Consider the following 144,179-nt stretch of genomic DNA (forward strand, 5'->3'; position numbering starts at 1 on the left):
ATGAAAAGCCACCTCATCTTCTCATACCCTGGTGCTCGGGTTCAAGCTTTCAGCCGCTTTTCTGAAAATATACCCAATTGGGGAAGTCAGCACTTTCAAAACACACTTACTTATAACTTGGAATTGGTTCCATGGATGAACTACAATGGGGAAGAATAAGAGACGATGGCTATATATTTGGACAGGCACATGGCGCTCAAATTTCCAATGCTGAACAAGAATTGACCCAAGTCTAAGCTTACTCTCGGAAGGAGAATTGGGCTTGAAAATGTCCTGCTGCTTTGGGACCAGTTCCGAAAGTGGGAAATTGAGCCGGGGATCTCAGGGAGCCTATAATTCATGGCCCTCCAGGACGGTAAAAGGCACGTAATGTGGAAAAATGACTTGGGTTGAACCAGAGAAAAGAACTTGAGAGCAAGGCAGAATTGCAAAACTGGGATTTCAAGAGGGAGAAGCGTCTCGCCTGGTAAGAACCAAGGATGTGGCAGTACTTCTTCTAACATGCCTTTGTCGAAAAAGGGTGTATGCCTTTATCCTGAATATATTCCGAATAAAGGCATACACCGTTTTTGGGCAACCAGGCAGGGGCTCGGTGCAAATCAACACTACATAGTGCTATCACTTCCCATCTAAACAAAGGGTCATCTACGAAAAGTGTAAAGACTAGAAATTCAGGGTAGCATGGAGGTAAATCGTACCCACATTTTGTGGATTCCAGGATGAACAATGGTAATCGGCACCCTGGCAAAGTCTATGGTGTATTCAAAAATAATGTAAGAAACAAAGCTACAGCACATAGGACACTTCCACTCAAGGACGTATATTTTCAAGAAAACCAAAGAACCTCAGGTCACAGGCAACCCAACGTTTTCTGCTGCTCTCTTTACAAAAGCCTCGACTAGGATACAATCTAAATTTCCTTGGACGGAAAACATGGATGGAGAATATGTGATTCTTATCTACAATGATATATTACAGAGCCAGGAAATCAATGAAATAACGCCACTTGCCGCCAAAGGAGTGTTCGTAGTTACAATCATTCTCAGTAAATTTAGTCACATAGAAAAAAGTGGTTTATCAAAGATATGAGGTACAGGTGGAATACAAAATTGCGTCCCATGAATGAAATGGCAGACGAGAGAAAGCATCACACATTTAGCAAACACACTTATGCCTGTAGGAGCGCGAAGGTCACTTGAGGTGAGGAAAAACCAGGTGTTTTCAATGAGCACAGATACCGTTCCATATAGACCAAAGAGGGCATCAAGACAACTTACTCTAAACCTCAAAGGAGTGAACTCAGCCCACTTTACACACCAGAAAAGATTATTTACAACTGGTTAGAATTTGAAAAACAATTTATCGATGTCTCTCTGGAAGAGAATCAAGTGGATGCACAGCAGCAAGCAACACAGCACACAAAATCGGCTACACCCCGTGAGAAAAATAAACTGCAAAATAAAGGCAGTGAGTGAGAGATAAATTCTTCGAGACTTCGTTCAGGGGTTGTCATTGAAGTTGTTTTGAGCATATATTAACACACAGAAGGATCGGACCTAAGGGAGGACACTCGTGGGTCTGAGTGTCTTCGTGAGCATGAGTCAGCAAATGCAGCCCTTGTCGAATAACACTGCCTTTTCCTGATTCCATGGACCCGAAATCTCCAAATGCAGACGACCCTTCCTACAGCGAACACATGCATGGGACAGCCACAGGATGCTACCACATTGGAACGGCAAAAAAACATGAAAAGCCACCTCATCTTCTCATATCCTGGTGCTCGGGTTCAAGCTTTCAACCGCTTTTCTGAAAATATAACCAATCGGGGAAGTCAGCACTTTCAAAACACTCTTACTTATAACTTGGAATTGGTTCCATGGATGAACTACAATGGGGAAGAATAAGAGACGATGGCTATATATTTGGACAGGCATATGGCGCTCTAATTTCCAATGCTGAACAAGAATTGACCCAAGTCTAAGCTTGCTCTCGGAAGGAGAATTGGGCTTGAAAATGTCCTGCTGCTTTGGGACCAGTTCCGAAAGTGGGAAGTTTAGCTGGGGATCTCAGGGAGCCTATAATTCATGGCCCTGCAGGATGGTAAAAGGCACGTAATGTGGAAAAATGACTTGGGTTGAACCAGAGAAAAGAACTTGAGAGCAAGGCAGAATTGCAAAACTGGGATTTCAAGAGGGAGAAGCGTCTCGCCTGGTAAGAACCTAGGATGTGGCAGTACTTCTTCAAACATGCCTTTGTCGAAAAAGGGTGTATGCCTTTATCCTGAATATCTTTAGGATAAAGGCATACACCGTTTTTGGGCAACCAGGCAGGGGCTCGGTGCAAATCAACACTACATAATGCTATCACTTCCCATCAAAACAAAGGGTCATGTACGAAAAGTGTAAAGACCAGAAATGCAGGGTAACGTGGAGGTAAATCGTACCCACATTTTGTGGATTGTGGGATGAACAATGGCAATCGGCACCCTGGCGAATTCTATGGTGTATTCGAAGATAAAGAAAGAAACAATGCTACAGCACATAGGACACTTCCACTCAAGGACGTATATTTTCAAGGAAACCAAAGAACCTCAGGTCACAGGCAACCCAACGTTTACTGCTGCTCTCTTTACAAAAGCCTCGACGAGGATACAATCTAAATTTCCTTGGACAGAAACATGGATGAAGAATATGTGATTCTTATCTACAATGATATATTACATAGCCAGGAAATCAATGAAATAACGTCACTTGCGCCACCGGAGTGTTCTTAGTTACAATCATTCTCAGTGAATTTAGTCACATAGAAAAAAGTGGTTTATCAAAGATATGAGGTACAGGTGGAATACAAAATTGCGTCCCATGAATGAAATGGCAGACGAGAGAAAGCATCACACATTTAGCAAACACAGTTATGCCTGTAGGAGCGCGAAGGTCACTTGAGGTGAGGAAAAAACAGGTGTTTTGAATGAGCACAGATACCATTCCATATAGACCAAGGAGGGAATCAAGACAACTTACTCTAAACCTCAAAGGACTGAACTCAGCCCACTTTACACACCAGAAAAGATTATTTACAACTGGTTAGAATTTGAAAAACAATTTATCGATGTCTCTCTGGAAGAGAATCAAGTGGATGCACAGCAGCAAGCAACACAGCACTGAAAATCGGCTACACCCCGTGAGAAAAATAAACTGCAAAATAAAGGCAGTGAGTGAGAGATAAATTCTTCGAGACTTCGTTCAGGGGTTGTCATTGAAGTTGTTTTGAGCATATATTAACACACACAAGGATCGGACCTAAGGGAGGACACTCGTGGGTCTGAGTGTCTTCGTGAGCATGAGTCAGCAAATGCAGCCCTTGTCGAATAACACTGCCTTTTCCTGATTCCATGGACCCGAAATCTCCAAATGCAGACGACCCTTCCTACAGCGAACACATTCATGGGACAGCCACAGGATGCTACCCCATTGGAACGGCAAAAAAACATGAAAAGCCACCTCATCTTCTCATACCCTGGTGCTCGGGTTCAAGCTTTCAGCCGCTTTTCTGAAAATATACCCAATTGGGGAAGTCAGCACTTTCAAAACACACTTACTTATAACTTGGAATTGGTTCCATGGATGAACTACAATGGGGAAGAATAAGAGACGATGGCTATATATTTGGACAGGCACATGGCGCTCAAATTTCCAATGCTGAACAAGAATTGACCCAAGTCTAAGCTTGCTCTCGGAAGGAGAATTGGGCTTGAAAATGTCCTGCTGCTTTGGGACCAGTTCCGAAAGTGGGAAATTGAGCCGGGGATCTCAGGGAGCCTATAATTCATGGCCCTCCAGGACGGTAAAAGGCACGTAATGTGGAAAAATGACTTGGGTTGAACCAGAGAAAAGAACTTGAGAGCAAGGCAGAATTGCAAAACTGGGATTTCAAGAGGGAGAAGCGTCTCGCCTGGTAAGAACCAAGGATGTGGCAGTACTTCTTCAAACATGCCTTTGTCGAAAAAGGGTGTATGCCTTTATCCTGAATATATTCCGAATAAAGGCATACACCGTTTTTGGGCAACCAGGCAGGGGCTCGGTGCAAATCAACACTACATAGTGCTATCACTTCCCATCTAAACAAAGGGTCATCTACGAAAAGTGTAAAGACTAGAAATTCAGGGTAGCATGGAGGTAAATCGTACCCACATTTTGTGGATTCCAGGATGAACAATGGTAATCGGCACCCTGGCAAAGTCTATGGTGTATTCAAAAATAATGTAAGAAACAAAGCTACAGCACATAGGACACTTCCACTCAAGGACGTATATTTTCAAGAAAACCAAAGAACCTCAGGTCACAGGCAACCCAACGTTTTCTGCTGCTCTCTTTACAAAAGCCTCGACTAGGATACAATCTAAATTTCCTTGGACGGAAAACATGGATGGAGAATATGTGATTCTTATCTACAATGATATATTACAGAGCCAGGAAATCAATGAAATAACGCCACTTGCCGCCAAAGGAGTGTTCGTAGTTACAATCATTCTCAGTAAATTTAGTCACATAGAAAAAAGTGGTTTATCAAAGATATGAGGTACAGGTGGAATACAAAATTGCGTCCCATGAATGAAATGGCAGACGAGAGAAAGCATCACACATTTAGCAAACACACTTATGCCTGTAGGAGCGCGAAGGTCACTTGAGGTGAGGAAAAACCAGGTGTTTTCAATGAGCACAGATACCGTTCCATATAGACCAAAGAGGGCATCAAGACAACTTACTCTAAACCTCAAAGGAGTGAACTCAGCCCACTTTACACACCAGAAAAGATTATTTACAACTGGTTAGAATTTGAAAAACAATTTATCGATGTCTCTCTGGAAGAGAATCAAGTGGATGCACAGCAGCAAGCAACACAGCACACAAAATCGGCTACACCCCGTGAGAAAAATAAACTGCAAAATAAAGGCAGTGAGTGAGAGATAAATTCTTCGAGACTTCGTTCAGGGGCTGTCATTGAAGTTGTTTTGAGCATATATTAACACACAGAAGGATCGGACCTAAGGGAGGACACTCGTGGGTCTGAGTGTCTTCGTGAGCATGAGTCAGCAAATGCAGCCCTTGTCGAATAACACTGCCTTTTCCTGATTCCATTACCCCAAATCTCCAAATGTAGATGACCCTTCTACAGCGAACACATGCATGTGTCAGCCACAGGATGCTACCCCATTGGAATGAGAAAAAACATGAAAAGGCACCTCATCTTCTCATATCCTGGTGCTCGGGTTCATGCTTCCAGCCACTTTCCTGAAAATATCCCCACTTGGGGAAGTCAGCACTTTCAAAACCTTCTTTCTTATAGCTTGGAATTGGTTCCATGGATGAACTACAACGGGGAAGAATAAGAAACGATGCCTATATATTTGGACAGGCATATGGTGCTCTAATTTCAACTGCTGAACAAGAATTGACCCAAGTCTAAGCTTGCTCTCAGAAGGAGAATAGGGCTTGAAAATTTCCCGCTGCTTTGTGACCAGTTCCAAAAGTGGGAAGTTGAGCAGGGGATCTCAGGGAGCCTATAATTCATGGGCCTGCAGGATGGTCAAAGACACCTAATGTGGACAAATGACTTGGGTTGAGCCAGAGAAAGAACTTGAGAGCAAGGCAGAATTGCAAAAATGGGATTTCAAGAGGAAGACGCGTCTCGCCTGGTAAGAACCTAGAATGTGGCAGTAATTCTTCAACCATGCCTTTGTCGAAAAACGGTGTATGCCTTTATCCTGAATATATTCCGAATAAAGGCATACACCGTTTTTGGGGAACCAGGCAGGGGCTCGGTGCAAATCAACACTACATAGTGCTATCACTTCCCATCTAAACAAAGGGTCATCTACGAAAAGTGTAAAGACTAGAAATTCAGGGTAGCATGGAGGTAAATCGTACCCACATTTTGTGGATTCCAGGATGAACAATGGCAATCGGCACCCTGGCGAAGTCTATGGTGTATTCAAAAATAATGTAAGAAACAAAGTTACAGCACATAGGACACTTCCACTCAAGGACGTATATTTTCAAGAAAACCAAAGAACCTCAGGTCACAGGCAACCCAACGTTTTCTGCTGCTCTCTTTACAAAAGCCTCGACTAGGATACAATCTAAATTTCCTTGGACGGAAAACATGGATGGAGAATATGTGATTCTTATCTACAATGATATATTACTGAGCCAGGAAATCAATGAAATAACGTCACTTGCCGCCAAAGGAGTGTTCGTAGTTACAATCATTCTCAGTAATTTTAGTTACATAGAAAAAAGTGGTTTATCAAAGATATGAGGTACAGGTGGAATACAAAATTGCGTCCCATAAATGAAATGGCAGACGAGAGAAAGCATCACACATTTTGCAAACACACTTATGCCTGTAGGAGCGCGAAGGTCACTTGAGGTGAGGAAAAACCAGGTGTTTTCAATGAGCACAGATACCATTCCATATAGACCAAAGAGGGAATCAAGACAACTTACTCTAAACCTCAAAGGACTGAACTCAGCCCACTTTACACACCAGAAAAGATTATTTACAACTGGTTAGAATTTGAAAAACAATTTATCGATGTCTCTCTGGAAGAGAATCAAATGGATGCACAGCAGCAAGCAACACAGCACTCAAAATCGGCTACACCCCGTGAGAAAAATAAACTGCAAAATAAAGGCAGTGAGTGAGAGATAAATTATTCGAGACTTCATTCAGGATCTGTCATTGGAGTTGTTTTGAGCATATATTAACACACAGAAGGATCGGACCTAAGGGAGGACACTCGTGGGTCTGAGTGTCTTCGTGAGCATGAGTCAGCAAATGCAGCCCTTGTCGAATAACACTGCCTTTTCCTGATTCCAGGGACACGAAATCTCCAAGTGCAGACGACCCTTCCTACAGCGAACACATGCATGGGACAGCCACAGGATGCTACCCCATTGGAACGGCAAAAAAACATGAAAAGCCACCTCATCTTCTCATATCCTGGTGCTCGGGTTCAAGCTTTCAGCCGCTTTTCTGAAAATATACCCAATTGGGGAAGTCAGCACTTTCAAAACACTCTTACTTATAACTTGGAATTGGTTCCATGGATGAACTACAATGGGGAAGAATAAGAGACGATGGCTATATATTTGGACAGGCACATGGCGCTCTAATTTCCAATGCTGAACAAGAATTGACCCAAGTCTAAGCTTGCTCTCGGAAGGAGAATTGGGCTTGAAAATGTCCTGCTGCTTTGGGACCAGTTCCGAAAGTGGGAAGTTGAGCCGGGGATCTCAGGGAGCCTATAATTCATGGCCCTGCAGGATGGTAAAAGGCACGTAATGTGGAAAAATGACTTGGGTTGAACCAGAGAAAAGAACTTGAGAGCAAGGCAGAATTGAAAAACTGGGATTTCAAGAGGGAGAAGCGTCTCGCCTGGTAAGAACCTAGGATGTGGCAGTACTTCTTCAAACATGCCTTTGTCAAAAAAGGGTGTATGCCTTTATCCTGAATATATTCCGAATAAAGGCATACACCGTTTTTGGGCAACCAGGCAGGGGCTCAGTGCAAATCAACACTACATAGTGCTATCACTTCCCATCTAAACAAAGGGTCATCTACGAAAAGTGTAAAGACTAGAAATTCAGGGTAGCATGGAGGTAAATCGTACCCACATTTTGTGGATTCCAGGATGAACAATGGTAATCGGCACCCTGGCGAAGTCGATGGTGTATTCAAAAATAATGTAAGAAACAAAGCTACAGCACATAGGACACTTCCACTCAAGGACGTATATTTTCAAGAAAACCAAAGAACCTCAGGTCACAGGCAACCCAACGTTTTCTGCTGCTCTCTTTACAAAAGCCTCGACTAGGATACAATCTAAATTTCCTTGGACGGAAAACATGGATGGAGAATATGTGATTCTTATCTACAATGATATATTACTGAGCCAGGAAATCAATGAAATAACGTCACTTGCCGCCAAAGGGGTGTTCGTAGTTACAATCATTCTCAGTAAATTTAGTCACATAGAAAAAAGTGGTTTATCAAAGATATGAGGTATAGGTGGAATACAAAATTGCGTCCCATGAATGAAATGGCAGACGAGAGAAAGCATCACACATTTAGCAAACACAGTTATGCCTGTAGGAGCGCGAAGGTCACTTGAGGTGAGGAAAAAACAGGTGTTTTCAATGAGCACAGATACCATTCCATATAGACCAAGGAGGGAATCAAGACAACTTACTCTAAACCTCAAAGGACTGAACTCAGCCCACTTTACACACCAGAAAAGATTATTTACAACTGGTTAGAATTTGAAAAACAATTTATCGATGTCTCTCTGGAAGAGAATCAAGTGGATGCACAGCAGCAAGCAACACAGCACTGAAAATCGGCTACACCCCGTGAGAAAAATAAACTGCAAAATAAAGGCAGTGAGTGAGAGATAAATTCTTCGAGACTTCGTTCAGGGGTTGTCATTGAAGTTGTTTTGAGCATATATTAACACACAGAAGGATCGGACCTAAGGGAGGACACTCGTGGGTCTGAGTGTCTTCGTGAGCATGAGTCAGCAAATGCAGCCCTTGTCGAATAACACTGCCTTTTCCTGATTCCATGGACCCGAAATCTCCAAATGCAGACGACCCTTCCTACAGCGAACACATGCATGGGACAGCCACAGGATGCTACCCCATTGGAACGGCAAAAAACATGAAAAGCCACCTCATCTTCTCATATCCTGGTGCTCGGGTTCAAGCTTTCAGTCGCTTTTCTGAAAATATACCCAATTGGGGAAGTCAGCACTTTCAAAACACTCTTACTTATAACTTGGAATTGGTTCCATGGATGAACTACAACGGGGAAGAATAAGAGATGATGGCTATATATTTGGACAGGCACATGGCGCTCTAATTTCCAATTCTGAACAAGAATTGACCCAAGTCTAAGCTTGCTCTCAGAAGGAGAATTGGGCTTGAAAATTTCCCGCTGCTTTGGGACCTGTTCCGAAAGTGGGAAGTTGAGCCGGGGATCTCAGGGAGCCTATAATTCATGGCCCTGCAGGATGGTAAAAGGCACGTAATGTGGAAAAATGACTTGGGTTGAACCAGAGAAAAGAACTTGAGAGCAAGGCAGAATTGCAAAACTGGGATTTCAAGAGGGAGAAGCGTCTCGCCTGGTAAGAACCTAGGATGTGGCAGTACTTCTTCAAACATGCCTTTGTCGAAAAAGGGTGTATGTCTTTATCCTGAATATCTTTAGGATAAAGGCATACACCGTTTTTGGGGAACCAGGCAGGGGCTCGGTGCAAATCAACACTACATAATGCTATCACTTCCCATCAAAACAAAGGGTCATGTACGAAAAGTGTAAAGACCAGAAATGCAGGGTAACGTGGAGGTAAATCGTACCCACATTTTGTGGATTGTGGGATGAACAATGGCAATCGGCACCCTGGCGAATTCTATGGTGTATTCGAAGATAAAGTAAGAAACAATGCTACAGCACATAGGACACTTCCATTCAAGGACATATATTTTCAGGAAAACCAAAGAACCTCAGGTCACAGGCAACCCAACCTTTACTGCTGCTCTCTTTACAAAAGCCTCGACTAGGATACAATCTAAATTTCCTTGGACGGAAAACATGGATGGAGAATATGTGATTCTTATCTACAATGATATATTACTGAGCCAGGAAATCAATGAAATAACGTCACTTGCCGCCAAAGGAGTGTTCGTAGTTACAATCATTCTCAGTAAATTTAGTCACATAGAAAAAAGTGGTTTATCAAAGATATGAGGTACAGGTGGAATACAAAATTGCGTCCCATGAATGAAATGCCAGATGAGAGAAAGCATCACACATTTAGCAAACACACTTATGCCTGTAGGAGCGCGAAGGTCACTTGAGGTGAGGAAAAACCAGGTGTTTTCAATGAGCACAGATACCATTCCATATAGACCAAAGAGGGCATCAAGACAACTTACTCTAAACCTCAAAGGACTGAACTCAGCCCACTTTACACACCAGAAAAGATTATTTACAACTGGTTAGAATTTGAAAAACAATTTATCTATGTCTCTCTGGAAGAGAATCAAGTGGATGCACAGCAGCAAGCAACACAGCACTCAAAATCGGCTACACCCCGTGAGAAAAATAAACTGCAAAATAAAGGCAGTGAGTGAGAGATAAATTCTTTGAGACTTCGTTCAGGGGCTGTCATTGAAGTTGTTTTGAGCATATATTAACACACAGAAGGATCGGACCTAAGGGAGGACACTCGTGGGTCTGAGTGTCTTCGTGAGCATGAGTCAGCAAATGCAGCCCTTGTAGAATAACACTGCCTTTTCCTGATTCCATGGACCCGAAATCTCCAAATGCAGACGACCCTTCCTACAGCGAACACATTCATGGGACAGCCACAGGATGCTACCCCATTGGAACAGCAAAAAAACATGAAAAGCCACCTCATCTTCTCATACCCTGGTGCTCGGGTTCAAGCTTTCAGCCGCTTTTCTGAAAATATACCCAATTGGGGAAGTCAGCACTTTCAAAACACTCTTACTTATAACTTGGAATTGGTTCCATGGATGAACTACAATGGGGAAGAATAAGAGACGATGGCTATATATTTGGACAGGCACATGGCGCTCTAATTTCCAATGCTGAACAAGAATTGACCCAAGTCTAAGCTTGCTCTCGGAAGGAGAATTGGGCTTGAAAATGTCCTGCTGCTTTGGGACCAGTTCCGAAAGTGGGAAGTTGAGCCGGGGATCTCAGGGAGCCTATAATTCATGGCCCTCCAGGATGGTAAAAGGCACGTAATGTGGAAAAATGACTTGGGTTGAACCAGAGAAAAGAACTTGAGAGCAAGGCAGAATTGCAAAACTGGGATTTCAAGAGGGAGAAGCGTCTCGCCTGGTAAGAACCAAGGATGTGGCAGTACTTCTTCAAACATGCCTTTGTCGAAAAAGGGTGTATGCCTTTATCCTGAATATATTCCGAATAAAGGCATACACCGTTTTTGGGCAACCAGGCAGGGGCTCGGTGCAAATCAACACTACATAGTGCTATCACTTCCCATCTAAACAAAGGGTCATCTACGAAAAGTGTAAAGACTAGAAATTCAGGGTAGCATGGAGGTAAATCGTACCCACATTTTGTGGATTCCAGGATGAACAATGGTAATCGGCACCCTGGCGAAGTCGATGGTGTATTCAAAAATAATGTAAGAAACAAAGCTACAGCACATAGGACACTTCCACTCAAGGACGTATATTTTCAAGAAAACCAAAGAACCTCAGGTCACAGGCAACCCAACGTTTTCTGCTGCTCTCTTTACAAAAGCCTCGACTAGGATACAATCTAAATTTCCTTGGACGGAAAACATGGATGGAGAATATGTGATTCTTATCTACAATGATATATTACTGAGCCAGGAAATCAATGAAATAACGTCACTTGCCGCCAAAGGGGTGTTCGTAGTTACAATCATTCTCAGTAAATTTAGTCACATAGAAAAAAGTGGTTTATCAAAGATATGAGGTACAGGTGGAATACAAAATTGCGTCCCATGAATGAAATGGCAGACGAGAGAAAGCATCACACATTTAGCAAACACAGTTATGCCTGTAGGAGCGCGAAGGTCACTTGAGGTGAGGAAAAAACAGGTGTTTTGAATGAGCACAGATACCATTCCATATAGACCAAGGAGGGAATCAAGACAACTTACTCTAAACCTCAAAGGACTGAACTCAGCCCACTTTACACACCAGAAAAGATTATTTACAACTGGTTAGAATTTGAAAAACAATTTATCGATGTCTCTCTGGAAGAGAATCAAGTGGATGCACAGCAGCAAGCAACACAGCACTGAAAATCGGCTACACCCCGTGAGAAAAATAAACTGCAAAATAAAGGCAGTGAGTGAGAGATAAATTCTTCGAGACTTCGTTCAGGGGTTGTCATTGAAGTTGTTTTGAGCATATATTAACACACAGAAGGATCGGACCTAAGGGAGGACACTCGTGGGTCTGAGTGTCTTCGTGAGCATGAGTCAGCAAATGCAGCCCTTGTCGAATAACACTGCCTTTTCCTGATTCCATGGACCCGAAATCTCCAAATGCAGACGACCCTTCCTACAGCGAACACATGCATGGGACAGCCACAGGATGCTACCCCATTGGAACGGCAAAAAACATGAAAAGCCACCTCATCTTCTCATATCCTGGTGCTCGGGTTCAAGCTTTCAGTCGCTTTTCTGAAAATATACCCAATTGGGGAAGTCAGCACTTTCAAAACACTCTTACTTATAACTTGGAATTGGTTCCATGGATGAACTACAACGGGGAAGAATAAGAGACGATGGCTATATATTTGGACAGGCACATGGCGCTCTAATTTCCAATTCTGAACAAGAATTGACCCAAGTCTAAGCTTGCTCTCAGAAGGAGAATTGGGCTTGAAAATTTCCCGCTGCTTTGGGACCTGTTCCGAAAGTGGGAAGTTGAGCCGGGGATCTCAGGGAGCCTATAATTCATGGCCCTGCAGGATGGTAAAAGGCACGTAATGTGGAAAAATGACTTGGGTTGAACCAGAGAAAAGAACTTGAGAGCAAGGCAGAATTGCAAAACTGGGATTTCAAGAGGGAGAAGCGTCTCGCCTGGTAAGAACCTAGGATGTGGCAGTACTTCTTCAAACATGCCTTTGTCGAAAAAGGGTGTATGTCTTTATCCTGAATATCTTTAGGATAAAGGCATACACCGTTTTTGGGGAACCAGGCAGGGGCTCGGTGCAAATCAACACTACATAATGCTATCACTTCCCATCAAAACAAAGGGTCATGTACGAAAAGTGTAAAGACCAGAAATGCAGGGTAACGTGGAGGTAAATCGTACCCACATTTTGTGGATTGTGGGATGAACAATGGCAATCGGCACCCTGGCGAATTCTATGGTGTATTCGAAGATAAAGTAAGAAACAATGCTACAGCACATAGGACACTTCCATTCAAGGACATATATTTTCAGGAAAACCAAAGAACCTCAGGTCACAGGCAACCCAACCTTTACTGCTGCTCTCTTTACAAAAGCCTCGACTAGGATACAATTTAAATTTCCTTGGACGGAAAACATGGATGGAGAATATGTGATTCTTATCTACAATGATATATTACTGAGCCAGGAAATCAATGAAATAACGTCACTTGCCGCCAAAGGAGTGTTCGTAGTTACAATCATTCTCAGTAAATTTAGTCACATAGAAAAAAGTGGTTTATCAAAGATATGAGGTACAGGTGGAATACAAAATTGCGTCCCATGAATGAAATGCCAGATGAGAGAAAGCATCACACATTTAGCAAACACACTTATGCCTGTAGGAGCGCGAAGGTCACTTGAGGTGAGGTAAAACCAGGTGTTTTCAATGAGCACAGATACCATTCCATATAGACCAAAGAGGGCATCAAGACAACTTACTCTAAACCTCAAAGGACTGAACTCAGCCCACTTTACACACCAGAAAAGATTATTTACAACTGGTTAGAATTTGAAAAACAATTTATCGATGTCTCTCTGGAAGAGAATCAAGTGGATGCACAGCAGCAAGCAACACAGCACTCAAAATCGGCTACACCCCGTGAGAAAAATAAACTGCAAAATAAAGGCAGTGAGTGAGAGATAAATTCTTCGAGACTTCGTTCAGGGGCTGTCATTGAAGTTGTTTTGAGCATATATTAACACACAGAAGGATCGGACCTAAGGGAGGACACTCGTGGGTCTGAGTGTCTTCGTGAGCATGAGTCAGCAAATGCAGCACTTGTAGAATAACACTGCCTTTTCCTGATTCCATGGACCCGAAATCTCCAAATGCAGACGACCCTTCCTACAGCGAACACATTCATGGGACAGCCACAGGATGCTACCCCATTGGAACAGCAAAAAAACATGAAAAGCCACCTCATCTTCTCATACCCTGGTGCTCGGGTTCAAGCTTTCAGCCGCTTTTCTGAAAATATACCCAATTGGGGAAGTCAGCACTTTCAAAACACTCTTACTTATAACTTGGAATTGGTTCCATGGATGAACTACAATGGGGAAGAATAAGAGACGATGGCTATATATTTGGACAGGCACATGGCGCTCTAATTTCCAATGCTGAACAAGAATTGACCCAAGTCTAAGCTTGCTCTCGGAAGGAGAATTGGGCTTGAAAATGTCCTGCTGCTTTGGGACCAGTTCCGAAAGTGGGAAGTTGAGCCGGGGATCTCAGGGAGCCTATAATTCATGGCTCTGCAGGATGGTAAAAGGCACGTAATGTGGAAAAATGACTTGGGTTGAACCAGAGAAAAGAACTTGAGAGCAAGGCAGAATTGCAAAACTGGGATTTCAAGAGGGAGAAGCGTCTCGCCTGGTAAGAACCAAGGATGTGGCAGTACTTCTTCAAACATGCCTTTGTCGAAAAAGGGTGTATGCCTTTATCCTGAATATATTCCGAATAAAGGCATACACCGTTTTTGGGCAACCAGGCAGGGGCTCGGTGCAAATCAACACTACATAGTGCTATCACTTCCCATCTAAACAAAGGGTCATCTACGAAAAGTGTAAAGACTAGAAATTCAGGGTAGCATGGAGGTAAATCGTACCCACATTTTGTGGATTCCAGGATGAACAATGGTAATCGGCACCCTGGCGAAGTCGATGGTGTATTCAAAAATAATGTAAGAAACAAAGCTACAGCACATAGGACACTTCCACTCAAGGACGTATATTTTCAAGAAAACCAAAGAACCTCAGGTCACAGGCAACCCAACGTTTTCTGCTGCTCTCTTTACAAAAGCCTCGACTAGGATACAATCTAAATTTCCTTGGACGGAAAACATGGATGGAGAATATGTGATTCTTATCTACAATGATATATTACTGAGCCAGGAAATCAATGAAATAACGTCACTTGCCGCCAAAGGGGTGTTCGTAGTTACAATCATTCTCAGTAAATTTAGTCACATAGAAAAAAGTGGTTTATCAAAGATATGAGGTACAGGTGGAATACAAAATTGCGTCCCATGAATGAAATGGCAGACGAGAGAAAGCATCACACATTTAGCAAACACAGTTATGCCTGTAGGAGCGCGAAGGTCACTTGAGGTGAGGAAAAAACAGGTGTTTTGAATGAGCACAGATACCATTCCATATAGACAAAGGAGGGAATCAAGACAACTTACTCTAAACCTCAAAGGACTGAACTCAGCCCACTTTACACACCAGAAAAGATTATTTACAACTGGTTAGAATTTGAAAAACAATTTATCGATGTCTCTCTGGAAGAGAATCAAGTGGATGCACAGCAGCAAGCAACACAGCACTGAAAATCGGCTACACCCCGTGAGAAAAATAAACTGCAAAATAAAGGCAGTGAGTGAGAGATAAATTCTTGGAGACTTCGTTCAGGGGTTGTCATTGAAGTTGTTTTGAGCATATATTAACACACAGAAGGATCGGACCTAAGGGAGGACACTCGTGGGTCTGAGTGTCTTCGTGAGCATGAGTCAGCAAATGCAGCCCTTGTCGAATAACACTGCCTTTTCCTGATTCCATGGACCCGAAATCTCCAAATGCAGACGACCCTTCCTACAGCGAACACATGCATGGGACAGCCACAGGATGCTACCCCATTGGAACGGCAAAAAACATGAAAAGCCACCTCATCTTCTCATATCCTGGTGCTCGGGTTCAAGCTTTCAGTCGCTTTTCTGAAAATATACCCAATTGGGGAAGTCAGCACTTTCAAAACACTCTTACTTATAACTTGGAATTGGTTCCATGGATGAACTACAACGGGGAAGAATAAGAGACGATGGCTATATATTTGGACAGGCACATGGCGCTCTAATTTCCAATTCTGAACAAGAATTGACCCAAGTCTAAGCTTGCTCTCAGAAGGAGAATTGGGCTTGAAAATTTCCCGCTGCTTTGGGACCTGTTCCGAAAGTGGGAAGTTGAGCCGGGGATCTCAGGGAGCCTATAATTCATGGCCCTGCAGGATGGTAAAAGGCACGTAATGTGGAAAAATGACTTGGGTTGAACCAGAGAAAAGAACTTGAGAGCAAGGCAGAATTGCAAAACTGGGATTTCAAGAGGGAGAAGCGTCTCGCCTGGTAAGAACCTAGGATGTGGCAGTACTTCTTCAAACATGCCTTTGTCGAAAAAGGGTGTATGTCTTTATCCTGAATATCTTTAGGATAAAGGCATACACCGTTTTTGGGGAACCAGGCAGGGGCTCGGTGCAAATCAACACTACATAATGCTATCACTTCCCATCAAAACAAAGGGTCATGTACGAAAAGTGTAAAGACCAGAAATGCAGGGTAACGTGGAGGTAAATCGTACCCACATTTTGTGGATTGTGGGATGAACAATGGCAATCGGCACCCTGGCGAATTCTATGGTGTATTCGAAGATAAAGTAAGAAACAATGCTACAGCACATAGGACACTTCCATTCAAGGACATATATTTTCAGGAAAACCAAAGAACCTCAGGTCACGGGCAACCCAACCTTTACTGCTGCTCTCTTTACAAAAGCCTCGACTAGGATACAATCTAAATTTCCTTGGACGGAAAACATGGATGGAGAATATGTGATTCTTATCTACAATGATATATTACTGAGCCAGGAAATCAATGAAATAACGTCACTTGCCGCCAAAGGAGTGTTCGTAGTTACAATCATTCTCAGTAAATTTAGTCACATAGAAAAAAGTGGTTTATCAAAGATATGAGGTACAGGTGGAATACAAAATTGCGTCCCATAAATGAAATGGCAGACGAGAGAAAGCATCACACATTTAGCAAACACACTTATGCCTGTAGGAGCGCGAAGGTCACTTGAGGTGAGGAAAAACCAGGTGTTTTCAATGAGCACAGATACCATTCCATATAGACCAAAGAGGGCATCAAGACAACTTACTCTAAACCTCAAAGGACTGAACTCAGCCCACTTTACACACCAGAAAAGATTATTTACAACTGGTTAGAATTTGAAAAACAATTTATCTATGTCTCTCTGGAAGAGAATCAAGTGGATGCACAGCAGCAAGCAACACAGCACTCAAAATCGGCTACACCCCGTGAGAAAAATAAACTGCAAAATAAAGGCAGTGAGTGAGAGATAAATTCTTCGAGACTTCGTTCAGGGGCTGTCATTGAAGTTGTTTTGAGCATATATTAACACACAGAAGGATCGGACCTAAGGGAGGACACTCGTGGGTCTGAGTGTCTTCGTGAGCATGAGTCAGCAAATGCAGCCCTTGTCAAATAACACTGCCTTTTCCTGATTCCATGGACCCGAAATCTCCAAATGCAGACGACCCTTCCTACAGCGAACACATTCATGGGACAGCCACAGGATGCTACCCCATTGGAACGGCAAAAAAACATGAAAAGCCACCTCATCTTCTCACACCCTGGTGCTCGGGTTCAAGCTTTCAGCCGCTTTTCTGAAAATATACCCAATTGGGGAAGTCAGCACTTTCAAAACACTCTTACTTATAACTTGGAATTGGTTCCATGGATGAACTACAATGGGGAAGAATAAGAGACGATGGCTATATATTTGGACAGGCACATGGCGCTCTAATTTCCAATGCTGAACAAGAATTGACCCAAGTCTAAGCTTGCTCTCGGAAGGAGAATTGGGCTTGAAAATGTCCTGCTGCTTTGGGACCAGTTCCGAAAGTGGGAAGTTGAGCCGGGGATCTCAGGGAGCCTATAATTCATGGCCCTCCAGGATGGTAAAAGGCACGTAATGTGGAAAAATGACTTGGGTTGAACCAGAGAAAAGAACTTGAGAGCAAGGCAGAATTGCAAAACTGGGATTTCAAGAGGGAGAAGCGTCTCGCGTGGTAAGAACCAAGGATGTGGCAGTACTTCTTCAAACATGCCTTTGTCGAAAAAGGGTGTATGCCTTTATCCTGAATATATTCCGAATAAAGGCATACACCGTTTTTGGGCAACCAGGCAGGGGCTCGGTGCAAATCAACACTACATAGTGCTATCACTTCCCATCTAAACAAAGGGTCATCTACGAAAAGTGTAAAGACTAGAAATTCAGGGTAGCATGGAGGTAAATCGTACCCACATTTTGTGGATTCCAGGATGAACAATGGTAATCGGCACCCTGGCAAAGTCTATGGTGTATTCAAAAATAATGTAAGAAACAAAGCTACAGCACATAGGACACTTCCACTCAAGGACCTATATTTTCAAGAAAACCAAAGAACCTCAGGTCACAGGCAACCCAACGTTTTCTGCTGCTCTCTTTACAAAAGCCTCGACTAGGATACAATCTAAATTTCCTTGGACGGAAAACATGGATGGAGAATATGTGATTCTTATCTACAATGATATATTAGTGAGCCAGGAAATCAATGAAATAACGTCACTTGCCGCCAAAGGAGTGTTCGTAGTTACAATCATTCTCAGTAAATTTAGTCACATAGAAAAAAGTGGTTTATCAAAGATATGAGGTACAGGTGGAATACAAAATTGCGTCCCATGAATGAAATGGCAGACGAGAGAAAGCATCACACATTTAGCAAACACACTTATGCCTGTAGGAGCGCGAAGGTCACTTGAGGTGAGGAAAAAACAGGTGTTTTCAATGAGCACAGATACCATTCCATATAGACCAAAGAGGGCATCAAGACAACTTACTCTAAACCTCAAAGGACTGAACTCAGCCCACTTTACACACCAGAAAAGATTATTTACAACTGGTTAGAATTTGAAAAACAATTTATCGATGTCTCTCTGGAAGAGAATCAAGTGGATGCACAGCAGCAAGCAACACAGCACTCAAAATCGGCTACACCCCGTGAGAAAAATAAACTGCAAAATAAAGGCAGTGAGTGAGAGATAAATTCTTCGAGACTTCGTTCAGGGGCTGTCATTGAAGTTGTTTTGAGCATATATTAACACACAGAAGGATCGGACCTAAGGGAGGACACTCGTGGGTCTGAGTGTCTTCGTGAGCATGAGTCAGCAAATGCAGCCCTTGTAGAATAACACTGCCTTTTCCTGATTCCATGGACCCGAAATCTCCAAATGCAGACGACCCTTCCTACAGCGAACACATTCATGGGACAGCCACAGGATGCTACCCCATTGGAACAGCAAAAAAACATGAAAAGCCACCTCATCTTCTCATACCCTGGTGCTCGGGTTCAAGCTTTCAGCCGCTTTTCTGAAAATATACCCAATTGGGGAAGTCAGCACTTTCAAAACACTCTTACTTATAACTTGGAATTGGTTCCATGGATGAACTACAATGGGGAAGAATAAGAGACGATGGCTATATATTTGGACAGGCACATGGCGCTCTAATTTCCAATGCTGAACAAGAATTGACCCAAGTCTAAGCTTGCTCTCGGAAGGAGAATTGGGCTTGAAAATGTCCTGCTGCTTTGGGACCAGTTCCGAAAGTGGGAAGTTGAGCCGGGGATCTCAGGGAGCCTATAATTCATGGCTCTGCAGGATGGTAAAAGGCACGTAATGTGGAAAAATGACTTGGGTTGAACCAGAGAAAAGAACTTGAGAGCAAGGCAGAATTGCAAAACTGGGATTTCAAGAGGGAGAAGCGTCTCGCCTGGTAAGAACCAAGGATGTGGCAGTACTTCTTCAAACATGCCTTTGTCGAAAAAGGGTGTATGCCTTTATCCTGAATATATTCCGAATAAAGGCATACACCGTTTTTGGGCAACCAGGCAGGGGCTCGGTGCAAATCAACACTACATAGTGCTATCACTTCCCATCTAAACAAAGGGTCATCTACGAAAAGTGTAAAGACTAGAAATTCAGGGTAGCATGGAGGTAAATCGTACCCACATTTTGTGGATTCCAGGATGAACAATGGTAATCGGCACCCTGGCGAAGTCGATGGTGTATTCAAAAATAATGTAAGAAACAAAGCTACAGCACATAGGACACTTCCACTCAAGGACGTATATTTTCAAGAAAACCAAAGAACCTCAGGTCACAGGCAACCCAACGTTTTCTGCTGCTCTCTTTACAAAAGCCTCGACTAGGATACAATCTAAATTTCCTTGGACGGAAAACATGGATGGAGAATATGTGATTCTTATCTACAATGATATATTACTGAGCCAGGAAATCAATGAAATAACGTCACTTGCCGCCAAAGGGGTGTTCGTAGTTACAATCATTCTCAGTAAATTTAGTCACATAGAAAAAAGTGGTTTATCAAAGATATGAGGTACAGGTGGAATACAAAATTGCGTCCCATGAATGAAATGGCAGACGAGAGAAAGCATCACACATTTAGCAAACACAGTTATGCCTGTAGGAGCGCGAAGGTCACTTGAGGTGAGGAAAAAACAGGTGTTTTGAATGAGCACAGATACCATTCCATATAGACAAAGGAGGGAATCAAGACAACTTACTCTAAACCTCAAAGGACTGAACTCAGCCCACTTTACACACCAGAAAAGATTATTTACAACTGGTTAGAATTTGAAAAACAATTTATCGATGTCTCTCTGGAAGAGAATCAAGTGGATGCACAGCAGCAAGCAACACAGCACTGAAAATCGGCTACACCCCGTGAGAAAAATAAACTGCAAAATAAAGGCAGTGAGTGAGAGATAAATTCTTCGAGACTTCGTTCAGGGGTTGTCATTGAAGTTGTTTTGAGCATATATTAACACACAGAAGGATCGGACCTAAGGGAGGACACTCGTGGGTCTGAGTGTCTTCGTGAGCATGAGTCAGCAAATGCAGCCCTTGTCGAATAACACTGCCTTTTCCTGATTCCATGGACCCGAAATCTCCAAATGCAGACGACCCTTCCTACAGCGAACACATGCATGGGACAGCCACAGGATGCTACCCCATTGGAACGGCAAAAAACATGAAAAGCCACCTCATCTTCTCATATCCTGGTGCTCGGGTTCAAGCTTTCAGTCGCTTTTCTGAAAATATACCCAATTGGGGAAGTCAGCACTTTCAAAACACTCTTACTTATAACTTGGAATTGGTTCCATGGATGAACTACAACAGGGAAGAATAAGAGACGATGGCTATATATTTGGACAGGCACATGGCGCTCTAATTTCCAATTCTGAACAAGAATTGACCCAAGTCTAAGCTTGCTCTCAGAAGGAGAATTGGGCTTGAAAATTTCCCGCTGCTTTGGGACCTGTTCCGAAAGTGGGAAGTTGAGCCGGGGATCTCAGGGAGCCTATAATTCATGGCCCTGCAGGATGGTAAAAGGCACGTAATGTGGAAAAATGACTTGGGTTGAACCAGAGAAAAGAACTTGAGAGCAAGGCAGAATTGCAAAACTGGGATTTCAAGAGGGAGAAGCGTCTCGCCTGGTAAGAACCTAGGATGTGGCAGTACTTCTTCAAACATGCCTTTGTCGAAAAAGGGTGTATGTCTTTATCCTGAATATCTTTAGGATAAAGGCATACACCGTTTTTGGGGAACCAGGCAGGGGCTCGGTGCAAATCAACACTACATAATGCTATCACTTCCCATCAAAACAAAGGGTCATGTACGAAAAGTGTAAAGACCAGAAATGCAGGGTAACGTGGAGGTAAATCGTACCCACATTTTGTGGATTGTGGGATGAACAATGGCAATCGGCACCCTGGCGAATTCTATGGTGTATTCGAAGATAAAGTAAGAAACAATGCTACAGCACATAGGACACTTCCATTCAAGGACATATATTTTCAGGAAAACCAAAGAACCTCAGGTCACGGGCAACCCAACCTTTACTGCTGCTCTCTTTACAAAAGCCTCGACTAGGATACAATCTAAATTTCCTTGGACGGAAAACATGGATGGAGAATATGTGATTCTTATCTACAATGATATATTACTGAGCCAGGAAATCAATGAAATAACGTCACTTGCCGCCAAAGGAGTGTTCGTAGTTACAATCATTCTCAGTAAATTTAGTCACATAGAAAAAAGTTGTTTATCAAAGATATGAGGTACAGGTGGAATACAAAATTGCGTCCCATAAATGAAATGGCAGACGAGAGAAAGCATCACACATTTAGCAAACACACTTATGCCTGTAGGAGCGCGAAGGTCACTTGAGGTGAGGAAAAACCAGGTGTTTTCAATGAGCACAGATACCATTCCATATAGACCAAAGAGGGCATCAAGACAACTTACTCTAAACCTCAAAGGACTGAACTCAGCCCACTTTACACACCAGAAAAGATTATTTACAACTGGTTAGAATTTGAAAAACAATTTATCTATGTCTCTCTGGAAGAGAATCAAGTGGATGCACAGCAGCAAGCAACACAGCACTCAAAATCGGCTACACCCCGTGAGAAATATAAACTGCAAAATAAAGGCAGTGAGTGAGAGATAAATTCTTCGAGACTTCGTTCAGGGGCTGTCATTGAAGTTGTTTTGAGCATATATTAACACACAGAAGGATCGGACCTAAGGGAGGACACTCGTGGGTCTGAGTGTCTTCGTGAGCATGAGTCAGCAAATGCAGCCCTTGTCAAATAACACTGCCTTTTCCTGATTCCATGGACCCGAAATCTCCAAATGCAGACGACCCTTCCTACAGCGAACACATTCATGGGACAGCCACAGGATGCTACCCCATTGGAACGGCAAAAAATCATGAAAAGCCACCTCATCTTCTCATACCCTGGTGCTCGGGTTCAAGCTTTCAGCCGCTTTTCTGAAAATATACCCAATTGGGGAAGTCAGCACTTTCAAAACACTCTTACTTATAACTTGGAATTGGTTCCATGGATGAACTACAATGGGGAAGAATAAGAGACGATGGCTATATATTTGGACAGGCACATGGCGCTCTAATTTCCAATGCTGAACAAGAATTGACCCAAGTCTAAGCTTGCTCTCGGAAGGAGAATTGGGCTTGAAAATGTCCTGCTGCTTTGGGACCAGTTCCGAAAGTGGGAAGTTGAGCCGGGGATCTCAGGGAGCCTATAATTCATGGCCCTCCAGGATGGTAAAAGGCACGTAATGTGGAAAAATGACTTGGGTTGAACCAGAGAAAAGAACTTGAGAGCAAGGCAGAATTGCAAAACTGGGATTTCAAGAGGGAGAAGCGTCTCGCCTGGTAAGAACCAAGGATGTGGCAGTACTTCTTCAAACATGCCTTTGTCGAAAAAGGGTGTATGCCTTTATCCTGAATATATTCCGAATAAAGGCATACACCGTTTTTGGGCAACCAGGCAGGGGCTCGGTGCAAATCAACACTACATAGTGCTATCACTTCCCATCTAAACAAAGGGTCATCTACGAAAAGTGTAAAGACTAGAAATTCAGGGTAGCATGGAGGTAAATCGTACCCACATTTTGTGGATTCCAGGATGAACAATGGTAATCGGCACCCTGGCAAAGTCTATGGTGTATTCAAAAATAATGTAAGAAACAAAGCTACAGCACATAGGACACTTCCACTCAAGGACCTATATTTTCAAGAAAACCAAAGAACCTCAGGTCACAGGCAACCCAACGTTTTCTGCTGCTCTCTTTACAAAAGCCTCGACTAGGATACAATCTAAATTTCCTTGGACGGAAAACATGGATGGAGAATATGTGATTCTTATCTACAATGATATATTAGTGAGCCAGGAAATCAATGAAATAACGTCACTTGCCGCCAAAGGAGTGTTCGTAGTTACAATCATTCTCAGTAAATTTAGTCACATAGAAAAAAGTGGTTTATCAAAGATATGAGGTACAGGTGGAATACAAAATTGCGTCCCATGAATGAAATGGCAGACGAGAGAAAGCATCACACATTTAGCAAACACACTTATGCCTGTAGGAGCGCGAAGGTCACTTGAGGTGAGGAAAAAACAGGTGTTTTCAATGAGCACAGATACCATTCCATATAGACCAAAGAGGGCATCAAGACAACTTACTCTAAACCTCAAAGGACTGAACTCAGCCCACCTTACACACCAGAAAAGATTATTTACAACTGGTTAGAATTTGAAAAACAATTTATCGATGTCTCTCTGGAAGAGAATCAAGTGGATGCACAGCAGCAAGCAACACAGCACTCAAAATCGGCTACACCCCGTGAGAAAAATAAACTGCAAAATAAAGGCAGTGAGTGAGAGATAAATTCTTCGAGACTTCGTTCAGGGGTTGTCATTGAAGTTGTTTTGAGCATATATTAACACACAGAAGGATCGGACCTAAGGGAGGACACTCGTGGGTCTGAGTGTCTTCGTGAGCATGAGTCAGCAAATGCAGCCCTTGTCGAATAACACTGCCTTTTCCTGATTCCAAGGACCCGAAATCTCCAAATGCAGACGACCCTTCCTACAGCGAACACATTCATGGGACAGCCACAGGATGCTACCCCATTGGAACGGCAAAAAAACATGAAAAGCCACCTCATCTTCTCATACCCTGGTGCTCGGGTTCAAGCTTTCAGCCGCTTTTCTGAAAATATACCCAATTGGGGAAGTCAGCACTTTCAAAACACTCTTACTTATAACTTGGAATTGGTTCCATGGATGAACTACAATGGGGAAGAATAAGAGACGATGGCTATATATTTGGACAGGCACATGGCGCTCTAATTTCCAATGCTGAACAAGAATTGACCCAAGTCTAAGCTTGCTCTCGGAAGGAGAATTGGGCTTGAAAATGTCCTGCTGCTTTGGGACCAGTTCCGAAAGTGGGAAGTTGAGCCGGGGATCTCAGGGAGCCTATAATTCATGGCCCTCCAGGATGGTAAAAGGCACGTAATGTGGAAAAATGACTTGGGTTGAACCAGAGAAAAGAACTTGAGAGCAAGGCAGAATTGCAAAACTGGGATTTCAAGAGGGAGAAGCGTCTCGCCTGGTAAGAACCAAGGATGTGGCAGTACTTCTTCAAACATGCCTTTGTCGAAAAAGGGTGTATGCCTTTATCCTGAATATATTCCGAATAAAGGCATACACCGTTTTTGGGCAACCAGGCAGGGGCTCGGTGCAAATCAACACTACATAGTGCTATCACTTCCCATCTAAACAAAGGGTCATCTACGAAAAGTGTAAAGACGAGAAATTCAGGGTAGCATGGAGGTAAATCGTACCCACATTTTGTGGATTCCAGGATGAAAAATGGTAATCGGCACCCTGGCGAAGTCGATGGTGTATTCAAAAATAATGTAAGAAACAAAGCTACAGCACATAGGACACTTCCACTCAAGGACGTATATTTTCAAGAAAACCAAAGAACCTCAGGTCACAGGCAACCCAACGTTTTCTGCTGCTCTCTTTACAAAAGCCTCGACTAGGATACAATCTAAATTTCCTTGGACGGAAAACATGGATGGAGAATATGTGATTCTTATCTACAATGATATATTACTGAGCCAGGAAATCAATGAAATAACGTCACTTGCCGCCAAAGGGGTGTTCGTAGTTACAATCATTCTCAGTAAATTTAGTCACATAGAAAAAAGTGGTTTATCAAAGATATGAGGTACAGGTGGAATACAAAATTGCGTCCCATGAATGAAATGGCAGACGAGAGAAAGCATCACACATTTAGCAAACACAGTTATGCCTGTAGGAGCGCGAAGGTCACTTGAGGTGAGGAAAAAACAGGTGTTTTGAATGAGCACAGATACCATTCCATATAGACAAAGGAGGGAATCAAGACAACTTACTCTAAACCTCAAAGGACTGAACTCAGCCCACTTTACACACCAGAAAAGATTATTTACAACTGGTTAGAATTTGAAAAACAATTTATCGATGTCTCTCTGGAAGAGAATCAAGTGGATGCACAGCAGCAAGCAACACAGCACTGAAAATCGGCTACACCCCGTGAGAAAAATAAACTGCAAAATAAAGGCAGTGAGTGAGAGATAAATTCTTCGAGACTTCGTTCAGGGGTTGTCATTGAAGTTGTTTTGAGCATATATTAACACACAGAAGGATCGGACCTAAGGGAGGACACTCGTGGGTCTGAGTGTCTTCGTGAGCATGAGTCAGCAAATGCAGCCCTTGTCGAATAACACTGCCTTTTCCTGATTCCATGGACCCGAAATCTCCAAATGCAGACGACCCTTCCTACAGCGAACACATGCATGGGACAGCCACAGGATGCTACCCCATTGGAACGGCAAAAAACATGAAAAGCCACCTCATCTTCTCATATCCTGGTGCTCGGGTTCAAGCTATCAGCGGCTTTTCTGAAAATATACCCAATTGGGGAAGTCAGCACTTTCAAAACACTCTTACTTATAACTTGGAATTGGTTCCATGGATGAACTACAACGGGGAAGAATAAGAGACGATGGCTTTATATGTGGACAGGAACATGGCGCTCTAATTTCCAATGCTGAACAAGAATTGACCCAAGTCTAAGCTTGCTCTCGGAAAGAGAATTGGGCTTGAAAATTTCCTGCTGCTTTGGGACCAGTTCCGAAAGTGGGAATTTGAGCCGGGGATCTCAGGGAGCCTATAATTCATGGCCCCACAGGATGGTAAAAGGCACGTAATGTGGAAAAATGACTTGGGTTGAACCAGAGAAAAGAACTTGAGAGCAAGGCAGAATTGCAAAACTGGGATTCCAAGAGGGAGAAGCGACTCGCCTGGTAAGAACCTAGGATGTGGCACTACTTCTTCAAACATGCCTTTGTCGAAAAAGGGTGTATGTCTTTATCCTGAATATCTTTATGATAAAGGCATACACCGTTTTTGGGCAACCAGGCAGGGGCTCGGTGCAAATCAACACTACATAATGCTATCACTTCCCATCAAAACAAAGGGTCATGTACGAAAAGTGTAAAGACCAGAAATGCAGGGTAACGTGGAGGTAAATCGTACCCACATTTTGTGGATTGTGGGATGAACAATGGCAATCGGCACCCTGGCGAATTCTATGGTGTATTCGAAGATAAAGTAAGAAACAATGCTACAGCACATAGGACACTTCCACTCAAGGACGTATATTTTCAAGGAAACCAAAGAACCTCAGGTCACAGGCAACCCAACGTTTACTGCTGCTCTCTTTACAAAAGCCTCGACGAGGATATAATCTAAATTTCCTTGGACAGAAACATGGATGAAGAATATGTGATTCTTATCTACAATGATATATTACAGAGCCAGGAAATCAATGAAATAACGTCACTTGCGCCACCGGAGTGTTCTTCGTTACAATCATTCTCAGTGAATTTAGTCACATAGAAAAAAGTGGTTTATCAAAGATATGAGGTACAGGTGGAATATAAAATTGCGTCCCTTGAACGAAATGGCAGACGACAGAGAGAATTACACATTTAGCAAACACACTTATGCCTGTAGGAGCGCAAAGGTCACATGAGGTGAGGAAAAACCAGGTGTTTTCAATGAGCACAGATACCATTCCATATAGACCAAGGAGGGAATCAAGACAACTTACTCTAAACCTCAAAGGACTGAACTCAGCCCACTTTACACACCAGAAAAGATTATTGACAACTGGTCAGAATTTGAAAAACAATTTATCTATGTCTCTCTGGAAGAGAATCTAGTGGATGCACAGCAGCAAGCAACACAGCACGGAAAATCGGCTACACCCGGTGAGAAAAATAAACTGCAAAATAAAGGCAGTGAGTGACAGATAAATTCTTCGAGACTTCGTTCAGGGGCTGTGATTGGACTTGTTTTCAGCATATATTCACACACAGAAAGATGGGACCTAAGGGAGGACAATCGTGGGTCTGAGTGTCTTTGTGAGCATGAGTCAGCAAATGCAGCCCTTGTAGAATAACACTGCCTTGCCCTGATTCCATTGACCCGAAATCTCCAAATGTAGATGACCCTTCTACAGCGAACACATGCATGTGTCAGCCACAGGATGCTACCCCATTGGAATGGGAAAAAACATGAAAAGGCACCTCATCTTCTCATATCCTGGTGCTCGGGTTCATGCTTCCAGCCACTTTCCTGAAAATATCCCCACTTGGGGAAGTCAGCACTTTCAAAACCTTCTTTCTTATAGCTTGGAATTGGTTCCATGGATGAACTACAACGGGGAAGAATAAGAAACGATGCCTATATATTTGGACAGACATATGGTGCTCTAATTTCAACTGCTGAACATGATTTGACCCAAGTCTAAGCTTGCTCTCAGAAGGAGAATAGGGCTTGAAAATTTCCCGCTGATTTGTGACCAGTTCCCAAAGTGGGATGTTGAGCAGGGGATCTCAGCGAGCCTATAATTCATGGGCCTGGAGGATGGTCAAAGACACCTAATGTGGACAAATAACTTGGGTTGAGCCAGAGAAAAGAACTTGAGAGCAAGGCAGAATTGCAAAAATGGGATTTCAAGAGGGAGACGCGTCTCTCCTGGTAAGAACCTAGAATGTGGCAGTACTTCTTCAACCATGCCTTTGTCGAAAAACGGTGTATGCCTTTCTCCTGAATATATTCCGAATAAAGGCATACACCGTTTTGGGGCAACCAGGCAGGGGCTCGGTGCAAATCAACACTACATAGTGCTATCACTTCCCATCTAAACAAAGGGTCATCTACGAAAAGTGTAAAGACTAGAAACTCAGGGTAGCATGGAGGTAAATCGTACCCACATTTTGAGGATTCCAGGATGAACTATGGCAATCGGTACCCTGGCGAAGTCTATGGTGTATTCAAAAATAATGTAAGACCCAAAGCTACAGCACATAGGACACTTCCACTCAAGGACGTATATTTTCAAGAAAACCAAAGAACCTCAGGTCACAGGCAACCCAACGTTTACTGCTGCTCTCTTTACAAAAGCCTCGACTAGGATACAATCTAAATTTCCTTGGACTGAAAACATGGATGGAGAATATGTGATTCTTATCTACAATGATATATTACTGAGCCAGGAAATCGAAATAACGTCACTTGCCGCCAAAGGAGTGTTCGTAGTTACAATCATTCTCAGTAAATTTAGTCACATAGAAAAAAGTGGTTAATCAAAGATATGAGGTACAGGTGGAATACAAAATTGCGTCCCATGAATGAAATGGCAGACGAGAGAAAGCATCACACATTTAGCAAACACACTTATGCCTGTAGGAGCGCGAAGGTCACTTGAGGTGAGGAAAAACCATGTGTTTTCAATGAGCACACATACCATTCCATATAGACCATAGAGGGCATCAAGACAACTTACTCTAAACCTCAAAGGACTGAACTCAGCCCACTTTACACACCAGAAAAGATTATTTACAACTGGTTAGAATTTGAAAAACAATTTATCGATGTCTCTCTGGAAGAGAATCAAGTGGATGCACAGCCGCAAGCAACACAGCACTGAAAATCGGCTACACCCCGTGAGAAAAATAAACTGCAAAATAAAGGCAGTGAGTGAGAGATAAATTCTTCGAGACTTCGTTCAGGGGCTGTCATTGAAGTTGTTTTGAACATATATTAACACACAGAAGGATCGGACCTAAGGGAGGACACTCGTGGGTCTGAGTGTCTTCGTGAGCATGAGTCAGCAAATGCAGCCCTTGTCGAATAACACTGCCTTTTCCTGATTCCATGGACCCGAAATCTCCAAATGCAGACGACCCTTCCTACAGCGAACACATGCATGGGACAGCCACAGGATGCTACCACATTGGAACGGCAAAAAAACATGAAAAGCCACCTCATCTTCTCATATCCTGGTGCTCGGGTTCAAGCTTTCAACCGCTTTTCTGAAAATATACCGAATCGGGGAAGTCAGCACTTTCAAAACACCCTTACTTATAACTTGGAATTGGTTCCATGGATGAACTACAATGGGGAAGAATAAGAGACGATGGCTATATATTTGGACAGGCACATGGCGCTCTAATTTCCAATGCTGAACAAGAATTGACCCAAGTCTAAGCTTGCTCTCGGAAGGAGAATTGGGCTTGAAAATTTCCTGCTGCTTTGGGACCAGTTCCGAAAGTGGGAAGTTGAGCAGGGGATCTCAGCGATCCTATAATTCATGGGCCTGCAGGATGGTCAAAGACACCTAATGTGGACAAATGACTTGGGTTGAGCCAGAGAAAAGAACTTGAGAGCAAGGGAGAATTGCAAAAATGGGATTTCAAGAGGGAGAAGCGTCTCGCCTCGTAAGAACCTAGAATGTGGCAGTACTTCTTCAACCATGCCTTTGTCGAAAAACGGTGTATGCCTTTATCCTGAATATATTCCGAATAAAGGCATACACCGTTTTTGGGCAACCAGGCAGGGGCTCGGTGCAAATCAACACTAAATAGTGCTATCACTTCCCATCTAAACAAAGTATCATCTAGGAAATGTGTGAAGACTAGAAATTCAGGGTAGCATGGAGGTAAATCATACCCTCATTTTGTGGATTCCAGGATGAAAAATGGCAATCGGCACCCTGGCGAAGTCTATGGTGTATTCAAAAATAATGTAAGAAACAAAGCTACAGCACATAGGACACTTCCACTCAAGGATGTATATTTTCAAGAAAATCAAAGAACCTCAGGTCATAGGCAACCCAACGTTTACTGCTGCTCTCTTTACAAAAGCCTCGATTAGGATACAATCTAAATTTCCTTGGACGGAAAACATGGATGGAGAATATGTGATTCTTATCTACAATGATATATTACTGAGCCAGGAAATCAATGAAGTAACGTCACTTGCCGCCAAAGGAGTGTTCGTAGTTAAAATCATTCTCAGTAAATTTAGTCACATAGAAAAAAGTGGTTTATCAAAGATATGAGGTACAGGTGGAATACAAAATTGCGTCCCATGAATGAAATGGCAGACGAGAGAAAGCATCACACATTTAGCAAACACACTTATGCCTGTAGGAGCGCGAAGGTCACTTGAGGTGAGGAAAAACCAGGTGTTTTCAATGAGCACAGATACCGTTCCATATAGACCAAAGAGGGAATCAAGACAACTTACTCTAAACCTCAAAGGACTGAACTCAGCCCACTTTACACACCAGAAAAGATTATTGACAACTGGTCAGAATTTGAAAAACAATTTATCAATGTCTCTCAGGAAGAGAATCAAGTGGATGCACAGCAGCAAGCAACACAGCACTGAAAATCGGCTACACCCCGTGAGAAAAATAAACTGCAAAATAAAGGCAGTGAGTGAGGGATAAATTCTTCGAGACTTCGTTCAGGGGCTGTCATTGAAGTTCTTTTGAGCATATATTAACACACAGAAGGATGGGACCTAAGGGAGGACAATCGTGGGTCTGAGCGTCTTCGTGAGCATGAGTCAGCAAATGCAGCCCTTGTAGAATAACACTGCCTTGCCCTGATTCCATGGACCCGAAATCTCCAAATGTAGACGACCTTTCTACAGTGAACACATGCATGGGTCAGCCACAGGATTCTACCCCATTGGAATGGGAAAAAACATGAAAAAGCACCTCATCTTCTCATATCCTGGTGCTCGGGTTCAAGCTTCCAGCAACTTTCCTGAAAATATCCCCACTTGGGGAAGTCAGCACTTTCAAAACCTTCTTTCTTATAGCTTAGAATTGGTTCCATGGATGAACTACAACGGGGAAGAATAAGACACGATGCCTATATATTTGGACAGGCATATGGTGCTCTAATTTCAACTGCTGAACAAGAATTGACCCAAGTCTAAGCTTGCTCTCAGAAGGAGAATAGGGCTTGAAAATTTCCCGCTGATTTGTGACCAGTTCCAAAAGTGGGAAGTTGAGCAGGGGATCTCAGCGAGCATATAATTCATGGGCCTGCAGGATGGGCCAAGACACCTAATGTGGACAAATGACTTGGGTTGAGCCAGAGAAAAGAACTTGAGAGCAAGGCAGAATTGCAAAAATGGGATTTCAAGAGGTAGATGCGTCTCGCCTGGTAAGAACCTAGAATGTGGCAGTACTTCTTCAACCATGCCTTTGTCGAAAAACGGTGTATGCCTTTATCCTGAATATATTCCGAATAAAGGCATACACCGTTTTTGGGCAACCAAACAGGGGCTCGGTGCAAATCAACACTACATAGTGCTATCACTTCCCATCTAAACAAAGGGTCATCTACGAAAATTGTAAAGACTAGAAATTCAGGGTAGCATGGAGGTAAATCGTACCCACATTTTGTGGATTCCAGGATGAACAATGGTAATCGGCACCCTGGCAAAGTCTATGGTGTATTCAAAAATAATGTAAGAAACAAAGCTACAGCACATAGGACACTTCCACTCAAGGACGTATATTTTCAAGAAAACCAAAGAACCTCAGGTCACAGGCAACCCAGCGTTTTCTGCTGCTCTCTTTACAAAAGCCTCGACTAGGATACAATCTAAATTTCCTTGGACGGAAAACATGGATGGAGAATATGTGATTCTTATCTACAATGATATATTACTGAGCCAGGAAAACAATGAAATAACGTCACTTGCCGCCAAAGGAGTGTTCTTAGTTACAATCATTCTCAGTGAATTTAGTCACATAGAAAAAAGTGGTTTATCAAAGATATGAGGTACAGGTGGAATACAAAATTGCATCCCATGAATGAAATGGCAGACGAGAGAAAGCATCACACATTTAGCAAACACACTTATGCCTGTAGGAGCGCGAAGGTCACTTGAGGTGAGGAAAAAACAGGTGTTTTCAATGAGCACAGATACCATTCCATATAGACCAAAGAGAGAATCAAGACAACTTACTCTAAACCTCAAAGGACTGAACTCAGCCCACTTTACACACCAGAAAAGATTATTTACAACTGGTTAGAATTTGAAAAACAATTTATCGATGTCTCTCTGGAAGAGAATCAAGTGGATGCACAGCAGCAAGCAACACAGCACTGAAAATCGGCTACACCCCGTGAGAAAAATAAACTGCAAAATAAAGGCAGTGAGTGAGAGATAAATTCTTCGAGACTTCGTTCAGGGGCTGTCATTGAAGTTCTTTTTAGCATATATTAACACAGAGAAGGATCGGACCTAAGGGAGGACACTCGTGGGTCTGAGTGTCTTCGTGAGCATGAGTCAGCAAATGCAGCCCTTGTCGAATAACACTGCCTTTTCCTGATTCCATGGACCCGAAATCTCCAAATGCAGACGACCCTTCCTACAGCGAACACATGCATGGGACAGCCACAGGATGCTACCCCATTGGAAAGGGAAAAAACATGAAAAGGCACCTCATCTTCTCATATCCTGGTGCTCGGGTTCAAGCTTTCAGCGGCTTTTCTGAAAATATACCCAATTGGGGAAGTCAGCACTTTCAAAACACTCTTACTTATAACTTGGAATTGGTTCCATGGATGAACTACAACGGGGAAGAATAAGAGACGATGGCTATATATGTGGACAGGAACATGGCGATCTAATTTCCAATGGTGAACAAGAATTGACCCAAGTCTAAGCTTGCTCTCGGAAGGAGAATTGGGCTTGAAAATCTCCTGCTGCTTTGGGACCAGTTCCGAAAGTGGGAAGTTGAGCCGGGGATCTCAGGGAGCCTATAATTCATGGCCCTGCAGGATGGTAAAAGGCACGTAATGTGGAAAAATGACTTGGGTTGAACCAGAGAAAAGAACTTGAGAGCAAGGCAGAATTGCAAAACTGGGATTTCAAGAAGGAGAAGCGTCTCGCCTGGTAAGAACCTAGGATGTGGCAGTACTTCTTCAAACATGCCTTTGTCGAAAAAGGGTGTATGCCTTTATCCTGAATATATTCCGAATAAAGGCATACACCGTTTTTGGGCAACCAGGCAGGGGCTCGGTGCAAATCAACACTACATAGTGCTATCACTTCCCATCTAAACAAAGGGTCATCTACGAAAAGTGTAAAGACTAGAAATTCAGGGTAGCATGGAGGTAAATCGTACCCACATTTTGTGGATTCCAGGATGAACAATGGCAATCGGCACCCTGGCGAAGTCTATGGTGTATTCAAAAATAATGTAAGAAACAAAGCTACAGCACATAGGACACTTCCACTCAAGGACGTATATTTTCATGAAAACCAAAGAACCTCAGGTCACAGGCAACCCAACGTTTTCTGCTGCTCTCTTTACAAAAGCCTCGACTAGGATACAATCTAAATTTCCTTGGACGGAAAACATGGATGGAGAATATGTGATTCTTATCTACAATGATATATTAGTGAGCCAGGAAATCAATGAAATAACGTCACTTGCCGCCAAATGAGTGTTCGTAGTTACAATCATTCTCAGTAAATTTAGTCACATAGAAAAAAGTGGTTTATCAAAGATATGAGGTACAGGTGGAATACAAAATTGCGTCCCATGAATGAAATGGCAGACGAGAGAAAGCATCACACATTTAGCAAACACACTTATGCCTGTAGGAGCGCAAAGGTCACATGAGGTGAGGAAAAACCAGGTGTTTTCAATGAGCACAGATACCATTCCATATAGACCAAGGAGGGAATCAAGACAACTTACTCTAAACCTCAAAGGACTGAACTCAGCCCACTTTACACACCAGAAAAGATTATTGACAACTGGTCAGAATTTGAAAAACAATTTATCTATGTCTCTCTGGAAGAGAATCTAGTGGATGCACAGCAGCAAGCAACACAGCACGGAAAATCGGCTACACCCGGTGAGAAAAATAAACTGCAAAATAAAGGCAGTGAGTGACAGATAAATTCTTCGAGACTTTGTTCAGGGGTTGTGATTGGAGTTGTTTTCAGCATATATTCACACACAGAAAGATGGGACCTAAGGGAGGACAATCGTGGGTCTGAGTGTCTTCGTGAGCATGAGTCAGCAAATGCAGCCCTTGTAGAATAACACTGCCTTGCCCTGATTCCATTGACCCGAAATCTCCAAATGTAGATGACCCTTCTACAGCGAACACATGCATGTGTCAGCCACAGGATGCTACCCCATTGGAATGGGAAAAAACATGAAAAGGCACCTCATCTTCTCATATCCTGGTGCTCGGGTTCAAGCTTCCAGCCACTTTCCTGAAAATATCCCCACTTAGGGAAGTCAGCACTTTCAAAACCTTATTTCTTATAGCTTGGAATTGGTTCCATGGATGGACTACAACGGGGAAGAATAAGACACGATGCCTATATATTTGGAAAGGCATATGGTGCTCTAATTTCAACTGCTGAACAAGAATTGACCCAATTGTAAGCTTGCTCTCAGAAGGAGAATAGGGCTTGAAAATTTCCCACTGATTTGTGACCATTTCCAAAAGTGGGAAGTTGAGCAGGGGATCTCAGCGAGCCTATAATTCATGGGCCTGCAGGATGGTCAAAGACACCTAATGTGGACAAATGACTTGGGTTGAGCCAGAGAAAAGAACTTGAGAGCAAGGCAGAATTGCAAAAATGGGATTTCAAGAGGGAGACGCTTCTCGCCTGGTAAGAACCTAGAATGTGGCAGTACTTCTTCAACCATGCCTTTGTCAAAAAACAGTGTATGCCTTTATCCTGAATATATTCCGAATAAAGGGATACACTGTTTTTGGGCAACCAGGCAGGGGCTCGGTGCAAATCAACACTACATAGTGCTATCACATCCCATCTAAACAAAGGGTCATCTACGAAAATTGTAAAGACTAGAAATTCAGGGTAGCATGGAGGTAAATCGTACCCACATTTTGTGGATTCCAGGATGAACAATGACAATCGGCACCCTGGCGAAGTCCATGGTGTATTCAAAAATAATGTAAGAAACAAAGGTACAGCACATAGGACACTTCCACTCAAGGACGTATATTTTCAAGAAAACCAAAGAACCTCAGGTCACAGGCAACCCAACGTTTACTGCTTCTCTCTTTACAAAAGCCTCGACTAGGATACAATCTAAATTTCCTTGGATGGAAAACATGGATGGAGAATATGTGATTCTTAACTACAATGATATATAATTGAGCCAGGAAATCAATGATGTAACGTCACTTGCCGCCAAAGGAGTGTTCGTAGTTACAATCATTCTCAGTAAATTTAGTCACATAGAAAAAAGTGGTTTATCAAAGATATGAGGTACAGGTGGAATACAAAATTGCGTCCCATGAATGAAATGGCAGACGAGAGAAAGCATCACACATTTAGCAAACACACTTATGCCTGTAGGAGCGCGAAGGTCACTTGAGGTGAGGAAAAACCAGGTGTTTTCAATGAGCACAGATACCATTCCATATAGACCAAAGAGGGAATCAAGACAACTTACTCTAAACCTCAAAGGACTGAACTCAGCCCACTTTACACACCAGAAAAGATTATTGACAACTGGTCAGAATTTGAAAAACAATTTATCAATGTCTCTCTGGAAGAGAATCAAGTGGATGCACAGCAGCAAGCAACACAGCACTGAAAATCGGCTACACCCCGTGAGAAAAATAAACTGCAAAATAAAGGCAGTGAGTGAGAGATAAATTTTTCGAGACTTCGTTCAGGGGCTGTCATTGAAGTTCTTTTGAGTATATATTAACACACAGAAGGATCGGACCTAAGGGAGGACACTCGTGGGTCTGAGTGTCTTCGTGAGCATGAGTCAGCAAATGCAGCCCTTGTCGAATAACACTGCCTTTTCCTGATTCCATGGACCCGAAATCTCCAAATGCAGACGACCCTTCTACAGCGAACACATGCATGGGTCATCCACAGGATGCTACCCCATTGGAAAGGGAAAAAACATGAAAAGCCACCTCATCTTCTCATATCCTGGTGCTCGGGTTCAAGCTTCCAGCCACTTTCCTGAAAATATCCCCACTTGGGGAAGTCAGCACTTTCAAAACCTTCTTTCTTATAGCTTGGAATTGGTTCCATGGATGAACTACAATGGGGAAGAATAAGACACGATGCCTATATATTTGGACAGGCATATGGTGCTCTAATTTCAAATACTGAACAAGAATTGACCCACGTCTAAGCTTGCTCTCAGAAGGAGAATAGGGCTTGAAAATTTCCCGCTGATTTGTGACCAGTTCCAAAATTGGGAAGTTGAGCAGGGGATCTCAGCGAGCATATAATTCATGGGCCTGCAGGATGGGCCAAGACACCTAATGTGGACAAATGACTTGGGTTGAGCCAGAGAAAAGAACTTGAGAGCAAGGCAGAATTGCAAAAATGGGATTTCAAGAGGGAGACGCGTCTCGCCTGGTAAGAAACTAGAATGTGGCAATACTTCTTCAACCATGCCTTTGTCGAAAAACGGTGTATGCCTTTATCCTGAATATATTCCGAATCAAGGCATACACCGTTTTTGGGGAACCAGGTAGGGGCTCGGTGCAAATCAACACTACATAGTGCTATCACTTCCCATCTAAACAAAGGGTCATCTACGAAAATTGGAAAGACTAGAAATTCAGGGTAGCATGGAGGTAAATCGTACCCACATTTTGTGGATTCCAGGATGAAAAATGGCAATCGGCACCCTGGCGAAGTCTATGGTGTATTCAAAAATAATGTAAGAAACAAAGCTACAGCACATAGGACACTTCCACTCAAGGACGTATATTTTCAAGAAAACCAAAGAACCTCAGGTCACAGGCATCCCAACGTTTCCTGCTGCTCTCTTTACAAAAGCCTCGACTAGTATACAATCTAAATTTCCTTGGACGGAAAACATGGATGGAGAATATGTGATTCTTATCTACAATGATATATTACAGAGCCAGGAAATCAATGAAATAACGCCACTTGCCGCCAAAGGAGTGTTCGTAGTTACAATCATTCTCAGTAAATTTAGTCACATAGAAAAAAGTGGTTTATCAAAGATATGAGGTACAGGTGGAATACAAAATTGCGTCCAATGCATGAAATGGCAGAGGAGAGAAAGCATCACACATTTATCAAACACACTTATGCCTGTAGGAGCGCGAAGGTCACTTGAGGTGAGGAAAAACCAGGTGTTTTCAATGAGCACAGATACCATTCCATATAGACCAAAGAGGGAATGAGGACAACTTACTCTAAACCTCAAAGGACTGAACTCAGCCCTCTTTACACACCAGAAAAGATTATTTACAACTGGTTAGAATTTGAAAAACAATTTATCGATGTCTCTCTGGAAGAGAATCAAGTGGATGCACAGCAGCAAGCAACACAGCACTGAAAATCGGCTACACCCCGTGAGAAAAATAAACTGCAACATAAAGGCAGTGAGTGAGAGATAAATTATTCGAGACTTCGTTCAGGGGCTGTCATTGAAGTTCTTTTGAGCATATATTAACACACAGAAGGATCGGACCTAAGGGAGGAAACTCGTGGGTCTGAGTGTCTTCGTGAGCATGAGTCAGCAAATGCAGCCCTTGTAGAATAACACTGCCTTTTCCTGATTCCATGGACCCGAAATCTCCAAATGCAGACGACCCTTCCTACAGGGAACACATGCATGGGACAGCCACAGGATGCTACCCCATTGGAACGGCAAAAAACATGAAAAGCCACCTCATCATCTCATATCCTCGTGCTCGGGTTCAAGCTTTCAGCCGCTTTTCTGAAAATATACCCAATTGGGGAAGTCAGCACTTTCAAAACACTCTTACTTATAACTTGGAATTGGTTCCATGGATGAACTACAATGGGGAAGAATAAGAGACGATGGCTATATATTTGGACAGGCACATGGCGCTCTAATTTCCAATGCTGAACAAGAATTGACCCAAGTCTAAGCTTGCTCTCAGAAGGAGAATTGGGCTTGAAAATTCCTTGCTGCTTTGGGACCAGTTCCGAAAGTGGGAAGTTGAGCCGGAGATCTCAGGGAGCCTATAATTCATGGCCCTGCAGGATGGTAAAAGGCACGTAATGTGGAAAAATGACTTGGGTTGAACCAGAGAAAAGAACTTGAGAGCAAGGCAGAATTGCAAAACTGGGATTTCAAGAGGGAGAAGCGTCTCGCCTGGTAAGAACCTAGGATGTGGCAGTACTTCTTCAAACATGCCTTTGTCGAAAAAGGGTGTATGCCTTTATCCTGAATATATTCCGAATAAAGGCATACACCGTTTTTGGGCAACCAGGCAGGGGCTCGGTGCAAATCAACACTACATAATGCTATCACTTCCCATCAAAACAAAGGGTCATGTACGAAAAGTGTAAAGACCAGAAATGCAGGGTAACGTGGAGGTAAATCGTACCCACATTTTGTGGATTGTGGGATGACCAATTGCAATCGGCACCCTGGCGAATTCTATGGTGTATTCGAAGATAAAGTAAGAAACAATGCTACAGCACATAGGACACTTCCATTCAAGGACGTATATTTTCAGGAAAACCAAAGAACCTCAGGTCACAGGCAACCCAACGTTTACTGCTGCTCTCTTTACAAAAGCCTCGACTAGGATACAATCTAAATTTCCTTGGACGGAAAACATGGATGAAGAATATGTGATTCTTATCTACAATGATATTTTACAGAGCCAGGTAATCAATGAAATAACGTCACTCGGCGCCACCGGAGTGTTCTTAGTTACAATCATTCTCAGTGAATTTAGTCACATAGAAAAAAGTGGTTTATCAAAGATATGAGGTATAGGTGGAATATAAAATTGCGTCCCTTGAACGAAATGGCAGACGACAGAGAGAATTACACATTTAGCCAACACACTTATGCCTGTAGGAGCGCAAAGGTCACATGAGGCGAGGAAAAACCAGGTGTTTTCAATGAGCAAAGATACCATTCCATATAGACCAAGAAGGGAATGAGGACAACTTTCTCTAAACCTCAAAGGACTGAACTCAGCCCACTTTACACACCAGAAAAGATTATTCACAACTGGTCAGAATTTGAAAAACAATTTATCTATGTCTCTCTGGAAGAGAATCTAGTGGATGCACAGCAGCAAGCAACACAGCACGGAAAATCGGCTACACCCGCTGAGAAAAATAAACTGCAAAATAAAGGCAGTGAGTGACAGATAAATTCTTCGAGACTTCGTTCAGGGGCTGTGATTGGAGTTGTTTTCAGCATATATTCACACACAGAAAGATGGGACCTAAGGGAGGACAATCGTGGGTCTGAGTGTCTTCGTGAGCATGAGTCAGCAAATGCAGCCCTTGTAGAATAACACTGCCTTGCCCTGATTCCATTGACCCGAAATCTCCAAATGTAGACGACCCTTCTACAGCGAACACATGCATGGGTCATCCACAGGATGCTACTCCATTGGAAAGGGAAAAAACATGAAAAGGCACCTCATCTTCTCATATCCTGGTGCTCGGGTTTAAGCTTCCAGCCACGTTCCTGAAAATATCCCCACTTGGGGAAGTCAGCACTTTCAAAACCTTCTTATAGCTTGGAATTGGTTCCATGGATGAACTACAATGGGGAAGAATAAGACACGATGCCTATATATTTGGACAGGCATATGGTGCTCTAATTTCAACTGCTGAACAAGAATTGACCCAAGTGTAAGCTTGCTCTCAGAAGGAGAATAGGGCTTGAAATTTTCCCGCTGATTTGTGACCAGTTCCAAAAGTGGGAAGTTGAGCAGGGGATCTCAGCGAGCCTATAATTCATGGGCCTGCAGGATGGGCCAAGACACCTAATGTGGACAAATGACTTGGGTTGAGCCAGAGAAAAGAACTTGAGAGCAAGGCAGAATTGCAAAAATGGGATTTCAAGAGGGAGACGCGTCTCGCCTGGTAAGAAACTAGAATGTGGCAATACTTCTTCAACCATGCCTTTGTCGAAAAATGGTGTATGCCTTTATCCTGAATATATTCCGAATAAAGGCATACACCGTTTTTGGGCAACCAGGTAGGGGCTCGGTGCAAATCAACACTACATAGTGCTATCACTTCCCATCTAAACAAAGGGTCATCTACGAAAATTGGAAAGACTAGAAATTCAGGGTAGCATGGAGGTAAATCGTACCCACATTTTGTGGATTCCAGGATGAAAAATGGCAATCGGCACCCTGGCGAAGTCTATGGTGTATTCAAAAATAATGTAAGAAACAAAGCTACAGCACATAGGACACTTCCACTCAAGGACGTATATTTTCAAGAAAACCAAAGAACCTCAGGTCACAGGCATCCCAACGTTTCCTGCTGCTCTCTTTACAAAAGCCTCGACTAGGATACAATCTAAATTTCCTTGGACGGAAAACATGGATGGAGAATATGTGATTCTTATCTACAATGATATATTACAGAGCCAGGAAATCAATGAAATAACGCCACTTGCCGCCAAAGGAGTGTTCGTAGTTACAATCATTCTCAGTAAATTTAGTCACATAGAAAAAAGTGGTTTATCAAAGATATGAGGTACAGGTGGAATACAAAATTGCGTCCAATGCATGAAATGGCAGAGGAGAGAAAGCATCACACATTTAGCAAACACACTTATGCCTGTAGGAGCGCGAAGGTCACTTGAGGTGAGGAAAAACCAGGTGTTTTCAATGAGCACAGATACCATTCCATATAGACCAAAGAGGGAATGAGGACAACTTACTCTAAACCTCAAAGGACTGAACTCAGCCCACTTTACACACCAGAAAAGATTATTTACAACTGGTTAGAATTTGAAAAACAATTTATCGATGTCTCTCTGGAAGAGAATCAAGTGGATGCACAGCAGCAAGCAACACAGCACTGAAAATCGGCTACACCCCGTGAGAAAAATAAACTGCAAAATAAAGGCAGTGAGTGAGACATAAATTCTTCGAGACTTCGTTCAGGGGCTGTCATTGAAGTTCTTTTGAGCATATATTAACACACAGAAGGATCAGACCTAAGGGAGGACACTCGTGGGTCTGAGTGTCTTCGTGAGCATGAGTCAGCAAATGCAGCCCTTGTAGAATAACACTGCCTTTTCCTGATTCCATGGACCCGACATCTCCAAATGCAGACGACCCTTCCTACAGCGAACACATGCATGGGACAGCCACAGGATGCTACCCCATTGGAACGGCAAAAAACATGAAAAGCCACCTCATCTTCTCATATCCTGGTGCTCGGGTTCAAGCTTTCAGCCGCTTTTCTGGAAATATACCCAATTGGGGAAGTCAGCACTTTCAAAACACTCTTACTTATAACTTGGAATTGGTTCCATGGATGAACTACAACGGGGAAGAATAAGAGACGATGGCTATATATTTGGACAGGCACATGGCGCTCTAATTTCCAATGCTGAACAAGAATTGACCCAAGTCTAAGCTTGCTCTCGGAAGGAGAATTGAGCTTGAAAATTCCCTGCTGCTTTGGGACCAGTTCCGAAAGTGGGAAGTTGAGCCGGGGATCTCAGGGAGCCTATAATTCATGGCCCTGCAGCATGGTAAAAGGCACGTAATGTGGAAAAATGACTTGGATTGCACCAGAGAAAAGAACTTGAGAGCAAGGCAGAATTGCAAAACTGGGATTTCAAGAGGGAGAAGCGTCTCGCCTGGTAAGAACCTAGGATGTGGCAGTACTTCTTCAAACATGCCTTTGTCGAAAAAGGGTGTATGCCTTTATCCTGAATATCTTTAGGATAAAGGCATACACCGTTTTTGGGGAACCAGGCAGGGGCTCGGTGCAAATCAACACTACATAATGCTATCACTTCCCATCAAAACAAAGGGTCATGTACGAAGAGTGTAAAGACCAGAAATGCAGGGTAACGTGGAGGTAAATCGTACCCACATTTTGTGGATTGTGGGATGACCAATTGCAATCGGCACCCTGGCGAATTCTATGGTGTATTCGAAGATAAAGTAAGAAACAATGCTACAGCACATAGGACACTTCCATTCAAGGACGTATATTTTCAGGAAAACCAAAGAACCTCAGGTCACAGGCAACCCAACGTTTACTGCTGCTCTCTTTACAAAAGCCTCGACTAGGATACAATCTAAATTTCCTTGGACGGAAAACATGGATGAAGAATATGTGATTCTTATCTACAATGATATATTACAGAGCCAGGTAATCAATGAAATAACGTCACTCGGCGCCACCGGAGTGTTCTTAGTTACAATCATTCTCAGTGAATTTAGTCACATAGAAAAAAGTGGTTTATCAAAGATATGAGGTACAGGTGGAATATAAAATTGCGTCCCTTGAACGAAATGGCAGACGACAGAGAGAATTACACATTTAGCCAACACACTTATGCCTGTAGGAGCGCAAAGGTCACATGAGGTGAGGAAAAACCAGGTGTTTTCAATGAGCAAAGATACCATTCCATATAGACCAAGAAGGGAATGAGGACAACTTTCTCTAAACCTCAAAGGACTGAACTCAGCCCACTTTACACACCAGAAAAGATTATTGACAACTGGTCAGAATTTGAAAAACAATTTATCTATGTCTCTCTGGAAGAGAATCTAGTGGATGCACAGCAGCAAGCAACACAGCACGGAAAATCGGCTACACCCGGTGAGAAAAATAAACTGCAAAATAAAGGCAGTGAGTGACAGATAAATTCTTCGAGACTTCGTTCAGGGGCTGTGATTGGAGTTGTTTTCAGCATATATTCACACACAGAAAGATGGGACCTAAGGGAGGACAATCGTGGGTCTGAGTGTCTTCGTGAGCATGAGTCAGCAAATGCAGCCCTTGTAGAATAACACTGCCTAGCCCTGATTCCATTGACCCGAAATCTCCAAATGTAGACGACCCTTCTACAGCGAACACATGCATGGGTCATCCACAGGATGCTACCCCATTGGAAAGGGAAAAAACATGAAAAGGCACCTCATCTTCTCATATCCTGGTGCTCGGGTTCAAGCTTCCAGCCACGTTCCTGAAAATATCCCCACTTGGGGAAGTCAGCACTTTCAAAACCTTCTTTCTTATAGCTTGGAATTGGTTCCATGGATGAACTACAACGGGGAAGAATAAGACACGATGCCTATATATTTGGACAGGCATATGGTGCTCTAATTTCAACTGCTGAACAAGAATTGACCCAAGTCTAAGCTTGCTCTCAGAAGGAGAATAGGGCTTGAAAATTTCCCGCTGATTTGTGACCAGTTCCAAAAGTGGGAAGTTGAGCAGGGGATCTCAGCGAGCCTATAATTCATGGGCCTGCAGGATGGGCCAAGACACCTAATGTGGACAAATGACTTGGGTTGAGCCAGAGAAAAGAACTTGAGAGCAAGGCAGAATTGCAAAAATGGGATTTCAAGAGGGAGACGCGTCTCGCCTGGTAAGAAACTAGAATGTGGCAATACTTCTTCAACCATGCCTTTGTCGAAAAACGGTGTATGCCTTTATCCTGAATATATTCCGAATAAAGGCATACACCGTTTTTGGGGAACCAGGTAGGGGCTCGGTGCAAATCAACACTACATAGTGCTATCACTTCCCATCTAAACAAAGGGTCATCTACGAAAAGTGTAAAGACTAGAAATTCTGGGTAGCATGGAGGTAAATCGTACCCACATTTTGTGGATTCCAGGATGAAAAATGGCAATCGGCACCCTGGCGAAGTCTATGGTGTATTCAAAAATAATGTAAGAAACAAAGCTACAGCACATAGGACACTTCCACTCAAGGACGTATATTTTCAAGAAAACCAAAGAACCTCAGGTCACAGGCATCCCAACGTTTCCTGCTGCTCTCTTTACAAAAGCCTCGACTAGGATACAATCTAAATTTCCTTGGACGGAAAACATGGATGGAGAATATGTGATTCTTATCTACAATGATATATTACAGAGCCAGGAAATCAATGAAATAACGCCACTTGCCGCCAAAGGAGTGTTCGTAGTTACAATCATTCTCAGTAAATTTAGTCACATAGAAAAAAGTGGTTTATCAAAGATATGAGGTACAGGTGGAATACAAAATTGCGTCCAATGCATGAAATGGCAGACGAGAGAAAGCATCACACATTTAGCAAACACACTTATGCCTGTAGGAGCGCGAAGGTCACTTGAGGTGAGGAAAAACCAGGTGTTTTCAATGAGCACAGATACCATTCCATATAGACCAAGGAGGGAATCAAGACAACTTACTCTAAACCTCAAAGGACTGAACTCAGCCCACTTTACACACCAGAAAAGATTATTGACAACTGGTCAGAATTTGAAAAACAATTTATCTATGTCTCTCTGGAAGAGAATCTAGTGGATGCACAGCAGCAAGCAACACAGCACGGAAAATCGGCTACACCCGGTGAGAAAAATAAACTGCAAAATAAAGGCAGTGAGTGACAGATAAATTCTTCGAGACTTTGTTCAGGGGTTGTGATTGGAGTTGTTTTCAGCATATATTCACACACAGAAAGATGGGACCTAAGGGAGGACAATCGTGGGTCTGAGTGTCTTCGTGAGCATGAGTCAGCAAATGCAGCCCTTGTAGAATAACACTGCCTTGCCCTGATTCCATTGACCCGAAATCTCCAAATGTAGATGACCCTTCTACAGCGAACACATGCATGTGTCAGCCACAGGATGCTACCCCATTGGAATGGGAAAAAACATGAAAAGGCACCTCATCTTCTCATATCCTGGTGCTCGGGTTCAAGCTTCCAGCCACTTTCCTGAAAATATCCCCACTTGGGGAAGTCAGCACTTTCAAAACCTTATTTCTTATAGCTTGGAATTGGTTCCATGGATGGACTACAACGGGGAAGAATAAGACACGATGCCTATATATTTGGAAAGGCATATGGTGCTCTAATTTCAACTGCTGAACAAGAATTGACCCAATTGTAAGCTTGCTCTCAGAAGGAGAATAGGGCTTGAAAATTTCCCACTGATTTGTGACCATTTCCAAAAGTGGGAAGTTGAGCAGGGGATCTCAGCGAGCCTATAATTCATGGGCCTGCAGGATGGTCAAAGACACCTAATGTGGACAAATGACTTGGGTTGAGCCAGAGAAAAGAACTTGAGAGCAAGGCAGAATTGCAAAAATGGGATTTCAAGAGGGAGACGCTTCTCGCCTGGTAAGAACCTAGAATGTGGCAGTACTTCTTCAACCATGCCTTTGTCAAAAAACAGTGTATGCCTTTATCCTGAATATATTCCGAATAAAGGGATACACTGTTTTTGGGCAACCAGGCAGGGGCTCGGTGCAAATCAACACTACATAGTGCTATCACATCCCATCTAAACAAAGGGTCATCTACGAAAATTGTAAAGACTAGAAATTCAGGGTAGCATGGAGGTAAATCGTACCCACATTTTGTGGATTCCAGGATGAACAATGACAATCGGCACCCTGGCGAAGTCCATGGTGTATTCAAAAATAATGTAAGAAACAAAGGTACAGCACATAGGACACTTCCACTCAAGGACGTATATTTTCAAGAAAACCAAAGAACCTCAGGTCACAGGCAACCCAACGTTTACTGCTTCTCTCTTTACAAAAGCCTCGACTAGGATACAATCTAAATTTCCTTGGATGGAAAACATGGATGGAGAATATGTGATTCTTAACTACAATGATATATAATTGAGCCAGGAAATCAATGATGTAACGTCACTTGCCGCCAAAGGAGTGTTCGTAGTTACAATCATTCTCAGTAAATTTAGTCACATAGAAAAAAGTGGTTTATCAAAGATATGAGGTACAGGTGGAATACAAAATTGCGTCCCATGAATGAAATGGCAGACGAGAGAAAGCATCACACATTTAGCAAACACACTTATGCCTGTAGGAGCGCGAAGGTCACTTGAGGTGAGGAAAAACCAGGTGTTTTCAATGAGCACAGATACCATTCCATATAGACCAAAGAGGGAATCAAGACAACTTACTCTAAACCTCAAAGGACTGAACTCAGCCCACTTTACACACCAGAAAAGATTATTGACAACTGGTCAGAATTTGAAAAACAATTTATCAATGTCTCTCTGGAAGAGAATCAAGTGGATGCACAGCAGCAAGCAACACAGCACTGAAAATCGGCTACACCCCGTGAGAAAAATAAACTGCAAAATAAAGGCAGTGAGTGAGAGATAAATTTTTCGAGACTTCGTTCAGGGGCTGTCATTGAAGTTCTTTTGAGTATATATTAACACACAGAAGGATCGGACCTAAGGGAGGACACTCGTGGGTCTGAGTGTCTTCGTGAGCATGAGTCAGCAAATGCAGCCCTTGTCGAATAACACTGCCTTTTCCTGATTCCATGGACCCGAAATCTCCAAATGCAGACGACCCTTCTACAGCGAACACATGCATGGGTCATCCACAGGATGCTACCCCATTGGAAAGGGAAAAAACATGAAAAGCCACCTCATCTTCTCATATCCTGGTGCTCGGGTTCAAGCTTCCAGCCACTTTCCTGAAAATATCCCCACTTGGGGAAGTCAGCACTTTCAAAACCTTCTTTCTTATAGCTTGGAATTGGTTCCATGGATGAACTACAATGGGGAAGAATAAGACACGATGCCTATATATTTGGACAGGCATATGGTGCTCTAATTTCAAATACTGAACAAGAATTGACCCACGTCTAAGCTTGCTCTCAGAAGGAGAATAGGGCTTGAAAATTTCCCGCTGATTTGTGACCAGTTCCAAAATTGGGAAGTTGAGCAGGGGATCTCAGCGAGCATATAATTCATGGGCCTGCAGGATGGGCCAAGACACCTAATGTGGACAAATGACTTGGGTTGAGCCAGAGAAAAGAACTTGAGAGCAAGGCAGAATTGCAAAAATGGGATTTCAAGAGGGAGACGCGTCTCGCCTGGTAAGAAACTAGAATGTGGCAATACTTCTTCAACCATGCCTTTGTCGAAAAACGGTGTATGCCTTTATCCTGAATATATTCCGAATCAAGGCATACACCGTTTTTGGGGAACCAGGTAGGGGCTCGGTGCAAATCAACACTACATAGTGCTATCACTTCCCATCTAAACAAAGGGTCATCTACGAAAATTGGAAAGACTAGAAATTCAGGGTAGCATGGAGGTAAATCGTACCCACATTTTGTGGATTCCAGGATGAAAAATGGCAATCGGCACCCTGGCGAAGTCTATGGTGTATTCAAAAATAATGTAAGAAACAAAGCTACAGCACATAGGACACTTCCACTCAAGGACGTATATTTTCAAGAAAACCAAAGAACCTCAGGTCACAGGCATCCCAACGTTTCCTGCTGCTCTCTTTACAAAAGCCTCGACTAGTATACAATCTAAATTTCCTTGGACGGAAAACATGGATGGAGAATATGTGATTCTTATCTACAATGATATATTACAGAGCCAGGAAATCAATGAAATAACGCCACTTGCCGCCAAAGGAGTGTTCGTAGTTACAATCATTCTCAGTAAATTTAGTCACATAGAAAAAAGTGGTTTATCAAAGATATGAGGTACAGGTGGAATACAAAATTGCGTCCAATGCATGAAATGGCAGAGGAGAGAAAGCATCACACATTTATCAAACACACTTATGCCTGTAGGAGCGCGAAGGTCACTTGAGGTGAGGAAAAACCAGGTGTTTTCAATGAGCACAGATACCATTCCATATAGACCAAAGAGGGAATGAGGACAACTTACTCTAAACCTCAAAGGACTGAACTCAGCCCTCTTTACACACCAGAAAAGATTATTTACAACTGGTTAGAATTTGAAAAACAATTTATCGATGTCTCTCTGGAAGAGAATCAAGTGGATGCACAGCAGCAAGCAACACAGCACTGAAAATCGGCTACACCCCGTGAGAAAAATAAACTGCAACATAAAGGCAGTGAGTGAGAGATAAATTATTCGAGACTTCGTTCAGGGGCTGTCATTGAAGTTCTTTTGAGCATATATTAACACACAGAAGGATCGGACCTAAGGGAGGAAACTCGTGGGTCTGAGTGTCTTCGTGAGCATGAGTCAGCAAATGCAGCCCTTGTAGAATAACACTGCCTTTTCCTGATTCCATGGACCCGAAATCTCCAAATGCAGACGACCCTTCCTACAGGGAACACATGCATGGGACAGCCACAGGATGCTACCCCATTGGAACGGCAAAAAACATGAAAAGCCACCTCATCATCTCATATCCTCGTGCTCGGGTTCAAGCTTTCAGCCGCTTTTCTGAAAATATACCCAATTGGGGAAGTCAGCACTTTCAAAACACTCTTACTTATAACTTGGAATTGGTTCCATGGATGAACTACAATGGGGAAGAATAAGAGACGATGGCTATATATTTGGACAGGCACATGGCGCTCTAATTTCCAATGCTGAACAAGAATTGACCCAAGTCTAAGCTTGCTCTCAGAAGGAGAATTGGGCTTGAAAATTCCTTGCTGCTTTGGGACCAGTTCCGAAAGTGGGAAGTTGAGCCGGAGATCTCAGGGAGCCTATAATTCATGGCCCTGCAGGATGGTAAAAGGCACGTAATGTGGAAAAATGACTTGGGTTGAACCAGAGAAAAGAACTTGAGAGCAAGGCAGAATTGCAAAACTGGGATTTCAAGAGGGAGAAGCGTCTCGCCTGGTAAGAACCTAGGATGTGGCAGTACTTCTTCAAACATGCCTTTGTCGAAAAAGGGTGTATGCCTTTATCCTGAATATATTCCGAATAAAGGCATACACCGTTTTTGGGCAACCAGGCAGGGGCTCGGTGCAAATCAACACTACATAATGCTATCACTTCCCATCAAAACAAAGGGTCATGTACGAAAAGTGTAAAGACCAGAAATGCAGGGTAACGTGGAGGTAAATCGTACCCACATTTTGTGGATTGTGGGATGACCAATTGCAATCGGCACCCTGGCGAATTCTATGGTGTATTCGAAGATAAAGTAAGAAACAATGCTACAGCACATAGGACACTTCCATTCAAGGACGTATATTTTCAGGAAAACCAAAGAACCTCAGGTCACAGGCAACCCAACGTTTACTGCTGCTCTCTTTACAAAAGCCTCGACTAGGATACAATCTAAATTTCCTTGGACGGAAAACATGGATGAAGAATATGTGATTCTTATCTACAATGATATTTTACAGAGCCAGGTAATCAATGAAATAACGTCACTCGGCGCCACCGGAGTGTTCTTAGTTACAATCATTCTCAGTGAATTTAGTCACATAGAAAAAAGTGGTTTATCAAAGATATGAGGTATAGGTGGAATATAAAATTGCGTCCCTTGAACGAAATGGCAGACGACAGAGAGAATTACACATTTAGCCAACACACTTATGCCTGTAGGAGCGCAAAGGTCACATGAGGCGAGGAAAAACCAGGTGTTTTCAATGAGCAAAGATACCATTCCATATAGACCAAGAAGGGAATGAGGACAACTTTCTCTAAACCTCAAAGGACTGAACTCAGCCCACTTTACACACCAGAAAAGATTATTCACAACTGGTCAGAATTTGAAAAACAATTTATCTATGTCTCTCTGGAAGAGAATCTAGTGGATGCACAGCAGCAAGCAACACAGCACGGAAAATCGGCTACACCCGCTGAGAAAAATAAACTGCAAAATAAAGGCAGTGAGTGACAGATAAATTCTTCGAGACTTCGTTCAGGGGCTGTGATTGGAGTTGTTTTCAGCATATATTCACACACAGAAAGATGGGACCTAAGGGAGGACAATCGTGGGTCTGAGTGTCTTCGTGAGCATGAGTCAGCAAATGCAGCCCTTGTAGAATAACACTGCCTTGCCCTGATTCCATTGACCCGAAATCTCCAAATGTAGACGACCCTTCTACAGCGAACACATGCATGGGTCATCCACAGGATGCTACTCCATTGGAAAGGGAAAAAACATGAAAAGGCACCTCATCTTCTCATATCCTGGTGCTCGGGTTTAAGCTTCCAGCCACGTTCCTGAAAATATCCCCACTTGGGGAAGTCAGCACTTTCAAAACCTTCTTATAGCTTGGAATTGGTTCCATGGATGAACTACAATGGGGAAGAATAAGACACGATGCCTATATATTTGGACAGGCATATGGTGCTCTAATTTCAACTGCTGAACAAGAATTGACCCAAGTGTAAGCTTGCTCTCAGAAGGAGAATAGGGCTTGAAATTTTCCCGCTGATTTGTGACCAGTTCCAAAAGTGGGAAGTTGAGCAGGGGATCTCAGCGAGCCTATAATTCATGGGCCTGCAGGATGGGCCAAGACACCTAATGTGGACAAATGACTTGGGTTGAGCCAGAGAAAAGAACTTGAGAGCAAGGCAGAATTGCAAAAATGGGATTTCAAGAGGGAGACGCGTCTCGCCTGGTAAGAAACTAGAATGTGGCAATACTTCTTCAACCATGCCTTTGTCGAAAAATGGTGTATGCCTTTATCCTGAATATATTCCGAATAAAGGCATACACCGTTTTTGGGCAACCAGGTAGGGGCTCGGTGCAAATCAACACTACATAGTGCTATCACTTCCCATCTAAACAAAGGGTCATCTACGAAAATTGGAAAGACTAGAAATTCAGGGTAGCATGGAGGTAAATCGTACCCACATTTTGTGGATTCCAGGATGAAAAATGGCAATCGGCACCCTGGCGAAGTCTATGGTGTATTCAAAAATAATGTAAGAAACAAAGCTACAGCACATAGGACACTTCCACTCAAGGACGTATATTTTCAAGAAAACCAAAGAACCTCAGGTCACAGGCATCCCAACGTTTCCTGCTGCTCTCTTTACAAAAGCCTCGACTAGGATACAATCTAAATTTCCTTGGACGGAAAACATGGATGGAGAATATGTGATTCTTATCTACAATGATATATTACAGAGCCAGGAAATCAATGAAATAACGCCACTTGCCGCCAAAGGAGTGTTCGTAGTTACAATCATTCTCAGTAAATTTAGTCACATAGAAAAAAGTGGTTTATCAAAGATATGAGGTACAGGTGGAATACAAAATTGCGTCCAATGCATGAAATGGCAGAGGAGAGAAAGCATCACACATTTAGCAAACACACTTATGCCTGTAGGAGCGCGAAGGTCACTTGAGGTGAGGAAAAACCAGGTGTTTTCAATGAGCACAGATACCATTCCATATAGACCAAAGAGGGAATGAGGACAACTTACTCTAAACCTCAAAGGACTGAACTCAGCCCACTTTACACACCAGAAAAGATTATTTACAACTGGTTAGAATTTGAAAAACAATTTATCGATGTCTCTCTGGAAGAGAATCAAGTGGATGCACAGCAGCAAGCAACACAGCACTGAAAATCGGCTACACCCCGTGAGAAAAATAAACTGCAAAATAAAGGCAGTGAGTGAGACATAAATTCTTCGAGACTTCGTTCAGGGGCTGTCATTGAAGTTCTTTTGAGCATATATTAACACACAGAAGGATCAGACCTAAGGGAGGACACTCGTGGGTCTGAGTGTCTTCGTGAGCATGAGTCAGCAAATGCAGCCCTTGTAGAATAACACTGCCTTTTCCTGATTCCATGGACCCGACATCTCCAAATGCAGACGACCCTTCCTACAGCGAACACATGCATGGGACAGCCACAGGATGCTACCCCATTGGAACGGCAAAAAACATGAAAAGCCACCTCATCTTCTCATATCCTGGTGCTCGGGTTCAAGCTTTCAGCCGCTTTTCTGGAAATATACCCAATTGGGGAAGTCAGCACTTTCAAAACACTCTTACTTATAACTTGGAATTGGTTCCATGGATGAACTACAACGGGGAAGAATAAGAGACGATGGCTATATATTTGGACAGGCACATGGCGCTCTAATTTCCAATGCTGAACAAGAATTGACCCAAGTCTAAGCTTGCTCTCGGAAGGAGAATTGAGCTTGAAAATTCCCTGCTGCTTTGGGACCAGTTCCGAAAGTGGGAAGTTGAGCCGGGGATCTCAGGGAGCCTATAATTCATGGCCCTGCAGCATGGTAAAAGGCACGTAATGTGGAAAAATGACTTGGATTGCACCAGAGAAAAGAACTTGAGAGCAAGGCAGAATTGCAAAACTGGGATTTCAAGAGGGAGAAGCGTCTCGCCTGGTAAGAACCTAGGATGTGGCAGTACTTCTTCAAACATGCCTTTGTCGAAAAAGGGTGTATGCCTTTATCCTGAATATCTTTAGGATAAAGGCATACACCGTTTTTGGGGAACCAGGCAGGGGCTCGGTGCAAATCAACACTACATAATGCTATCACTTCCCATCAAAACAAAGGGTCATGTACGAAGAGTGTAAAGACCAGAAATGCAGGGTAACGTGGAGGTAAATCGTACCCACATTTTGTGGATTGTGGGATGACCAATTGCAATCGGCACCCTGGCGAATTCTATGGTGTATTCGAAGATAAAGTAAGAAACAATGCTACAGCACATAGGACACTTCCATTCAAGGACGTATATTTTCAGGAAAACCAAAGAACCTCAGGTCACAGGCAACCCAACGTTTACTGCTGCTCTCTTTACAAAAGCCTCGACTAGGATACAATCTAAATTTCCTTGGACGGAAAACATGGATGAAGAATATGTGATTCTTATCTACAATGATATATTACAGAGCCAGGTAATCAATGAAATAACGTCACTCGGCGCCACCGGAGTGTTCTTAGTTACAATCATTCTCAGTGAATTTAGTCACATAGAAAAAAGTGGTTTATCAAAGATATGAGGTACAGGTGGAATATAAAATTGCGTCCCTTGAACGAAATGGCAGACGACAGAGAGAATTACACATTTAGCCAACACACTTATGCCTGTAGGAGCGCAAAGGTCACATGAGGTGAGGAAAAACCAGGTGTTTTCAATGAGCAAAGATACCATTCCATATAGACCAAGAAGGGAATGAGGACAACTTTCTCTAAACCTCAAAGGACTGAACTCAGCCCACTTTACACACCAGAAAAGATTATTGACAACTGGTCAGAATTTGAAAAACAATTTATCTATGTCTCTCTGGAAGAGAATCTAGTGGATGCACAGCAGCAAGCAACACAGCACGGAAAATCGGCTACACCCGGTGAGAAAAATAAACTGCAAAATAAAGGCAGTGAGTGACAGATAAATTCTTCGAGACTTCGTTCAGGGGCTGTGATTGGAGTTGTTTTCAGCATATATTCACACACAGAAAGATGGGACCTAAGGGAGGACAATCGTGGGTCTGAGTGTCTTCGTGAGCATGAGTCAGCAAATGCAGCCCTTGTAGAATAACACTGCCTAGCCCTGATTCCATTGACCCGAAATCTCCAAATGTAGACGACCCTTCTACAGCGAACACATGCATGGGTCATCCACAGGATGCTACCCCATTGGAAAGGGAAAAAACATGAAAAGGCACCTCATCTTCTCATATCCTGGTGCTCGGGTTCAAGCTTCCAGCCACGTTCCTGAAAATATCCCCACTTGGGGAAGTCAGCACTTTCAAAACCTTCTTTCTTATAGCTTGGAATTGGTTCCATGGATGAACTACAACGGGGAAGAATAAGACACGATGCCTATATATTTGGACAGGCATATGGTGCTCTAATTTCAACTGCTGAACAAGAATTGACCCAAGTCTAAGCTTGCTCTCAGAAGGAGAATAGGGCTTGAAAATTTCCCGCTGATTTGTGACCAGTTCCAAAAGTGGGAAGTTGAGCAGGGGATCTCAGCGAGCCTATAATTCATGGGCCTGCAGGATGGGCCAAGACACCTAATGTGGACAAATGACTTGGGTTGAGCCAGAGAAAAGAACTTGAGAGCAAGGCAGAATTGCAAAAATGGGATTTCAAGAGGGAGACGCGTCTCGCCTGGTAAGAAACTAGAATGTGGCAATACTTCTTCAACCATGCCTTTGTCGAAAAACGGTGTATGCCTTTATCCTGAATATATTCCGAATAAAGGCATACACCGTTTTTGGGGAACCAGGTAGGGGCTCGGTGCAAATCAACACTACATAGTGCTATCACTTCCCATCTAAACAAAGGGTCATCTACGAAAAGTGTAAAGACTAGAAATTCTGGGTAGCATGGAGGTAAATCGTACCCACATTTTGTGGATTCCAGGATGAAAAATGGCAATCGGCACCCTGGCGAAGTCTATGGTGTATTCAAAAATAATGTAAGAAACAAAGCTACAGCACATAGGACACTTCCACTCAAGGACGTATATTTTCAAGAAAACCAAAGAACCTCAGGTCACAGGCATCCCAACGTTTCCTGCTGCTCTCTTTACAAAAGCCTCGACTAGGATACAATCTAAATTTCCTTGGACGGAAAACATGGATGGAGAATATGTGATTCTTATCTACAATGATATATTACAGAGCCAGGAAATCAATGAAATAACGCCACTTGCCGCCAAAGGAGTGTTCGTAGTTACAATCATTCTCAGTAAATTTAGTCACATAGAAAAAAGTGGTTTATCAAAGATATGAGGTACAGGTGGAATACAAAATTGCGTCCAATGCATGAAATGGCAGACGAGAGAAAGCATCACACATTTAGCAAACACACTTATGCCTGTAGGAGCGCGAAGGTCACTTGAGGTGAGGAAAAACCAGGTGTTTTCAATGAGCACAGATACCATTCCATATAGACCAAAGAGGGAATGAGGACAACTTACTCTAAACCTCAAAGGACTGAACTCAGCCCACTTTACACACCAGAAAAGATTATTTACAACTGGTTAGAATTTGAAAAACAATTTATCGATGTCTCTCTGGAAGAGAATCAAGTGGATGCACAGCAGCAAGCAACACAGCACTCAAAATCGGCTACACCCCGTGAGAAAAATAAACTGCAAAATAAAGGCAGTGAGTGAGAGAAAAATTATTCGAGACTTCGTTCAGGGGCTGTCATTGAAGTTCTTTTGAGCATATATTAACACACAGAAGGATCAGACCTAAGGGAGGACACTCGTGGGTCTGAGTGTCTTCGTGAGCATGAGTCAGCAAATGCAGCCCTTGTAGAATAACACTGCCTTTTCCTGATTCCATGGACCCGACATCTCCAAATGCAGACGACCCTTCCTACAGCGAACACATGAATGGGACAGCCACAGGATGCTACCCCATTGGAACGGCAAAAAACATGAAAAGCCACCTCATCTTCTCATATCCTGGTGCTCGGGTTCAAGCTTTCAGCCGCTTTTCTGAAAATATACCCAATTGGGGAAGTCAGCACTTTCAAAACACTCTTCCTTATAACTTGGAATTGGTTCCATGGATGAACTACAACGGGGAAGAATAAGAGACGATGGCTATATATTTGGACAGGCACATGGCGCTCTAATTTCCAATGCTGAAAAAGAATTGACCCAAGTCTAAGCTTGCTCTCAGAAGGAGAATAGGGCTTGAAAATTTCCCGCTGATTTGTGACCAGTTCCAAAGGTGGGAAGTTGAGCAGGGGATCTCAGCGAGCCTATAATTAATGGGCCTGCAGGGTGGTCAAAGACACCTAATGTGGACAAATGACTTGGGTTGAGCCAGAGAAAAGAACTTGAGAGCAAGGCAGAATTGCAAAAATGGGATTTCAAGAGGGAGACGCGTCTCGCCTGGTAAGAACCTAGAATGTGGCAGTACTTCTTCAACCATGCCTTTGTCGAAAAACGGTGTATGCCTTTATCCTGAATATATTCCGAATAAAGGCATACACCGTTTTTGGGCAACCAGGCAGGGGCTCGGTGCAAATCAACACTACATAGTGCTATCACTTCCCATCGAAACAAAGGGTCATCTACGAAAAGTGTAAAGACTAGAAATTCAGGGTAGCATGGAGGTAAATCGTACCCACATTTTGTGGATTCCAGGATGAACAATGGCAATCGGCACCCTGGCGAAGTCTATGGTGTATTCAAAAATAATGTAAGAAACAAAGCTACAGCACATAGGACACTTCCACTCAAGGACGTATATTTTCAAGAAAACCAAAGAACCTCAGGTCACAGGCAACCCAACGTTTACTGCTGCTCTCTTTACAAAAGCCTCGACTAGGATACAATCTAAATTTCCTTGGACGGAAAACATGGATGGAGAATATGTGATTCTTATCTACAATGATATATTACTGAGCCAGGAAATCAATGAAATAACGTCACTTGCCGCCAAAGAGTGTTCGTAGTTACAATCATTCTCAGTAAATTTAGTCACATAGAAAAAAGTGGTTTATCAAAGATATGAGGTACAGGTGGAATACAAAATTGCGTCCCATGAATGAAATGGCAGAGGAGAGAAAGCATCACACATTTAGCAAACACACTTATGCCTGTAGGAGCGCGAAGGTCACTTGAGGTGAGGAAAAACCAGGTGTTTTCAATGAGCACAGATACCATTCCATATAGACCAAAGAGGGCATCAAGACAACTTACTCTAAACCTCAAAGGACTGAACTCAGCCCACTTTACACACCAGAAAAGATTATTGACAACTGGTCAGAATTTGAAAAACAATTTATCAATGTCTCTCTGGAAGAGAATCAAGTGGATGCACAGCAGCAAGCAACACAGCATTGAAAATCGGCTACACCCCGTGAGAAAAATAAACTGCAAAATAAAGGCAGTGAGTGACAGATAAATACTTCGAGACTTCGTTCAGGGGCTGTCATTGAAGTTGTTTTGAGCATATATTAACACACAGAAAGATGGGACCTAAGGGAGGACAATCGTCGGTCTGAGTGTCTTCGTGAGCATGAGTCATCAAATGCAGCCCTTGTAGAATAACACTGCCTTGCCCTGATTCCATTGACCCGAAATCTCCAAATGTAGACGACCCTTCTACAGCGAACACATGCATGGGTCAGCCACAGGATGCTACCCCATTGGAACGGGAAAAAACATGAAAAGGCACCTCATCTTCTCATATCCTGGTACTCGGGTTCAAGCTTCCAGCCACTTTCCTGAAAATATCCCCACTTGGGGAAGTCAGCACTTTCAAAACCTTCTTTCTTATAGCTTGGAATTGGTTCCATGGATGAACTACAACGGGGAAGAATAAGACACGATGCCTATATATCTGGACAGGCATATGGTGCTCTAATTTCAACTGCTGAACAAGAATTGACCCAAGTCTAAGCTTGCTCTCAGAAGGAGAATAGGGCTTGAAAATTTCCCACTGATTTGTGACCATTTCCAAAAGTGGGAAGTTGAGCAGGGGATCTCAGGGAGCCTATAATTCATGGGCCTGCAGGATGGTCAAAGACACCTAATGTGGACAAATGACTTGGGTTGAGCCAGAGAAAAGAACTTGAGGGCAAGGCAGAATTGCAAAAATGGGATTTCAAGAGGGAGACGCGTCTCGCCTGGTAAGAACCCAAAATGTGGCAGTACTTCTTCAACCATGCCTTTGTCGAAAAACGGTGTATGCCTTTATCCTGAATATATTCCGAATAAAGGCATACACCGTTTTTGGGCAACCAGGCAGGGGCTCGGTGCAAATCAACACTACATAGTGCTATCACTTCCCATCTAAACAAAGGGTCATCTACGAAAAGTGTAAAGAATAGAAATTCAGGGTAGCATGGAGGTAAATCGTACCCACATTTTGTGGATTCCGGGATGAACAATGGCAATCGGCACCCTGGCGAAGTCTATGGTGTATTCAAAAATAATGTAAGAAACAAAGCTACAGCACATAGGACACTTCCAGTCAAGGATGTATATTTTCAAGAAAACCAAAGAACCTCAGGTCACAGGCAACCCAACGTTTACTGCTTCTGTCTTTACAAAACCCTCGACTAGGATACAAAATAAATTTCCTTGGACGGAATACATGGATGGAGAATATGTGATTCTTATCTACAATGATATATTACTGAGCCAGGAAATCAATGAAGTAACGTCACTTGCCGCCAAAGGAGTGTTCGTAGTTACAATCATTCTCAGTAAATTTAGTCACAGAAAAAAGGGGTTTATCAAAGATATGAGGTATAGGTGGAATACAAAATTGCGTCCCATGAATGAAATGGCAGACGAGAGAAAGCATCACACATTTAGCAACACACTTATGCCTGTAGGAGTGCGAAGGTCACTTGAGGTGAGGAAAAACCAGGTGTTTTCAATGAGCACAGATACCATTCCATATAGACCAAGGAGGGAATCAAGACAAGTTACGCTAAACCTCAAAGGACTGAACTCAGCCCACTTTACACACCAGAAAAGATTATTGACAACTGGTCAGAATTTGAAAAACAATTTATCTATGTCTCTCTGGAAGAGAATCTAGTGGATGCACAGCAGCAAGCAACACAGCACGGAAAATCGGCTACAGCCGGTGAGAAAAATAAACTGCAAAATAAAGGCAGTGAGTGAGAGATAAATTCTTCGAGACTTCGTTCAGGGGCTGTCATTGAAGTTCTTTTGAGCATATATTTACACACAGAAGGATCGGACCTAAGGGAGGACTCTCGTGGGTCTGAGTGTCTTCGTGAGCATGAGTCAGCAAATGCAGCCCTTGTCGAATAACACTGCCTTTTCCTGATTCCATGGACCCGAAATCTCCAAATGCAGACGACCCTTCTACAGCGAACACATGCATGGGTCATCCACAGGATGCTACCCCATTGGAAAGGGAAAAAACATGAAAAGGCACCTCATCTTCTCATATCCTGGTGCTCGGGTTCAAGCTTCCAGCCACTTTCCTGAAAATATCCCCACTTGGGGAAGTCAGCACTTTGAAAACCTTCTTTCTTATAGCTTGGAATTGGTTCCATGGATGAACTACAACGGGGAAGAATAAGACACGATGCCTATATATTTGGACAGGCATATGGTGCTCTAATTTCAACTGCTGAACAAGAATTGACCCAAGTCTAAGCTTGCTCTCAGAAGGAGAATAGGGCTTGAAAATTTCCCGCTGATTTGGGACCAGTTCCAAAATTGGGAAGTTGAGCAGGGGATCTCAGCGAGCATATAATTCATGGGCCTGCAGGATGGGCCAAGACACCTAATGTGGACAAATGACTTGGGTTGAGCCAGAGAAAAGAACTTGAGAGCAAGGCAGAATTGCAAAAATGGGATTTCAAGAGGGAGACGCGTCTCGCCTGGTAAGAAACTAGAATGTGGCAATACTTCTTCAACCATGCCTTTGTCAAAAAATGGTGTATGCCTTTATCCTGAATATATTCCGAATAAAGGCATACACCGTTTTTGGGCAACCAGGTAGGGGCTCGGGGCAAATCAACACTACATAGTGCTATCACTTCCCATCTAAACAAAGGGTCATCTACGAAAATTGTAAAGACTAGAAATTCAGGGTAGCATGGAGGTAAATCGTACCCACATTTTGTGGATTCCAGGATGAACAATGGCAATCGGCACCCTGGCGAAGTCTATGGTGTATTCAAAAATAATGTAAGAAACAAAGCTACAGCACATAGGACACTTCCACTCAAGGACGTATATTTTCAAGAAAACCAAAGAACCTCAGGTCACAGGCATCCCAACATTTCCTGCTGCTCTCTTTACAAAAGCCTCGACTAGGATACAATCTAAATTTCCTTGGACGGAAAACATGGATGGAGAATATGTGATTCTTATCTACAATGATATATTACAGAGCCAGGAATTCAATGAAATAACGCCACTTGCCGCCAAAGGAGTGTTCGTAGTTACAATCATTCTCAGTAAATTTAGTCACATAGAAAAAAGTGGTTTATCAAAGATATGAGGTACAGGTGGAATACAAAATTGCGTCCCATGAATGAAATGGCAGACGACAGAGAGAATTACACATTTAACAAACACACTTATGCCTGTAGGAGCGCAAAGGTCACATGAGGTGAGGAAAAACCAGGTGTTTTCAATGAGCACAGATACCATTCCATATAGACCAAGGAGGGAATCAAGACAAGTTACTCTAAACCTCAAAGGACTGAACTCAGCCCACTTTACACACCAGAAAAGATTATTGACAACTGGTCAGAATTTGAAAAACAATTTATCTATGTCTCTCTGGAAGAGAATCTAGTGGATGCACAGAAGCAAGCAACACAGCACGGAAAATCGGCTACACCCGGTGAGAAAAATAAACTGCAAAATAAAGGCAGTGAGTGAGAGATAAATTCTTCGAGACTTCGTTCAGGGGCTGTCACTGAAGTTGTTTTGAGCATATATTAACACACAGAATGATCGGACCTAAGGAAGGACACTCGTGGGTCTGAGTGTCTTCGTGAGCATGAGTCAGCAAATGCAGCCCTTGTCGAATAACACTGCCTTTTCCTGATTCCATGGACCCGAAATTTCCAAATGCAGACGACCCTTCCTACAGCGAACACATGCATGGGACAGCCACAGGATGCTACCCCATTGGAACGGCAAAAAAACATGAAAAGCCACCTCATCTTCTCATATCCTGGTGCTCGGGTTCAAGCTTTCAGCCGCTTTTCTGAAAATATACCCAATTGGGGAAATCAGCACTTTCAAAACACTCTTACTTATAACTTGGAATTGGTTCCATGGATGAACTACAACGGGGAAGAATAAGACACTATGCCTATATATTTGGACAGGCATATGGTGCTCTAATTGCAACTGCTGTACAAGAATTGACCCAAGTCTAAGCTTGCTCTCAGAAGGAGAATAGGGCTTGAAAATTTCCCGCTGATTTGTGACCAGTTCCAAAAGTGGGAAGTTGAGCAGGGGATCTCAGCGAGCCTATAATTCATGGCCCTGCAGGATGGTAAAAGACACCTAATGTGGACAAATGACTTGGGTTGAGCCAGAGAAAAGAACTTGAGAGCAAGGCAGAATTGCAAAAATGGGATTTCAAGAGGGAGACGCGTCTCGCCTGGTAAGAACCTAGGATGTGGCAGTACTTCTTCAAACATGCCTTTGTTGAAAAAGGGTGTATGCCTTTATCCTGAATATCTTTAGGATAAAGGCATACACCGTTTTTGGGCAACCAGGCAGGGGCTCTGTGCAAATCAACACTACATAATGCTATCACTTCCCATCAAAACAAAGGGTCATGTACGAAAAGTGTAAAGACCAGAAATGCAGGGTAACATGGAAGTAAATCGTACCCACATTTTGTGGATTGTGGGATGACCAATTGCAATCGGCACCCTGGCGAATTCTATGGTGTATTCGAAGATAAAGTAAGAAACAATGCTACAGCACATAGGACACTTCCATTCAAGGACGTATATTTTCAGGAAAACCAAAGAACCTCAGGTCACAGGCAACCCAACGTTTACTGCTGCTCTCTTTACAAAAGCCTCGACTAGGATACAATCTAAATTTCCTTGGACGGAATACATGGATGGAGAATATGTGATTCTTATCTACAATGATATATTACAGAGCCAGGAAATCAATGAAATAACGTCACTTGGCGCCACCGGAGTGTTTTTAGTTACAATCATTCTCAGTGAATTTAGTCACATAGAAAAAAGTGGTTTATCAAAGATATGAGGTACAGGTGGAATATAAAATTGCATCCCTTGAACGAAATGGCAGACGACAGAGAGAATTACACATTTAGCAAACACACTTATGCCTGTAGGAGCGCAAAGGTCACATGAGGTGAGGAAAAACCAGGTGTTTTCAATGAGCACAGATACCATTCCATATAGACCAAGGAGGGAATCAAGACAACTTACTCTAAACCTCAAAGGACTGAACTCAGCCCACTTTACACACCAGAAAAGATTATTGACAACTGGTCAGAATTTGAAAAACAATTTATCTATGTCTCTCTGGAAGAGAATCTAGTGGATGCACAGCAGCAAGCAACACAGCACGGAAAATCGGCTACACCCGGTGAGAAAAATAAACTGCAAAATAAAGGCAGTGAGTGACAGATAAATTTTTCAAGACTTCATTCAGGGGCTGTGATTGGAGTTGTTTTCAGCATATATTCACACACAGAAAGATGGGACCTAAGGGAGGACAATCGTGGGTCTGAGTGTCTTCGTGAGCATGAGTCAGCAAATGCAGCCCTTGTAGAATAACACTGCCTTGCCCTGATTCCATTGACCCGAAATCTCCCAATGTAGACGACCCTTCTACAGCAAACACATGCATGGGTCAGCCACAGGATGCTACCCCATTGGAACGGGAAAAAACATGAAAAGGCACCTCATCTTCTCATATCCTGGTGCTCGGGTTCAAGCTTCCAGCCACTTTCCTGAAAATATCCCCACTTGGGGAAGTCAGCACTTTCAAAACCTTCTTTCTTATAGCTTGGAATTGGTTCCATGGATGAACTACAACGGGGAAGAATAAGACACGATGCCTATATATTTGGACAGGCATATGGTGCTCTAATTTCAACTGCTGAACAAGAATTGACCCAAGTCTAAGCTTGCTCTCAGAAGGAGAATAGGGCTTGAAAATTTCCCGCTGATTTGTGACCAGTTCCAAAAGTGGGAAGTTGAGCAGGGGATCTCAGGGAGCCTATAATTCATGGCCCTGCAGGATGGTCAAAGGCACCTAATGTGGACAAATGACTTGGGTTGAGCCAGAGAAAAGAACTTGAGAGCAAGGCAGAATTGCAAAAATGGGATTTCAAGAGGGAGACGCGTCTCGCCTGGTAAGAACCTAGAATGTGGCAGTACTTCTTCAACCATGCCTTTGTCGAAAAACGGTGTATGCCTTTATCCTGAATATATTCCGAATAAAGGCATACACCGTTTTTGGGCAACCAGGCAGGGGCTCGGTGCAAATCAACACTACATAGTGCTATCACTTCCCATCTAAACAAATGGTCATCTACGAAAAGTGTAAAGACTAGAAATTCCGGGTAGCATGGAGGTAAATCGTACCCACATTTTGTGGATTCCAGGATGAACAATGGCAATCGGCACCCTGGCGAAGTCTATGGTGTATTCAAAAATAATGTAAGAAACAAAGCTACAGCACATAGGACACTTCCACTCAAGGACGTATATTTTCAAGAAAACCAAAGAACCTCAGTTCACAGGCAACCCAACGTTTACTGCTGCTCTCTTTACAAAAGCCTCGACTAGGATACAATCTAAATTTCCTTGGACGGAAAACATGGATGGAGAATATGTGATTCTTATCTACAATGATATATTACTGAGCCAGGAAATCAATGAAATAACGTCACTTGCCGCCAAAGGAGTGTTCGTAGTTACAATCATTCTCAGTAAATTTAGTCACATAGAAAAAAGTGGTTTATCAAAGATATGAGGTACAGGTGGAATACAAAATTGCGTCCCATGAATGAAATGGCAGACGAGAGAAAGCATCACACATTTAGCAAACACACTTATGCCTGTAGGAGCGCGAAGGTCACTTGAGGTGAGGAAAAACCAGGTGTTTTCAATGAGCACAGATACCATTCCATATAGACCAAAGAGGGCATCAAGACAACTTACTCTAAACCTCAAAGGACTGAACTCTGCCCACTTTACACACCAGCAAAGATTATTTACAACTGGTTAGAATTTGAAAAACAATTTATCGATGTCTCTCTGGAAGAGAATCAAGTGGATGCACAGCAGCAAGCAACACAGCACTCAAAATCGGCTACACCCCGTGAGAAAAATGAACTGCAAATTAAAGGCAGTGAGTGAGAGATAAATTCTTCGAGACTTCGTTCAGGGGCTGTCATTGAAGTTGTTTTGAGCATATATTAACACACAGAAGGATCGGACCTAAGGGAGGACACTCGTGGGTCTGAATGTCTTCGTGAGCATGAGTCAGCAAATGCAGCCCTTGTCGAATAACACTGCCTTTTCCTGATTCCATGGACCCGAAATCTCCAAATGCAGACGACCCTTCCTACAGCGAACACATGCATGGGACAGCCACAGGATGCTACCCCATTGGAACGGCAATAAAACATGAAAAGCCACCTCATCTTCTCATATCCTGGTGCTCGGGTTCAAGCTTTCAGCCGCTTTTCTGGAAATATACCCAATTGGGGAAGTCAGCACTTTCAAAACACTCTTACTTATAAATTGGAATTGGTTCCATGGATGAACTACAATGGGGAAGAATAAGAGACGATGGCTATATATTTGGACAGGCACATGGCGCTCTAATTTCCAATGCTGAACAAGAATTGACCCAAGTCTAAGCTTGCTCTCGGAAGGAGAATTGGGCTTGAAAATGTCCTGCTGCTTTGGGACCAGTTCCGAAAGTGGGAAGTTGAGCCGGGGATCTCAGGGAGCCTATAATTCATGGCCCTGCAGGATGGTAAAAGGCACGTAATGTGGAAAAATGACTTGGGTTGAACCAGAGAAATGAACTTGAGAGCAAGGCAGAATTGCAAAAATGGGATTTCAAGAGGGAGAAGCGTCTCGCCTGGTAAGAACCTAGGATGTGGCAGTACTTCTTCCAACATGCCTTTGTCGAAAAAGGGTGTATGCCTTTATCCTGAATATCTTTAGGATAAAGGCATACACCGTTTTTGGGCAACCACGCAGGGGCTCTGTGCAAATCAACACTACATAATGCTATTACTTCCCATCAAAACAAAGGGTCATGTACGAAAAGTGTAAAGACCAGAAATGCAGGGTAACGTGGAGGTAAATCGTACCCACATTTTGTGGATTGTGGGATGACCAATTGCAATCGGCACCTTGGGGAATTCTATGGTGTATTCGAAGATAAAGTAAGAAACAATGCTACAGCACATAGGACACTTCCATTCAAGGACGTATATTTTCAGGAAAACCAAAGAACCTCAGGTCACAGGCAACCCAACGTTTACTGCTGCTCTCTTTACAAAAGCCTCGACTAGGATACAATCTAAATTTCCTTGGACGGAAAACATGGATGGAGAATATGTGATTCTTATCTACAATGATATATTACAGAGCCAGGAAATCAATGAAATAACGTCACTTTTTGCCACCGGAGTGTTCTTAGTTACAATCATTCTCAGTGAATTTAGTCACATAGAAAAAAGTGGTTTATCAAAGATATGAGGTACAGGTGGAATATAAAATTGCGTCCCTTGAACGAAATGGCAGACGACAGAGAGAATTACACATTTAGCAAACACACTTATGCCTGTAGGAGCGCAAAGGTCACATGAGGTGAGGAAAAACCAGGTGTTTTCAATGAGCACAGATACCATTCCATATAGACCAAAGAGGGAATCAAGACAACTTACTCTAAACCTCAAAGGACTGAACTCAGCCCACTTTACACACCAGAAAAGATTATTTACAACTGGTTAGAATTTGAAAAACAATTTATCGATGTCTCTCTGGAAGAGAATCAAGTGGATGCACAGCAGCAAGCAACACATCACTCAAAATCGGCTACACCCCGTGAGAAAAATGAACTGCAACTTAAAGGCAGTGAGTGAGAGATAAATTCTTCGAGACTTCGTTCAGGGGCTGTCATTGAAGTTGTTTTGAGCATATATTAACACACAGAAGGATCGGACCTAAGGGAGGACACTCGTGGGTCTGAGTGTCTTCGTGAGCATGAGTCAGCAAATGCAGCCCTTGTTGAATAACACTGCCTTTTCCTGATTCCATGGACCCGAAATCTCCAAATGCAGACGACCCTTCCTACAGCGAACACATGCATGGGACAGCCACAGGATGCTACCCCATTGGAACGGCAATAAAACATGAAAAGCCACCTTATCTTCTCATATCCTGGTGCTCGGGTTCAAGCTTTCAGCCGCTTTTCTGAAAATATACCCAATTGGGGAAGTCAGCCCTTTCAAAACACTCTTACTTATAACTTGGAATTGGTTCCATGGATGAACTACAATGGGGAGGAATAAGAGACGATGGCTATATATTTGGACAGGCACATGGCGCTCTAATTTCCAATGCTGAACAAGAATTGACCCAAGTCTAAGCTTGCTCTCGGAAAGAGAATTGGGCTTGAAAATTTCCTGCTGCTTTGGGACCAGTTCCAAAAGTGGGAAGTTGAGCAGGGGATCTCAGGGAGCCTATAATTCATGGCCCTGCAGGATGGTAAAAGGCACGTAATGTGGATAAATGACTTGGGTTGAACCAGAGAAAAGAACTTGAGAGCAAGGCAGAATTGCAAAACTGGGATTCCAAGAGGGAGAAGCGTCTTGCCTGGTAAGAACCTAGGATGTGGCAGTACTTCTTCAAACATGCCTTTGTCGAAAAAGGGTGTATGCCTTTATCCTGAATATCTTTAGGATAAAGGCATACACCGTTTTTGGGCAACCAGGCAGGGGCTCTGTGCAAATCAACACTACATAATGCTATCACTTCCCATCAAAACAAAGGGTCATGTACCAAAAGTGTAAAGACCAGAAATGCAGGGTAACGTGGAGGTAAATCGTACCCACATTTTGTGGATTGTGGGATGACCAATTGCAATCGGCACCCTGGCGAATTCTATGGTGTATTCGAAGATAAAGTAAGAAACAATGCTACAGCACATAGGACACTTCCATTCAAGGACGTATATTTTCAGGAAAACCAAAGAACCTCAGGTCACAGGCAACCCAACGTTTACTGCTGCTCTCTTTACAAAAGCCTCGACTAGGATACAATCTAAATTTCCTTGGACGGAAAACATGGATGGAGAATATGTGATTCTTATCTACAATGATATATTACAGAGCCAGGAAATCAATGAAATAACGTCACTTGGCGCCACCGGAGTGTTCTTAGTTACAATCATTCTCAGTGAATTTAGTCATATAGAAAAAAGTGGTTTATCAAAGATATGAGGTACAGGTGGAATATAAAATTGCGTCCCTTGAACGAAATGGCAGACGACAGAGAGAATTACACATTTAGCAAACACACTTATGCCTGTAGGAGCGCAAAGGTCACATGAGGTGAGGAAAAACCAGGTGTTTTCAATGAGCACAGATACCATTCCATATAGACCAAGGAGGGAATCAAGACAACTTACTCTAAACCTCAAAGGACTGAACTCAGCCCACTTTACACACCAGAAAAGATTATTGACAACAGGTCAGAATTTGAAAAACAATTTATCTATGTCTCTCTGGAAGAGAATCTAGTGGATGCACAGCAGCAAGCAACACAGCACGGAAAATCGGCTACACCCGGTGAGAAAAATAAACTGCAAAATAAAGGCAGTGAGTGACAGATAAATTTTTCGAGACTTCGTTCAGGGGCTGTGATTGGAGTTGTTTTCAGCATATATTCACACACAGAAAGATGGGACCTAAGGGAGGACAATCGTGGGTCTGAGTGTCTTCGTGAGCATGAGTCAGCAAATGCAGCCCTTGTAGAATAACACTGCCTTGCCCTGATTCCATTGACCCGAAATCTCCAAATGTAGACGACCCTTCTACAGCAAACACATGCATGGGTCAGCCACAGGATGCTACCCCATTGGAACGGGAAAAAACATGAAAAGGCACCTCATCTTTTCATATCCTGGAGCTCGGGTTCAAGCTTCCAGCCACTTTCCTGAAAATATCCCCACTTGGGGAAGTCAGCACTTTCAAAACCTTCTTTCTTATAGCTTGGAATTGGTTCCATGGATGAACTACAACGGGGAAGAATAAGACACGATGCCTATATATTTGGACAGGCATATGGTGCTCTAATTTCAACTGCTGAACAAGAATTGACCCAAGTCTAAGCTTGCTCTCAGAAGGAGAATAGGGCTTGAAAATTTCCCGCTGATTTGTGACCAGTTCCAAAAGTGGGAAGTTGAGCAGGGGATCTCAGCGAGCCTATAATTCATGGGCCTGCAGGATGGTCAAAGACACCTAATGTGGACAAATGACTTGGGTTGAGCCAGAGAAAAGAACTTGAGAGCAAGGCAGAATTGCAAAAATGGGATTTCAAGAGGGAGACGCGTCTCGCCTGGTAAGAACCTAGAATGTGGCAGTACTTCTTCCAACATGCCTTTGTCGAAAAACGGTGTATGCCTTTATCCTGAATATATTCCGAATAAAGTCATACACCGTTTTTGGGCAACCAGGCAGGGGCTCGGTGCAAATCAACACTACATAGTGCTATCACTTCCCATCTAAACAAAGGGTCATCTACGAAAAGTGTAAAGACTAGAAATTCAGGGTAGCATGGAGGTAAATCGTACCCACATTTTGTGGATTCCAGGATGAACAATGGCAATCGGCACCCTGGCGAAGTCGATGGTGTATTCAAAAATAATGTAAGAAACAAAGCTACAGCACATAGGACACTTCCACTCAAGGACGTATATTTTCAAGAAAACCAAAGAACCTCAGGTCACAGGCAACCCAACGTTTACTGCTGCTCTCTTTACAAAAGCCTCGACTAGGATACAATCTAAATTTCCTTGGACGGAAAACATGGATGGAGAATATGTGATTCTTATCTACAATGATATATTACTGAGCCAGTAAATCAATGAAATAACGTCACTTGCCGCCAAAGGAGTGTTCGTAGTTACAATCATTCTCAGTAAATTTAGTCACATAGAAAAAAGTGGTTTATCAAAGATATGAGGTACAGGTGGAATACAAAATTGCGTCCCATGAATGAAATGGCAGACGAGAGAAAGCATCACACATTTAGCAAACACAGTTATGCCTGTAGGAGCGCGAAGGTCACTTGAGGTGAGGAAAAACCAGGTGTTTTCAATGAGCACAGATACCATTCCATATAGACCAAAGAGGGCATCAAGACAACTTACTCTAAGCCTCAAAGGACTGAACTCAGCCCACTTTACACACCAGCAAAGATTATTTACAACTGGTTAGAATTTGAAAAACAATTTATCGATGTCTCTCTGGAAGAGAATCAAGTGGATGCACAGCAGCAAGCAACACAGCACTCAAAATCGGCTACACCCCGTGAGAAAAATGAACTGCAAATTAAAGGCAGTGAGTGAGAGATAAATTCTTCGAGACTTCGTTCAGGGGCTGTCATTGAAGTTGTTTTGAGCATATATTAACACACAGAAGGATCGGACCTAAGGGAGGACACTCGTGGGTCTGAGTGTCTTCGTGAGCATGAGTCAGCAAATGCAGCCCTTGTCGAATAACACTGCCTTTTCCTGATTCCATGGACCCGAAATTTCCAAATGCAGACGACCCTTCCTACAGCGAACACATGCATGGGACAGCCACAGGATGCTATCCCATTGGAACGGCAAAAAAACATGAAAAGCCACCTCATCTTCTCATATCCTGGTGCTCGGGTTCAAGTTTTCAGCCACTTTTCTGAAAATATACCCAATTGGGGAAGTCAGCACTTTCAAAACACTCTTACTTATAACTTGGAATTGGTTCCATGGATGAACTACAATGGGGAAGAATAAGAGACGATGGCTATATATTTTGACAGGCACATGGCGCTCTAATTTCCAATGCTGAACAAGAACTGACCCAAGTCTAAGCTTGCTCTCGGAAGGAGAATTGGGCTTGAAAATTTCCTGCTGCTTTGGGACCAGTTCCGAAAGTGGGAAGTTGAGCCGGGGATCTCAGGGAGCCTATAATTCATGGCCCTGCAGGATGGTAAAAGACACCTAATGTGGACAAATGACTTGGGTTGAGCCAGAGAAAAGAACTTGAGAGCAAGGCAGAATTGCAAAAATGGGATTTCAAGAGGGAGACGCGTCTCGCCTGGTAAGAACCTAGGATGTGGCAGTACTTCTTCAAACATGCCTTTGTCGAAAAAGGGTGTATGCCTTTATCCTGAATATCTTTAGGATAAAGGCATACACCGTTTTTGGGCAACCACGCAGGGGCTCTGTGCAAATCAACACTACATAATGCTATCACTTCCCATCAAAACAAAGGGTCATGTACGAAATGTGTAAAGACCAGAAATGCAGGGTAACGTGGAGGTAAATCGTACCCACATTTTGTGGATTGTGGGATTACCAATTGCAATCGGCACCCTGGCGAATTCTATGGTGTATTCAAAGATAAAGTAAGAAACAATGCTACAGCACATAGGACACTTCCATTCAAGGACGTATATTTTCAGGAAAACCAAAGAACCTCAGGTCACAGGCAACCCAACGTTTACTGCTGCTCTCTTTACAAAAGCCTCGACTAGGATACAATCTAAATTTCCTTGGACGGAAAACATGGATAGAGAATATGTGATTCTTATCTACAATGATATATTACAGAGCCAGGAAATCAATGAAATAACGTCACTTGGCGCCACCGGAGTGTTCTTAGTTACAATCATTCTCAGTGAATTTAGTCACATAGAAAAAAGTGGTTTATCAAAGATATGAGGTACAGGTGGAATATAAAATTGCATCTCTTGAACGAAATGGCAGATGACAGAGAGAATTACACATTTAGCAAACACACTTATGCCTGTAGGAGCGCAAAGGTCACATGAGGTGAGGAAAAACCAGGTGTTTTCAATGAGCACAGATACCATTCCATATAGACCAAGGAGGGAATCAAGACAACTTACTCTAAACCTCAAAGGACTGGACTCAGCCCACTTTACACACCAGAAAAGATTATTGACAACTGGTCAGAATTTGAAAAACAATTTATCTATGTCTCTCTGGAAGAGAATCTAGTGGATGCACAGCAGCAAGCAACACAGCACGGAAAATCGGCTACACCCGCTGAGAAAAATAAACTGCAAAATAAAGGCAGTGAGTGACAGATAAATTTTTCGAGACTTCGTTCAGGGGCTGTGATTGGATTTGTTCTCAGCATATATTCACACACAGAAAGATGGGACCTAAGGGAGGACAATCGTGGGTCTGAGTGTCTTCGTGAGCATGAGTCAGCAAATGCAGCCCTTGTAGAATAACACTGCCTTGCCCTGATTCCATTGACCCGAAATCTCCAAATGTAGATGACCCTTCTACAGCAAACACATGCATGGGTCAGCCACAGGATGCTACCCCATTGGAACGGGAAAAAACATGAAAAGGCACCTCATCTTCTCATATCCTGGTACTCGGGTTCAAGCTTCCAGCCACTTTCCTGAAAATATCCCCACTTGGGGAAGTCAGCACTTTCAACACCTTCTTTCTTACAGCTTGGAATTGGTTCCATGGATGAACTACAACGGGGAAGAATAAGACACGATGCCTATATATTTGGACAGGCATATGGTGCTCTAATTTCAACTGCTGAACAAGAACTGACCCAAGTCTAAGCTTGCTCTCAGAAGGAGAATAGGGCTTGAAAATTTCCCGCTGATTTGTGACCAGTTCCAAAAGTGGGAAGTTGAGCAGGGGATCTCAGGGAGCCTATAATTCATGGCCCTGCAGGATGGTCAAAGGCACCTAATGTGGACAAATGACTTGGGTTGAGCCAGAGAAAAGAACTTGAGAGCAAGGCAGAATTGCAAAAATGGGATTTCAAGAGGGAGACGCGTCTCGCCTGGTAAGAACCTAGAATGTGGCAGTACTTCTTCAACCATGCCTTTGTCGAAAAACGGTGTATGCCTTTATCCTGAATATATTCCGAATAAAGGCATACACCGTTTTTGGGCAACCAGGCAGGGGCTCGTTGCAAATCAACACTACATAGTGCTATCACTTCCCATCTAAACAAAGGGTCATCTACGAAAAGTGTAAAGACTAGAAATTCAGGGTAGCATGGAGGTAAATCGTACCCACATTTTGTGGATTCCAGGATGAACAATGGCAATCGGCACCCTGGCGAAGTCTATGGTGTATTCAAAAATAATGTAAGAAACAAAGCTACAGCACATAGGACACTTCCCCTCAAGGATGTATATTTTCAAGAAAACCAAAGAACCTCAGGTCACAGGCAACCCAACGTTTACTGCTTCTCTCTTTACAAAAGCCTCGACTAGGATACAATCTAAATTTCCTTGGACGGAAAACATGGATGGAGAATATGTGATTCTTATCTACAATGATATATTACTGAGCCAGGAAATCAATGAAGTAACGTCACGTGCCGCCAAAGGAGTGTTCGTAGTTACAATCATTCTCAGTAAATTTAGTCACATAGAAAAAAGTGGTTTATCAAAGATATGAGGTACAGGTTGAATACAAAATTGCGTCCCATGAATGAAATGGCAGACGAGAGAAAGCATCACACATTTAGCAAACACACTTATGCCTGTAGGAGCGCGAAAGTCACTTGAGGTGAGGAAAAACCAGGTGTTTTCAATGAGCACAGATACCATTCCATATAGACCAAAGAGGGCATCAAGACAACTTACTCTAAACCTCAAAGGCCTGAACTCAGCCCACTTTACACACCAGAAAAGATTATTTACAACTGGTTAGAATTTGAAAAACAATTTATCGATGTCTCTCTGGAAGAGAATCATGTGGATGCACAGCAGCAAGCAACACAGCACTCAAAATCGGCTACACCCCGTGAGAAAAATAAACTGCAAAATAAAGGCAGTGAGTGAGAGATAAATTCTTCGAGACTTCGTTCAGGGGCTGTCATTGAAGTTGTTTTGAGCATATATTAACACACAGAATGATCGGACCTAAGGAAGGACACTCGTGGGTCTGAGTGTCTTCGTGAGCATGAGTCAGCAAATGCAGCCCTTGTCGAATAACATTGCCTTTTCCTGATTCCATGGACCCGAAATCTCCAAATGCAGACGACCCTTCTACAGCGAACACATGCATGGGTCATCCACAGGATGCTACCCCATTGGAAAGGGAAAAAAACATGAAAAGCCACCTCATCTTCTCATATCCTGGTGCTCGGGTTCAAGCTTCCAGCCACTTTCCTGAAAATATCCCCACTTGGGGAAGTCAGCACTTTCAAAACCTTCTTTCTTATAGCTTGGAATTGGTTCCATGGATGAACTACAACGGGGAAGAATAAGACACGATGCCTATATATTTGGACAGGCATATGGTGCTCTAATTTCAACTGCTGAACAAGAACTGACCCAAGTCTAAGCTTGCTCTCAGAAGGAGAATAGGGCTTGAAAATTTCCCGCTGATTTGTGACCAGTTCCAAAAGTGGGAAGTTGAGCAGGGGATCTCAGCGAGCATATAATTCATGGGCCTGCAGGATGGGCCAAGACACCTAATGTGGACAAATGACTTGGGTTGAGCCAGAGAAAAGAACTTGAGAGCAAGGCAGAAGTGCAAAAATGGGATTTCAAGAGGGAGACACGTCTCGCCTGGTAAGAAACTAGAATGTGGCAATACTTCTTCAACCATGCCTTTGTCGAAAAATGGTGTATGCCTTTATCCTGAATATTTTTCGAATAAAGGCATACACCGTTTTTGGGCAACCAGGTAGGGGCTCGGTGCAAATCAACACTACATAGTGCTATCACTTCCCATCTAAACAAAGGGTCATCTACGAAAATTGTAAAGACTAGAAATTCAGGGTAGCATGCAGGTAAATGGTACCCACATTTTGTGGATTCCCGGATGAAAAATGGCAATCGGCACCCTGGCGATGTCTATGGTGTATTCAAAAATAATGTAAGAAACAAAGCTACAGCACATAGGACACTTCCACTCAAGGACGTATATTTTCAAGAAAACCAAAGAACCTCAGGTCACAGGCAACCTAACGTTTTCTGCTGCTCTCTTTACAAAAGCCTCGACTAGGATACAATCTAAATTTCCATGTACGGAAAACATGGATGGAGAATATGTGATTCTTATCTACAATGATATATTACTGAGCCAGGAAATCAATGAAATAACGTCACTTGCCGCCAAAGGAGTGTTCGTAGTTACAATCATTCTCAGTAAATTTAGTCACATAGAAAAAAGTGGTTTATCAAAGATATGAGGTACAGGTGGAATATAAAATTGCGTCCCTTGAATGAAATGGCAGATGACAGAGAGAATTACACATTTAGCAAACACACTTATGCCTGTAGGAGCGCAAAGGTCACATGAGGTGAGGAAAAACCAGGTGTTTTCAATGAGCACAGATACCATTCCATATAGACCAAAGAGGGAATCAAGACAACTTACTCTAAACCTCAAAGGACTGAACTCAGCCCACTTTACACACCAGAAAAGATTATTTACAACTGGTTAGAATTTGAAAAACAATTTATCGATGTCTCTCTGGAAGAGAATCAAGTGGATGCACAGCAGCAAGCAACACAGCACTCAAAATCGGCTACACCCCGTGAGAAAAATGAACTGCAAATTAAAGGCAGTGAGTGAGAGATAAATTCTTCGAGACTTCATTCAGGGGCTGTCATTGAAGTTGTTTTGAGCATATATTAACACACAGAAGGATCGGACCTAAGGGAGGACACTCGTGGGTCTGAGTGTCTTCGTGAGCATGAGTCAGCAAATGCAGCCCTTGTTGAATAACACTGCCTTTTCCTGATTCCATGGACCCGAAATCTCCAAATGCAGACGACCCTTCCTCCAGCGAACACATGCATGGGACAGCCACAGGATGCTACCCCATTGGAACGGCAATAAAACATGAAAAGCCACCTCATCTTCTCATATCCTGGTGCTCGGGTTCAAGCTTTCAGCCGCTTTTCTGAAAATATACCCAATTGGGGAAGTCAGCCCTTTCAAAACACTCTTACTTATAACTTGGAATTGGTTCCATGGATGAACTACAATGGGGAGGAATAAGAGACGATGGCTATATATTTGGACAGGCACATGGCGCTCTAATTTCCAATGCTGAACAAGAATTGACCCAAGTCTAAGCTTGCTCTCGGAAAGAGAATTGGGCTTGAAAATTTCCTGCTGCTTTGGGACCAGTTCCAAAAGTGGGAAGTTGAGCAGGGGATCTCAGGGAGCCTATAATTCATGGCCCTGCAGGATGGTAAAAGGCACGTAATGTGGATAAATGACTTGGGTTGAACCAGAGAAAAGAACTTGAGAGCAAGGCAGAATTGCAAAACTGGGATTTCAAGAGGGAGAAGCGTCTCGCCTGGTAAGAACCTAGGATGTGGCAGTACTTCTTCAAACATGCCTTTGTCGAAAAAGGGTGTATGCCTTTATCCTGAATATCTTTAGGATAAAGGCATACACCGTTTTTGGGCAACCAGGCAGGGGCTCTGTGCAAATCAACACTACATAATGCTATCACTTCCCATCAAAACAAAGGGTCATGTACGAAAAGTGTAAAGACCAGAAATGCAGGGTAACGTGGAGGTAAATCGTACCCACATTTTGTGGATTGTGGGATGACCAATTGCAATCGGCACCCTGGCGAATTCTATGGTGTATTCGAAGATAAAGTAAGAAACAATGCTACAGCACATAGGACACTTCCATTCAAGGACGTATATTTTCAGGAAAACCAAAGAACCTCAGGTCACAGGCAACCAAACGTTTACTGCTGCTCTCTTTACAAAAGCCTCGACTAGGATACAATCTAAATTTCCTTGGACGGAAAACATGGATGGAGAATATGTGATTCTTATCTACAATGATATATTACAGAGCCAGGAAATCAATGAAATAACGTCACTTGGCGCCACCGGAGTGTTCTTAGTTACAATCATTCTCAGTGAATTTAGTCACATAGAAAAAAGTGGTTTATCAAAGATATGAGGTACAGGTGGAATATAAAATTGCGTCCCTTGAACGAAATGGCAGACGACAGAGAGAATTACACATTTAGCAAACACACTTATGCCTGTAGGAGCGCAAAGGTCACATGAGGTGAGGAAAAACCAGGTGTTTTCAATGAGCACAGATACCATTCCATATAGACCAAGGAGGGAATCAAGACAACTTACTCTAAACCTCAAAGGACTGAACTCAGCCCACTTTACACACCAGAAAAGATTATTGACAACTGGTCAGAATTTGAAAAACAATTTATCTATGTCTCTCTGGAAGAGAATCTAGTGGATGCACAGCAGCAAGCAACACAGCACGGAAAATCGGCTACACCCGGTGAGAAAAATAAACTGCAAAATAAAGGCAGTGAGTGACAGATAAATTTTTCGAGACTTCGTTCAGGGGCTGTGATTGGAGTTGTTTTCAGCATATATTCACACACAGAAAGATGGGACCTAAGGGAGGACAATCGTGGGTCTGAGTGTCTTCGTGAGCATGAGTCAGCAAATGCAGCCCTTGTAGAATAACACTGCCTTGCCCTGATTCCATTGACCCGAAATCTCCAAATGTAGACGACCCTTCTACAGCAAACACATGCATGGATCAGCCACAGGATGCTACCCCATTGGAACGGGAAAAAACATGAAAAGGCACCTCATCTTCTCATATCCTGGTACTCGGGTTCAAGCTTCCAGCCACTTTCCTGAAAATATCCCCACTTGGGGAAGTCAGCACTTTCAACACCTTCTTTCTTACAGCTTGGAATTGGTTCCATGGATGAACTACAACGGGGAAGAATAAGACACGATGCCTATATATTTGGACAGGCATATGGTGCTCTAATTTCAACTGCTGAACAAGAACTGACCCAAGTCTAAGCTTGCTCTCAGAAGGAGAATAGGGCTTGAAAATTTCCCGCTGATTTGTGACCAGTTCCAAAAGTGGGAAGTTGAGCAGGGGATCTCAGGGAGCCTATAATTCATGGCCCTGCAGGATGGTCAAAGGCACCTAATGTGGACAAATGACTTGGGTTGAGCCAGAGAAAAGAACTTGAGAGCAAGGCAGAATTGCAAAAATGGGATTTCAAGAGGGAGACGCGTCTCGCCTGGTAAGAACCTAGAATGTGGCAGTACTTCTTCAACCATGCCTTTGTCGAAAAACGGTGTATGCCTTTATCCTGAATATATTCCGAATAAAGGCATACACCGTTTTTGGGCAACCAGGCAGGGGCTCGGTGCAAATCAACACTACATAGTGCTATCACTTCCCATCTAAACAAAGGGTCATCTACGAAAAGTGTAAAGACTAGAAATTCAGGGTAGCATGGAGGTAAATCGTACCCACATTTTGTGGATTCCAGGATGAACAATGGCAATCGGCACCCTGGCGAAGTCTATGGTGTATTCAAAAATAATGTAAGAAACAAAGCTACAGCACATAGGACACTTCCACTCAAGGATGTATATTTTCAAGAAAACCAAAGAACCTCAGGTCACAGGCAACCCAACGTTTACTGCTTCTCTCTTTACAAAAGCCTCGACTAGGATACAATCTAAATTTCCTTGGACGGAAAACATGGATGGAGAATATGTGATTCTTATCTACAATGATATATTACTGAGCCAGGAAATCAATGAAGTAACGTCACGTGCCGCCAAAGGAGTGTTCGTAGTTACAATCATTCTCAGTAAATTTAGTCACATAGAAAAAAGTGGTTTATCAAAGATATGAGGTACAGGTTGAATACAAAATTGCGTCCCATGAATGAAATGGCAGACGAGAGAAAGCATCACACATTTAGCAAACACACTTATGCCTGTAGGAGCGCGAAAGTCACTTGAGGTGAGGAAAAACCAGGTGTTTTCAATGAGCACAGATACCATTCCATATAGACCAAAGAGGGCATCAAGACAACTTACTCTAAACCTCAAAGGCCTGAACTCAGCCCACTTTACACACCAGAAAAGATTATTTACAACTGGTTAGAATTTGAAAAACAATTTATCGATGTCTCTCTGGAAGAGAATCAAGTGGATGCACAGCAGCAAGCAACACAGCACTCAAAATCGGCTACACCCCGTGAGAAAAATAAACTGCAAAATAAAGGCAGTGAGTGAGAGATAAATTCTTCGAGACTTCGTTCAGGGGCTGTCATTGAAGTTGTTTTGAGCATATATTAACACACAGAATGATCGGACCTAAGGAAGGACACTCGTGGGTCTGAGTGTCTTCGTGAGCATGAGTCAGCAAATGCAGCCCTTGTCGAATAACATTGCCTTTTCCTGATTCCATGGACCCGAAATCTCCAAATGCAGACGACCCTTCTACAGCGAACACATGCATGGGTCATCCACAGGATGCTACCCCATTGGAAAGGGAAAAAACATGAAAAGCCACCTCATCTTCTCATATCCTGGTGCTCGGGTTCAAGCTTCCAGCCACTTTCCTGAAAATATCCCCACTTGGGGAAGTCAGCACTTTCAAAACCTTCTTTCTTATAGCTTGGAATTGGTTCCATGGATGAACTACAACGGGGAAGAATAAGACACGATGCCTATATATTTGGACAGGCATATGGTGCTCTAATTTCAACTGCTGAACAAGAACTGACCCAAGTCTAAGCTTGCTCTCAGAAGGAGAATAGGGCTTGAAAATTTCCCGCTGATTTGTGACCAGTTCCAAAAGTGGGAAGTTGAGCAGGGGATCTCAGCGAGCATATAATTCATGGGCCTGCAGGATGGGCCAAGACACCTAATGTGGACAAATGACTTGGGTTGAGCCAGAGAAAAGAACTTGAGAGCAAGGCAGAAGTGCAAAAATGGGATTTCAAGAGGGAGACACGTCTCGCCTGGTAAGAAACTAGAATGTGGCAATACTTCTTCAACCATGCCTTTGTCGAAAAATGGTGTATGCCTTTATCCTGAATATTTTTCGAATAAAGGCATACACCGTTTTTGGGCAACCAGGTAGGGGCTCGGTGCAAATCAACACTACATAGTGCTATCACTTCCCATCTAAACAAAGGGTCATCTACGAAAATTGTAAAGACTAGAAATTCAGGGTAGTATGCAGGTAAATGGTACCCACATTTTGTGGATTCCCGGATGAAAAATGGCAATCGGCACCCTGGCGATGTCTATGGTGTATTCAAAAATAATGTAAGAAACAAAGCTACAGCACATAGGACACTTCCACTCAAGGACGTATATTTTCAAGAAAACCAAAGAACCTCAGGTCACAGGCAACCTAACGTTTTCTGCTGCTCTCTTTACAAAAGCCTCGACTAGGATACAATCTAAATTTCCTTGTACGGAAAACATGGATGGAGAATATGTGATTCTTATCTACAATGATATATTACTGAGCCAGGAAATCAATGAAATAACGTCACTTGCCGCCAAAGGAGTGTTCGTAGTTACAACCATTCTCAGTAAATTTAGTCACATAGAAAAAAGTGGTTTATCAAAGATATGAGGTACAGGTGGAATACAAAATTGCATCCCATGAATGAAATGGCAGACGAGAGAAAGCATCACACATTTAGCAAACACACTTATGCCTGTAGGAGCGCGAAGGTCACTTGAGGTGAGGAAAAACCAGGTGTTTTCAATGAGTACAGATACCATTCCATATAGACCAAAGAGGGAATGAGGACAACTTACTCTAAACCTCAAAGGACTGAACTCAGCCCACTTTACACACGAGAAAAGATTATTTACAACTGGTTAGAATTTGAAAAACAATTTATCGATGTCTCTCTGGAAGAGAATCTAGTGGATGCACAGCAGCAAGCAACACAGCACTGAAAATCGGCTACACCCCGTGAGAAAAATAAACTGCAAAATAAAGGCAGTGAGTGAGAGATAAATTCTTCGAGACTTCGTTCAGGGGCTGTCATTGAAGTTCTTTTGAGCATATATTAACACACAGAAGAATCAGACCTAAGGGAGGACACTCGTGGGTCTGAGTGTCTTCGTGAGCATGAGTCAGCAAATGCAGCCCTTGTAGAATAACACTGCCTTTTCCTGATTCCATGGATCCGACATCTCCAAATGCAGACGACCCTTCCTACAGCGAACACATGCATGGGACAGCCACAGGATGCTACCCCATTGGAACGGCAAAAAACATGAAAAGCCACCTCATCTTCTCATATCCTCGTGCTCGGGTTCAAGCTTTCAGCCGCTTTTCTGAAAATATACCCAATTGGGGAAGTCAGCACTTTCAAAACACTCTTACTTATAACTTGGAATTGGTTCCATGGATGAACTACAACGGGGAAGAATAAGAGACGATGGCTATATATTTGGACAGGCACATGGCGCTCTAATTTCCAATGCTGAACAAGAATTGACCCAAGTCTAAGCTTGCTCTCAGAAGGAGAATTGAGCTTGAAAATTCCCTGCTGCTTTGGGACCAGTTCCGAAAGTGGGAAGTTGAGCCAGGGATCTCAGGGAGCCTATAATTCATGGCCCTGCAGGATGGTAAAAGGCACGTAATGTGGAAAAATGACTTGGGTTGAACCAGAGAAAAGAACTTGAGAGCAAGGCAGAATTGCAAAACTGGGATTTCAAGAGCGAGAAGCGTTTCGCCTGGTAAGAACATAGGATGTGGCAGTACTTCTTCAAACATGCCTTTGTCGAAAAAGGGTGTATGCCTTTATCCTGAATATCTTTAGGATAAAGGCATACACCGTTTTTGGGCAACCAGGCAGGGGCTCGGTGCAAATCAACACTACATAATGCTATCACTTCCCATCAAAACAAAGGGTCATGTACGAAAAGTGTAAAGACCAGAAATGCAGGGTAACGTGGAGGTAAATCGTACCCACATTTTGTGGATTGTGGGATGACCAATTGCAATCGGCACCCTGGCGAATTCTATGGTGTATTCGAAGATAAAGTAAGAAACAATGCTACAGCACATAGGACACTTCCATTCAAGGACGTATATTTTCAGGAAAACCAAAGAACCTCAGGTCACAGGCAACCCAACGTTTACTGCTGCTCTCTTTACAAAAGCCTCGACTAGGATACAATCTAAATTTCCTTGGACGGAATACATGGATGGAGAATATGTGATTCTTATCTACAATGATATATTACAGAGCCAGGAAATCAATGAAATAACGTCACTTGGCGCCACCGGAGTGTTCTTAGTTACAATCATTCTCAGTGAATTTAGTCACATAGAAAAAAGTGGTTTATCAAAGATATGAGGTACAGGTGGAATATAAAATTGCGTCCCTTTAACGAAATGGCAGACGACAGAGAGAATTACACATTTAGCAAACACACTTATGCCTGTAGGAGCGCAAAGGTCACATGAGGTGAGGAAAAACCAGGTGTTTTCAATGAGCACAGATACCATTCCATATAGACCAAGGAGGGAATCAAGACAACTTACTCTAAACCTCAAAGGACTGAACTCAGCCCACTTTACACACCAGAAAAGATTATTGACAACTGGTCAGAATTTGAAAAACAATTTATCTATGTCTCTCTGGAAGAGAATCTAGTGGATGCACAGCAGCAAGCAACACAGCACGGAAAATCGGCTACACCCGGTGAGAAAAATAAACTGCAAAATAAAGGCAGTGAGTGACAGATAAATTTTTCGAGACTTCGTTCAGGGGCTGTGATTGGAGTTGTTTTCAGCATATATTCACACACAGAAAGATGGGACCTAAGGGAGGACAATCGTGGGTCTGAGTGTCTTTGTGAGCATGAGTCAGCAAATGCAGCCCTTGTAGAATAACACTGCCTAGCCCTGATTCCATTGACCCGAAATCTCCAAATGTAGATGACCCTTCTACAGCGAACACATGCATGGGTCAGCCACAGGATGCTGTCCCATTGGAAAGGGAAAAAACATGAAAAGGCACCTCATCTTCTCATATCCTGGTGCTCGGATTCAAGCTTCCGGCCACTTTCCTGAAAATATCCCCACTTGGGGAAGTCAGCACTTTCAAAACCTTCTTTCTTATAGCTTAGAATTGGTTCCATGGATGAACTACAACGGGGAAGAATAAGACACGATGCCTATATATTTGGACAGACATATGGTGCTCTAATTTCAACTGCTGAACATGATTTGACCCAAGTCTAAGCTTGCTCTCAGAAGGAGAATAGGGCTTGAAAATTTCCCGCTGATTTGTGACCAGTTCCAAAAATGGGAAGTTGAGCAGGGGATCTCAGGGAGCCTATAATTCATGGCCCTGCAGGATGGTCAAACGCACCTAATGTGGACAAATGACTTGGGTTGAGCCAGAGAAAAGAACTTGAGAGCAAGGCAGAATTGCAAAAATGGGATTTCAGGAGGGAGACGCGTCTCTCCTGGTAAGAACCTAGAATGTGGCAGTACTTCTTCAACCATGCTTTTGTCGAAAAACGGTGTATGCCTTTCTCCTGAATATATTCCGAATAAAGGCATACACCGTTTTGGGGCAACCAGGCAGGGGCTCGGTGCAAATCAACACTACATAGTGCTATCACTTCCCATCTAAACAAAGGGTCATCTACGAAAAGTGTAAAGACTAGAAATTCAGGGTAGCATGGAGGTAAATCGTACCCACATTTTGTGGATTCCAGGATGAACAATGGCAATCGGTACCCTGGCGAAGTCTATGGTGTATTCAAAAATAATGTAAGACCCAAAGCTACAGCACATAGGACACTTCCACTCAAGGACGTATATTTTCAAGAAAACCAAAGAACCTCAGGTCACAGGCAACCCAACGTTTACTGCTGCTCTCTTTACAAAAGCCTCGACTAGGATACAATCAAAATTTCCTTGGATGGAAAACATGGATGGAGAATATGTGATTCTTATCTACAATGATATATTACTGAGCCAGGAAATCAATGAAATAACGTCACTTGCCGCCAAAGGAGTGTTCGTAGTTACAATCATTCTCAGTAAATTTAGTCACATAGAAAAAAGTGGTTAATCAAAGATATGAGGTACAGGTGGAATACAAAATTGCGTCCCATGAATGAAATGGCAGACGAGAGAAAGCATCACACATTTAGCAAACACACTTATGCCTGTAGGAGCGCGAAGGTCACTTGAGGTGAGGAAAAACCATGTGTTTTCAATGAGCACAGATACCATTCCATATAGACCAAAGAGGGCATCAAGACAACTTACTCTAAACCTCAAAGGACTGAACTCAGCCCACTTTACACACCAGAAAAGATTATTTACAACTGGTTAGAATTTGAAAAACAATTTATCGATGTCTCTCTGGAAGAGAATCAAGTGGATGCACAGCCGCAAGCAACACAGCACTGAAAATCGGCTACACCCCGTGAGAAAAATAAACTGCAAAATAAAGGCAGTGAGTGAGAGATAAATTCTTCGAGATTTCGTTCAGGGGCTGTCATTGAAGTTGTTTTGTGCATATATTAACACACAGAAGGATCGGACCTAAGGGAGGACACTCGTGGGTCTGAGTGTCTTCGTGAGCATGAGTCAGCAAATGCAGCCCTTGTCGAATAACACTGCCTTTTCCTGATTCCATGGACCCGAAATCTCCAAATGCAGACGACCCTTCCTACAGCGAACACATGCATGGGACAGCCACAGCATGCTACCACATTGGAACGGCAAAAAAACATGAAAAGCCACCTCATCTTCTCATATCCTGGTGCTCGGGTTCAAGCTTTCAACCGCTTTTCTGAAAATATACCCAATCGGGGAAGTCAGCACTTTCAAAACACCCTTACTTATAACTTGGAATTGGTTCCATGGATGAACTACAATGGGGAAGAATAAGAGACGATGGCTATATATTTGGACAGGCACATGGCGCTCTAATTTCCAATGCTGAACAAGAATTGACCCAAGTCTAAGCTTGCTCTCGGAAGGAGAATTGGGCTTGAAAATTTCCTGCTGCTTTGGGACCAGTTCCGAAAGTGGGAAGTTGAGCAGGGGATCTCAGCGATCCTATAATTCATGGGCCTGCAGGATGGTCAAAGACACCTAATGTGGACAAATGACTTGGGTTGAGCCAGTGAAAAGAACTTGAGAGCAAGGCAGAATTGCAAAAATGGGATTTCAAGAGGGAGAAGCGTCTCGCCTCGTAAGAACCTAGAATGTGGCAGTACTTCTTCAACCATGCCTTTGTCGAAAAACGGTGTATGCCTTTATCCTGAATATATTCCGAATAAAGGCATACACCGTTTTTGGGCAACCAGGCAGGGGCTCGGTGCAAATCAACACTAAATAGTGCTATCACTTCCCATCTAAACAAAGTATCATCTAGGAAAAGTGTGAAGACTAGAAATTCAGGGTAGCATGGAGGTAAATCATACCCTCATTTTGTGGATTCCAGGATGAAAAATGGCAATCGGCACCCTGGCGAAGTCTATGGTGTATTCAAAAATAATGTAAGAAACAAAGCTACAGCACATAGGACACTTCCACTCAAGGATGTATATTTTCAAGAAAATCAAAGAACCTCAGGTCATAGGCAACCCAACGTTTACTGCTGCTCTCTTTACAAAAGCCTCGATTAGGATACAATCTAAATTTCGTTGGACGGAAAACATGGATGGAGAATATGTGATTCTTATCTACAATGATATATTACTGAGCCAGGAAATCAATGAAGTAACGTCACTTGCCGCCAAAAAGTGTTCGTAGTTACAATCATTCTCAGTAAATTTAGTCACATAGAAAAAAGTGGTTTATCAAAGATATGAGGTACAGGTGGAATACAAAATTGCGTCCCATGAATGAAATGGCAGACGAGAGAAAGCATCACACATTTAGCAAACACACTTATGCCTGTAGGAGTGCGAAGGTCACTTGAGGTGAGGAAAAACCAGGTGTTTTCAATGAGCACAGATACCGTTCCATATAGACCAAAGAGGGAATCAAGACAACTTACTCTAAACCTCAAAGGACTGAACTCAGCCCACTTTATACACCAGAAAAGATTATTGACAACTGGTCAGAATTTGAAAAACAATTTATCTATGTCTCTCTGGAAGAGAATCTAGTGGATGCACAGCAGCAAGCAACACAGCACGGAAAATCGGCTACACCCGGTGAGAAAAATAAACTGCAAAATAAAGGCAGTGAGTGACAGATAAATTCTTCGAGACTTCGTTCAGGGGCTGTGATTGGAGTTGTTTTCAGCATATATTCACACACAGAAAGATGGGACCTAAGGGAGGACAATCGTGGGTCTGAGTGTCTTCGTGAGCATGAGTCAGCAAATGCAGCCCTTGTAGAATAACACTGCCTTGCCCTGATTCCATTGACCCGAAATCTCCAAATGTAGATGACCCTTCTACAGCGAACACATGCATGTGTCAGCCACAGGATGCTACCCCATTGGAATGGGAAAAAACATGAAAAGGCACCTCATCTTCTCATATCCTGGTGTTCGGGTTCATGCTTCCAGCCACTTTCCTGAAAATATCCCCACTTGGGGAAGTCAGCACTTTCAAAACCTTCTTTCTTATAGCTTGGAATTGGTTCCATGGATGAACTACAACGGGGAAGAATAAGAAACGATGCCTATATATTTGGACAGGCATATGGTGCTCTAATTTCAACTGCTGAACAAGAATTGACCCAAGTCTAAGCTTGCTCTCAGAAGGAGAATAGGGCTTGAAAATTTCCCGCTGCTTTGTGACCAGTTCCAAAACTGGGAAGTTGAGCAGGGGATCTCAGGGAGCCTATAATTCATGGCCCTGCAGGATGGTAAAAGGCACGTAATGTGGATAAATGACTTGGGTTGAGCCAGAGAAAGAACTTGAGAGCAAGGCAGAATTGCAAAAATGGGATTTCAAGAGGAAGACACGTCTCGCCTGGTAAGAACCTAGAATGTGGCAGTAATTCTTCAACCATGCCTTTGTCGAAAAACGGTGTATGCCTTTATCCTGAATATATTCCGAATAAAGGCATACACCGTTTTTGGGGAACCAGGCAGGGGCTCGGTGCAAATCAACACAACATAGTGCTATCACTTCCCATCTAAACAAAGGGTCATCTACGAAAAGTGTAAAGACTAGAAATTCAGGGTAGCATGGAGGTAAATCGTACCCACATTTTGTGGATTCCAGGATGAACAATGGCAATCGGCACCCTGGCGAAGTCTATGGTGTATTCAAAAATAATGTAAGAAACAAAGCTAAAGCACATAGGACACTTCCACTCAAGGACGTATATTTTCAAGAAAACCAAAGAACCTCAGGTCACAGGCAACCCAACGTTTTCTGCTGCTCTCTTTACAAAAGCCTCGACTAGGATACAATCTAAATTTCCTTGGACGGAAAACATGGATGGAGAATATGTGATTCTTATCTACAATGATATATTACTGAGCCAGGAAATCAATGAAATAACGTCACTTGCCGCCAAAGGAGTGTTCGTAGTTACAATCATTCTCAGTAATTTTAGTCACATAGAAAAAAGTGGTTTATCAAAGATATGAGGTACAGGTGGAATACAAAATTGCGTCCCATAAATGAAATGGCAGACGAGAGAAAGCATCACACATTTTGCAAACACACTTATGCCTGTAGGAGCGCGAAGGTCACTTGAGGTGAGGAAAAACCAGGTGTTTTCAATGAGCACAGATACCATTCCATATAGACCAAAGAGGGAATCAAGACAACTTACTCTAAACCTCAAAGGACTGAACTCAGCCCACTTTACACACCAGAAAAGATTATTTACAACTGGTTAGAATTTGAAAAACAATTTATCGATGTCTCTCTGGAAGAGAATCAAGTGGATGCACAGCAGCAAGCAACACAGCACTGAAAATCGGCTACACCCCGTGAGAAAAATAAACTGCAAAATAAAGGCAGTGAGTGAGAGATAAATTATTCGAGACTTCGTTCAGGATCTGTCATTGGAGTTGTTTTGAGCATATATTAACACACAGAAGGATCGGACCTAAGGGAGGACACTCGTGGGTCTGAGTGTCTTCGTGAGCATGAGTCAGCAAATGCAGCCCTTGTCGAATAACACTGCCTTTTCCTGATTCCATGGACACGAAATCTCCAAATGCAGACGACCCTTCCTACAGCAAACACATGCATGGGACAGCCACAGGATGCTACCCCATTGGAACGGCAAAAAAACATGAAAAGCCACCTCATCTTCTCATATCCTGGTGCTCGGGTTCAAGCTTTCAGCCGCTTTTCTGAAAATATACCCAATTGGGGAAGTCAGCACTTTCAAAACACTCTTACTTATAACTTGGAATTGGTTCCATGGATGAACTACAATGGGGAAGAATAAGAGACGATGGTTATATATTTGGACAGGCACATGGCGCTCTAATTTCCAATGCTGAACAAGAATTGACCCAAGTCTAAGCTTGCTCTCAGAAGGAGAATTGGGCTTGAAAATTTCCTGCTGCTTTGGGACCAGTTCCGAAAGTGGGAAGTTGAGCCGGGGATCTCAGGGAGCCTATAATTCATGGCCCTGCAGGATGGTAAAAGGCACGTAATGTGGAAAAATGACTTGGGTTGAACCAGAGAAAAGAACTTGAGAGCAAGGCAGAATTGCAAAACTGGGATTTCAAGAGGGAGAAGCGTCTCGCCTGGTAAGAACCTAGGATGTGGCAGTACTTCTTCAAACATGCCTTTGTCAAAAAAGGGTGTATGCCTTTATCCTGAATATATTCCGAATAAAGGCATACACCGTTTTGGGGAAACCAGGCAGGGGCTCGGTGCAAATCAACACTACATAGTGCTATCACTTCCCATCTAAACAAAGGGTCATCTACGAAAAGTGTAAAGACTAGAAATTCAGGGTAGCATGGAGGTAAATCGTACCCACATTTTGTGGATTCCAGGATGAACAATGGCAATCGGCACCCTGGCGAAGTCTATGGTGTATTCAAAAATAATGTAAGAAACAAAGCTACAGCACATAGGACACTTCCACTCAAGGACGTATATTTTCAAGAAAACCAAAGAACCTCAGGTCACAGGCAACCCAACGTTTTCTGCTGCTCTCTTTACAAAAGCCTCGACTAGGATACAATCTAAATTTCCTTGGACGGAAAACATGGATGGAGAATATGTGATTCTTATCTACAATGATATATTACTGAACCAGGAAATCAATGAAATAACGTCACTTGCGGCCAAAGGGGTGTTCGTAGTTACAATCATTCTCAGTAAATTTAGTCACATAGAAAAAAGTGGTTTATCAAAGATATGAGGTACAGGTGGAATACAAAATTGCGTCCCATGAATGAAATGGCAGACGAGAGAAAGCATCACACATTTAGCAAACACAGTTATGCCTCTAGGAGCGCGAAGGTCACTTGAGGTGAGGAAAAAACAGGTGTTTTGAATGAGCACAGATACCATTCCATATAGACCAAGGAGGGAATCAAGACAACTTACTCTAAACCTCAAAGGACTGAACTCAGCCCACTTTACACACCAGAAAAGATTATTTACAACTGGTTAGAATTTGAAAAACAATATATCGATGTCTCTCTGGAAGAGAATCAAGTGGATGCACAGCAGCAAGCAACACAGCACACAAAATCGGCTACACCCCGTGAGAAAAATAAACTGCAAAATAAAGGCAGTGAGTGAGAGATAAATTCTTCGAGACTTCGTTCAGGGGTTGTCATTGAAGTTGTTTTGAGCATATATTAACACACAGAAGGATCGGACCTAAGGGAGGACACTCGTGGGTCTGAGTGTCTTCGTGAGCATGAGTCAGCAAATGCAGCCCTTGTCGAATAACACTGCCTTTTCCTGATTCCATGGACCCGAAATCTCCAAATGCAGACGACCCTTCCTACAGCGAACACATTCATGGGACAGCCACAGGATGCTACCCCATTGGAACGGCAAAAAACATGAAAAGCCACCTCATCTTCTCATACCCTGGTGCTCGGGTTCAAGCTTTCAGCTGCTTTTCTGAAAATATACCCAATTGGGGAAGTCAGCACTTTCAAAACACTCTTACTTATAACTTGGAATTGGTTCCATGGATGAACTACAACGGGGAAGAATAAGAGACGATGGCTATATATTTGGACAGGCACATGGCGCTCTAATTTCCAATTCTGAACAAGAATTGACCCAAGTCTAAGCTTGCTCTCGGAAGGAGAATTGGGCTTGAAAATTTCCTGCTGCTTTGGGACCTGTTCCGAAAGTGGGAAGTTGAGCCGGGGATCTCAGGGAGCCTATAATTCATGGCCCTGCAGGATGGTAAAAGGCACGTAATGTGGAAAAATGACTTGGGTTGAACCAGAGAAAAGAACTTGAGAGCAAGGCAGAATTGCAAAACTGGGATTTCAAGAGGGAGAAGCGTCTCGCCTGGTAAGAACCTAGGATGTGGCAGTACTTCTTCAAACATGCCTTTGTCGAAAAAGGGTGTATGTCTTTATCCTGAATATCTTTAGGATAAAGGCATACACCGTTTTTGGGGAACCAGGCAGGGGCTCGGTGCAAATCAACACTACATAATGCTATCACTTCCCATCAAAACAAAGGGTCATGTACGAAAAGTGTAAAGACCAGAAATGCAGGGTAACGTGGAGGTAAATCGTACCCACATTTTGTGGATTCCAGGATGAACAATGGCAATCGGCACCCTGGCGAATTCTATGGTGTATTCGAAGATAAAGTAAGAAACAATGCTACAGCACATAGGACACTTCCACTCAGGGACGTATATTTTCAAGGAAACCAAAGAACCTCAGGTCACAGGCAACCCAAAGTTTACTGCTGCTCTCTTTACAAAAGCCTCGACGAGGATACAATATAAATTTCCTTGGACAGAAACATGGATGAAGAAAATGTGATTCTTATCTACAATGATATATTACAGAGCCAGGAAATCAATGAAATAACATCACTTGCGCCACCGGAGTGTTCTTAGTTACAATCATTCTCAGTGAATTTAGTCACATAGAAAAAAGTGGTTTATCAAAGATATGAGGTACAGGTGGAATATAAAATTGCGTCCCTTGAACGAAATGGCAGACGACAGAGAGAATTACACATTTAGCAAACACACTTATGCCTGTAGGAGCGCAAAGGTCACATGACGTGAGGAAAAACCAGGTGTTTTCAATGAGCACAGATACCATTCCATATAGACCAAGGAGGGAATCAAGACAACTTACTCTAAACCTCAAAGGAGTGAACTCAGCCCACTTTACACACCAGAAAAGATCATTGACAACTGGTCAGAATTTGAAAAACTATTTATCTATGTCTCTCTGGAAGAGAATCTAGTGGATGCACAGCAGCAAGCAACACAGCACGGAAAATCGGCTACACCCGCTGAGAAAAATAAACTGCAAAATAAAGGCAGTGAGTGACAGATAAATTCTTCGAGACTTCGTTCAGGGGTTGTCATTGAAGTTGTTTTGAGCATATATTAACACACAGAAGGATCGGACCTAAGGGAGGACACTCGTGGGTCTGAGTGTCTTCGTGAGCATGAGTCAGCAAATGCAGCCCTTGTAGAATAACACTGCCTTGCCCAGATTCCATTGACACGATATCTCCAAATGTAGACGACCATTCTACAGCGAACACATGCATGGGTCACCACAGGATGCTACCCCATTGGAACGGGAAAAAACATGAAAAGGCACCTCATCTTCTCATATCCTGGTGCTCGGGTTCAACCTTCCAGCCACTTTCCTGAAAATATCCCCACTTGGGGAAGTCAGCACTTTCAAAACCTTCTTTCTTATAGCTTGGAATTGGTTCCATGGATGAACTACAACGGGGAAGAATAAGACACGATGCCTATATATTTGGACAGGCATATGGTGCTCTAATTTCAACTGCTGAACAAGAATTGACCCAAGTCTAAGCTTGCTCTCAGAAGGAGAATAGGGCTTGAAAATTTCCCGCTGATTTGTGACCAGTTCCAAAAGTGGGAAGTTGAGCAGGGGATCTCAGCGAGCCTATAATTCATGGGCCTGCAGGATGGTCAAGGACACCTAATGTGGAAAAATGACTTGGGTTGAGCCAGAGAAAAGAACTTGAGAGCAAGGCAGAATTGCAAAAATGGGATTTCAAGAGGGAGACGCGTCTCGCCTGGTAAGAACCTAGAATGTGGCAGTACTTCTTCAACCATGCCTTTGTCGAAAAACGGTGTATGCCTTTATCCTGAATATATTCCGAATAAAGGCATACACCGTTTTGGGGGAACCAGGCAGGGGCTCGGTGCAAATCAACACTACATAATGCAATCACTTCCCATCAAAACAAAGGGTCATGTACGAAAAGTGTAAAGACCAGAAATGCAGGGTAGCATGGAGGTAAATCGTACCCACATTTTGTGGATTCCAGGATGAACAATGGCAATCGGCACCCTGGCGAAGTCTATGGTGTATTCAAAAATAATGTAAGAAACAAAGCTACAGCACATAGGACACTTCCACTCAAGGACGTATATTTTCAAGAAAACCAAAGAACCTCAGGTCACAGGCAACCCAACGTTTTCTGCTGCTCTCTTTACAAAAGCGTCGACTAGGATACAATCTAAATTTCCTTGGACGGAAAACATGGATGGAGAATATGTGATTCTTATCTACAATGATATATTACTGAGCCAGGAAATCAATGAAATAACGTCACTTGCCGCCAAAGGGGTGTTCGTAGTTACAATCATTCTCAGTAAATTTAGTCACATAGAAAAAAGTGGTTTATCAAAGATATGAGGTACAGGTGGAATACAAAATTGCGTCCCATGAATGAAATGGCAGACGAGAGAAAGCATCACACATTTAGCAAACACAGTTATGCCTGTAGGAGCGCGAAGGTCACTTGAGGTGAGGAAAAAACAGGTGTTTTGAATGAGCACAGATACCATTCCATATAGACCAAGGAGGGAATCAAGACAACTTACTCTAAACCTCAAAGGACTGAACTCAGCCCACTTTACACACCAGAAAAGATTATTTACAACTGGTTAGAATTTGAAAAACAATTTATCGATGTCTCTCTGGAAGAGAATCAAGTGGATGCACAGCAGCAAGCAACACAGCACTCAAAATCGGCTACACCCCGTGAGAAAAATAAACTGCAAAATAAAGGCAGTGAGTGAGAGATAAATTCTTCGAGACTTCGTTCAGGGGTTGTCATTGAAGTTGTTTTGAGCATATATTAACACACAGAAGGATCGGACCTAAGGGAGGACACTCGTGGGTCTGAGTGTCTTCGTGAGCATGAGTCAGCAAATGCAGCCCTTGTCGAATAACACTGCCTTTTCCTGATTCCATGGACCCGAAATCTCCAAATGCAGACGACCCTTCCTACAGCGAACACATGCATGGGACAGCCACAGGATGCTACCCCATTGGAACGGCAAAAAACATGAAAAGCCACCTCATCTTCTCATATCCTGGTGCTCGGGTTCAAGCTTTCAGCCGCTTTTCTGAAAATATACCCAATTGGGGAAGTCAGCACTTTCAAAACACTCTTACTTATAACTTGGAATTGGTTCCATGGATGAACTACAACGGGGAAGAATAAGAGACGATGGCTATATATTTGGACAGGCACATGGCGCTCTAATTTCCAATTCTGAACAAGAATTGACCCAAGTCTAAGCTTGCTCTCAGAAGGAGAATTGGGCTTGAAAATTTCCTGCTGCTTTGGGACCTGTTCCGAAAGTGGGAAGTTGAGCCGGGGATCTCAGGGAGCCTATAATTCATGGCCCTGCAGGATGGTAAAAGGCACGTAATGTGGAAAAATGACTTGGGTTGAACCAGAGAAAAGAACTTGAGAGCAAGGCAGAATTGCAAAACTGGGATTTCAAGAGGGAGAAGCGTCTCGCCTGGTAAGAACCTAGGGTGTGGCAGTACTTCTTCAAACATGCCTTTGTCGAAAAAGGGTGTATGTCTTTATCCTGAATATCTTTAGGATAAAGGCATACACCGTTTTTGGGCAACCAGGCAGGGGCTCTGTGCAAATCAACACTACATAGTGCTATCACTTCCCATCTAAACAAAGGGTCATCTACGAAAAGTGTAAAGACTAGAAATTCAGGGTAGCATGGAGGTAAATCGTACCCACATTTTGTGGATTCCAGGATGAACAATGGTAATCGGCACCCTGGCAAAGTCTATGGTGTATTCAAAAATAATGTAAGAAACAAAGCTACAGCACATAGGACACTTCCACTCAAGGACGTATATTTTCAAGAAAACCAAAGAACCTCAGGTCACAGGCAACCCAACGTTTTCTGCTGCTCTCTTTACAAAAGCCTCGACTAGGATACAATCTAAATTTCCTTGGACGGAAAACATGGATGGAGAATATGTGATTCTTATCTACAATGATATATTACTGAGCCAGGAAATCAATGAAATAACGTCACTTGCCGCCAAAGGAGTGTTCGTAGTTACAATCATTCTCAGTAAATTTAGTCACATAGAAAAAAGTGGTTTATCAAAGATATGAGGTAAAGGTGGAATACAAAATTGCGTCCCATGAATGAAATGGCAGACGAGAGAAAGCATCACACATTTAGCAAACACACTTATGCCTGTAGGAGCGCGAAGGTCACTTGAGGTGAGGAAAAACCAGGTGTTTTCAATGAGCACAGATACCGTTCCATATAGACCAAAGAGGGCATCAAGACAACTTACTCTAAACCTCAAAGGACTGAACTCAGCCCACTTTACACACCAGAAAAGATTATTTACAACTGGTTAGAATTTGAAAAACAATTTATCGATGTCTCTCTGGAAGAGAATCAAGTGGATGCACAGCAGCAAGCAACACAGCACACAAAATCGGCTACACCCCGTGAGAAAAATAAACTGCAAAATAAAGGCAGTGAGTGAGAGATAAATTCTTCGAGACTTCGTTCAGGGGCTGTCATTGAAGTTGTTTTGAGCATATATTAACACACAGAAGGATCGGACCTAAGGGAGGACACTCGTGGGTCTGAGTGTCTTCGTGAGCATGAGTCAGCAAATGCAGCCCTTGTCGAATAACACTGCCTTTTCCTGATTCCATGGACCCGAAATCTCCAAATGCAGACGACCCTTCCTACAGCGAACACATGCATGGGACAGCCACAGGATGCTACCACATTGGAACGGCAAAAAAACATGAAAAGCCACCTCAACTTCTCATATCCTGGTGCTCGGGTTCAAGCTTTCAACCGCTTTTCTGAAAATATAACCAATCGGGGAAGTCAGCACTTTCAAAACACTCTTACTTATAACTTGGAATTGGTTCCATGGATGAACTACAATGGGGAAGAATAAGAGACGATGGCTATATATTTGGACAGGCACATGGCGCTCTAATTTCCAATGCTGAACAAGAATTGACCCAAGTCTAAGCTTGCTCTCGGAAGGAGAATTGGGCTTGAAAATTTCCTGCTGCTTTGGGACCAGTTCCGAAAGTGGGAAGTTTAGCTGGGGATCTCAGGGAGCCTATAATTCATGGCCCTGCAGGATGGTAAAAGGCACGTAATGTGGAAAAATGACTTGGGTTGAACGAGAGAAAAGAACTTGAGAGCAAGGCAGAATTGCAAAACTGGGATTTCAAGAGGGAGAAGCGTCTCGCCTGGTAAGAACCTAGGATGTGGCAGTACTTCTTCAAACATGCCTTTGTCGAAAAAGGGTGTATGCCTTTATCCTGAATATCTTTAGGATAAAGGCATACACCGTTTTTGGGCAACCAGGCAGGGGCTCGGTGCAAATCAACACTACATAATGCTATCACTTCCCATCAAAACAAAGGGTCATGTACGAAAAGTGTAAAGACCAGAAATGCAGGGTAACGTGGAGGTAAATCGTACCCACATTTTGTGGATTGTGGGATGAACAATGGCAATCGGCACCCTGGCGAATTCTATGGTGTATTCGAAGATAAAGTAAGAAACAATGCTACAGCACATAGGACACTTCCACTCAAGGACGTATATTTTCAAGGAAACCAAAGAACCTCAGGTCACAGGCAACCCAACGTTTACTGCTGCTCTCTTTACAAAAGCCTCGACGAGGATACAATCTAAATTTCCTTGGACAGAAACATGGATGAAGAATATGTGATTCTTATCTACAATGATATATTACAGAGCCAGGAAATCAATGAAATAACGTCACTTGCGCCACCGGAGTGTTCTTAGTTACAATCATTCTCAGTGAATTTAGTCACATAGAAAAAAGTGGTTTATCAAAGATATGAGGTACAGGTGGAATATAAAATTGCGTCCCTTGAACGAAATGGCAGACGACAGAGAGAATTACACATTTAGCAAACACACTTATGCCTGTAGGAGCGCAAAGGTCACATGAGGTGAGGAAAAACCAGGTGTTTTCAATGAGCACAGATACCATTCCATATAGACCAAGGAGGGAATCAAGACAACTTACTCTAAACCTCAAAGGACTGAACTCAGCCCACTTTACACACCAGAAAAGATTATTGACAACTGGTCAGAATTTGAAAAACAATTTATCTATGTCTCTCTGGAAGAGAATCTAGTGGATGCACAGCAGCAAGCAACACAGCACGGAAAATCGGCTACACCCGGTGAGAAAAATAAACTGCAAAATAAAGGCAGTGAGTGAGAGATAAATTCTTCGAGACTTCGTTCAGGGGCTGTCATTGAAGTTCTTTTGAGCATATATTAACACACAGAAGGATGGGACCTAAGGGAGGACAATCGTGGGTCTGAGCGTCTTCGTGAGCATGAGTCAGCAAATGCAGCCCTTGTAGAATAACACTGCCTTGCCCTGATACCATGGACCCGAAATCTCCAAATGTAGACGACCTTTCTACAGTGAACACATGCATGGGTCAGCCACAGGATGCTACCCCATTGGAACGGGAAAAAACATGAAAAAGCACCTCATCTTCTCATATCCTGGTGCTCGGGTTCAAGCTTCCAGCCACTTTCCTGAAAATATCCCCACTTGGGGAAGTCAGCACTTTCAAAACCTTCTTTCTTATAGCTTTGAATTGGTTCCATGGATGAACTACAACGGGGAAGAATAAGACACTATGCCTATATATTTGGACAGGCATATGGTGCTCTAATTTCAACTGCTGTACAAGAATTGACCCAAGTCTAAGCTTGCTCTCAGAAGGAGAATAGGGCTTGAAAATTTCCCGCTGATTTGTGACCAGTTCCAAAAGTGGGAAGTTGAGCAGGGGATCTCAGCGAGCCTATAATTCATGGGCCTGCAGGATGGTCAAAGACACCTAATGTGGACAAATGACTTGGGTTGAGCCAGAGAAAAGAACTTGAGAGCAAGGCAGAATTGCAAAAATGGGATTTCAAGAGGTAGATGCGTCTCGCCTGGTAAGAACCTAGAATGTGGCAGTACTTCTTCAACCATGCCTTTGTCGAAAAACGGTGTATGCCTTTATCCTGAATATATTCCGAATAAAGGCATACACCGTTTTTGGGCAACCAAGCAGGGACTCGGTGCAAATCAACACTACATAGTGCTATCACTTCCCATCTAAACAAAGGGTCATCTACGAAAAGTGTAAAGACTAGAAATTCAGGGTAGCATGGAGGTAAATCGTACCCACATTTTGTGGATTCCAGGATGAACAATGGCAATCGGTACCCTGGCGAAGTCTATGGTGTATTCAAAAATAATGTAAGAGACAAAGCTACAGCACATAGGACACCTCCACACAAGGACGTATATTTTCAAGAAAACCAAAGAACCTCAGGTCACAGGCAACCCAACGTTTTCTGCTGCTCTCTTTACAAAAGCCTCGACTAGGATACAATCTAAATTTCCTTGGACGGAAAACATGGATGGAGAATATGTGATTCTTATCTACAATGATATATTACTGAGCCAGGAAATTAATGAAATAACGTCACTTGCCGTCAAAGGAGTGTTCGTAGTTACAATCATTCTCAGTAAATTTAGTCACATAGAAAAAAGTGGTTTATCAAAGATATGAGGTACAGGTGGAATACAAAATTGCGTCCCATGAATGAAATGGCAGACGAGAGAAAGCATCACACATTTAGCAAACACACTTATGCCTGTAAGAGCTCGAAGGTCACTTGAGGTGAGGAAAAACCAGGTGTTTTCAATGAGCACAGATACCATTCCATATAGACCAAAGAGGGCATCAAGACAACTTACTCTAAACCTCAAAGGACTGAACTCAGCCCACTTTACACACAAGAAAAGATTATTTACAACTGGTTAGAATTTGAAAAACAATTTATCGATGTCTCTCTGGAAGAGAATCAAGTGGATGCACAGCAGCAAGCAACACAGCACTGAAAATCGGCTACACCCCGTGAGAAAAATAAAGTGAAAAATAAAGGCAGTGAGTGAGAGATAAATTCTTCGAGACTTCGTTCAGGGGCTGTCATTGAAGTTGTTTTGAGCATATATTAACACACAGAAGGATCGGACCTAAGGGAGGACACTCGTGGGTCTGAGTGTCTTCGTGAGCATGAGTCAGCAAATGCAGCCCTTGTCGAATAACACTGCCTTTTCCTGATTCCATTGACCCGAAATCTCCAAATGTAGATGACCCTTCTACAGCGAACACATGCATGTGTCAGCCACAGGATGCTACCCCATTGGAATGGGAAAAAAACATGAAAAGGCACCTCATCTTCTCATATCCTGGTGCTCGGGTTCATGCTTCCAGCCACTTTCCTGAAAATATCCCCAATTGGGGAAGTCAGCACTTTCAAAACACTCTTACTTATAACTTGGAATTGGTTCCATGGATGAACTACAATGGGGAAGAATAAGAGACGATGGCTATATATTTGGACAGGCACATGGCGCTCTAATTTCCAATGCTGAACAAGAATTGACCCAAGTCTAAGCTTGCTCTCGGAAGGAGAATTGGGCTTGAAAATGTCCTGCTGCTTTGGGACCAGTTCCGAAAGTGGGAAGTTGAGCCGGGGATCTCAGGGAGCCTATAATTCATGGCCCTGCAGGATGGTAAAAGGCACGTAATGTGGAAAAATGACTTGGGTTGAACCAGAGAAAAGAACTTGAGAGCAAGGCAGTATTGCAAAACTGGGATTTCAAGAGGGAGAAGCGTCTCGCCTGGTAAGAACCTAGGATGTGGCAGTACTTCTTCAAACATGCCTTTGTCAAAAAAGGGTGTATGCCTTTATCCTGAATATATTCTGAATAAAGGCATACACCGTTTTTGGGCAACCAGGCAGGGGCTCGGTGCAAATCAACACTACATAGTGCTATCACTTCCCATCTAAACAAAGGGTCATCTACGAAAAGTGTAAAGACTAGAAATTCAGGGTAGCATGGAGGTAAATCGTACCCACATTTTGTGGATTCCAGGATGAAAAATGGCAATCGGCACCCTGGCGAAGTCTATGGTGTATTCAAAAATAATGTAAGAAACAAAGCTACAGCACATAGGACACTTCCACTCAAGGACGTATATTTTCAAGAAAACCAAAGAACCTCAGGTCACAGGCAACCCAACGTTTACTGCTGCTCTCTTTACAAAAGCCTCGACTAGGATACAATCTAAATTTCCTTGGACGGAAAACATGGATGGAGAATAAGTGATTCTTATCTACAATGATATATTACTGAGCCAGGAAATCAATGAAATAACGTCACTTGCCGCCAAAGGGGTGTTCGTAGTTACAATCATTCTCAGTAAATTTAGTCACATAGAAAAATGTGGTTTATCAAAGATATGAGGTACAGGTGGAATACAAAATTGCGTCCCATGAATGAAATGGCAGACGAGAGAAAGCATCACCCATTTAGCAAACACAGTTATGCCTGTAGGAGCGCGAAGGTCACTTGAGGTGAGGAAAAAACAGGTGTTTTGAATGAGCACAGATACCATTCCATATAGACAAAGGAGGGAATCAAGACAACTTACTCTAAACCTCAAAGGACTGAACTCAGCCCACTTTACACACCAGAAAAGATTATTTACAACTGGTTAGAATTTGAAAAACAATTTATCGATGTCTCTCTGGAAGAGAATCAAGTGGATGCACAGCAGCAAGCAACACAGCACTCAAAATCGGCTACACCCCGTGAGAAAAATAAACTGCAAAATAAAGGCAGTGAGTGAGAGATAAATTCTTCGAGACTTCGTTCAGGGGTTGTCATTGAAGTTGTTTTGAGCATATATTAACACACAGAAGGATCGGACCTAAGGGAGGACACTCGTGGGTCTGAGTGTCTTCGTGAGAATGAGTCAGCAAATGCAGCCCTTGTCGAATAACACTGCCTTTTCCTGATTCCATGGACCCGAAATCTCCAAATGCAGACGACCCTTCCTACAGCGAACACATGCATGGGACAGCCACAGGATGCTACCCCATTGGAACGGCAAAAAACATGAAAAGCCACCTCATCTTCTCATATCCTGGTGCTCGAGTTCAAGCTTTCAGCCGCTTTTCTGAAAATATACCCAATTGGGGAAGTCAGCACTTTCAAAACACTCTTACTTATAACTTGGAATTGGTTCCATGGATGAACTACAACGGGGAAGAATAAGAGACGATGGCTATATATTTGGACAGGCACATGGCGCTCTAATTTCCAATTCTGAACAAGAATTGACCCAAGTCTAAGCTTGCTCTCAGAAGGAGAATTGGGCTTGAAAATTTCCCGCTGCTTTGGGACCTGTTCCGAAAGTGGGAAGTTGAGCCGGGGATCTCAGGGAGCCTATAATTCATGGCCCTGCAGGATGGTAAAAGGCACGTAATGTGGAAAAATGACTTGGGTTGAACCAGAGAAAAGAACTTGAGAGCAAGGCAGAATTGCAAAACTGGGATTTCAAGAGGGAGAAGCGTCTCGCCTGGTAAGAACCTAGGATGTGGCAGTACTTCTTCAAACATGCCTTTGTCGAAAAAGGGTGTATGTCTTTATCCTGAATATCTTTAGGATAAAGGCATACACCGTTTTTGGGGAACCAGGCAGGGGCTCGGTGCAAATCAACACTACATAATGCTATCACTTCCCATCAAAACAAAGGGTCATGTACGAAAGGTGTAAAGACCAGAAATGCAGGGTAACGTGGAGGTAAATCGTACCCACATTTTGTGGATTGTGGGATGAACAATGGCAATCGGCACCCTGGCGAATTCTATGGTGTATTCGAAGATAAAGTAAGAAACAATGCTACAGCACATAGGACACTTCCATTCAAGGACATATATTTTCAGGAAAACCAAAGAACCTCAGGTCACAGGCAACCCAACCTTTACTGCTGCTCTCTTTACAAAAGCCTCGACTAGGATACAATCTAAATTTCCTTGGACGGAAAACATGGATGGAGAATATGTGATTCTTATCTACAATGATATATTACTGAGCCAGGAAATCAATGAAATAACGTCACTTGCCGCCAAAGGAGTGTTCGTAGTTACAATCATTCTCAGTAAATTTAGTCACATAGAAAAAAGTGGTTTATCAAAGATATGAGGTACAGGTGGAATACAAAATTGCGTCCCATGAATGAAATGCCAGATGAGAGAAAGCATCACACATTTAGCAAACACACTTATGCCTGTAGGAGCGCGAAGGTCACTTGAGGTGAGGAAAAACCAGGTGTTTTCAATGAGCACAGATACCATTCCATATAGACCAAAGAGGGCATCAAGACAACTTACTCTAAACCTCAAAGGACTGAACTCAGCCCACTTTACACGCCAGAAAAGATTATTTACAACTGGTTAGAATTTGAAAAACAATTTATCGATGTCTCTCTGGAAGAGAATCAAGTGGATGTACAGCAGCAAGCAACACAGCACTCAAAATCGGCTACACCCCGTGAGAAAAATAAACTGCAAAATAAAGGCAGTGAGTGAGAGATAAATTCTTCGAGACTTCGTTCAGGGGCTGTCATTGAAGTTGTTTTGAGCATATATTAACACACAGAAGGATCGGACCTAAGGGAGGACACTCGTGGGTCTGAGTGTCTTCGTGAGCATGAGTCAGCAAATGCAGCCCTTGTCGAATAACACTGCCTTTTCCTGATTCCATGGACCCGAAATCTCCAAATGCAGACGACCCTTCCTACAGCGAACACATGCATGGGACAGCCACAGGATGCTACCACATTGGAATGGCAAAAAAACATGAAAAGCCACCTCAACTTCTCATATCCTGGTGCTCGGGTTCAAGCTTTCAACCGCTTTTCTGAAAATATAACCAATCGGGGAAGTCAGCACTTTCAAAACACTCTTACTTATAACTTGGAATTGGTTCCATGGATGAACTACAATGGGGAAGAATAAGAGACGATGGCTATATATTTGGACAGGCACATGGCGCTCTAATTTCCAATGCTGAACAAGAATTGACCCAAGTCTAAGCTTGCTCTCGGAAGGAGAATTGGGCTTGAAAATTTCCTGCTGCTTTGGGACCAGTTCCGAAAGTGGGAAGTTTAGCTGGGGATCTCAGGGAGCCTATAATTCATGGCCCTGCAGGATGGTAAAAGGCACGTAATGTGGAAAAATGACTTGGGTTGAACCAGAGAAAAGAACTTGAGAGCAAGGCAGAATTGCAAAACTGGGATTTCAAGAGGGAGAAGCGTCTCGCCTGGTAAGAACCTAGGATGTGGCAGTACTTCTTCAAACATGCCTTTGTCGAAAAAGGGTGTATGCCTTTATCCTGAATATCTTTAGGATAAAGGCATACACCGTTTTTGGGCAACCAGGCAGGGGCTCGGTGCAAATCAACACTACATAATGCTATCACTTCCCATCAAAACAAAGGGTCATGTACGAAAAGTGTAAAGACCAGAAATGCAGGGTAACGTGGAGGTAAATCGTACCCACATTTTGTGGATTGTTGGATGAACAATGGCAATCGGCACCCTGGCGAATTCTATGGTGTATTCGAAGATAAAGTAAGAAACAATGCTACAGCACATAGGACACTTCCACTCAAGGACGTATATTTTCAAGGAAACCAAAGAACCTCAGGTCACAGGCAACCCAACGTTTACTGCTGCTCTCTTTACAAAAGCCTCGACGAGGATACAATCTAAATTTCCTTGGACAGAAACATGGATGAAGAATATGTGATTCTTATCTACAATGATATATTACAGAGCCAGGAAATCAATGAAATAACGTCACTTGCGCCACCGGAGTGTTCTTAGTTACAATCATTCTCAGTGAATTTAGTCACATAGAAAAAAGTGGTTTATCAAAGATATGAGGTACAGGTGGAATATAAAATTGCGTCCCTTGAACGAAATGGCAGACGACAGAGAGAATTACACATTTAGCAAACACACTTATGCCTGTAGGAGCGCAAAGGTCACATGAGGTGAGGAAAAACCAGGTGTTTTCAATGAGCACAGATACCATTCCATATAGACCAAGGAGGGAAACAAGACAACTTACTCTAAACCTCAAAGGACTGAACTCAGCCCACTTTACACACCAGAAAAGATTATTGACAACTGGTCAGAATTTGAAAAACAATTTATCTATGTCTCTCTGGAAGAGAATCTAGTGGATGCACAGCAGCAAGCAACACAGCACGGAAAATCGGCTACACCCGGTGAGAAAAATAAACTGCAAAATAAAGGCAGTGAGTGAGAGATAAATTCTTCGAGACTTCGTTCAGGGGCTGTCATTGAAGTTCTTTTGAGCATATATTAACACACAGAAGGATGGGACCTAAGGGAGGACAATCGTGGGTCTGAGCGTCTTCGTGAGCATGAGTCAGCAAATGCAGCCCTTGTAGAATAACACTGCCTTGCCCTGATACCATGGACCCGAAATCTCCAAATGTAGACGACCTTTCTACAGTGAACACATGCATGGGTCAGCCACAGGATGCTACCCCATTGGAACGGGAAAAAACATGAAAAAGCACCTCATCTTCTCATATCCTGGTGCTCGGGTTCAAGGTTCCAGCCACTTTCCTGAAAATATCCCCACTTGGGGAAGTCAGCACTTTCAAAACCTTCTTTCTTATAGCTTTGAATTGGTTCCATGGATGAACTACAATGGGGAAGAATAAGACACTATGCCTATATATTTGGACAGGCATATGGTGCTCTAATTTCAACTGCTGTACAAGAATTGACCCAAGTCTAAGCTTGCTCTCAGAAGGAGAATAGGGCTTGAAAATTTCCCGCTGATTTGTGACCAGTTCCAAAAGTGGGAAGTTGAGCAGGGGATCTCAGCGAGCCTATAATTCATGGGCCTGCAGGATGGTCAAAGACACCTAATGTGGACAAATGACTTGGGTTGAGCCAGAGAAAAGAACTTGAGAGCAAGGCAGAATTGCAAAAATGGGATTTCAAGAGGTAGATGCGTCTCGCCTGGTAAGAACCTAGAATGTGGCAGTACTTCTTCAACCATGCCTTTGTCGAAAAACGGTGTATGCCTTTATCCTGAATATATTCCGAATAAAGGCATACACCGTTTTTGGGCAACCAAGCAGGGACTCGGTGCAAATCAACACTACATAGTGCTATCACTTCCCATCTAAACAAAGGGTCATCTACGAAAAGTGTAAAGACTAGAAATTCAGGGTAGCATGGAGGTAAATCGTACCCACATTTTGTGGATTCCAGGATGAACAATGGCAATCGGTACCCTGGCGAAGTCTATGGTGTATTCAAAAATAATGTAAGAGACAAAGCTACAGCACATAGGACACCTCCACACAAGGACGTATATTTTCAAGAAAACCAAAGAACCTCAGGTCACAGGCAACCCAACGTTTTCTGCTGCTCTCTTTACAAAAGCCTCGACTAGGATACAATCTAAATTTCCTTGGACGGAAAACATGGATGGAGAATATGTGATTCTTATCTACAATGATATATTACTGAGCCAGGAAATTAATGAAATAACGTCACTTGCCGTCAAAGGAGTGTTCGTAGTTACAATCATTCTCAGTAAATTTAGTCACATAGAAAAAAGTGGTTTATCAAAGATATGAGGTACAGGTGGAATACAAAATTGCGTCCCATGAATGAAATGGCAGACGAGAGAAAGCATCACACATTTAGCAAACACACTTATGCCTGTAGGAGCTCGAAGGTCACTTGAGGTGAGGAAAAACCAGGTGTTTTCAATGAGCACAGATACCATTCCATATAGACCAAAGAGGGCATCAAGACAACTTACTCTAAACCTCAAAGGACTGAACTCAGCCCACTTTACACACCAGAAAAGATTATTTACAACTGGTTAGAATTTGAAAAACAATTTATCGATGTCTCTCTGGAAGAGAATCAAGTGGATGCACAGCAGCAAGCAACACAGCACTGAAAATCGGCTACACCCCGTGAGAAAAATAAAGTGAAAAATAAAGGCAGTGAGTGAGAGATAAATTCTTCGAGACTTCGTTCAGGGGCTGTCATTGAAGTTGTTTTGAGCATATATTAACACACAGAAGGATCGGACCTAAGGGAGGACACTCGTGGGTCTGAGTGTCTTCGTGAGCATGAGTCAGCAAATGCAGCCCTTGTCGAATAACACTGCCTTTTCCTGATTCCATTGACCCGAAATCTCCAAATGTAGATGACCCTTCTACAGCGAACACATGCATGTGTCAGCCACAGGATGCTACCCCATTGGAATGGGAAAAAACATGAAAAGGCACCTCATCTTCTCATATCCTGGTGCTCGGGTTCATGCTTCCAGCCACTTTCCTGAAAATATCCCCAATTGGGGAAGTCAGCACTTTCAAAACACTCTTACTTATAACTTGGAATTGGTTCCATGGATGAACTACAATGGGGAAGAATAAGAGACGATGGCTATATATTTGGACAGGCACATGGCGCTCTAATTTCCAATGCTGAACAAGAATTGACCCAAGTCTAAGCTTGCTCTCGGAAGGAGAATTGGGCTTGAAAATTTCCCGCTGCTTTGGGACCTGTTCCGAAAGTGGGAAGTTGAGCCGGGGATCTCAGGGAGCCTATAATTCATGGCCCTGCAGGATGGTAAAAGGCACGTACTGTGGAAAAATGACTTGGGTTGAACCAGAGAAAAGAACTTGAGAGCAAGGCAGAATTGCAAAACTGGGATTTCAAGAGGGAGAAGCGTCTCGCCTGGTAAGAACCTAGGATGTGGCAGTACTTCTTCAAACATGCCTTTGTCGAAAAAGGGTGTATGTCTTTATCCTGAATATCTTTAGGATAAAGGCATACACCGTTTTGGGGGAACCAGGCAGGGGCTCGGTGCAAATCAACACTACATAATGCTATCACTTCCCATCAAAACAAAGGGTCATGTACGAAAAGTGTAAAGACCAGAAATGCAGGGTAACGTGGAGGTAAATCGTACCCACATTTTGTGGATTGTGGGATGAACAATGGCAATCGGCACCCTGGCGAATTCTATGGTGTATTCGAAGATAAAGTAAGAAACAATGCTACAGCACATAGGACACTTCCATTCAAGGACATATATTTTCAGGAAAACCAAAGAACCTCAGGTCACAGGCAACCCAACCTTTACTGCTGCTCTCTTTACAAAAGCCTCGACTAGGATACAATCTAAATTTCCTTGGACGGAAAACATGGATGGAGAATATGTGATTCTTATCTACAATGATATATTACTGAGCCAGGAAATCAATGAAATAACGTCACTTGCCGCCAAAGGAGTGTTCGTAGTTACAATCATTCTCAGTAAATTTAGTCACATAGAAAAAAGTGGTTTATCAAAGATATGAGGTACAGGTGGAATACAAAATTGCGTCCCATGAATGAAATGCCAGATGAGAGAAAGCATCACACATTTAGCAAACACACTTATGCCTGTAGGAGCGCGAAGGTCACTTGAGGTGAGGAAAAACCAGGTGTTTTCAATGAGCACAGATACCATTCCATATAGACCAAGGAGGGAATCAAGACAACTTACTCTAAACCTCAAAGGACTGAACTCAGCCCACTTTACACACCAGAAAAGATTATTGACAACTGGTCAGAATTTGAAAAACAATTTATCTATGTCTCTCTGGAAGAGAATCTAGTGGATGCACAGCAGCAAGCAACACAGCACGGAAAATCGGCTACACCCGGTGAGAAAAATAAACTGCAAAATAAAGGCAGTGAGTGACAGATAAATTCTTCGAGACTTCGTTCAGGGGCTGTGATTGGAGTTGTTTTCAGCATATATTCACACACAGAAAGATGGGACCTAAGGGAGGACAATCGTGGGTCTGAGTGTCTTCGTGAGCATGAGTCAGCAAATGCAGCCCTTGTAGAATAACACTGCCTTGCCCTGATTCCATTGACCGGAAATCTCCAAATGTAGACGACCCTTCTACAGCGAACACATGCATGGGTCAGCCACAGGATGCTACCCCATTGGAATGGGAAAAAAACATGAAAAGGCACCTCATCTTCTCATATCCTGGTGCTCGGGTTCATGCTTCCAGCCACTTTCCTGAAAATATCCCCACTTGGGGAAGTCAGCACTTTCAAAACCTTCTTTCTTATAGCTTGGAATTGGTTCCATGGATGAACTACAACGGGGAAGAATAAGAAACGATGCCTATATATTTGGACAGGCATATGGTGCTCTAATTTCAACTGCTGAACAAGAATTGACCCAAGTCTAAGCTTGCTCTCAGAAGGAGAATAGGGCTTGAAAATTTCCCGCTGCTTTGTGAACAGTTCCAAAAGTGGGAAGTTGAGCAGGGGATCTCAGGGAGCCTATAATTCATGGGCCTGCAGGATGGTCAAAGACACCTAATATGGACAAATGACTTGGGTTGAGCCAGAGAAAGAACTTGAGAGCAAGGCAGAATTGCAAAAATGGGATTTCAAGAGGAAGACGCGTCTCGCCTGGTAAGAAGCTAGAATGTGGCAGTAATTCTTCAACCATGCCTTTGTCGAAAAACGGTGTATGCCTTTATCCTGAATATATTCCGAATAAAGGCATACACCGTTTTTGGGGAACCAGGCAGGGGCTCGGTGCAAATCAACACTACATAGTGCTATCACTTCCCATCTAAACAAAGGGTCATCTACGAAAAGTGTAAAGACTAGAAATTCAGGGTAGCATGGAGGTAAATCGTACCCACATTTTGTGGATTCCAGGATGAACAATGGCAATCGGCACCCTGGCGAAGTCTATGGTGTATTCAAAAATAATGTAAGAAACAAAGTTACAGCACATAGGACACTTCCACTCAAGGACGTATATTTTCAAGAAAACCAAAGAACCTCAGGTCACAGGCAACCCAACGTTTTCTGCTGCTCTCTTTACAAAAGCCTCGACTAGGATACAATCTAAATTTCCTTGGACGGAAAACATGGATGGAGAATATGTGATTCTTATCTACAATGATATATTACTGAGCCAGGAAATCAATGAAATAACGTCACTTGCCGCCAAAGGAGTGTTCGTAGTTACAATCATTCTCAGTAATTTTAGTCACATAGAAAAAAGTGGTTTATCAAAGATATGAGGTACAGGTGGAATACAAAATTGCGTCCCATGAATGAAATGGCAGACGAGAGAAAGCATCACACATTTAGCAAACACACTTATGCCTGTAGGAGCGCGAAGGTCACTTGAGGTGAGGAAAAAACAGGTGTTTTCAATGAGCTCAGATACCATTCCATATAGACCAAAGTGGGAATCAAGACAACTTACTCTAAACCTCAAAGGACTGAACTCAGCCCACTTTACACACCAGAAAAGATTATTTACAACTGGTTAGAATTTGAAAAACAATTTATCGATGTCTCTCTGGAAGAGAATCAAGTGGATGCACAGCAGCAAGCAACACAGCACTGAAAATCGGCTACACCCCGTGAGAAAAATAAACTGCAAAATAAAGGCAGTGAGTGAGAGATAAATTATTCGAGACTTCGTTCAGGATCTGTCATTGGAGTTGTTTTGAGCATATATTAACACACAGAAGGATCGGACCTAAGGGAGGACACTCGTGGGTCTGAGTGTCTTCGTGAGCATGAGTCAGCAAATGCAGCCCTTGTCGAATAACACTGCCTTTTCCTGATTGCATGGACACGACATCTCCAAATGCAGACGACCCTTCCTACAGCGAACACATGCATGGGACAGCCACAGGATGCTACCCCATTGGAACGGCAAAAAAACATGAAAAGCCACCTCATCTTCTCATATCCTGGTGCTCGGGTTCAAGCTTTCAGCCGCTTTTCTGAAAATATACCCAATTGGGGAAGTCAGCACTTTCAAAACACTCTTACTTATAACTTGGAATTGGTTCCATGGATGAACTACAATGGGGAAGAATAAGAGACGATGGCTATATATTTGGACAGGCACATGGCGCTCTAAATTCCAATGGTGAACAAGAATTGACCCAAGTCTAAGCTTGCTCTCGGAAGGAGAATTGGGCTTGAAAATCTCCTGCTGCTTTGGGACCAGTTCCGAAAGTGGGAAGTTGAGCCGGGGATCTCAGGGAGCCTATAATTCATGGCCCTGCAGGATGGTAAAAGGCACGTAATGTGGAAAAATGACTTGGGTTGAACCAGAGAAAAGAACGTGAGAGCAAGGCAGAATTGCAAAACTGGGATTTCAAGAAGGAGAAGCGTCTCGCCTGGTAATAACCTAGGATGTGGCAGTACTTCTTCAAACATGCCTTTGTCGAAAAAGGGTGTATGCCTTTATCCTGAATATATTCCGAATAAAGGCATACACCGTTTTTGGGCAACCAGGCAGGGGCTCGGTGCAAATCAACACTACATAGTGCTATCACTTCCCATCTAAACAAAGGGTCATCTACGAAAAGTGTAAAGACTAGAAATTCAGGGTAGCATGGAGGTAAATCGTACCCACATTTTGTGGATTCCAGGATGAACAATGGCAATCGGCACCCTGGCGAAGTCTATGGTGTATTCAAAAATAATGTAAGAAACAAAGCTACAGCACATAGGACACTTCCACTCAAGGACGTATATTTTCATGAAAACCAAAGAACCTCAGGTCACAGGCAACCCAACGTTTTCTGCTGCTCTCTTTACAAAAGCCTCGACTAGGATACAATCTAAATTTCCTTGGACGGAAAACATGGATGGAGAATATGTGATTCTTATCTACAATGATATATTAGTGAGCCAGGAAATCAATGAAATAACGTCACTTGCCGCCAAATGAGTGTTCGTAGTTACAATCATTCTCAGTAAATTTAGTCACATAGAAAAAAGTGGTTTATCAAAGATATGAGGTACAGGTGAAATACAAAATTGCGTCCCATGAATGAAATGGCAGACGAGAGAAAGCATCACACATTTAGCAAACACACTTATGCCTGTAGGAGCGCAAAGGTCACATGAGGTGAGGAAAAACCAGGTGTTTTCAATGAGCACAGATACCATTCCATATAGACCAAGGAGGGAATCAAGACAACTTACTCTAAACCTCAAAGGACTGAACTCAGCCCACTTTACACACCAGAAAAGATTATTGACAACTGGTCAGAATTTGAAAAACAATTTATCTATGTCTCTCTGGAAGAGAATCTAGTGGATGCACAGCAGCAAGCAACACAGCACTGAAAATCGGCTACACCCCGTGAGAAAAATAAAGTGAAAAATAAAGGCAGTGAGTGAGAGATAAATTCGTCGAGACTTCGTTCAGGGGCTGTCATTGAAGTTGTTTTGAGCATATATTAACACACAGAAGGATCGGACCTAAGGGAGGACACTCGTGGGTCTGAGTGTCTTCGTGAGCATGAGTCAGCAAATGCAGCCCTTGTCGAATAACACTGCCTTTTCCTGATTCCATGGACCCGAAATCTCCAAATGCAGACGACCCTTCCTACAGCGAACACATGAATGGGACAGCCACAGGATGCTACCCCATTGGAACGGCAAAAAAACATGAAAAGCCACCTCATCTTCTCATATCCTGGTGCTCGGTTTCAAGCTTTCAGCCGCTTTTCTGAAAATATACCCAATTGGGGAAGTCAGCACTTTCAAAACACTCTTACTTATAGCTTGGAATTGGTTCCATGGATGAACTACAACGGTAAGAATAAGACACGATGCCTATATATTTGGACAGGCACATGGTGCTCTAATTTCAACTGCTGAACAAGAATTGACTCAAGTCTAAGCTTGCTCTCAGAAGGAGAATAGGGCTTTAAAATTTCCCGCTGATTTGTGACCAGTTTCGAAAGTGGGAAGTTGAGCAGGGCATGTCAGCGAGCCTATAATTCATGGGCCTGCAGGATGGTCAAAGACACCTAATGTGGACAAATGACTTGGGTTGAGCCAGAGAAAAGAACTTGAGAGCAAGGCAGAATTGCAAAAATGGGATTTCAAGAGGGAGACGCGTCTCGCCTGGTAAGAACCTAGAATGTGGCAGTACTTCTTCAACCATGCGTTTGTCGAAAAACGGTGTATGCCTTTATCCTGAATATATTCCGAATAAACTCATACACCGTTTTTGGGCAACCAGGCAGGGGCTCGGTGCAAATCAACACTACATAGTGCTATCACTTCCCATCGAAACAAAGGGTCATCTACGAAAATTGTAAAGACTAGAAATTCAGGGTAGCATGCAGGTAAATCGTACCCTCATTTTGTGGATTCCAGGATGAAAAATGGCAATCGGCACCCTGGCGAAGTCTATGCTGTATTCAAAAATAATGTAAGAAACAAAGCTACATCACATAGGACACTTCCACTCAAGGATGTATATTTTCAAGAAAACCAAAGAACCTCAGGTCACAGGCAACCCAACGTTTACTGCTTCTCTCTTTACAAAAGCCTCGACTAGGATACAATCTAAATTTCCTTGGACGGAAAACATGGATGGAGAATATGTGATTCTTATCTACAATGACATATAACTGAGCCAGGAAATCAATGAAGTAACGTCACTTGCCGCCAAAGGAGTGTTCTTAGTTACAATCATTCTCAGTGAATTTAGTCAAATAGAAAAAAGGGGTTGATCAAATATATGAGGTACAGGTGGAATATAAAATTGCATCCCTTGAACGAAATGGCAGACGACAGAGAGAATTACACATTTAGCAAACACACTTATGCCTGTAGGAGCGCGAAGGTCACATGAGGTGAGGAAAATCCAGGTGTTTTCAATGAGCACAGATACCATTCCATATAGACCAAGGAGGGAATCAAGACAACTTACTCTAAACCTCAAAGGACTGAACTCAGCCCACTTTACACACCAGAAAAGATTATTGACAACTGGTCAGAATTTGAAAAACAATTTATCGATGTCTCTCTGGAAGAGAATCAAGTGGATGCACAGCAGCAAGCAACACAGCACTGAAAATCGGCTACACCCCGTGAGAAAAATAAACTGCAAAATAAAGGCAGTGAGTGAGACATAAATTCTTCGAGACTTCGTTCAGGGGCTGTCATTGAAGTTCTTTTGAGCATATATTAACACACAGAAGGATCAGACCTAAGGGAGGACACTCGTGGGTCTGAGTGTCTTCGTGAGCATGAGTCAGCAAATGCAGCCCTTGTAGAATAACACTGCCTTTTCCTGATTCCATGGACCCGACATCTCCAAATGCAGACGACCCTTCCTACAGCGAACACATGCATGGGACAGCCACAGGATGCTACCCCATTGGAACGGCAAAAAACATGAAAAGCCACCTCATCTTCTCATATCCTGGTGCTCGGGTTCAAGCTTTCAGCCGCTTTTCTGAAAATATACCCAATTGGGGAAGTCAGCACTTTCAAAACACTCTTACTTATAACTTGGAATTGGTTCCATGGATGAACTACAACGGGGAAGAATAAGAGACGATGGCTATATATTTGGACAGGCACATGGCGCTCTAATTTCCAATGCTGAACAAGAATTGACCCAAGTCTAAGCTTGCTCTCGGAAGGAGAATTGAGCTTGAAAATTCCCTGCTGCTTTGGGACCAGTTCCGAAAGTGGGAAGTTGAGCCGGGGATCTCAGGGAGCCTATAATTCATGGCCCTGCAGCATGGTAAAAGGCACGTAATGTGGAAAAATGACTTGGATTGCACCAGAGAAAAGAACTTGAGAGCAAGGCAGAATTGCAAAACTGGGATTTCAAGAGGGAGAAGCGTCTCGCCTGGTAAGAACCTAGGATGTGGCAGTACTTCTTCAAACATGCCTTTGTCGAAAAAGGGTGTATGCCTTTATCCTGAATATCTTTAGGATAAAGGCATACACCGTTTTTGGGGAACCAGGCAGGGGCTCGGTGCAAATCAACACTACATAATGCTATCACTTCCCATCAAAACAAAGGGTCATGTACGAAGAGTGTAAAGACCAGAAATGCAGGGTAACGTGGAGGTAAATCGTACCCACATTTTGTGGATTGTGGGATGACCAATTGCAATCGGCACCCTGGCGAATTCTATGGTGTATTCGAAGATAAAGTAAGAAACAATGCTACAGCACATAGGACACTTCCATTCAAGGACGTATATTTTCAGGAAAACCAAAGAACCTCAGGTCACAGGCAACCCAACGTTTACTGCTGCTCTCTTTACAAAAGCCTCGACTAGGATACAATCTAAATTTCCTTGGACGGAAAACATGGATGAAGAATATGTGATTCTTATCTACAATGATATATTACAGAGCCAGGTAATCAATGAAATAACGTCACTCGGCGCCACCGGAGTGTTCTTAGTTACAATCATTCTCAGTGAATTTAGTCACATAGAAAAAAGTGGTTTATCAAAGATATGAGGTACAGGTGGAATATAAAATTGCGTCCCTTGAACGAAATGGCAGACGACAGAGAGAATTACACATTTAGCCAACACACTTATGCCTGTAGGAGCGCAAAGGTCACATGAGGTGAGGAAAAACCACGTGTTTTCAATGAGCAAAGATACCATTCCATATAGACCAAGAAGGGAATGAGGACAACTTTCTCTAAACCTCAAAGGACTGAACTCAGCCCACTTTACACACCAGAAAAGATTATTGACAACTGGTCAGAATTTGAAAAACAATTTATCTATGTCTCTCTGGAAGAGAATCTAGTGGATGCACAGCAGCAAGCAACACAGCACGGAAAATCGGCTACACCCGGTGAGAAAAATAAACTGCAAAATAAAGGCAGTGAGTGACAGATAAATTCTTCGAGACTTTGTTCAGGGGCTGTGATTGGAGTTGTTTTCAGCATATATTCACACACAGAAAGATGGGACCTAAGGGAGGACAATCGTGGGTCTGAGTGTCTTCGTGAGCATGAGTCAGCAAATGCAGCCCTTGTAGAATAACACTGCCTAGCCCTGATTCCATTGACCCGAAATCTCCAAATGTAGACGACCCTTCTACAGCGAACACATGCATGGGTCATCCACAGGATGCTACCCCATTGGAAAGGGAAAAAACATGAAAAGGCACCTCATCTTCTCATATCCTGGTGCTCGGGTTCAAGCTTCCAGCCACGTTCCTGAAAATATCCCCACTTGGGGAAGTCAGCACTTTCAAAACCTTCTTTCTTATAGCTTGGAATTGGTTCCATGGATGAACTACAACGGGGAAGAATAAGACACGATGCCTATATATTTGGACAGGCATATGGTGCTCTAATTTCAACTGCTGAACAAGAATTGACCCAAGTCTAAGCTTGCTCTCAGAAGGAGAATAGGGCTTGAAAATTTCCCGCTGATTTGTGACCAGTTCCAAAAGTGGGAAGTTGAGCAGGGGATCTCAGCGAGCCTATAATTCATGGGCCTGCAGGATGGGCCAAGACACCTAATGTGGACAAATGACTTGGGTTGAGCCAGAGAAAAGAACTTGAGAGCAAGGCAGAATTGCAAAAATGGGATTTCAAGAGGGAGACGCGTCTCGCCTGGTAAGAAACTAGAATGTGGCAATACTTCTTCAACCATGCCTTTGTCGAAAAACGGTGTATGCCTTTATCCTGAATATATTCCGAATAAAGGCATACACCGTTTTTGGGCAACCAGGTAGGGGCTCGGTGCAAATCAACACTACATAGTGCTATCACTTCCCATCTAAACAAAGGGTCATCTACGAAAATTGTAAAGACTAGAAATTCTGGGTAGCATGGAGGTAAATCGTACCCACATTTTGTGGATTCCAGGATGAAAAATGGCAATCGGCACCCTGGCGAAGTCTATGGTGTATTCAAAAATAATGTAAGAAACAAAGCTACAGCACATAGGACACTTCCACTCAAGGACGTATATTTTCAAGAAAACCAAAGAACCTCAGGTCACAGGCATCCCAACGTTTCCTGCTGCTCTCTTTACAAAAGCCTCGACTAGGATACAATCTAAATTTCCTTGGACGGAAAACATGGATGGAGAATATGTGATTCTTATCTACAATGATATATTACAGAGCCAGGAAATCAATGAAATAACGCCACTTGCCGCCAAAGGAGTGTTCGTAGTTACAATCATTCTCAGTAAATTTAGTCACATAGAAAAAAGTGGTTTATCAAAGATATGAGGTACAGGTGGAATACAAAATTGCGTCCAATGCATGAAATGGCAGACGAGAGAAAGCATCACACATTTAGCAAACACACTTATGCCTGTAGGAGCGCGAAGGTCACTTGAGGTGAGGAAAAACCAGGTGTTTTCAATGAGCACAGATACCATTCCATATAGACCAAAGAGGGAATGAGGACAACTTACTCTAAACCTCAAAGGACTGAACTCAGCCCACTTTACACACCAGAAAAGATTATTTACAACTGGTTAGAATTTGAAAAACAATTTATCGATGTCTCTCTGGAAGAGAATCAAGTGGATGCACAGCAGCAAGCAACACAGCACTGAAAATCGGCTACACCCCGTGAGAAAAATAAACTGCAAAATAAAGGCAGTGAGTGAGACATAAATTCTTCGAGACTTCGTTCAGGGGCTGTCATTGAAGTTCTTTTGAGCATATATTAACACACAGAAGGATCAGACCTAAGGGAGGACACTCGTGGGTCTGAGTGTCTTCGTGAGCATGAGTCAGCAAATGCAGCCCTTGTAGAATAACACTGCCTTTTCCTGATTCCATTGACCCGACATCTCCAAATGCAGACGACCCTTCCTACAGCGAACACATGCATGGGACAGCCACAGGATGCTACCCCATTGGAACGGCAAAAAACATGAAAAGCCACCTCATCTTCTCATATCCTGGTGCTTGGGTTCAAGCTTTCAGCCGCTTTTCTGAAAATATACCCAATTGGGGAAGTCAGCACTTTCAAAACACTCTTACTTATAACTTGGAATTGGTTCCATGGATGAACTACAACGGGGAAGAATAAGAGACGATGGCTATATATTTGGACAGGCACATGGCGCTCTAATTTCCAATGCTGAACAAGAATTGACCCAAGTCTAAGCTTGCTCTCGGAAGGAGAATTGAGCTTGAAAATTCCCTGCTGCTTTGGGACCAGTTCCGAAAGTGGGAAGTTGAGCCGGGGTCTCAGGGAGCCTATAATTCATGGCCCTGCAGCATGGTAAAAGGCACGTAATGTGGAAAAATGACTTGGATTGCACCAGAGAAAAGAACTTGAGAGCAAGGCAGAATTGCAAAACTGGGATTTCAAGAGGGAGAAGCGTCTCGCCTGGTAAGAACCTAGGATGTGGCAGTACTTCTTCAAACATGCCTTTGTCGAAAAAGGGTGTATGCCTTTATCCTGAATATCTTTAGGATAAAGGCATACACCGTTTTTGGGGAACCAGGCAGGGGCTCGGTGCAAATCAACACTACATAATGCTATCACTTCCCATCAAAACAAAGGGTCATGTACGAAGAGTGTAAAGACCAGAAATGCAGGGTAACGTGGAGGTAAATCGTACCCACATTTTGTGGATTGTGGGATGACCAATTGCAATCGGCACCCTGGCGAATTCTATGGTGTATTCGAAGATAAAGTAAGAAACAATGCTACAGCACATAGGACACTTCCATTCAAGGACGTATATTTTCAGGAAAACCAAAGAACCTCAGGTCACAGGCAACCCAACGTTTACTGCTGCTCTCTTTACAAAAGCTTCGACTAGGATACAATCTAAATTTCCTAGGACGGAAAACATGGATGAAGAATATGTGATTCTTATCTACAATGATATATTACAGAGCCAGGTAATCAATGAAATAACGTCACTCGGCGCCACCGGAGTGTTCTTAGTTACAATCATTCTCAGTGAATTTAGTCACATAGAAAAAAGTGGTTTATCAAAGATATGAGGTACAGGTGGAATATAAAATTGCGTCCCTTGAACGAAATGGCAGACGACAGAGAGAATTACACATTTAGCCAACACACTTATGCCTGTAGGAGCGCAAAGGTCACATGAGGTGAGGAAAAACCAGGTGTTTTCAATGAGCAAAGATACCATTCCATATAGACCAAGAAGGGAATGAGGACAACTTTCTCTAAACCTCAAAGGACTGAACTCAGCCCACTTTACACACCAGAAAAGATTATTGACAACTGGTCAGAATTTGAAAAACAATTTATCTATGTCTCTCTGGAAGAGAATCTAGTGGATGCACAGCAGCAAGCAACACAGCACGGAAAATCGGCTACACCCGGTGAGAAAAATAAACTGCAAAATAAAGGCAGTGAGTGACAGATAAATTCTTCGAGACATCGTTCAGGGGCTGTGATTGGAGTTGTTTTCAGCATATATTAACACACAGAAAGATGGGACCTAAGGGAGGACAATCGTGGGTCTGAGTGTCTTCGTGAGCATGAGTCAGCAAATGCAGCCCTTGTAGAATAACACTGCCTTGCCCTGATTCCATTGACCCGAAATCTCCAAATGTAGACGACCCTTCTACAGCGAACACATGCATGGGTCATCCACAGGATGCTACCCCATTGGAAAGGGAAAAAACATGAAAAGGCACCTCATCTTCTCATATCCTGGTGCTCGGGTTCAAGCTTCCAGCCACTTTCCTGAAAATATCCCCACTTGCGGAAGTCAGCACTTTCAAAACCTTCTTTCTTATAGCTTGGAATTGGTTCCATGGATGAACTACAACGGGGAAGAATAAGACACGATGCCTATATATTTGGACAGGCATATGGTGCTCTAATTTCAACTGCTGAACAAGAATTGACCCAAGTCTAAGCTTGCTCTCAGAAGGAGAATAGGGCTTGAAAATTTCCCGCTGATTTGTGACCAGTTCCAAAAGTGGGAAGTTGAGCAGGGGATCTCAGCGAGCCTATAATTCATGGGCCTGCAGGATGGGCCAAGACACCTAATGTGGACAAATGACTTGGGTTGAGCCAGAGAAAAGAACTTGAGAGCAAGGCAGAATTGCAAAAATGGGATTTCAAGAGGGAGACGCGTCTCGCCAGGTAAGAAACTAGAATGTGGCAATACTTCTTCAACCATGCCTTTGTCGAAAAACGGTGTATGCCTTTATCCTGAATATATTCCGAATAAAGGCATACACCGTTTTTGGGCAACCAGGTAGGGGCTCGGTGCAAATCAACACTACATAGTGCTATCACTTCCCATCTAAACAAAGGGTCATCTACGAAAATTGTAAAGACTAGAAATTCTGGGTAGCATGGAGGTAAATCGTACCCACATTTTGTGGATTCCAGGATGAAAAATGGCAATCGGCACCCTGGCGAAGTCTATGGTGTATTCAAAAATAATGTAAGAAACAAAGCTACAGCACATAGGACACTTCCACTCAAGGACGTATATTTTCAAGAAAACCAAAGAACCTCAGGTCACAGGCATCCCAACGTTTCCTGCTGCTCTCTTTACAAAAGCCTCGACTAGGATACAATCTAAATTTCCTTGGACGGAAAACATGGATGGAGAATATGTGATTCTTATCTACAATGATATATTACAGAGCCAGGAAATCAATGAAATAACGCCACTTGCCGCCAAAGGAGTGTTCGTAGTTACAATCATTCTCAGTAAATTTAGTCACATAGAAAAAAGTGGCTTATCAAAGATATGAGGTACAGGTGGAATACAAAATTGCGTCCAATGCATGAAATGGCAGACGAGAGAAAGCATCACACATTTAGCAAACACACTTATGCCTGTAGGAGCGCGAAGGTCACTTGAGGTGAGGAAAAACCAGGTGTTTTCAATGAGCACAGATACCATTCCATATAGACCAAAGAGGGAATGAGGACAACTTACTCTAAACCTCAAAGGACTGAACTCAGCCCACTTTACACACCAGAAAAGATTATTTACAACTGGTTAGAATTTGAAAAACAATTTATCGATGTCTCTCTGGAAGAGAATCAAGTGGATGCACAGCAGCAAGCAACACAGCACTCAAAATCGGCTACACCCGGTGAGAAAAATAAACTGCAAAATAAAGGCAGTGAGTGAGAGATAAATTATTCGAGACTTCGTTCAGGGGCTGTCATTGAAGTTCTTTTGAGCATATATTAACACACAGAAGGATCAGACCTAAGGGAGGACACTCGTGGGTCTGAGTGTCTTCGTGAGCATGAGTCAGCAAATGCAGCCCTTGTAGAATAACACTGCCTTTTCCTGATTCCATGGACCCGACATCTCCAAATGCAGACGACCCTTCCTACAGCGAACACATGCATGGGACAGCCACAGGATGCTACCCCATTGGAACGGCAAAAAACATGAAAAGCCACCTCATCTTCTCATATCCTGGTGCTCGGGTTCAAGCTTTCAGCCGCTTTTCTGAAAATATACCCAATTGGGGAAGTCAGCACTTTCAAAACACTCTTCCTTATAACTTGGAATTGGTTCCATGGATGAACTACAACGGGGAAGAATAAGAGACGATGGCTATATATTTGGACAGGCACATGGCGCTCTAATTTCCAATGCTGAAAAAGAATTGACCCAAGTCTAAGCTTGCTCTCAGAAGGAGAATAGGGCTTGAAAATTTCCCGCTGATTTGTGACCAGTTCCAAAGGTGGGAAGTTGAGCAGGGGATCTCAGCGAGCCTATAATTAATGGGCCTGCAGGGTGGTCAAAGACACCTAATGTGGACAAATGACTTGGGTTGAGCCAGAGAAAAGAACTTGAGAGCAAGGCAGAATTGCAAAAATGGGATTTCAAGAGGGAGACGCGTCTCGCCTGGTACGAACCTAGAATGTGGCAGTACTTCTTCAACCATGCCTTTGTCGAAAAACGGTGTATGCCTTTATCCTGAATATATTCCGAATAAAGGCATACACCGTTTTTGGGCAACCAGGCAGGGGCTCGGTGCAAATCAACACTACATAGTGCTATCACTTCCCATCTAAACAAAGGGTCATCTACGAAAAGTGTAAAGACTAGAAATTCAGGGTAGCATGGAGGTAAATCGTACCCACATTTTGTGGATTCCAGGATGAACAATGGCAATCGGCACCCTGGCGAAGTCTATGGTGTATTCAAAAATAATGTAAGAAACAAAGCTACAGCACGTAGGACACTTCCACTCAAGGACGTATATTTTCAAGAAAACCAAACAACCTCAGGTCACAGGCAACCCAACGTTTACTGCTGCTTTCTTTACAAAAGCCTCGACTAGGATACAATCTAAATTTCCTTGGACGGAAAACATGGATGGAGAATATGTGATTCTTATCTACAATGATATATTACTGAGCCAGGAAATCAATGAAATAACGTCACTTGCCGCCAAAGAGTGTTCGTAGTTACAATCATTCTCAGTAAATTTAGTCACATAGAAAAAAGTGGTTTATCAAAGATATGAGGTACAGGTGGAATACAAAATTGCGTCCCATGAATGAAATGGCAGATGAGAGAAAGCATCACACATTTAGCAAACACACTTATGCCTGTAGGAGCGCGAAGGTCACTTGAGGTGAGGAAAAACCAGGTGTTTTCAATGAGCACAGATACCGTTCCATATAGACCAAAGAGGGCATCAAGACAACTTACTCTAAACCTCAAAGGACTGAACTCAGCCCACTTTACACACCAGAAAAGATTATTGACAACTGGTCAGAATTTGAAAAACAATTTATCAAAGTCTCTCTGGAAGAGAATCAAGTGGATGCACAGCAGCAAGCAACACAGCACTCAAAATCGGCTACACCCCGTGAGAAAAATAAACTGCAAAATAAAGGCAATGAGTGAGACATAAATTCTTCGAGACTTCGTTCAGGGGCTGTCATTGAAGTTCTTTTGAGCATATATTAACACACGGAAGGATCGGACCTAAGGGAGGACACTCGTGGGTCTGAGTGTCTTCGTGAGCATGAGTCAGCAAATGCAGCCCTTGTAGAATAACACTGCTTTTTCCTGATTCCATGGACCCGAAATCTCCAAATGCAGACGACCCTTCCTACAGCGAACACATGCATGGGACAGCCACAGGATGCTACCCCATTGGAATGGCAAAAAAACATGAAAAGCCACCTCATCTTCTCATATCCTGGTGCTTGGGTTCAAGCTTTCAGCAGCTTTTCTGAAAATATACCCAATTGGGGAAGTCAGCACTTTCAAAACACTCTTACTTATAACTTGGAATTGGTTCCATGGATGAACTACAATGGGGAAGAATAAGACACGATGCCTATATATTTGGACAGGCATATGGTGCTCTAATTTCAACTGCTGAACAAGAATTGACCCAAGTCTAAGCTTGCTCTCAGAAGGAGAATAGGGCTTGAAAATTTCCCGCTGATTTGTGACCAGTTCCAAAAGTGGGAAGTTGAGCAGGGGATCTCAGCGAGCATATAATTCATGGGCCTGCAGGATGGGCCAAGACACCTAATGTGGACAAATGACTTGGGTTGAGCCAGAGAAAAGAACTTGAGAGAAAGGCAGAATTGCAAAAATGGGATTTCAAGAGGTAGACGCGTCTCGCCTGGTAAGAACCTAGAATGTGGCAGTACTTCTTCAACCATGCCTTTGTCGAAAAACGGTGTATGCCTTTATCCTGAATATATTCCGAATAAAGGCATTCACCGTTTTTGGACAACCAGGCAGGGGCTCGGTGCAAATCAACACTACATAGTGCTATCACTTCCCATCTAAACAAAGGGTCATCTACGAAAAGTGTAAAGACTAGAAATTCAGGGTAGCATGGAGGTAAATCGTACCCACATTTTGTGGATTCCAGGATGAACAATGGCAATCGGCACCCTGGCGAAGTCTATGGTGTATTCAAAAATAATGTAAGAGACAAAGCTACAGCACATAGGACACTTCCACACAAGGACGTATATTTTCAAGAAAACCAAAGAACCTCAGGTCACAGGCAACCCAACGTTTACTGCTGCTCTCTTTACAAAAGCCTCGACTAGGATACAATCTAAATTTCCTTGGACGGAAAACATGGATGGAGAATATGTGATTCTTATATACAATGATATATTACTGAGCCAGGAAATCAATGAAATAACGTCACTTGCCGTCAAAGGAGTGTTCGTAGTTACAATCATTCTCAGTAAATTTAGTCACATAGAAAAAAGTGGTTTATCAAAGATATGAGGTACAGGTGGAATACAAAATTGCGTCCCATGAATGAAATGGCAGACTAGAGAAAGCATCACACATTTAGCAAACACACTTATGCCTGTAGGAGCTCGAAGGTCACTTGAGGTGAGGAAAAACCAGGTGTTTTCAATGAGCACAGATACCATTCCATATAGACAAAAGAGGGCATCAAGACAACTTACTCTAAACCTCAAAGGACTGAACTCAGCCCACTTTACACACCAGAAAAGATTATTTACAACTGGTTAGAATTTGAAAAACAATTTATCGATGTCTCTCTGGAAGAGAATCAAGTGGATGCACAGCAGCAAGCAACACAGCACTGAAAATCTGCTACACCCCGTGAGAAAAATAAAGTGAAAAATAAAGGCAGTGAGTGAGAGATAAATTCGTCGAGACTTCGTTCAGGGGCTGTCATTGAAGTTGTTTTGAGCATATATTAACACACAGAAGGATCGGACCTAAGGGAGGACACTCGTGGGTCTGAGTGTCTTCGTGAGCATGAGTCAGCAAATGCAGCCCTTGTCGAATAACACTGCCTTTTCCTGATTCCATGGACCCGAAATCTCCAAATGCAGACGACCCTTCCTACAGCGAACACATGAATGGGACAGCCACAGGATGCTACCCCATTGGAACGGCAAAAAAACATGAAAAGCCACCTCATCTTCTCATATCCTGGTGCTCGGTTTCAAGCTTTCAGCCGCTTTTCTGAAAATATACCCAATTGGGGAAGTCAGCACTTTCAAAACACTCTTACTTATAGCTTGGAATTGGTTCCATGGATGAACTACAACGGGGAAGAATAAGACACGATGCCTATATATTTGGACAGGCACATGGTGCTCTAATTTCAACTGCTGAACAAGAATTGACTCAAGTCTAAGCTTGCTCTCAGAAGGAGAATAGGGCTTTAAAATTTCCCGCTGATTTGTGACCAGTTTCGAAAGTGGGAAGTTGAGCAGGGCATGTCAGCGAGCCTATAATTCATGGGCCTGCAGGATGGTCAAAGACACCTAATGTGGACAAATGACTAGGGTTGAGCCAGAGAAAAGAACTTGAGAGCAAGGCAGAATTGCAAAAATGGGATTTCAAGAGGGAGACGCGTCTCGCCTGGTAAGAACCTAGAATGTGGCAGTACTTCTTCAACCATGCCTTTGTCGAAAAACGGTGTATGCCTTTATCCTGAATATATTCCGAATAAAGGCATACACCGTTTTTGGGCAACCAGGCAGGGGCTCGGTGCAAATCAACACTACATAGTGCTATCACTTCCCATCGAAACAAAGGGTCATCTACGAAAATTGTAAAGACTAGAAATTCAGGGTAGCATGGAGGTAAATCGTACCCTCATTTTGTGGATTCCAGGATGAAAAATGGCAATCGGCACCCTGGCGAAGTCTATGCTGTATTCAAAAATAATGTAAGAAACAAAGCTACATCACATAGGACACTTCCACTCAAGGATGTATATTTTCAAGAAAACCAAAGAACCTCAGGTCACAGGCAACCCAACGTTTACTGCTTCTCTCTTTACAAAAGCCTCGACTAGGATACAATCTAAATTTCCTTGGACGGAAAACATGGATGGAGAATATGTGATTCTTATCTACAATGACATATAACTGAGCCAGGAAATCAATGAAGTAACGTCACTTGCCGCCAAAGGAGTGTTCTTAGTTACAATCATTCTCAGTGAATTTAGTCAAATAGAAAAAAGGGGTTGATCAAATATATGAGGTACAGGTGGAATATAAAATTGCATCCCTTGAACGAAATGGCAGAAGACAGAGAGAATTACACATTTAGCAAACACACTTATGCCTGTAGGAGCGCGAAGGTCACATGAGGTGAGGAAAATCCAGGTGTTTTCAATGAGCACAGATACCATTCCATATAGACCAAGGAGGGAATCAAGACAACTTACTCTAAACCTCAAAGGACTGAACTCAGCCCACTTTACACACCAGAAAAGATTATTGACAACTGGTCAGAATTTGAAAAACAATTCATCGATGTCTCTCTGGAAGAGAATCAAGTGGAGGCATAGCAGCAAGCAACACAGCACGGAAAATCGGCTACACCCGGTGAGAAAAATAAACTGCAAAATAAAGGCAGTGAGTGACAGATAAATTCTCGAGACTTCGTTCAGGGGCTGTGATTGGAGTTGTTTTCAGCATATATTCACACACAGAAAGATGGGACCTAAGGGAGGACACTCGTGGGTCTGAGTGTCTTCGTGAGCATGAGTCAGCAAATGCAGCCCTTGTCGAATAACACTGCCTTTTCCTGATTCCATGGACCCGAAATCTCCAAATGTAGACGACCCTTATACAGCGAACACATGCATGGGTCATCCACAGGATGCTACTCCATTGGAAAGGGAAAAAACATGAAAAGGCACCTCATCTTCTCATATCCTGGTGCTCGGGTTCAAGCTTCCAGCCACGTTCCTGAAAATATCCCCACTTGGGGAAGTCAGCACTTTCAAAACCTTCTTTCTTATAGCTTGGAATTGGTTCCATGGATGAACTACAACGGGGAAGAATAAGACACTATGCCTATATATTTGGACAGGCATATGGTGCTCTAATTTCAACTGCTGAACAAGAATTGACCCAAGTCTAAGCTTGCTCTCAGAAGGAGAATAGGGCTTGAAAATTTCCCGCTGATTTGTGACCAGTTCCAAAAGTGGGAAGTTGAGCAGGGGATCTCAGCGAGCCTATAATTCATGGGCCTGCAGGATGGGCCAAGACACCTAATGTGGACAAATGACTTGGGTTGAGCCAGAGAAAAGAACTTGAGAGCAAGGCAGAATTGCAAAAATGGGATTTCAAGAGGGAGACGCGTCTCGCCTGGTAAGAAACTAGAATGTGGCAATACTTCTTCAACCATGCCTTTGTCGAAAAATGGTGTATGCCTTTAACCTGAATATATTCCGAATAAAGGCACACACCGTTTTTGGGCAACCAGGTAGGGGCTCGGTGCAAATCAACACTACATAGTGCTATCACTTCCCATCTAAACAAAGGGTCATCTACGAAAATTGGAAAGACTAGAAATTCAGGGTAGCATGGAGGTAAATCGTACCCACATTTTGTGGATTCCAGGATGAAAAATGGCAATCGGCACCCTGGCGAAGTCTATGGTGTATTCAAAAATAATGTAAGAAACAAAGCTACAGCACATAGGACACTTCCACTCAAGGACGTATATTTTCAAGAAAACCAAAGAACCTCAGGTCACAGGCATCCCAACGTTTCCTGCTGCTCTCTTTACAAAAGCCTCGACTAGGATACAATCTAAATTTCCTTGGACGGAAAACATGGATGGAGAATATGTGATTCTTATCTACAATGATATATTACAGAGCCAGGAAATCAATGAAATAACGCCACTTGCCGCCAAAGGAGTGTTCGTAGTTACAATCATTCTCAGTAAATTTAGTCACAGAAAAAAGGGGTTTATCAAAGATATGAGGTATAGGTGGAATACAAAATTGCGTCCCATGAATGAAATGGCAGACGAGAGAAAGCATCACACATTTAGAAACACACTTATGCCTGTAGGAGCGCGAAGGTCACTTGAGGTGAGGAAAAACCAGGTGTTTTCAATGAGCACAGATACCATTCCATATAGACCAAGGAGGGAATCAAGACAAGTTACTCTAAACCTCAAAGGACTGAACTCAGCCCACTTTACACACCAGAAAAGATTATTGACAACTGGTCAGAATTTGAAAAACAATTTATCTATGTCTCTCTGGAAGAGAATCTAGTGGATGCACAGCAGCAAGCAACACAGCACAGAAAATCGGCTACACCCGGTGAGAAAAATAAACTGCAAAATAAAAGCAGTGAGTGAGAGATAAATTCTTCGAGACTTCGTTCAGGGGCTGTCATTGAAGTTCTTTTGAGCATATATTTACACACAGAAGGATCGGACCTAAGGGAGGACTCTCGTGGGTCTGAGTGTCTTCGTGAGCATGAGTCAGCAAATGCAGCCCTTGTCGAATAACACTGCCTTTTCCTGATTCCATGGACCCGAAATCTCCAAATGCAGACGACCCTTCTACAGCGAACACATGCATGGGTCATCCACAGGATGCTACCCCATTGGAAAGGGAAAAAACATGAAAAGGCACCTCATCTTCTCATATCCTGGTGCTCGGGTTCAAGCTTCCAGCCACTTTCCTGAAAATATCCCCACTTGGGGAAGTCAGCACTTTCAAAACCTTCTTTCTTATAGCTTGGAATTGGTTCCATGTATGAACTACAACGGGGAAGAATAAGACACGATGCCTATATATTTCGACAGGCATATGGTGCTCTAATTTCAACTGCTGAACAAGAATTGACCCAAGTCTAAGCTTGCTCTCAGAAGGAGAATAGGGCTTGAAAATTTCCCGCTGATTTGTGACCAGTTCCAAAAGTGGGAAGTTGAGCAGGGGATCTCAGCGAGCATATAATTCATGGGCCTGCAGGATGGGCCAAGACACCTAATGTGGACAAATGACTTGGGTTGAGCCAGAGAAAAGAACTTGAGAGCAAGGCAGAATTGCAAAAATGGGATTTCAAGAGGGAGACGCGTCTCGCCTGGTAAGAAACTAGAATGTGGCAATACTTCTTCAACCATGCCTTTGTCAAAAAATGGTGTATGACTTTATCCTGAATATATTCCGAATAAAGGCATACACCGTTTTTGGGCAACCAGGTAGGGGCTCGGGGCAAATCAACACTACATAGTGCTATCACTTCCCATCTAAACAAAGGGTCATCTACGAAAATTGTAAAGACTAGAAATTCAGGGTAGCATGGAGGTAAATCGTACCCACATTTGTGGATTGTGGGATGAACAATGGCAATCGGCACCCTGGCGAAGTCTATGGTGTATTCAAAAATAATGTAAGAAACAAAGCTACAGCACATAGGATACTTCCACTCAAGGACGTATATTTTCAAGAAAACCAAAGAACCTCAGGTCACAGGCAACCCAACGTTTACTGCTGCTCTCTTTACAAAAGCCTCGACTAGGATACAATCTAAATTTCCTTGGACGGAAAACATGGATGGAGAATATGTGATTCTTATCTACAATGATATATTACTGAGCCAGGAAATCAATGAAGTAACGTCACTTGCCGCCAAAGGAGTGTTCGTAGTTACAATCATTCTCAGTAAATTTAGTCACATAGAAAAAAGTGGTTTATCAAAGATATGAGGTACAGGTGGAATACAAAATTGCGTCCCATGAATGAAATGGCAGACGAGAGAAAGCATCACACATTTAGCAAACACACTTATGCCTGTAGGAGCGCGAAGGTCACTTGAGGTGAGGAAAAACCAGGTGTTTTCAATGAGCACAGATACCATTCCATATAGACCAAAGAGGGCATCAAGACAACTTACTCTAAACCTCAAAGGACTGAACTCAGCCCACTTTACACACCAGAAAAGATTATTTACAACTGGTTAGAATTTGAAAAACAATTTATCGATGTCTCTCTGGAAGAGAATCAAGTGGATGCACAGCAGCAAGCAACACAGCACTCAAAATCGGCTACACCCCGTGAGAAAAATAAACTGCAAAATAAAGGCAGTGAGTGAGAGATAAATTCTTCGAGACTTCGTTCAGGGGCTGTCATTGAAGTTGTTTTGAGCATATATTAACACACAGAATGATCGGACCTAAGGAAGGACACTCGTGGGTCTGAGTGTCTTCGTGAGCATGAGTCAGCAAATGCAGCCCTTGTCGAATAACACTGCCTATTCCTGATTCCATGGACCCAAAATTTCCAAATGCAGACGACCCTTCCTACAGCGAACACATGCATGGGACAGCCACAGGATGCTACCCCATTGGAACGGCAAAAAAACATGAAAAGCCACCTCATCTTCTCATATCCTGGTGCTCGGGTTCAAGCTTTCAGCCGCTTTTCTGAAAATATACCCAATTGGGGAAGTCAGCACTTTCAAAACACTCTTACTTATAACTTGGAATTGGTTCCATGGATGAACTACAATGGGGAAGAATAAGAGACGATGGCTATATATTGGGACAGGCACATGGCGCTCTAATTTCCAATGCTGAACAAGAATTGACCCAGGTTTAAGCTTGCTCTCGGAAGGAGAATTGGGCTTGAAAATTTCCTGCTGCTTTGGGACCAGTTCCCAAAGTGGGAAGTTGAGCCAGGGATCTCAGGGAGCCTATAATTCATGGCCCTGCAGGATGGTAAAAGACACCTAATGTGGACAAATGACTTGGGTTGAGCCAGAGAAAAGAACTTGAGAGCAAGGCAGAATTGCAAAAATGGGATTTCAAGAGGGAGACGCGTCTCGCCTGGTAAGAAACTAGGATGTGGCAGTACTTCTTCAAACATGCCTTTGTCGAAAAAGGGTGTATGCCTTTATCCTGAATATCTTTAGGATAAAGGCATACACCGTTTTTGGGCAACCAGGCAGGGGCTCTGTGCAAATCAACACTACATAATGCTATCACTTCCCATCAAAACAAAGGGTCATGTACGAAAAGTGTAAAGACCAGAAATGCAGGGTAACGTGGAGGTAAATCGTACCCACATTTTGTGGATTGTGGGATGACCAATTGCAATCGGCACCCTGGCGAATTCTATGGTGTATTCGAAGATAAAGTAAGAAACAATGCTACAGCACATAGGACACTTCCATTCAAGGACGTATATTTTCAGGAAAACCAAAGAACCTCAGGTCACAGGCAACCCAACGTTTACTGCTGCTCTCTTTACAAAAGCCTCGACTAGGATACAATCTAAATTTCCTTGGACGGAATACATGGATGGAGAATATGTGATTCTTATCTACAATGATATATTACAGAGCCAGGAAATCAATGAAATAACGTCACTTGGCGCCACCGGAGTGTTCTTAGTTACAATCATTCTCAGTGAATTTAGTCACATAGAAAAAAGTGGTTTATCAAAGATATGAGGTACAGGTGGAATATAAAATTGCATCCCTAGAATGAAATGGCAGATGACAGAGAGAATTACACATTTAGCAAACACACTTATGCCTGTAGGAGCGCAAAGGTCACATGAGGTGAGGAAAAACCAGGTGTTTTCAATGAGCACAGATACCATTCCATATAGACCAAGGAGGGAATCAAGACAACTTACTCTAAACCTCAAAGGACTGAACTCAGCCCACTTTACACACCAGAAAAGATTATTGACAACTGGTCAGAATTTGAAAAACAATTTATCGATGTCTCTCTGGAAGAGAATCTAGTGGATGCACAGCAGCAAGCAAAACAGCACGGAAAATCGGCTACACCCGGTGAGAAAAATAAACTGCAAAATAAAGGCAGTGAGTGACAGATAAATTTTTCAAGACTTCGTTCAGGGGCTGTGATTGGAGTTGTTTTCAGCATATATTCACACACAGAAAGATGGGACCTAAGGGAGGACAATCGTGGGTCTGAGTGTCTTGGTGAGCATGAGTCAGCAAATGCAGCCCTTGTAGAATAACACTGCCTTGCCCTGATTCCATTGACCCGAAATCTCCAAATGTAGACGACCCTTCTACAGCAAACACATGCATGGGTCAGCCACAGGATGCTACCCCATTGGAACGGGAAAAAACATGAAAAGGCACCTCATCTTCTCATATCCTGGTACTCGGGTTCAAGCTTCCAGCCACTTTCCTGAAAATATCCCCACTTGGGGAAGTCAGCACTTTCAAAACCTGCTTTCTTATAGCTTGGAATTGGTTCCATGGATGAACTACAACGGGGAAGAATAAGAAACGATGCCTATATATTTGGACAGGCATATGGTGCTCTAATTTCAACTGCTGAACAAGAATTGACCCAAGTCTAAGCTTGCTCTCAGAAGGAGAATAGGGCTTGAAAATTTCCCGCTGATTTGTGACCAGTTCCAAAAGTGGGAAGTTGAGCAGGGGATCTCAGGGAGCCTATAATTCATGGCCCTGCAGGATGGTCAAAGGCACCTAATGTGGACAAATGACTTGGGTTGAGCCAGAGAAAAGAACTTGAGAGCAAGGCAGAATTGCAAAAATGGGATTTCAAGAGGGAGACGCGTCTCGCCTGGTAAGAACCTAGAATGTGGCAGTACTTCTTCAACCATGCCTTTGTCGAAAAACGGTGTATGCCTTTATCCTGAATATATTCCGAATAAAGGCATACACCGTTTTTGGGCAACCAGGCAGGGGCTCGGTGCAAATCAACACTACATAGTGCTATCACTTCCCATCTAAACAAAGGGTCATCTACGAAAAGTGTAAAGACTAGTAATTCAGGGTAGCATGGAGGTAAATCGTACCCACATTTTGTGGATTCCAGGATGAACAATGGCAATCGGCACCCTGGCGAAGTCTATGGTGTATTCAAAAATAATGTAAGAAACAAAGCTACAGCACATAGGACAATTCCCCTCAAGGATGTATATTTTCAAGAAAACCAAAGAACCTCAGGTCACAGGCAACACAACGTTTACTGCTTCTCTCTTTACAAAAGCCTCGACTAGGATACAATCTAAATTTCCTTGGACAGAAAACATGGATGGAGAATATGTGATTCTTATCTACAATGATATATTACTGAGCCAGGAAATCAATGAAGTAACGTCACTTGCCACCAAAGGAGTGTTCGTAGTTACAATCATTCTCAGTAAATTTAGTCACATAGAAAAAGGTGGTTTATCAAAGATATGAGGTACAGGTGGAATACAAAATTGCGTCCCATGAATGAAATGGCAGACGAGAGAAAGCATCACACATTTAGCAAACACACTTATGCCTGTAGGAGCGCGAAGGTCACTTGAGGTGAGGAAAAACCAGGTGTTTTCAATGAGCACAGATACCATTCCATATAGACCAAAGAGGGCATCAAGACAACTTACTCTAAACCTCAAAGGACTGAACTCAGCCCACTTTACACACCAGCAAAGATTATTTACAACTGGTTAGAATTTGAAAAACAATTTATCGATGTCTCTCTGGAAGAGAATCAAGTGGATGCACAGCAGCAAGCAACACAGCACTGAAAATCGACTACACCCCGTGAGAAAAATAAGCTGCAAAATAAAGGCAGTGAGTGAGAGATAAATTCTTCGAGACTTCGTTCAGGGGCTGTCATTGAAGTTCTTTTGAGCATATATTAACACACAGAAGGATCGGACCTAAGGGAGGACACTCGTGGGTCTGAGTGTCTTCGTGAGCATGAGTCAGCAAATGCAGCCCTTGTCGAATAACATTGCCTTTTCCTGATTCCATGGACCCGAAATCTCCAAATGCAGACGACCCTTCTACAGCGAACACATGCATGGGTCATCCACAGGATGCTACCCCATTGGAACGGGAAAAAACTTGAAAAGGCACCTCATCTTCTCATATCCTGGTGCTCGGGTTCAAGCTTCCAGCCACTTTCCTGAAAATATCCCCACTTGGGGAAGTCAGCACTTTCAAAACCTTCTTTCTTATAGCTTGGAATTGGTTCCATGGATGAACTACAACGGGGAAGAATAAGACACGATGCCTATATATTTGGACAGGCATATGGTGCTCTAATTTCAACTGCTGAACAAGAATTGACCCAAGTCTAAGCTTGCTCTCAGAAGGAGAATAGGGCTTGAAAATTTCCCGCTGATTTGTGACCAGTTCCAAAAGTGGGAAGTTGAGCAGGGGATCTCAGCGAGCCTATAATTCATGGGCCTGCAGGATGGGCCAAGACAACTAATGTGGACAAATGACTTGGGTTGAGCCAGAGAAAAGAACTTGAGAGCAAGGCAGAATTGCAAAAATGGGATTTCAAGAGGGAGACGCGTCTCGCCTGGTAAGAAACTAGAATGTGGCAATACTTCTTCAACCATGCCTTTGTCGAAAAATGGTGTATGCCTTTATCCTGAATATTTTCCGAATAAAGGCATACACCGTTTTTGGGCAACCAGGCAGGGGCTCGGTGCAAATCAACACTACATAGTGCTATCACTTCCCATCTAAACAAAGGGTCATCTACGAAAATTGTAAAGACTAGAATTTCAGGGTAGCATGGAGGTAAATCATACCCACATTTTGTGGATTCCAGGATGAAAAATGGCAATCGGCACCCTGGCGAAGTCTATGGTGTATTCAAAAATAATGTAAGAAACAAAGCTACAGCACATAGGACACTTCCACTCAAGGACGTATATTTTCAAGAAAACCAAAGAACCTCAGGTCACAGGCAACCCAACGTTTACTGCTGCTCTCTTTACAAAAGCCTCGACTAGGATACAATCTAAATTTCCTTGGACAGAAAACATGGATGGAGAATATGTGATTCTTATCTACAATGATATATTACTGAGCCAGGAAATCAATGAAATAACGTCACTTGCCGCCAAAGGAGTGTTCGTAGTTACAATCATTCTCAGTAAATTTAGTCACATAGAAAAAAGTGGTTTATCCAAGATATGAGGTACAGGTGGAATACAAAATTGCGTCCCTTGAATGAAATGGCAGACGACAGAGAGAATTACACATTTAGCAAACACACTTATGCCTGTAGGAGCGCAAAGGTCACATGAGGTGAGGAAAAACCAGGTGTTTTCAATGAGCACAGATACCATTCCATATAGACCAAGGAGGGAATCAAGACAACTTACTCTAAACCTCAAAGGACTGAACTCAGCCCACTTTACACACCAGAAAAGATTATTGACAACTGGTCAGAATTTGAAAAACAATTTATCTATGTCTCTCTGGAAGAGAATCTAGTGGATGCACAGCAGCAAGCAACACAGCACGGAAAATCGGCTACACCCGGTGAGAAAAATAAACTGCAAAATAAAGGCAGTGAGTGACAGATAAATTCTTCGAGACTTCGTTCAGGGGCTGTGATTGGAGTTGTTTTCAGCATATATTCACACACAGAAAGATGGGACCTAAGGGAGGACAATCGTGGGTCTGAGTGTCTTCGTGAGCATGAGTCAGCAAATGCAGCCCTTGTAGAATAACACTGCCTTGCCCAGATTCCATTGACCCGAAATCTCCAAATGTAGACGACCCTTCTACAGCGAACACATGCATGGGTCAGCCACAGGATGCTACCCCATTGGAACGGGAAAAAACATGAAAAGGCACCTCATCTTCTCATATCCTGGTGCTCGGGTTCAAGCTTCCAGCCACTTTCCTGAATATATCCCCACTTGCGGAAGTCAGCACTTTCAAAACCTTCTTTCTTATAGCTTGGAATTGCTTCCATGGATGAACTACAACGGGGAAGAATAAGACACGATGCCTTTATATTTGGACAGGCATATGGTGCTCTAATTTCAACTGCTGAACAAGAATTGACCCAAGTCTAAGCTTGCTCTCAGAAGGAGAATAGGGCTTGAAAATTTCCCGCTGATTTGTGACCAGTTCCAAAAGTGGGAAGTTGAGCAGGGGATCTCAGCGAGCCTATAATTCATGGGCCTGCAGGATGGTCAAAGACACCTAATGTGGACAAATGACTTGGGTTGAGCCAGAGAAAAGAACTTGAGAGCAAGGCAGAATTGCAAAAATGGGATTTCAAGAGGGAGACGCGTCTCGCCTGGTAAGAACCTAGAATGTGGCAGTACTTCTTCAACCATGCCTTTGTCGAAAAACGGTGTATGCCTTTATCCTGAATATATTCGGAATAAAGTCATACACCGTTTTTGGGCAACCAGGCAGGGGCTCGGTGCAAATCAACACTACATAGTGCTATCACTTCCCATCTAAACAAAGGGTCATCTACGAAAAGTGTAAAGACTAGAAATTCAGGGTAGCATGGAGGTAAATCGTACCCACATTTTGTGGATTGTGGGATGACCAATTGCAATCGGAACCCTGGCGAATTCTATTGTGTATTCAAAAATAATGTAAGAAACAAAGCTACAGCACATAGGACACTTCCACTCAAGGACGTATATTTTCAAGAAAACCAAAGAACCTCAGGTCACAGGCAACCCAACGTTTACTGCTGCTCTCTTTACAAAAGCCTCGACTAGGATACAATCTAAATTTCCTTGGACGGAAAACATGGATGGAGAATATGTGATTCTTATCTACAATGATATATTATTGAGCCAGGAAATCAATGAAATAACGTCACTTGCCGCCAAAGGAGTGTTCGTAGTTACAATCATTCTCAGTAAATTTAGTCACATAGAAAAAAGTGGTTTATCAAAGATATGAGGTACAGGTGGAATACAAAATTGCGTCCCATGAATGAAATGGCAGACGAGAGAAAGCATCACACATTTAGCAAACACACTTATGCCTGTAGGAGCGCGAAGGTCACTTGAGGTGAGGAAAAACCAGGTGTTTTCAATGAGCACAGATACCATTCCATATAGACCAAAGAGGGCATCAAGACAACTTACTCTAAACCTCAAAGGACTGAACTCAGCCCACTTTACACACCAGAAAAGATTATTGACAACTGGTCAGAATTTGAAAAACAATTTATCGATGTCTCTCTGGAAGAGAATCTAGTGGATGCACAGCAGCAAGCAAAACAGCACGGAAAATCGGCTACACCCGGTGAGAAAAATAAACTGCAAAATAAAGGCAGTGAGTGACAGATAAATTTTTCGAGACTTCGTTCAGGGGCTGTGATTGGAGTTGTTTTCAGCATATATTCACACACAGAAAGATGGGACCTAAGGGAGGACAATCGTGGGTCTGAGTGTCTTGGTGAGCATGAGTCAGCAAATGCAGCCCTTGTAGAATAACACTGCCTTGCCCTGATTCCATTGACCCGAAATCTCCAAATGTAGACGACCCTTCTACAGCAAACACATGCATGGGTCAGCCACAGGATGCTACCCCATTGGAACGGGAAAAAACATGAAAAGGCACCTCATCTTCTCATATCCTGGTACTCGGGTTCAAGCTTCCAGCCACTTTCCTGAAAATATCCCCACTTGGGGAAGTCAGCACTTTCAAAACCTTCTTTCTTATAGCTTGGAATTGGTTCCATGGATGAACTACAACGGGGAAGAATAAGAAACGATGCCTATATATTTGGACAGGCATATGGTGCTCTAATTTCAACTGCTGAACAAGAATTGACCCAAGTCTAAGCTTGCTCTCAGAAGGAGAATAGGGCTTGAAAATTTCCCGCTGATTTGTGACCAGTTCCAAAAGTGGGAAGTTGAGCAGGGGATCTCAGGGAGCCTATAATTCATGGCCCTGCAGGATGGTCAAAGGCACCTAATGTGGACAAATGACTTGGGTTGAGCCAGAGAAAAGAACTTGAGAGCAAGGCAGAATTGCAAAAATGGGATTTCAAGAGGGAGACGCGTCTCGCCTGGTAAGAACCTAGAATGTGGCAGTACTTCTTCAACCATGCCTTTGTCGAAAAACGGTGTATGCCTTTATCCTGAATATATTCCGAATAAAGGCATACACCGTTTTTGGGCAACCAGGCAGGGGCTCGGTGCAAATCAACACTACATAGTGCTATCACTTCCCATCTAAACAAAGGGTCATCTACGAAAAGTGTAAAGACTAGTAATTCAGGGTAGCATGGAGGTAAATCGTACCCACATTTTGTGGATTCCAGGATGAACAATGGCAATCGGCACCCTGGCGAAGTCTATGGTGTATTCAAAAATAATGTAAGAAACAAAGCTACAGCACATAGGACAATTCCCCTCAAGGATGTATATTTTCAAGAAAACCAAAGAACCTCAGGTCACAGGCAACACAACGTTTACTGCTTCTCTCTTTACAAAAGCCTCGACTAGGATACAATCTAAATTTCCTTGGACAGAAAACATGGATGGAGAATATGTGATTCTTATCTACAATGATATATTACTGAGCCAGGAAATCAATGAAGTAACGTCACTTGCCACCAAAGGAGTGTTCGTAGTTACAATCATTCTCAGTAAATTTAGTCACATAGAAAAAAGTGGTTTATCAAAGATATGAGGTACAGGTGGAATACAAAATTGCGTCCCATGAATGAAATGGCAGACGAGAGAAAGCATCACACATTTAGCAAACACACTTATGCCTGTAGGAGCGCGAAGGTCACTTGAGGTGAGGAAAAACCAGGTGTTTTCAATGAGCACAGATACCATTCCATATAGACCAAAGAGGGCATCAAGACAACTTACTCTAAACCTCAAAGGACTGAACTCAGCCCACTTTACACACCAGCAAAGATTATTTACAACTGGTTAGAATTTGAAAAACAATTTATCGATGTCTCTCTGGAAGAGAATCAAGTGGATGCACAGCAGCAAGCAACACAGCACTGAAAATCGACTACACCCCGTGAGAAAAATAAACTGCAAAATAAAGGCAGTGAGTGAGAGATAAATTCTTCGAGACTTCGTTCAGGGGCTGTCATTGAAGTTCTTTTGAGCATATATTAACACACAGAAGGATCGGACCTAAGGGAGGACACTCGTGGGTCTGAGTGTCTTCGTGAGCATGAGTCAGCAAATGCAGCCCTTGTCGAATAACATTGCCTTTTCCTGATTCCATGGACCCGAAATCTCCAAATGCAGACGACCCTTCTACAGCGAACACATGCATGGGTCATCCACAGGATGCTACCCCATTGGAACGGGAAAAAACTTGAAAAGGCACCTCATCTTCTCATATCCTGGTGCTCGGGTTCAAGCTTCCAGCCACTTTCCTGAAAATATCCCCACTTGGGGAAGTCAGCACTTTCAAAACCTTCTTTCTTATAGCTTGGAATTGGTTCCATGGATGAACTACAACGGGGAAGAATAAGACACGATGCCTATATATTTGGACAGGCATATGGTGCTCTAATTTCAACTGCTGAACAAGAATTGACCCAAGTCTAAGCTTGCTCTCAGAAGGAGAATAGGGCTTGAAAATTTCCCGCTGATTTGTGACCAGTTCCAAAAGTGGGAAGTTGAGCAGGGGATCTCAGCGAGCCTATAATTCATGGGCCTGCAGGATGGGCCAAGACAACTAATGTGGACAAATGACTTGGGTTGAGCCAGAGAAAAGAACTTGAGAGCAAGGCAGAATTGCAAAAATGGGATTTCAAGAGGGAGACGCGTCTCGCCTGGTAAGAAACTAGAATGTGGCAATACTTCTTCAACCATGCCTTTGTCGAAAAATGGTGTATGCCTTTATCCTGAATATTTTCCGAATAAAGGCATACACCGTTTTTGGGCAACCAGGCAGGGGCTCGGTGCAAATCAACACTACATAGTGCTATCACTTCCCATCTAAACAAAGGGTCATCTACGAAAATTGTAAAGACTAGAATTTCAGGGTAGCATGGAGGTAAATCATACCCACATTTTGTGGATTCCAGGATGAAAAATGGCAATCGGCACCCTGGCGAAGTCTATGGTGTATTCAAAAATAATGTAAGAAACAAAGCTACAGCACATAGGACACTTCCACTCAAGGACGTATATTTTCAAGAAAACCAAAGAACCTCAGGTCACAGGCAACCCAACGTTTACTGCTGCTCTCTTTACAAAAGCCTCGACTAGGATACAATCTAAATTTCCTTGGACAGAAAACATGGATGGAGAATATGTGATTCTTATCTACAATGATATATTACTGAGCCAGGAAATCAATGAAATAACGTCACTTGCCGCCAAAGGAGTGTTCGTAGTTACAATCATTCTCAGTAAATTTAGTCACATAGAAAAAAGTGGTTTATCCAAGATATGAGGTACAGGTGGAATACAAAATTGCGTCCCTTGAATGAAATGGCAGACGACAGAGAGAATTACACATTTAGCAAACACACTTATGCCTGTAGGAGCGCAAAGGTCACATGAGGTGAGGAAAAACCAGGTGTTTTCAATGAGCACAGATACCATTCCATATAGACCAAGGAGGGAATCAAGACAACTTACTCTAAACCTCAAAGGACTGAACTCAGCCCACTTTACACACCAGAAAAGATTATTGACAACTGGTCAGAATTTGAAAAACAATTTATCTATGTCTCTCTGGAAGAGAATCTAGTGGATGCACAGCAGCAAGCAACACAGCACGGAAAATCGGCTACACCCGGTGAGAAAAATAAACTGCAAAATAAAGGCAGTGAGTGACAGATAAATTCTTCGAGACTTCGTTCAGGGGCTGTGATTGGAGTTGTTTTCAGCATATATTCACACACAGAAAGATGGGACCTAAGGGAGGACAATCGTGGGTCTGAGTGTCTTCGTGAGCATGAGTCAGCAAATGCAGCCCTTGTAGAATAACACTGCCTTGCCCAGATTCCATTGACCCGAAATCTCCAAATGTAGACGACCCTTCTACAGCGAACACATGCATGGGTCAGCCACAGGATGCTACCCCATTGGAACGGGAAAAAACATGAAAAGGCACCTCATCTTCTCATATCCTGGTGCTCGGGTTCAAGCTTCCAGCCACTTTCCTGAATATATCCCCACTTGCGGAAGTCAGCACTTTCAAAACCTTCTTTCTTATAGCTTGGAATTGCTTCCATGGATGAACTACAACGGGGAAGAATAAGACACGATGCCTTTATATTTGGACAGGCATATGGTGCTCTAATTTCAACTGCTGAACAAGAATTGACCCAAGTCTAAGCTTGCTCTCAGAAGGAGAATAGGGCTTGAAAATTTCCCGCTGATTTGTGACCAGTTCCAAAAGTGGGAAGTTGAGCAGGGGATCTCAGCGAGCCTATAATTCATGGGCCTGCAGGATGGTCAAAGACACCTAATGTGGACAAATGACTTGGGTTGAGCCAGAGAAAAGAACTTGAGAGCAAGGCAGAATTGCAAAAATGGGATTTCAAGAGGGAGACGCGTCTCGCCTGGTAAGAACCTAGAATGTGGCAGTACTTCTTCAACCATGCCTTTGTCGAAAAACGGTGTATGCCTTTATCCTGAATATATTCGGAATAAAGTCATACACCGTTTTTGGGCAACCAGGCAGGGGCTCGGTGCAAATCAACACTACATAGTGCTATCACTTCCCATCTAAACAAAGGGTCATCTACGAAAAGTGTAAAGACTAGAAATTCAGGGTAGCATGGAGGTAAATCGTACCCACATTTTGTGGATTGTGGGATGACCAATTGCAATCGGAACCCTGGCGAATTCTATTGTGTATTCAAAAATAATGTAAGAAACAAAGCTACAGCACATAGGACACTTCCACTCAAGGACGTATATTTTCAAGAAAACCAAAGAACCTCAGGTCACAGGCAACCCAACGTTTACTGCTGCTCTCTTTACAAAAGCCTCGACTAGGATACAATCTAAATTTCCTTGGACGGAAAACATGGATGGAGAATATGTGATTCTTATCTACAATGATATATTATTGAGCCAGGAAATCAATGAAATAACGTCACTTGCCGCCAAAGGAGTGTTCGTAGTTACAATCATTCTCAGTAAATTTAGTCACATAGAAAAAAGTGGTTTATCAAAGATATGAGGTACAGGTGGAATACAAAATTGCGTCCCATGAATGAAATGGCAGACGAGAGAAAGCATCACACATTTAGCAAACACACTTATGCCTGTAGGAGCGCGAAGGTCACTTGAGGTGAGGAAAAACCAGGTGTTTTCAATGAGCACAGATACCATTCCATATAGACCAAAGAGGGCATCAAGACAACTTACTCTAAACCTCAAAGGACTGAACTCAGCCCACTTTACACACCAGAAAAGATTATTTACAACTGGTTAGAATTTGAAAAACAATTTATCGATGTCTCTCTGGAAGAGAATCAAGTGGATGCACAGCAGCAAGCAACACAGCACTCAAAATCGGCTACACCCCGTGAGAAAAATAAACTGCAAAATAAAGGCAGTGAGTGAGAGATAAATTCTTCGAGACTTCGTTCAGGGGCTGTCATTGAAGTTGTTTTGATCATATATTAACACACAGAATGATCGGACCTAAGGAAGGACACTCGTGGGTCTGAGTGTCTTCGTGAGCATGAGTCAGCAAATGCAGCCCTTGTCGAATAACACTGCCTTTTCCTAATTCCATGGACCCGAAATCTCCAAATGCAGACGACCCTTCCTACAGCGAACACATGCATGGGACAGCCACAGGATGCTACCCCATTGGAACGGCAAAAAAACATGAAAAGCCACCTCATCTTCTCATATCCTGGTGCTCGGGTTCAAGCTTTCAGCCGCTTTTCTGAAAATATACCCAATTGGGGAAGTCAGCACTTTCAAAACACTCTTACTTATAACTTGGAATTGGTTCCATGGATGAACTACAATGGGGAAGAATAAGAGACGATGGCTATATATTTGGACAGGCACATGGCGCTCTAATTTCCAATGCTGAACAAGAATTGACCCAAGTCTAAGCTTGCTCTCGGAAGGAGAATTGGGCTTGAAAATTTGCTACTGCTTTGGGACCAGTTCCGAAAGTGGGAAGTTGAGCCGGGGATCTCAGGGAGCCTATAATTCATGGCCCTGCAGGATGGTAAAAGACACCTAATGTGGACAAATGACTTGGGTTGAGCCAGAGAAAAGAACTTGAGAGCAAGGCAGAATTGCAAAAATGGGATTTCAAGAGGGAGACGCGTCTCGCCTGGTAAGAACATAGGATGTGGCAGTACTTCTTCAAACATGCCTTTGTCGAAAAAGGGTGTATGCCTTTATCCTGAATATCTTTAGGATAAAGGCATACACCGTTTTTGGGCAACCAGGCAGGGGCTCTGTGCAAATCAACACTACATAATGCTATCACTTCCCATCAAAACAAAGGGTCATGTACGAAAAGTGTAAAGACCAGAAATGCAGGGTAACGTGGAGGTAAATCGTACCCACATTTTGTGGATTGTGGGATGACCAATTGCAATCGGCACCCTGGCGAATTCTATGGTGTATTCGAAGATAAAGTAAGAAACAATGCTACAGCACATAGGACACTTCCATTCAAGGACGTATATTTTCAGGAAAACCAAAGAACCTCAGGTCACAGGCAACCCAACGTTTACTGCTGCTCTCTTTACAAAACCCTCGACTAGGATACAATCTAAATTTCCTTGGACGGAATACATGGATGGAGAATATGTGATTCTTATCTACAATGATATATTACAGAGCCAGGAAATCAATGAAATAACGTCACTTGGCGCCACCGGAGTGTTCTTAGTTACAATCATTCTCAGTGAATTTAGTCACATAGAAAAAAGTGGTTTATCAAAGATATGAGGTACAGGTGGAATATAAAATTGCATCCCTTGAACGAAATTGCGATGACAGAGAGAATTACACATTTAGCAAACACACTTATGCCTGTAGGAGCGCAAAGGTCACATGAGGTGAGGAAAAACCAGGTGTTTTCAATGAGCACAGATACCATTCCATATAGACCAAGGAGGGAATCAAGACAACTTACTCTAAACCTCAAAGGACTGAACTCAGCCCACTTTACACACCAGAAAAGATTATTGACAACTGGTCAGAATTTGAAAAACAATTTATCTATGTCTCTCTGGAAGAGAATCTAGTGGATGCACAGCAGCAAGCAACACAGCACGGAAAATCGGCTACACCCGGTGAGAAAAATAAACTGCAAAATAAAGGCAGTGAGTGACAGATAAATTTTTCGAGACTTCGTTCAGGGGCTGTGATTGGAGTTGTTTTCAGCATATATTCACACACAGAAAGATGGGACCTAAGGGAGGACAATCGTGGGTCTGAGTGTCTTCGTGAGCATGAGTCAGCAAATGCAGCCCTTGTAGAATAACACTGCCTTGCCCTGATTCCATTGACCCGAAATCTCCAAATGTAGACGACCCTTCTACAGCAAACACATGCATGGGTCAGCCACAGGATGCTACCCCATTGGAACGGGAATAAACATGAAAAGGCACCTCATCTTCTCATATCCTGGTGCTCGGGTTCAAGCTTCCAGCCACTTTCCTGAAAATATCCCCACTTGCGGAAGTCAGCACTTTCAAAACCTTCTTTCTTATAGCTTGGAATTGCTTCCATGGATGAACTACAACGGGGAAGAATAAGACACGATGCCTTTATATTTGGACAGGCATATGGTGCTCTAATTTCAACTGCTGAACAAGAATTGACCCAAGTCTAAGCTTGCTCTCAGAAGGAGAATAGGGCTTGAAAATTTCCCGCTGATTTGTGACCAGTTCCAAAAGTGGGAAGTTGAGCAGGGGATCTCAGGGAGCCTATAATTCATGGCCCTGCAGGATGGCCAAAGGCACCTAATGTGGACAAATGACTTGGGTTGAGCCAGAGAAAAGAACTTGAGAGCAAGGCAGAATTGCAAAAATTGGATTTCAAGAGGGAGACGCGTCTCGCCTGGTAAGAAACTAGAATGTGGCAGTACTTCTTCAACCATGCCTTTGTCGAAAAACGGTGTATGCCTTTATCCTGAATATATTCCGAATAAAGGCATACACCGTTTTTGGGCAACCAGGCAGGGGCTCGGTGCAAATCAACACTACATAGTGCTATCACTTCCCATCTAAACAAAGGGTCATCTACGAAAAGTGTAAAGACTAGAAATTCAGGGTAGCATGGAGGTAAATCGTACCCACATTTTGTGGATTGTGGGATGACCAATTGCAATCGGAACCCTGGCGAATTCTATTGTGTATTCAAAAATAATGTAAGAAACAAAGCTACAGCACATAGGACACTTCCACTCAAGGACGTATATTTTCAAGAAAACCAAAGAACCTCAGGTCACAGGCATCCCAACGTTTCCTGCTGCTCTCTTTACAAAAGCCTCGACTAGGATACAATCTAAATTTCCTTGGACGGAAAACATGGATGGAGAATATGTGATTCTTATCTACAATGATATATTATTGAGCCAGGAAATCAATGAAATAACGTCACTTGCCGCCAAAGGAGTGTTCGTAGTTACAATCATTCTCAGTAAATTTAGTCACATAGAAAAAAGTGGTTTATCAAAGATATGAGGTACAGGTGGAATACAAAATTGCATCCCATGAATGAAATGGCAGACGAGAGAAAGCATCACACATTTAGCAAACACACTTATGCCTGTAGGAGCGCGAAGGTCACTTGAGGTGAGGAAAAACCAGGTGTTTTCAATGAGCACAGATACCATTCCATATAGACCAAAGAGGGCATCAAGACAACTTACTCTAAACCTCAAAGGACTGAACTCAGCCCACTTTACACACCAGAAAAGATTATTTACAACTGGTTAGAATTTGAAAAACAATTTATCGATGTCTCTCTGGAAGAGAATCAAGTGGATGCACAGCAGCAAGCAACACAGCACTCAAAATCGGCTACACCCCGTGAGAAAAATAAACTGCAAAATAAAGGCAGTGAGTGAGAGATAAATTCTTCGAGACTTCGTTCAGGGGCTGTCATTGAAGTTGTTTTGAGCATATATTAACACACAGAATGATCGGACCTAAGGAAGGACACTCGTGGGTCTGAGTGTCTTCGTGAGCATGAGTCAGCAAATGCAGCCCTTGTCGAATAACACTGCCTTTTCCTAATTCCATGGACCCGAAATTTGCAAATGCAGACGACCCTTCCTACAGCGAACACATGCATGGGACAGCCACAGGATGCTACCCCATTGGAACGGCAAAAAAACATGAAAAGCCACCTCATCTTCTCATATCCTGGTGCTCGGGTTCAAGCTTTCAGCCGCTTTTCTGAAAATATACCCAATTGGGGAAGTCAGCACTTTCAAAACACTCTTACTTATAACTTGGAATTGGTTCCATGGATGAACTACAATGGGGAAGAATAAGAGACGATGGCTATATATTTGGACAGGCACATGGCGCTCTAATTTCCAATGCTGAACAAGAATTGACCCAAGTCTAAGCTTGCTCTCGGAAGGAGAATTGGGCTTGAAAATTTCCTACTGCTTTGGGACCAGTTCCGAAAGTGGGAAGTTGAGCCGGGGATCTCAGGGAGCCTATAATTCATGGCCCTGCAGGATGGTAAAAGACACCTAATGTGGACAAATGACTTGGGTTGAGCCAGAGAAAAGAACTTGAGAGCAAGGCAGAATTGCAAAAATGGGATTTCAAGAGGGAGACGCGTCTCGCCTGGTAAGAACATAGGATGTGGCAGTACTTCTTCAAACATGCCTTTGTCGAAAAAGGGTGTATGCCTTTATCCTGAATATCTTTAGGATAAAGGCATACACCGTTTTTGGGCAACCAGGCAGGGGCTCTGTGCAAATCAACACTACATAATGCTATCACTTCCCATCAAAACAAAGGGTCATGTACGAAAAGTGTAAAGACCAGAAATGCAGGGTAACGTGGAGGTAAATCGTACCCACATTTTGTGGATTGTGGGATGACCAATTGCAATCGGCACCCTGGCGAATTCTATGGTGTATTCGAAGATAAAGTAAGAAACAATGCTACAGCACATAGGACACTTCCATTCAAGGACGTATATTTTCAGGAAAACCAAAGAACCTCAGGTCACAGGCAACCCAACGTTTACTGCTGCTCTCTTTACAAAACCCTCGACTAGGATACAATCTAAATTTCCTTGGACGGAATACATGGATGGAGAATATGTGATTCTTATCTACAATGATATATTACAGAGCCAGGAAATCAATGAAATAACGTCACTTGGCGCCACCGGAGTGTTCTTAGTTACAATCATTCTCAGTGAATTTAGTCACATAGAAAAAAGTGGTTTATCAAAGATATGAGGTACAGGTGGAATATAAAATTGCATCCCTTGAACGAAATTGCGATGACAGAGAGAATTACACATTTAGCAAACACACTTATGCCTGTAGGAGCGCAAAGGTCACATGAGGTGAGGAAAAACCAGGTGTTT

The sequence above is a fragment of the Kogia breviceps genome, chromosome 20 (genome assembly GCF_026419965.1).
Source record: "Kogia breviceps isolate mKogBre1 chromosome 20, mKogBre1 haplotype 1, whole genome shotgun sequence".
Taxonomy (NCBI): domain Eukaryota; kingdom Metazoa; phylum Chordata; class Mammalia; order Artiodactyla; family Physeteridae; genus Kogia; species Kogia breviceps.